Source organism: Mercurialis annua, linkage group LG6 (assembly GCF_937616625.2).
Source record: "Mercurialis annua linkage group LG6, ddMerAnnu1.2, whole genome shotgun sequence".
NCBI classification, from domain to species: domain Eukaryota; kingdom Viridiplantae; phylum Streptophyta; class Magnoliopsida; order Malpighiales; family Euphorbiaceae; genus Mercurialis; species Mercurialis annua.
This window is the reverse complement of record NC_065575.1, coordinates 11,735,675-11,876,908: the sequence shown is the minus strand read 5'-3', so window position 1 is coordinate 11,876,908 and position 141,234 is coordinate 11,735,675. Positions and strand designations below refer to the sequence as shown.

The following is a 141,234-nucleotide window of genomic DNA, read 5'->3' as shown; positions in this document are numbered from 1 at the left end:
GAAATGTATCCAAACATTATTACATTCTCTAACTGATGCTTATATCACCTTTCTATTATCCAAAAATGAAACTAAAAAGAAATAGGCTTAATTACTTAAAAAAACCCCACCTTTAATCTTTATTTCGTTTATACCCTGACCTAGAAAAACTGTCACATATACCCTTGACGTTGTCATTATGTTTCGCCTGTACCCTCGAGGTATTAAATTGACCTCTTTTCATTTGAAAAAGAGTTTAAAATAATCCTTCATTTTTAGCATATATTCTAATTACACGTTAATGTTATTAATTATACAAAAACACCTTCTTCTTTAAAAAATTCAACTAATAATAATAATTTAATTATCAATAATTTGTTAAAAATAAAAAACCGTAAATTTTTTTACATCAGACTAATTAATTTCAACATAATACCGCACTTTAATTTTAAAATCTATTTTCAATTTTTTTTTAAAAAAAAATTAAAAAAAATAGCTCCTCCTCCATGGGAGGAGGAGCTTCTCCTTCCTTCCATGGAGGAAGGAGCTCGCAGCTCCTTCCTCCATGAGGAAGGAGGACGCTGCTCCTTCCTCATGGAGGAAGGAGCACGCTGCTCCTTCCTCCATGTGAGGAAGGAGCAGATCTGCTCCTTCCTCACATGGAGGAAGAAGCAGATATCTGCTCCTTCCTCCATGTGAGGAAGGAGCAGTGCGAGCTCCTTCCTCACATGGAGGAAGGAGCAGCTCCTTCCTCCATGGTTGGAGGAGTCCATGGAGGAAAGAGCTTATTTCCGTAAAAATAAAAAAAAATAAAAAAAATAATATTAGCGGTTTTTTTTAAATAGGAGTACGGTTATAAATAGGACTTAATAAAACTATGTTATTTTATTTATTTATTTTATTTAAATTAAAAAAATTAATTAATTTTAGGACTTATTTGAACGTTTTTAAAGATGAAGTATTAGTTTGTACATTTTTTAATAGAAAAAGGTATAAAATAACCCTTAAATTTAGTTGTTTTTAATAAATCATTTTTTTTTTGAAATTTAGGGTAGAGGCGAAACATAATGACAACGTCAAGGGTATATGTAACAGTTTTTCTAGGTCAGGGTATAAACGAAATAAAGATTAAAGGTGGGGTTTTTTTAAGTAATTAAGCCAAAGAAATAATGTTTACTAATGCAATATTCATCGTAAAAAAAGTTTACTAATGCAGTCCTTTAATCCAAGTAATTTCAGCACTATAAATGGCATCACTAAAATTCTGCAACAAAATCATAATTAATTCAATTTCAAAAATAAAAACACCCTTCGAAAAATGTGATGTTGTCTGAAAAATACCCCCACCCGCCAGCATTGCATTGGAGCCTAATGTAGACTCATTTGTGTTTCATAACATTGAACTTCTGTTGAAACGAGGTCAAGGTGTCTGTTCATCTAATAATTTTTTGGTTTTTTCTTGCATTTTGTTATTAGTGTTTAAGCAATCTAATTTGTGTAATTAGCTATCTATTCGAATTAATTATTTTCAAACAATATTTTGAGTTAGACACTTGATAGTAAAATATTTAAGTTTTATGATGAGTTAAGTTTTGTAAGTGTCGCGAGCCTTTTGAGTAGAATATTTTGCCACTTAAGTAGCTCGAGCTCAAACTCTATTAACATTAAGTTAAATCTAAGTGTTTTTCGTATCGATTATTTAGGTAGTCACAATTTAACTTGAACACGTCGTTTTTGGAATTGGATATAAATGGAATTTGAAAATTAAAATAATACAGTCTTTCAATCAACTAAACTAACACTTTTAATTTGACTTTTGTGGCAATTCGCCTCTCAGTTTGTAAGTAATGAGAAATTAATAAATAAATTAACTTTATAGATAAATTAGTCACGGACTTGATAGTTATAGGCAATTAACCTCATTTGGGCAAATTAGCTTACAAGTTGAAGAGGCAAATTGCCAATTTATGCAACAATTAGATTACAAGTTGAGGAAGCAAATTGTCAAAATGGAGTTATTGCCATTAGCAACAAGTTTGTGACATTTAGTTCATAGTTACCAGATTCGCTCTCCCCCCTAAGTACCGCGTATCAGTTCGTACGTACCAGTTCGCGGTTCTCCGGCGACCTGATTCGCCTTGGGACGCGTATTGATTCGCCGGAGAAATGGTCCGATTCGCCGGCCATTATTGAAGTTCAAGTTGCAGGTTTTAGGGTTTTTTAATTGAAGAAGAAGAAGAAAATAGAAGATGAAGAAGTGGTTCACGTAATAAATTAGTTATTTGGACTTTTACTTTATCAAATGGTAAGTTTTTGGGCCCATTATCTCTAATAAAATGGGCTTTTTAATAAGAATCTAAATAAGAGAAAAGGATAGGCCTTTTTTCTAAGTTAAAATTTCTTATTTAGTAAGCAACTTAACCTGACTTTATATATTTTCAAGGACAATTAATATATGTAATAACTAAAAAACGTTATTTAAAAGTTAATATGATATTTTAAAGCTATATATGAGTAAATTAGAAATATATTATTGACCATCGAACCCATAATATTATTTCGGAGTACCGCGTCCCGAAAGAGCGAACCGAAGAGTCCTACTCCCGGAGTATCGGATTCCCCGACTACAAGCGAATTGAGTACCCATTCCCGTACCGCGAATCGCGCGTACTGCGAATCTGGTAACTATGATTTAGTTTTATATTGAATCATACTAGTTCTATAATAAAAAAATTCAGTGGAAAAAATTTCTCAAACTCTAGTAAGTTTTCTTCTTCTTATTCATTTGGGAGGTGGTTTTTGGCCATTTTTGCCAAAAATCACCTCCACAATCTCTCAAATTCACTTTTGGCCAAAAATCACCTCTCCAATCTCTCAAATTCAGTTTTTCATAGTTTTTATCTTTAGTTTTGAATAAAGTTTATTTCTTAGCCAATTTTGATCTAGATGTAGAAATTATTTTCTACCCTAATATTTTAATTGGAATTAGATCTAATCTAATCTAATCAAAATTAAGATTTGTTTTTTTTATCTTTGGAGATGAAATTGTTTTTTGCGGTGCAAACGACTTGGATCTTTAAAACAATAAGGGCCACCATCTTACGACAGATTTCACCAAATATAGGTATATTTTCCGTCAATATCGATGATGTCTTTAATCTTTAAGGGAAGAGATATATCACAGAAGATGTAATCATGAACTTTAACGATGAAGTTATAACTGCTAGTTATAGCAGTCGTGCGATTAAAGTTAGTATTATCATGACAAGCGAATTTAATCTAATTTTCTTTATTTCAAAGGATGTAATGGATGTCTTCAACAACAATTGTTTACTTTGTAATTGTTTAAACTGGCCCAAAAGAGCTCATGTGGGCTAATTCGGGTTTTTGAGCCCAAAAGCCATCAATTATCCTTTTATTCTTATCTTAGCTTAGTTGTTATCTTTTTTAATCATTATCTTATTTTTAGTCATTATCTTAGTTATTTAGCTTAGTATTTATCTAAATAAGATATTGTATCTCATTAGACTAGGTTTTCTATTTTAGGGTTTGTCCCCAATAAATAGCTAGTTTTAGATTTGTATTAGGCACAACTCAAATCAATCAAAAAACAAACTTCAAAGCCCTTTGCTTTTCTATCCCCAACCTCCGCGGTTGGTTAATTTAGGAGTAGGAGTAGTTCAAACAATAATCTCGCCTGGGTTTCTTAACCTCCAGATTAATGTTTTAATTTAGATAAATCAAACCCTGTTCAACTTTTTAGACCGAACCGGTTAAAGCATCGATCCACACAGTACCCATCTATAAATTCAAAGATTCGAGTTTGGAAATATTTTCCCGCGAACATCTTTTGTCGACTCCACTGGGGACGCGTTTATGGTGAGCACAAAAACCGGAACGACGAAGGAAAGTTAGTTGCAGGTGCACTTGTTAACATAGCCGAGTCCAATCCGAAGTAGGTCGCACATCATCAGGCGATTTAGACTCAGGCTTGGAGGCGATCTTGACAAAGGATGATAAGTCGGGGTACAGCTGCTTGGGGACCTACGCACCTTCCGCTGGAACAATGACTGTCAAGTTACAGCTGCTTGGGGACCAACGCACCCTCGCTGGGACAACGACCGTCGATCTCAGAGTCAAGCATCCGAACCAAGTACATGAGGACGAGATGAATGATTGTCTGCAACCTACCTCCCACTCGCCTCTCATTATCACGTGCCGATTTCATAACCATGCGTAATGAGGTAGCCCAGAAAAATCGGCGGTTATTGATGAGGCGATGAATCAGATGGATGAAGCCATCAAAATAATTTAACGAGAGAAAAAGGCGGATTTTGGTAGGTTAACGAGTGTTGTGGAATTATTGGTTAAAGTCTTATTAGGACAATATATCGCCGAGCATGCCAATAAAAGGGCCGAGTTGCGCCAAACACCGAATAAATTTGGAGTTGAGTATCGGTTGAGAAAGGCGTGACACAACTGTTGCGGTATAGAATTATTAATCGGCCAAAACTGGAAGCATACGCAATGTATCTTTGTTGGCCGATTAAAGACTAATTTTGGCAAGATATTGATCCGTATAATCTTGATAAAATTAGACAATTTATTTGCATGGTTAAAAGATCGTCCAATTAAGTGAAAGTTGGGATTGAGAAAATCAAAGTGGGTATAACATGGTGACATGGAGATAAGGAGCATGCAAAGTCAAGTAAATCCATAAAAGGTCATTGTCCAAGAAGACGAATATATATCGGTATGCTGAGAGTTGTGCAAAATCAAGAGCTAAAAATTTATGGCCGAGTTAATGTTTATGGCAATGGATATCACAATTAATTATTGTCTCGGCTAAAATTGGTCGCTTGTTACAAATGGAGCTTCAATTTTCGGTCTATGACTGATTAAAAAATGATTTTGACATGCGATAAAATACATCTCTTCACCTTACTTGACATCCAGCTAAAAAGACGTGGGGGGCATTGCTTACACTGGCCCAAAAGAACTCATGTGGGCTATGACTGATTAAAAAATGATTTTGACATGCGATAAAATACGTCTCTTCACCTTACTTGACATCCAGCTAAAAAGACGTGGGGGGCATTGCTTACACTGGCCCAAAAGAACTCATGTGGGCTAATTCGGGTTTTTGAGCCAAAAAGCCATCAATTATCCTTTTATTTTTATCTTAGCTTAGTTGTTATCTTTTTTAATCATTATCTTATTTTTAGTCATTATCTTAGTTATTTAGCTTAGTATTTATCTAAATAAGAGATTGTATCTCATTAGACTAGGTTTTCTATTTTAGGGTTTGTCCCCCTATAAATAGCTAGTTTTAGATTTGTATTAGGCACAACTCAAATCAATCAAAAAACAAACTTCAAAGCCCTGTGCTTTTCTATCCCCAACCTCCGCGGTTGGTTAATTTAGGAGTAGGAGTAGTTCAAACAATAATCTCGCCTGGGTTTCTTAACCTCCAGATTAATGTTTTAATTTAGATAAATCAAACCCTGTTCAACTTTTTAGACCGAACCGGTTAAAACATCGATCCACACAGTACCCATCTATAAATTCAAAAATTCGAGTTTGGAAATATTTTCCCGCGAACAGTAATATTATCAGTTTGATAGCACATTGCTACTTTAACTCAATTGAGATGCATAAATATTGTTTTTATTATTATAGAAAATCTCATATAGTAGCATATAACTATTTTAGTTTATCAAATAGGTTAGGGGTGTTCCTCCAATCATCAAATTCTATATACTAACTGATTAACAGTTTTTTATTAATACAATTTTTTATTTCAAAAAAAAAATAAGTCCTAACTAATTTGCTCATAAAATTAATTTATAATATTAATTGTCCATTACTTACAAGTTGAAGGGGCAAATTGCTACATAAACCCTTTAATTGACAAGATAAGAAATTTTTATATTTAAAACAACAGAGAGAACTAACCTCATGGTTCTTGAAGTATTATCACTAATTAAATTAAATTTTTAAATTTTAGATTGAAAAATTATAATCAAAAACTAAAGCAAACTAAATTTTTTATTTTGTTGAGATACCGCCCTACGAGCTGCCGTGCATTGAAGAAGTGATGCATTAAGTTGACCTTGAAATGGACCCCACTCTTCCAGAATAAAAAGTTCACATGGGTCCCACCTCCTAGACTTTTAAAAACCTTGTCTTGTCTCTCAACTCTCAAGTCAGTTATTTGCTAAGACTAAGAAAAAAGGCCATTTCTTTCAAGTTTTCCAATCATCAAGAAATGAAAAGATTTGGTTTTCCTGAGGCAATTCTGTTCTGTTTTTGCTGTTCAATTGTTTATGGTTCAGGTGATAAAGCAGCCCTGCTGGAGTTCAAATCCTTAGTCTCTGATCCTCATGGGATTCTCTCAACTTGGAACTCCAGTTCTGATCACTGTTCATGGTATGGTGTCTCATGCAACTCTCAGTCAAGAGTTGTTTCCATCAGTATCAGTGGTGGACATGATTCAGATGAAGGTAATGACAATTCTCTGCCCTTCTCTTGTTCTGAGTCTTTGAGGTTTCCTTTTCATAGGTTTGGAATTAGAAGAAACTGTTCTGATAATCTTGTTGGGAAACTACAAGGGAAATTAACTCCATTGATTGGTAAACTTAGTGAGCTTAGAGTGTTATCTCTGGTTTTTCATAAGTTTAGTGGTGAAATTCCTTTGGAAATTTGGGGGTTGGAGAATTTAGAAGTGCTTGATCTTGAAGGGAATTTGTTCACTGGTGAATTGCCTTGTGATGGATTTGTTCGGTTGCGAAAATTGAGGGTTTTGAATCTCGGTTTTAATAGGCTTTACGGGGAGATTCCTAGTTCTTTATCAAAATGTGTGGATTTGGAAGTTTTGAATTTGTCTGGTAATAAGCTGAAGGGGTCAATTCCGATGCTTTTCGGTCGGTTTTCCAGGCTAAGAAAAGTGTATTTAGCTAATAATGAGCTGAATGGGACTGTTCCGGTTGTTTTGGGAAGTAAATGCGCGTATCTTGAGCATCTTGATTTGTCAGGGAATTTCCTTATTGGTGAGATTCCTAGTACTTTGGGAGATTGTCGGCAGTTACGGACACTTCTGTTGTTTTCGAATATGTTGAATGGGGAGATTCCTCGTGATCTTGGCCAACTTAGGAAGCTTCAAGTTCTTGACATTTCTAGAAATTTCATTGGTGGTATGATCCCTGCTGAGCTTGGTAATTGCGTGGATTTGTCGGTTCTTGTTCTTTCGAACCTTTTTGACGCGTGGCTTAATGAGAGAAATGTGAGTGGAAAGATACCGCATTTGCTGCATAGTGGTAATGATGATGGGCACAATCAATTCCAAGGGTTTCTTCCTAAAGAAATTACAACCCTTCCAAAGCTGCGGGTGCTTTGGGCACCAATGGCATTTTCAGGAGGGAGGCTTCCAAGCCAATGGGGCGACTGCACGAGCTTGGAAATGGTAAACTTAGCTCTGAATGGTTTCAATGGAGAAATAAATGGAATTTTTGAGAAATGCAGAAAGATTCATCACCTTGATTTGAGTTCAAATAGGCTAAGCGGGGAGCTCGATGAGAAGCTTCCAGTTCCTTATATGACTTTGTTTGATGTCAGTCAGAATTTCATGTCTGGCACCATCCCCAGGTTCAGTAATTGCAGTGCTCGCTCACGTGTAACCTCCTTGCATTCAGGTCTTGGCCGTATTTATGACCCATCATCTGCGTACGTGTCATTCTTCGAGTATAAAACACGTAAGGAACACCATTTGCCATTTCCTGTTGCAAATTTGGCAATTATTCACAGCTTTGGTGGGAACCGTTTCACTGGTTCAATACGTTGGCTGCCAGTTGCACGGCAGCGATTAGGGAAGCCAGTTGATTATGCTTTTCTTGCCAGTGGAAACAAGCTCACTGGATCATTTTCAAGAAGCTTTTTCGGAAAGTGCTCTGAATTACATGGAATGATTATTAATGTCAGCAAAAACCAAATATGTGGCCCTATTCCACATAATATTGGTTCAATATGCAGATCTCTTAAATTTTTGGATGCCTCGAACAATCGAATTTCAGGGTCAATACCCCAAAGTCTTGGGAATTTGAAGTTTCTTGTTACCCTTAATTTGAGTGGGAACAAACTGCAGGGTCAAATACCAGCTAGTCTCTATCAATTGGAGCACTTAAAGCATATCTCCTTGAATGGTAACAACCTGACCAATGCATTCCCTTCTGGTTTTAGACAACCGGATTCCCCTGAAGCAGTAAGGCTTTCTGAAAATTCCTTCTATGTCAAACTCTTTGAACGTAATTCCTCCGGTGCCTCAAATATGAGATTACTTTCCTCAATCAGCACGTCCTCACAAAACATGTCAGAGCCAGTTTTCTTGAATGGTAAGTTTATAAACTGTTGTGATGCCCTTGAAAACCTTTATTTTAGCTATCTAAAACGATATTCCTTTTTGCATCATCTCCAGATGAAACAGGAAACGACGGGGATGATCAACTAGGTAATGTTACTTCTGCATCTGAGTCTCAATTGGAGACAGGTAAAGGGGATAAGGGTTTTAAGCCAATTGAGATTGCATCTATAGCATGTGTGTCAGCTATTCTTTCTGTTCTTGTTGCTCTAGTTATTATTTTCTTTTACACAAGAAAATGGGGCCAGAACACCCGGATTGAGGTTTCTGAACCAAAGGAAGTTACAGTATTTGCTAATATTGGGGTTCCACTATCATATGAGAATATAGTAGAAGCCACTGGGAACTTCAATGCAAGCAACTGCATCGGAAATGGAGGCTTCGGTGCCACTTACAAGGCTGAAATTTCTCAAGGAATACTAGTGGCAATAAAGAAGCTCGCTGTCGGAAGGTGCCATGGTGTTCAACAGTTCCATAATGAGATAAAGGCCCTAGGAAGTCTGAGACACCGTAATCTTGTAACCTTGATAGGGTACCATGCCAGTGATAGTGAGATGTTTCTCATTTATAATTATCTGCCGGGTGGTAATCTGGAAGATTTTATTAAGGAAAGATCACCAAGTGCTGTTTGTTGGAAGGTTCTTCACAAGATTGCTTTACATATAGCCTCTGCTCTTGCTTATCTTCATTGTCAATGTGCTCCTCGAGTTCTACACCGTGATGTTAAGCCTAGTAACATTTTGTTAGATAATGAGTTGAATGCATACTTATCTGACTTTGGGTTATCTAGGCTGTTGGGAACTTCCGAAACTCACGCAACAACTGGTGTGGCCGGAACCTTTGGATATGTTGCTCCCGAATACGCTATGACCTGTCGTGTATCTGAGAAGGCTGATGTTTACAGCTACGGTGTGGTTTTACTCGAGCTGATATCAGATAAGAAGGCATTGGATCCCTCATTTTCTTCACATGAAAACGGTTTCAACATTGTATCTTGGGCTTGCATGCTTTTACGCCACGGCCAAGCAAAGGATGTGTTCACTGCAGGGCTATGGGATTCAGGTCCGCAAGATGATCTAGTGGAAGTGCTGCACTTGGCTGTGAAATGTACAGTTGAAACCCTCTCGACCAGGCCAAACATGAAGCAAGTCGTCCAGCAGTTGAAGCAAATTCAGCCGCCCTAGTGTTACCAGAAAATGAACGGTGTACATTCGAGTCGCAACAAAGGTAGACAAAATGCAATCTTGTAATTGTACATTTGGTGCAAATCATCGACAGTAGATAAACCCTTTGATGCTGATTAGAAGTTTTCTATGCAGTTTATAGTCCCGTCGCCATTTTTTATATCGTGGCAAGGTTGATAGGAGACTATCCATGTTAGATCATAGCAGTAGATGAATAGAAAGTTTCCATATTATAGAATAAGTGCATAATCTTAGAATCATATCTGGATTGATAATCATATCTGGAATTCCCTTTTATGTATATGTTTATCAGCATTTTCATTATTATTTGAGGTTGAGCACTAGTCAAAGGAGATCATCAGATATGTGTAATTATTTGTATAATATCTTCACCTCCCTTGACTAGGACTGGTTAGTTATATTTGGTGGTTCATTTTTAACTGGAAATTATACTTATTCTATTTAAAGATAGGAGGTTAAGTTGAATGAGGTTTAGCAGATGAAATAACTTCGAGACCAATGTTGCTAAAGTACATCAAAAACATGAATCTAAGGCTTCCCAATTTTGTAAAGGAAATTCACAAAAAACAATATTTACATTTTAGCATTCTATTCAGTACAGCCTAGTTTAAACATTAAGCCAGTTTTGTCATTTTAACACAGCCTCTCTAAAAGATGCGGTAAAAATCCCTTACAGAACATGAGATATAGATAATGTATATAAAGTTCCATTTCCAAGAACTCGAACAAATAAAAAAATCTATCTTCAATTGTCTCTCATATTTCATTTCCCCCTTTTTCTTTTCTAAGGGGTGATTACTGATTACAGAAACGAAGTAGCAGATGTATTTACTACTATGTGCCTAAGAGGGTGATCGACATCCCGCCCGCCTGCGTGCTTCACAAACTCCGCTGGGGAGAGAAAGCTGCCATGGCATACGCACATTATCCGCACTTCCTCACCCTTACCATACTTGTACAGAATGCCATCTACTTTTCTTCCATTCGGACCATCTCCTATTGTAAACACACAAGGCATGTCTTCCCCGGAATTCGAACTTGCTCCTCTGGTTTCCGCAGAATCAAGCTTCTTCATTCCATTTTCCATACTGCACGTTCGGTATATGTTTTCGTTTGGCTTTGACCCTGAAGAACCAACTAAATCTTGAGCGCTTCGATCTTGCAAGGATTGGGTACTTGCAGGGCTTCTTGCTTCGCCACCGCTGCTTGTTCCTGCAATTAATGTAAGACATAAGGAGAATATAAAGACAGCTATAATTAAAGACGACAATTGCACCTAAGAAAGCTATATGATGTACGATTTAATGTACAATATAACGTATGATGGACAAGCAAATTAATGAACAAATGATTCAAAAATTAAAAAAACACAAATCAGAGACAGATGTAGCAGAAATGAAAGCTGAAGTGGAATACAAGCTCAATGAAGTATGAACAGTGTGCGTTATCCGAGAATTTAACCAACGTCCGACCTATTTATTGACTCGTTAGTAAACCCATATAAAATGAAATTAGCTGCAACGAAAAAAATATTGGCATAATTACTTTGCTCAATATGACAATCATGAATGTTTATCCAACCAATGCATTGAACACGCCAAGTAGTCAACCTATAGTAGGACGAAACTAACCAGCACCTGTGTTCCTTGTTTGATGTCAACAAGTCTCCTGGAGGCAATTAGAGAAAGGAGCACACGGGGCATTACAGTCACATTCTCCTACTCATGCCCAAGCGTCCTTCTGGCATCTCAACAAGCCATACAAAAGGAAAATTTGGAAGCTGGTGGGATTCATTACCCCTTGTCCATCAATCAATCCTTATTCCCACCAGATATCCTTTGCACATGCTCTATATGGCTCATCCCAACAAAATTCCTCCATCGTTACTTTTTTTATCCACTTGGAGCTCACTACTGCTAAATGTAAGGTTTTATAGTTCTTTCCAGAGTCAAACTCCAGCCTCCTGAAATGCCAAATCTTCCCTCCATGTTGTAGGTTTGTCCCAGCACACCTTGGAAACTAATCACATCATCAGGAACCAGTTAAGAAAATAAACAGCAGAACACTTCGTCATCTAGGAGTTCTTTCCGCTCTTTTTATTAGTAAATCCGTTGCGTTTACAGGCATTTTCAATTCTTGCATAATTCTTCTGTGGTGTGTCTATGTGTCTAGAGAAAACAACATTCTATATCTATACAGTTACCAGAGGATGAAACCTATCACATCATAATTTTTCCGGGCAAATTAATTTTACGAAATCCTATTACCATATTTCCAACTATGATGGCGCGTTACAGACTGAAATAGAGGTTCACTAAGCACTTAAATTCAATAACATGCTCCACCCAATTACTCAAGCAAGTTGAAATAGCAAACCCAACAAGTTGGTCAAACATTGTTGACACTTAGAATTGATCAACAATTATATGACCCACCAAACTTATACCAAATTAGCAATGATGTAACTAAAATGGATGGTCCCTCACAACTGCTGCTCAATTCCCACCAACAGCTACCTTCTTTGAAACTGCAACTCTCTCTTGTCTCTAGATAAAGAGGACCACTCAACATACCCCTAAGCAACTACTTGCAGTCTTGCACAATTATACACTAGTGGAGTAACATTAGCATTAATTGGAAACAAACAATCATCAAATTAGCACCTTCCCTACTCCTCAAGCAACCAAGTAAAAACAACAAGTCATCAAAATGGAAACTATTCCCAACTAACACACAAAATCCAACTCACACCTAACTGAATGAATCAATTAAGCAATCCAGCACCAAAAACCTACTGCAAAACATAACACAAATATATCGAAAAGTCGATCCGAATCCCGGAAAAGATAAAACTCAAATTAACCAATCTAATGAACAGTAGTAATAAGAGATGGGAAAGAAGAGAACCTTGAACAGGCTTACTCTCCAATTCTGATATATCAGAAGCACCTCCTTGAGACTCAACAGAGCCTTGAGAGCCCTGCTGTTGTTGTGATCCCACTAATCCCTGCAAAGTATGGCTTCTATTAACATTCCTATTCCAAGTAGGCGCCACCCAATTCCCTCTGAATCCCTTCCTATCATCCTCCACATTCAAATTCTTCTGCTTCTCACTTCTCCTCCTCTTAGCTTCCAATCTCCTCAAAGTCTGCATTTCCTTCCTCTTCCTCCACTCCTCCTCAGTCTCAGTAGGCAAAGAAGAAGTCCTCTTAAGCAACGGATAACTAGATGAAACCCCAGCCTGAACCTCTTTAACCATAGGAAACAATGAGCCAGCTACTGAAGTTGATCTTGTTAGCTTCTGTGAACTTGTCTTATCAACACCAAATCTTCCACCTAATGACAACCCAAGATTCAACTCTATCTCCTCTTCAGCATCATCATCTTGTTCCTCTTGTTTTAGCTTCTGCATATCATTGTTGGACATGGTGAATCTTTGTAGTAGATCTTTAGGGTACCTGTTGATTTCTAAAGACAGACTCTCCATTGCTCTACTGCTGCTGCTACTTGAACTAATACTAATGCTTCTGTTTCTTTTTTCTTCTTCTTCTCCCATACTTTTTTTTTGTTAATTCTCAGACAAAGTAATCAGATGATGATGCACTTGATCTGACATGTTTGGAAATAATGAAAAACAAGAATCACCCATGTGTTGGAACCTTAAAAAGACTTGATCTTTTTTGTTTTTGTCTTGCTTAAAGAATTCTCAGTGATTTTTGTGTTTAACAAAAAAAAAAGCGTTCCAGGCTGAAAACAGAAACGTTTCGGTTACTTCTGTTGGTTAATTTTGTTGAATTGTTTCGATAAGGAAACAATTCAATTGAAAATAAATAAATAATATTATTAACAGAGAGATTTTGAAAGAAAAAACTTGAACTAGAGAGAACAATGGAGAAGAAGAAGGGGTTTGGTTTCGGAGTAACACAGAAAATTAAAGAATAAAGGTCAATTTAGTTCTCAAATTTGTGTTTTAGATTAAATAAGCACTATTTTGATTATTTTAGATCAACTAGGTCTTTAAATTTTATATTTTAGTATCAAATAGATCACTTCAGGTAATTAGATATTTAAATTTAAATCTCAGATTAAGTAAGTCGGTGTTTGAGGCATACAAGATTATTTGATTAAATTAAAGAATTTGGGAATTTAATCGACCGATAAAATTTAAAATTTGATTTAAAATAAATTATAATCCGAAAACACATTTGAGGATCTAATTGATTTAAATAAGTAAATTTGTACTTGATTGATTCCGTAATACAAATTTGAAGGCTGGTTAACCAATTATCCCAAAATTAAAAAAGAAAAATATTGAATGAGAGACGAAAATGCCCTTGACATTATATGAGAAAAGTGGCATGAGAGGGAGCCAAGTGGCGATCATGAGAGGCGACAGGAGGACACGTGGGGATGACAGACACTTTTGTAGTAAATAAATAAATAATTATTATGTCTCAGTTTTGTCCTTTTGAAGGGTAAGGTGTATGTGTGTGTTTTGTTCTTTAAAGAAAAAAAAAAGACAAGTTGCGTTATGCAAGTGGACGCGTGTCGAACGAGAAGGATAAAAAGAAACAAAGTAGCCACGTGTCGTTCAGTATAGGCGTCTGGGAGTTTGACACGTGGATTTGACGCTTTTTGGTTAACTCGTGAGACGGTGTGTGTGTTTTGATACCATTGGTTGTCTCTCTCTAGACTTAGCTGTCTGTCTAATTATTGCAGTTATTTTTGATATGTACTTGTACGTTTGTTAAACTGGACTCAAATTTTAAAAATAATGTGTTGAAGGGATTTTTATATTTATGAGATGTTCTAACTTAATAATAAAAAAGAGCCGTTTGTTTCAAATTATTATTATATAAAATAACAAATTGTTTTCCTATGAATCCATGAATATAACGAATTAAAGAAATGATGTGCTATTAAATTAAATTATCTCCAATTGATTGAATATATGATATATAGCTTGTCATATTCAATCAAATTTTTAATAATCTAGATTATATTAATGTATACTATTTGTTTTGTAAGGAATAATATAAAACAATAAATCATGTTTGGTAAGATTTCTATTCTAATTATTATCTTATGTATTATAATTAAATCTTGCATACTTGATATTAGGAATAGAATAAAATTACATTAAAAAGAGCACGCTCTTCATTATCTTTTAAAAACAATATACAACTTAAAAATTAAGTTTTTTAATTAAGGCCTAATTACTTAAAAACCACTCACTTTGTAATTTTTTTCATTTATACCACGACCTAGGAAAATTTTCAATTGTACCCTATTTTCGATTTTTATGTTTCGTTTGTACCACAAGAGTAATTTTTTTGATAATTTAATTAATTTAAAGATGAAAATATTAAAAATAAGATATATAAATGATTAACATTAACGTTTTATTAGAATATAGGTTAAAAATGAAGGATTAATTTAAACTTTTTTTCAAAAGAAAATAGGTCAATTCAACTCATTAGGGTAGAGATAAAACATAAAAATCAAAAATAGGGTACAATTGAAAATTTTCCTAGGTCATGGTATAAATGAAAAAAAGTTATAAGGTGGGTGGTTTTTAAGTAATTAAGCCTTTAATTAATTTATTAACTTTACGATGCACTATTATCAAAGTATTTATATTAGTTGATGGGTCCGGAAAAGGTAATTTGGATCCGTCTTCCATTAGTCATTGACGAATTAAACGAACTTCAAAAGGATACAAATAAAATAAGAAAAATTGGGTTTTAGATTTCGAATTCACTTTGATATTTAAGTTAGTTTGAGTAGTTGGTTGTTCAATAAATGTAAAATAAATAAAAATATTTAAAATTTAAAAAGTGGCATTGATGTTTTTTAGGCGATGTGTAAAATTTTTACTAGTTCATCATTAGTGTTTACATTGACCTATATAAATTTGCAATGGTTTTTATATGAGTTGTACACCTAAAAAACAATTCCTTTTGTGTATCTTTATTTTAATTTAATTTGATTGTTGTATACATATTTTTTAACAGGTAGAAAAGTAATAGAGCATTTTATGATGATTTTTGGAGATATTAGTCCAGATGTCGAATTAGTGATCTCCTTAACAAAATTCACGACGACTAAACTGACGTACAGCGGCGAATTTGAGATTAAAATTTATATAACTCATAAAAAATCCTTTCAAAAGTCTAAAATCAAATGTCTTAGAAGTTTACAAGTAAATTTTTATGTTTGATTAATGTATATAAATTTCAAACTTTAATGGTCCTATAAGTCTTTTCTTTTCTTTTTTTTAAACACTTAAAAGCAAAAAAAAGCCTTTTAGTCACTTTTTTCATATGGCAAAAATACACTTAAAACTATTAATAAATGCATATTCATTTGAGCTAAACCTTAAAACTAATTCTACCACTATATATTGTACTCATATAATTAAGGGGTGGTCAATTTTTAATTCAAAATAATAAAAAAAAACTCTAATTGTCATTGCACACACATAATGTTTAGCCACCACACACTTTTTCAGCCACCACAATCATCTCGGGTCGAATAAATCAAATAAATACGTATCAAATTCTTCAAGAATCAACTATTTGATGAGGAGCTATAATGAATTTTTCAGCTGGATTACTAAACCTGGTTCAGGACTGTTGATACAATTGCTGTTAAACTGAATATGATGAGGCTGAGTCGCGGACTAGGTCGCTCTCTTTTAGACGTTTCGCGGCACAGCTCGGAGGTGCAAAGCTGACTATCAACCGCGGCGTCCCTAGGATAAAACAGCCGGAAATACTGATCACACTGCACTGTGAAATCAGCTCTAAAACACTTTCTTTGTATTGCTCTGTGTTTCTGTATATTCTAAAATGAAAAATGAAGCCAGTATTTATAGGCTAAGAAAACATAGCTGCTGAGTGAACAATAAATACAGAAAATGATTTCTTATTTAATGAAGAAAAACAGCAGTCAGATGAAGTGGAAGAGTCATTACAGTTACAAAATAATTGAATAAAAAATCATTAATATTTTTGTATGCAAAAAATAAAGTGCTAGCCGAACCACCCACCCAGACCAGGCCGGCCGGACGGCGCGCGCGTGCGTGGTAAATCGGGTAGGATGTAACTCCTAGCCCGTTCACAAAACTGGGTACCCCTTGGGGCCCAAACCCATATGAGAAAGACCAAGTTTATAAACCCAATGTATTGAGTTTTCCTAAGCAATGTGGGAAAACCACAAAACTCTCTATCTTCTCATTTCAAGTTACAAGGCACTTTTTCCTTTTTAATTTTTAAATTCAATAACTTTCCAACAAGGACCTAAAATGGAAATTTTTAGGGTCCAAACTAGTAACAAAATACACGTAAGTGTCATTTAATTAAATAATTTTGATTCAAATTCATTAGATTGCATGTTTTAAGGTTTAAGTATTCTTTAACTTTTTTACCATGGCTACCACTAAGTCTGCTTCCATATTCGTTTCTAAGGTTATTTTAGTTGTTTGTATACTTATTGTCAATGTACATATTAGTCTCATAGATTGTTGTTTGCGTTTATTTTGGCATTTTTACATGATTTTTGGTGTAAATTTTGAATTCTTGAAATGAAGTTTTGAGTTGGAAACACCGCCAACTCACCTCCATGGCATTAATTCGAATTGACGCCATTGTATAATGCCATGTCAGCATTCCTCCTTTCATTATCGAACAATTTTTCTTTTTTTTAATTTCCGCATCACCCACACTTCCATACCCGTATTGATATATAGAATATTAATTTCTACTATTTCCAACTTTTACTTCTGTTTGTATCAACAGATAATTTATGAGATTTTGATTATAAGCTTTATAGAAAAAGAAGACAATCGAAGAAGAAGAAGAAGCAGAGAAGAAGAAGAGTATTAAAGAGGAATAATGAATATTTTCATTAAATGTAAAAAGAACTTTACAGAGTTATTAATACAAGAAATGACACGTGTATTTTGTGTCTTGTTATTATTCTAACGGCTATATTTGCCAGCTCATTTATCTAACAGCTAACTTAATCCTATAACTAATTCTAGTAACTAACTAACAACCTTTAACTAATTCATAAAACAAACAGATTATATATAAACTGAACTAATAATATAAGAAGCTGATTTTGATCCTCTATTACCCCCCCCCCCCCCCACCACCACAAGGTGGAGTGTATATGTCATACACACCAAGCTTGTGTAGTAGATTCTGAAAGGCATTTGGAGGCAGAGGTTTTGTAAAAAAATATGCTATCTGCTGCTCTCCAGAAATTGGAAATAAGTGAACTGAACCCTCTTGGATCTTCTGTCTGACTATGTGACAGTCAATTTCTATGTGCTTAGTCCTTTCATGGAACACTGGGTTATGAGCAATGTGACAAGCAGATTGGTTGTCACAATAAACCTTTGCTGAAGTTGTTGTTTGAACTTGTAAATCATGAAGAAGATATTTGATCCACTGAAGTTCACATGTGGTGTTTGCTAAAGCCCTGTATTCAGCCTCTGCACTGGACTTTGAAACTGTCACTTGCTTCTTTGTTTTCCAAGAGATGAGTGCATCACCAAGAAATATGCAGAATCCAGTTATGGATTTTCTGGAGTCTGAGCAAGTAGCCCAATCTGAGTCTGAGAAGGCTTTTAGGTTTAAGTTGTTTCTTGCTGGAAGAAACAAACCTTGAGCTAGAGACTTTTTCAAATATCTCAATATCCTAGAAATAGCAGCATGATGATTTTGAGTTGGACAGTCCAAAAATTGACTGAGCTGCTGAATAGGGAAGGAGATGTCTGGTCTTGTGCTGCATAGATATATTAATTTTCCTATCAGCTTCCTATATTCTGTAATATCTGAATCAGGAGGAGATCCATCTTCTTTAGTTAACCTTGTTTGAGTTGTCATAGGTGTTGAAGCTGGTTTTGATCCTATGAATCCAGTTTCCTTTAGCAAATCTAGTGTATACTTTCTTTGTGACAGATTAATGCCTGAACTTGATCTAGCTACTTCCAATCCCAGAAAGAACTTTAAAGATCCCAAATCTTTGATTTTGAAAACTTTGTCCAGATATGACTTTATTCTTTGTATCTCTTCTTTGTCATTGCCTGCTAAAATGACATCATCTACATACACTAAAAGTGCTGTAAATGACTTATCATTCTGTTTTGTGAACAAAGATCCTCTATTATAATTGGTAGGCAACTGCCAAACGTACTAAAACTTTAAAAGTATTTCTTATTTTTCATGTATAAACTAATATAGGTGTATGTTGATGGTGTTTAACGCGTTGATTGTATTGTTTATATCAAATTTTAACAGGTTAATCAGATAATCATGTTAATTTAATTTGTAACTAATTAGACTTATAAAAATCAAAGCTCAAATTCTTCTCGTCGATCGATGTAATTAATTTTAATTTAAAAGTAGATTTTATAATAATCTTATATATATTTTTTAACTTTCAGATTAATTTTAGATTACTTAATTTAGTGTAGTTTAATCAACCTGTTTTAGTAATTTCGTTAGATTTGGTTTAAACATCAATAATATAGTCACAAATACTCAGGTCATATTATTTATGTGCAAAAAACCAATGTCATGTCTTAGAATTAAATAATTAATAAATTATTTAAATCCAAATAGATTTGTGTATTTTTAAAGACAATTAAAAAATAAGAAAAAGATGGGAGTAGCATTCTAAAATGTATTTTAAAAGAGTTATTTGTTGATTAAAAAAAGTCTACTATAAACCGGTCTTGATTGAAGTCTTAGCATTATTCACCGGGTATGTACTATAAATTCATGATCATGAGTATTAGGATCACAATTAATTAATATTATTTCCATTTTAAAATTTCAAAATGTAGATTTGAAAAATAATTGTACTACTTCCTCTATTTTTTTACAACTGTCTTTTTCCCAGCTTTTTTGTTTTAAAATATTTGTCCATTGAAAATTTTAATGATAAATTTAAAATAAAATACATTGTTATCTTTTAGTTTAGTTAGTAGAATAGAGAGGAGATTTATTAATATGTGGATTTTTAGTATTTTAATATGTGGATTTTTAATATATACTAGTTTCACATTACGTGCTATACACGTGGCTCGTAACGTAACTTCTCAATGAACAAATTAGTAAATTTATTATAGTTATATCAATTTTTTTATTTATAATTAATATTAAATTAGTTAAGATTTTTTTTTTAAAGTAAATACAATATATTCGGTTTAAAATTTTTATTCCATACTGAATTTATTCTTTTTTTGATTTTATAATAATCATAATTAAATAATATTATCTTTAAAAATAATAAGATAAAAATTTAAATAATAATATATTAACCAAATACAATATTTTAATTTTGTAATTCAATCAAACTAAAAGATAGGTATTCCTACCAATTTGGAGACAATTTAGTTTTGGAGATAATTTAGCTACCTATTCTAAGTAGGACTTTAATTATAATGGTGATTACTTAAATAACTAATTAGTTAATGACTATAAAACCTTTATTTAGTAGTAAACTGAAAAGGGTTATTCAGTAAATTTGCCTGTCCCCCCCATCCGTGCTTTTATATATAGTATAGATAAAGTCACTTTGACATTTATATAAAAACATTAATGATTTTTTAATAATGTATGTGGTTTGTTATAAGTAGGCAATTAAAAGAAAAAAGAGAATGTATTACTTACTGAATTACCTTCACCATTATATGCAGTTAAAGTTGTAAATATTAGTAAATCAATTTATTTAAGTATTATTAAGACATAATGCCTCATAAGCTCCCGATCTTTTAGCTTTTTTTCAATTCTATCCTGACGTTAAAAACTGGTCAATTTATCCTATTTCATATTTTTTCGTTTCAATTGTTTCCGAATTTTTTAAATTTTTCAATTTTTTTATTTAAATGATGAAATTATTTAATTAACTCAGTTTAAAGATAAATAAAATTTATTTTCATTCAAAAAAGTACAAATAAGTCTTTTATTTTTAAAAACTAACTAAAACCATAATCAGATTAAAACTAATTTAAACTTTTAATTAATGTAACTAAATCTAAATAAATTTTCAACATATACAATTAATATATGTTAGACATGAAGAATTTTTTTAATTTTATCCAAACGAAAAAAAACGTCAATTTTATATTTCAGGTAGAATTGAAACATAAAATTGCAAAATAGGGTAAAATTGACCAATTTTTATCGTCAGGGTATGATTGAAAATGGGCTAAAAAGTCGGGGTTTTTTAGGCATTATCCTATTATTAAACCTGTTAAAACTCTATAAAACAATAAAACATGAATTAAAAAACAATAAAACATTTTAAAGCAAAGAATTAATTTTTATATAGGGGAGTACAAAAGATTAGGCAAATAATGTACTATTTGATCTCACAGTAAAAAAAGTTGGTGGCTTTACGCAAGTTTCTGGATGGTCAAACAAAGCAATAAAATTGAGTCAACGAGTTAAAGGAGCAGTCTAAAACATCGGCGAGGAGTTGTGTGTGGCGCACGTGGTAGTAAACAACACCCATATTGTCATGTGTAACAAAATGGGGTCCACTAGGACCAACTTGCACTTTCTTTTTATAAGTATTAAAATTAGAGAAAAAATAAGGGGAAAGGTACTGGTAATAAAAAGTGTATGTGCCACGTGTTGAATAGATGTGAGAAGATACACGTGGCGAAATGGGTGAGGGTGACCACTTCGCAGTGGATTGAAAATGACCTTTCAATGTTTCCTAAGGTCATATTGTGGAGTTTCTTTCCTGTGTAGTTTCCACAGACAGACACCGCATCACAATACAATTTTTTTTTTTTTTTTTTTTGAAAAGAAGAGCTGGCTAAGGCCAGGGACACTAAGGCCATCTGTTTTTCAAAAAATTATTCCATAAAAATAAAAAATAGAATTTGATGTTTAATTATAATATTTTTTAATTTAAAAAATTAAAAAATGATTTTTATACTATTTCATATTATAACTAATAGTTGGAAAACATCTAAAAGATGTCTTCTATTTTTCTTTTATTGAAACCAAAAAATGTCGATTGGTATATTTTCTTAAAAAATACATTTTAAATCATATACTAAATATATTTATATAATTTATTATTAATATAATTAATTAATTGATTATATTAAATTTAATTTTAATATATTTTTAATTTTTGAACCGGGTGCAACAGAAAATTTTTCGATTCAAAACAGTCCAGAACAATTCAAGAGGTAGTTTAGAGCTAGTTCGAGTGTTTTTTAAACTGTGAATTGCACAATTATAAGTTGTGTCCATTTTTTACATGCAACTGCTTGCCAATGGTTAAAAAATTTCTATCAATAATTATATTGAATAAAGTGATTCTCGTTGTTAAATTCTTACATTAAATCTTTTTAGTGTTTTTTTAATTTGTTAGATAAAAAACATCAATTGGAAAATAATGTTTTCTAAAAATTACTTTTAATAAAAGTATGAACCTGTAATACCCAAAATATTTTAAGGTAATTAAGTCGTGCCACGTGTCGTGATTTCCGATAAATTAAATTAAGTAGAATTTAATTTAATTATATCGGGAATTTAGAATAAAATTTAATGAGTCTATTAGCGGGATTTAAGGAGTTAATTTTGAAAATTTGGATGTGGAGGTATTTTGGGGCTAAATTGTAAATTTTGAAAAGTTTAGGGGCTAAAGTGCAAATTAGCCAATTAAACCCCGAAAATAGAAATTTGAGGATTTTCGATGGATATATATATTTTGAGTTAGTATTATTTATTCAGATATAAATAATACGTATATGAATTAATAGAAAGATTAATTGAATAAGTTTTGGACTAAATTGAAACTTTTGAAAAGTTTCAAGGATCAAAGTGCAATTTATCCGGATTGCATATATAAGTTAAACCTTTCTTATGAAGGTTACAGAACCTTCATCATCTTCCTCCTTCTCTCGATCAAAACGGCGATCGAGTACGGTTCGTCGCGCAGTTTTCGTTTCTCGTCCGTTTCCGACGTTTAATAGCTCAAAACGATCGTATTTCGACGGGTAATCACGGCAAGTTTGACGTTTTCTCGTTTAAACGAATATATGTTGAGTTATATCGATTCAAAGTTTTAGGCCACGAAACGATTTTATCGTTTTATCGAGTATAGAATTGATATATAGCGTTTTGAGCTTAGAATACGCGTTTTGGTTGAGTTTGGAGCGTTTTTACGTATATAGCAGGCCGGAAACCCCGAAAATCGATTCCGGGGAATCGTGCACGATATCGTGCACTTGTGGTACACGAACGTGTACCATCAATGGTGCACGAACGTGTACCAAAGTACACGAACGTGCACCAATACATGGTACACGACCGTTTACAAAGGTACACGAACGTGTACCATCAAGGTGCACGATCGTGTACCCCCATACACGAACGTGCACCCTACGATTCTCGCACCCCGATTCTTCGTACATCGATTGAATTAATTGAATTCGCGTATTGAATCAGAAATCGAATAGTAGTTAATCGACTAATGTGAATAGTCAACCTAACGAGGTTAAAAGAGGATTAAGTTAAAAGTGATTTACTATCCGTAAACGAGTTTGATACCGTTATCGGAGTATACGTGAGAAGCACGACGATTAATGAAAGTATAACGTGTCGAGTCTCCAGTCTAGAGTCAATCTTAGAATAGGATTCTAATACAAGTCAAATGTTTTAAAAATTGTTTTAGATCCGGCGAGGCAAGAAGCAGTTGGACCAGTAGTTCGGGAAGCTTGACGTATCTAAGCCCCGACGTATTTTTGGATAAGCGTTTTCAGTGAGTTTATACGATTTGCTTTTAAAGTATTTATTTAAGCAAATATTTTATATTGCTTTATATTTGTTTTGCATGATTGCGATACGAATTCTTTTTATGAATTGCATATGCTTGAATTGAAACCAGTATTAATCCGATGGAACGTGCTACCTATTGGGCGACAATAGGACTGTGTGATCGCCAGTTTTGATGTGACTCAGCTGGGAGCTGGTGATGATTATGAAATTTACGATTGGGTATATGATTTTGATACGAGTGAGCACTTGGCTACGGTGTAGTCTGGAGTCCCCGTATCTAGTGGCTGGGCCACCAGCGAGTTGGACTCGCAATTTGATATTAATGATTGGGTTGCTTGATTGATGATTAGTATGTTTGAGGTTTAAGGTTTCAATCGGATCTTGTACTTGGCTGCATACGATTGAATATCGTTTTATGTTTTATTTGAATACTTATTAGTAAATGTATGAACTCACTCAATATATCCCAATATACTGACCCCTCACAGACTTTCTTTCAGGTTAAAGACGCTTTGAAGCAACGAACTTCTATCCTACTTTCAGAAGTCTGTATTTTTAAAAGTATGTAAAGGAACAGTACTTTACTCTTAGAGCTGCAGTAGATAAGTGTTTTGCCAGTCAGCCTGTAATATATAGTTTTCTGTAAATATAACTTTAATGTTTTAAAGTATATATGTTTTACGCCTGCTGCGTTGTGATATTTGTGATTGCCAGAGGATATGTGTGCCTGGCATGTGTTTCTGCATGACATGTGTCTATGTATGTCATGCATGACGTTTATGTTTCGCGAAAAAAATTATTTTACGATTTTAGGCTTGCTACGGGTTTCGGAGCAAACACTCCCATTCTCTAGCGCCGGTCTCGGCCCTGAGATTGGATCGTGACAGAACCAGTCTGAAAGCACTTTCTCCATTTTTGATTCGATTTTTTACCCGGTTTAAAATTTGACCTTTTTCGGAAAGTTTAATTAGTCCAATTTTGAACCGGTTTACAAATCAACCGTGACTGTGGTTATTTCTACATGTGAGATTTAAGTATAAAGATTAGAAAATCAATTATAATCTTATTTAGGTATATATTGCACGTCTTCTCCTTATTTAATTGCTTACAATGATTATTTAATAAAATATAAAATTGGAACACATTGATATCATTTGTTTTAACAGTATAATCATTGAAGAAAAAAATTAAAAATACAAAAACTAAAGTAATTTGCTAAAGTTTCTTTTAGTTGTCGCTTATTAGATGTAGTTTAAAATATTTAATGATCCAACCATTTTATTTTTGAATCAAGTCATACATATTTATCATGACATAAAAAAATTGCTTAACACATATTTTCTCCTCATATTTAAAAGTATTTGTTTAAAATTAAATATTAAATAGTTAAAATTCGAATATTTTTTTTGATATTATCAGAGGTTATACAACATTCATAAAAAAAATAAAAAAAAATCTTGTTTAAAAGAAGTATATGTTGTTTAATTTTATAAAATAAAAAATAAAAAACAATAAAAAAATAAATAACCAAATAAAATTTTGATTTTTTAGTTTTCTTTTTGAAAAATAAAAAATTGAAAAATAGAGAAAATAAGAAGAAAACTAGAAACAGAAAACAGAAAATATTTTCTACAACTAAACAGGGCCTAAACATTTCTAGTCATGCGAAGGATGCGAACCCCAAAGAGATCATCTAAGATAAGCCTAGAAATGTGGCCAGAAGGAGCGTCGTAACAAACTAAACCGAGACCATGCGAGAATCCGAGGTTAGCCATCCAAGAGAGTTTATATACATGGACGAAGTAAAAACAAAATTATATAAAAAAGACAAATTTTATAATTTAATGCTATGTTTCATTTAAAAAATCCATATTCTATTTTAGGATGTCTTATTTAAAAAAATCTCATTACTATTTTTAGAATGTTTTTTCAATAAATATCCTATTTTATCCTTTCTCTAGTCATCTTAAAGACATTTTATGGTAAATTTCACTACTATAAATAAGGGTAAAACCTGAAAAAACATAAAAAAGACAGAAAAATAAATAGTTCCTTAATTTGTGTGTAAAGTCAAATGGAACTTCTTAAACGGGACAAAGGGAGTATAACAAATAAAGAAAAAAGGATCATCCATACCCCTAAAGTTTACGGGTTGGGTCAAGTAAGCCCTCAACGTCCGGAAAAGTTCACGCATGCCCCCAACGTTTGTAAAAATGAACAATCATACCCTTTATTTTAACGCCGTTTCATTGCTCTTAACTAAATAAGGAGTCTGATTGTTCATTTTTATAAACGTTGGGGGCATGCGTAAACTAAGATTTTCTTCTATATGCATGTGCATTCTCATCCAAACAGTTGCATACTTGACAAGTTGTGTGTCTCTGTATTTTCATTTACTCAACTTGTCAAGTATGCAACTGTTTGGATGAAAATGCACATGCATATAGAAGAAAATCTTAGTTAGTTAGAACTTTGAAGAACAAACATGCAGCTTGCTGGATAAACGCTAACTGCGGCTTTCTCCGATGGTAATGGGGTTGCTACTGCCTGCATTGTGCGAGATGATGGAGGTCAGCTTCTTCAAGCTAGAACAGCTCGTTTTGCAGAGTTACTGTAAAGCAGAAATCATAACAATCTGTAAAGCTTTGAGTTATTATAATTTATTATTGAATCATAACACAGTTTGCGACCATTTCGAAAAGAGTTTTTAACTTTCCAAATGGCTTCTAAAAAAGAGAGAAAAAAAAAACAATTTCATAAAATTATAGAGTACAAACAAAACTATTAAAAAAACAAGTTTCAAAAACAGAATATTTATTGCAAATAAAATTAAAAAAGAGCATTTTCTATAAATTTTCTTTTTTATTATTAATTTATTTCGTTAATTTCTTATTTCTTTACTTTAATAATAAGATATATATATATATATATATATATATATATATATATATATATATATATATATCATCTCTAAAAATAGACTAATTTGCAGGAAAGTTTTTTTTTATTTATGATTGTCCTTTTATTTAATTTTTTATTTTTAATTGTACTCTCATTTAAGTCTTAAAAATTGTTTGAAACTGTTTTAAAACAATTCTACAAACAGTTTTTTTTAAAATGATTATAAAATTATATTTTAAAAACCATTTGAAACTATTTTATTAAAATACACGCTGAAACGAGACGAGTGTAATGCAAAAGCGAAAGAAAATCTTGTAACAAAATTTTGTTAAATTTTTTAATTTTAACTATTTCCATAAACATCCCTTAAAATATGTAGTTCTGCAAGATTTTTTTTTAAATGAATAGTTCTGCAAGAGTTGTACTAAAACAATAAAGATAAAAAGTAATAAGAATATCTTTCAAGGTATTTAAAGAGCGCATATAAGCTATTTAAAATTTTTCATAATCACTCAAACCTTCAATATCGTTAAGCTGTTGAAATAGATCCCCTCGCTGAAAAAAAACCCGTAAAAATAACTAAAAACTTAAGGGACTAAACTAAATGAAGAAAAGAACATCAAAAATTCAAGCTCCAACATTGTATAAGAGAAAAAATATTTAAAAAATTGTTTTTTATATAGAAAAGGCTTGCATAAAATGTTTGTTATAATTTTAGTTCCAGTGCCAATCTCTTAAAAATGACTCTATTAAGAGAACTTAAGAAGTAGTAAAAGCCGCAATCTGATTGACTAAAAATACTATTCTATCTGAGAACTTGGATATTAGTAAACAAAATTCTACCACAAAGCAGCAGCCTAGTTCTTCCCACCTTCCACTTGGGCTTGACCTTCGCCTTGTCCTTGTCGGGAAGCTCTTCCGCCTCCATTCTGATACACTTTCTGGTTAGCTTCTCCATTGCGTCTGGGAGTACCACGAGATTGACCCGATAACCCACCCTGATTGTCAAACTCATTTCTTCCATGGCCCCCACGGCCTCCGCCGTTTCCACGATTCCTAAAATTGTCCCCGCGGAAACCAGTCTTTCTAGGTGGAAATTTACCGCCCTCGTTATTAGCTGTAAAAGAAATCCAAATAAGCTAAGAAGCCAAAAAAGAGGATTGCAAAACAAAGAGTGTTTTTAGACTTTCTGAGAAAGAAAAAAGAGATGTAAACTTGCCTTTCTTTTCCTCTATATGAGCTAGTCTTCCACCAATATCAATAGAAGAAACCTGAACCAGAGTGCATTTAGATGCGAGGCAAAAGTAGGAGAGATGATGCATATGCCAATTTTGATATAGCCAAAAATTGACATTTTTAAACTCAGAAAAAAAAAAAGTAGAGCAAGTATACATAACACTGACAGAACAGAGCAAACAAAATTAAAGATTCACCGAGTAAAATACCCGCACCAAGATTTCTCAAAAAAGAATTGCACAAAATAAGTTTAAGCTAGTGGATTTTTAATTTGATTTTGGAAAATGCTTTCTTTACAAAAAAAAAACATTTAAGATCGGATAGGAGAAACAAAGAGATTGATCTTTTCTAAGAGTTCCACAGAAAATCCAGGTATTTTGTCTGCAGTGCCACACCTTCCATTTATTGTTATCACTCATACAATAGTGGCTAAGATCAGACTTGATTTAATATGTAGTTAAAAGCGCTGATCACCAGCTAGAGAATAGTTAGAAAGACAAAATATAAAGAAAAATGCCAATACCATTAACATATCAGGTGGATACAAGAAAAAAAAATTGATGACGAGAAACAAGGTTCTTCACTGGAGGACAAAAAAAACAGAATGCAGGAAGATATCAAGTCTTAAGGGGAAGTAACCATACCTCAAGGGCACTCTGCATAGAGTTTGCAGATTCAAATTCCACAAAGCCGAAACAGTTCTTTTCTATCTGGACAAAGGAATTCCAAATAACATATAAGTCTTAAAAATACAAATTCTTAAAAGTAGTTTTCATTTAACTGCATTGAGAATAGCCTGAACATAATTAAATCAGATACAGACCTTATAACTTCTGACTTGAACGCCATTAGGTTTAATAGGCCCAAATTTCTCAAAGGTCTCTTTCAGCTGTTGTACAGTTGCACTCATGGGCAAATTGGCAACAAATATGGAGTGGCCCTTAACTGCATCATTTGAAAAGATGTGTGTTAAGTTAAGAGGTACGCACAGGGACAGCTACAGGTAACTCATAGAAGCCAAGAAGGCATGAACTCAGAAATAGGAAACACAATAAGAATAAAAACCTATATTGTTGCTCTTCTCCACAAGTTTGTCAGTAGCTGGGGGAGCTGAAACTTCAGGTGCCACAGGTGCAACTGCAGGTGCTTGATACCGTTTGACAGGTTTGGTAGGTAAAGCCCTTTGTTGGAATGGCTGCTTTTTATAATTCAAAGCATTTGCCTGAGAATGCAAGATGAAAATTAATATTATTCATAAATGGTAACGATGCTTTGTATGAAACATATCAGTGAGTCAGTGACTCACTACTGATGCGTAAGACTTCTTAGGAGTGTCCTCCTGGACAGTAGAAGCAGCCACATCAGAAACTGGGAGATCATCGCTTTCTTGAATATCAACTGGAACTTGGTCACCATCTGTACCAACAGAATGACTAGAAACAGCTTCTTCATCAAGAGTAGAAATATTTCCATTTTCCAAAGGATAAATGGACTCCTTAGCTTGAACAGTTTCCTCCTCCAAAGGGGTGGTTGTCGTATCAGGCACAGTGTGATCCGAAACCAGAGTTGGCTCTATAATAGCAGAAGCCACAAGTATAAGTATCTGGACTATACCAACAGCAAAGCAAAACGTAAATAAACCTACCAGGATCAGGTGTCACAGGAGCAGTTATCGCTGCGTCATCAGCATCATAAGTTTTGGTGGATGCTGCTTCCTCTACACCAACATACCTAAAGAGGTCATTCAATACAAAGTATGAATGGCCTTGCGCTTGTGGTTCCAAAAAGAATACTTGTGAGAATTTTCTAGGGATGTTGTCCTTTTCGGTGAAGAATCCAGTCACCATAACAATAACTCCATCCCCAAAAGACAGTTGAGCATCAAGCGTCAAAATCTCAACCACATAACTTTTATAATCAACAGAAAGGATCATTTTATCAATGCCCTGCACCAGGAAAAATATAGAATTTATTTATTAAAACATTAAAAAAAAACACCGACCAAAGTTCTCAACTTCACAATGCTAGATCAAACAGAATAAACGCATCAACAACAGAAGAAATAAATATTGCCTACAAGTGAAGAGAGAGCTTAAGTGCTCAGGCCGAAAACAAAACTGAAACTCACTCAGATCGGAAACAACTGTTAGCAACCAAGCTTGTAAAACACAGCACATTAGACTAAAAACAAAATACCTTAGGAAATACTTTTAGCCTACACAACAAGATGGATAGGCAGAAGAGGGAAACAATTGTCACATGATATACCATTTTTCACATTCAGGCACAAATAAAGGGTAATTGAAATTTGCTGACCCGAAATAAATTCTCGATGTCCTCTAAGGGGACAATAAAATTGTGAATAAAAGATCATCATACACATGAACCATGTTATCTGGTAAATATGCAACTAATATCAAAAAACTACTAGCCTCAATACCAATTATTAAATTATACCATGCAGTCAAAACAACTACATATAGTTCATTGCTTTTCCACAGAACTTACGTCTAAAGTTGTCACGTCTTGCATAACACCATCAGGTCCTAGCCTGCTAATTGTACTTGAATTCTGGTAAAATCTATGAACACTCTCTGGAGATTTAGAGAGCATATTGTAGTAGTGCTCCACAAAGGCTTGCGCCACCACTTTTGCAGAGGGTCGTCCAGTGGGAGTAGATTCTTCTGCCTGGTTTTCCATATCTGCCAAAGTACATTCACACTATATTGTTAGATACGGATGAGTACAACAAATATAAATTGAACAAATTCAATAAAAACAGTAACTAAGGTATATAAATAAAAGAAAAAACTAAAATATCATAGAATATCAGCGGATACACAACTTGCTTATACGACAGGCAAATTAAACTACAAATTATGAGATCTTAGTAGGCTACTTAAACCCTAAGACATAAGATTGATGATAGTTAAACATAACTTTAACCCTAAGACTAAAACCTCTAAAGAATGATAGTTAAACATAACTAAAACCTCTTAAGAAATCAAACATATAAAAGCAAAAACAAACCAACCAACTCAATTTAGTCAATGCATGAACTGAAACAAAGACTTAGTAAGAAACCCCACCAAACCCTAAACCTACAAATCTTCAACTAAAATCTCAAGTCAAAAATACTAAACCCTAAATTTAATGGCAGCCAAGATTCAACTAAAAACCCAAATTAAACGATTTAACGAAACAAGATCTCTAAAAGACTCCAACTTTTACGAATAAATGACAGATCTAATAAAAAAAAGCAAAGAAACGAACAAGAAAATTCTAACCTTTGATAAAAATCAACGCAATAAATGCAAATCCCTAAAAAGATCGATACTTTAATGGAATCAAGAAACGGAAAAGTTCAAAGCTTTGATCAAAATCTCGCCAATCCAACTTATTGGCGAGGCACCAAACAATAATTGATAAAAGAATTAGAAGAAATTAGAGAGAGATGGATGAATAAAGCTACTTTAATTTGATGTAAAGAATGAAAATTTATTAGGAAAAAAATAGAGAGTTTTAGGGATTTGATGATTCTTTTAATAAATTTTGGTTTGGTTTTGCAGATTTATTCACTATCAGTGTTTGAGGTGGGCCATGTTATTGTAGCACGTGACACTCAAACCTGAGTGCACCAACTACCAACTACTAGCTACCAAATTATTTTATTTCATTTTATTTTATTTAAAAAAAAAACAAATTTATTTGAAATTACCAAGCAATTCAGCCCAATTATTTAGGTATTTGGTGACTTTCTTTTGAGAAGAAGATAAAATATGGAGTATGTTTTTTTAATGAAAATGTATTTGATGAAGGTGTTGGCTAATTTGCAAGTTTTTAATTTCAGAATTTCATTATTGTTATCATTTTTATATTTTGTAGATCATTATAAAACTACAAGTGCTTATAGATTGCTATAATTTATTTTCATATGATGGAATGTATACAAAATTTATGATAGATAATCTACAGTTTCGAATCTATTTTTGTTTGACCTCGATCTATATTTGAATTCTTAAAAATATAAATTATTTTTTAGATATAACAATAAAATATCATTAACAGAAGTGCATCTTCCTTTTAACTATCTAGTTTCATATTACGTGATACGCACATGGCTTGTTATGTAACTAGTCAATTTATATTATTAATAAAATTTATTATTAATTATACTAATATATTTTATTCATAATCAATATTAAATTAGTTATCTTTATTAAAAATAAATATAATTAATTTTGTTTTTAAATTTAAAACTAATTAATGTTAATAACGTACATTTACTTATAAATTATTATAATTATACCAATGGATTTTTTTTATCTATAATAGTAAATAAGTAAGACTTTTTATTGGTTAAGAAAATATTTTGTGAGTTGGATTACATTTATTGTATTAATTAAATTCATTCTAAATAACAATGTTTTTTATTTTTAGTTATTCTTAAATTAGTTAGAGTTTTGATTGAATTAGGAAATATTTTAGAGATTATTTTCGAAATACCTGTTTTTGACAAAGTATTTACAACATTTTGTCTCATCTTTTCCTCTTTTCTGTCGCTACCTATTTCTCTAACATATTTACCAAAAATACACAACTAACGGGACACAGGCAACGCGTTACTCATTTGTTTAAAGAACAAACTACGATTTTGCTAAGATCCCAAAATAGAAAATGAAGAACAGAGAACAATTTTGAATCCCTAATTACATACAAAAATTATCAGAGATTGATTGAGATCGCGCTATTTTAGTTCGAGATAATTGATTGTAGTCGCGTTTCGTAGATTGAAATCGTGCTGCTTTTGTTTGAAGTAATTTTTTTCAATTCGCGATTATCAAATTCAACTCAAATCGGATTTGATTGAAATCGCTATTTTTGTTCGAGGTAATTCATTGATTTGATTTTATTTACTGTCAAGTTTCATTTGTTATCTGATAAATTAACAATGTTATGAAAAAAAATTGATTTATACAGAATGGATACAACGAAAATCATAGTTTTGATTCAGTATAACGGTTATTAAAAAGATGATATGGAATATAGAGATTTCAAATCAAAGGAGTTTCAATTGACAAAAATTGAAATTATAAAGCATTGTTAGATATGATGAAAAAACTACAGAAGCTTGAGGACAGTGATAATAAAATCAGAATACGATATCAGGTATTTTTAATTATTCAGTTATTCACATATTGATGATTTTGTCTAAAGTAATAACTTGATGCATTGTCAGCTAGATATTGTTATATTTCTTGTTAAGTGAAGATGTAATTAATTATAGTGTATTATTGGTGTATTATTCATAACTTTTTGTTATTAAGTGTATACAATGCTCGAGAATACTTCATATAAATATAGTAAACATGAATTTCTGTTCTAAATTTTGTTTTTCAGATCAAGAATCATCTACCAGCAATTACAATAGATGATGATCAAACACTATCTTTCTATTTCGATTTAAAACAAAGAGAAATAGATAACACAATGTTTCCAATTTGTGTTGATTTTCAAGATATATCTGAACCAAATTCTTACTACTCAATTGGACAAAAATTAGTGGATTATGAAATTTCTGAAGAACTAAATTCTAGAGTTTCTGAAAATGTGATCGAAAAGCTGCAATATATCAATTCATCTATTCAAGTGAGTGAACAAGGTCAAAAATCAGCAGTGAGGTGGAAGGAAGAGGAAATGTAAATCATAAATAAATTAATTTAATTAATTTAATTTGAGTTTACATTAAGTTGACATTGAGTTGACATTTAGTGAATATTGAATTTATATTAAAATTACACTAAATTTATATACAATTTATATTTAATTTTAATTAGAGTTAAAATAAATTTATACTAAGGCAATCAGTATGTGGAAATTCCATAGCATTATTAGGCTCAGTAGGAATTAAATCATGTATAATCATAAATTTCAAGTCAAAATCGAAGATTAAAAAAATAATAAGATGTTTTGCACCATTCTGTCAATTATTTAATAATCACAAAATTAGAAGTGAAAAACTGCATTTTGTGTTGCTCCATATGTTATTACTAGTCCATTTTATAACATATAGACTAATGGATACAGGTAGATGGGACAGTTCACGAAGGAGAGATCATTAGCTTGGAATGTTTAAGTGAAGAAAATTAAAACCTCCAGAATATCATGGCATCTACAGCAAATGAATAAAAAAATTACAATGAAATTAACAATAACAATAACCAGATTTAGAAATAAGAGAAATTAATAAAAAAAAAATAACACTAATAATTGCAAAATAAGCATCTATTGAAAATGCTATTGCATAATTTTATTTTTTTTGGGTCGCTAACGTATAGTTTTTTTTTTATTTTCTTGTATTAATCGAGTTTGATTTAGTGATCTTTTAAAGGTTTAGAAATTATTCTAAATATTGGAATATTAATATTAATTAATTTTTATTTCTAAGAGAAGAAAGCAATATCATTTTATATTTTTACTTATTTAAAAAAATAACTTTAATCTATTAAATGTTTTAATTACAGAATCGAATAAGTTTCACACATTTATATCTATCTATGTCTATATCTATATCTATACTATATATAAAAGTACGGATGGGGGGAACATACAAATTTACATAATAATCCTTTTCAGTTTATTACTAAATAAAGGTTTTATAGTCATTAACTAATTAGTTATTTAATTAATCACTATTATAATTAAAGTCCTAATTAGGATATGTAGCTAAATTATATCTAATTTAATTTTTAATATGTAAAAAATAATTAAATTGTCTCCAAATTAGTAGGAATACCTATTTTTTAGTTTGATTAAACTACAAAATTAAAAAACTGTATTTAGTCAATATATTATTATTTAAATTTCAATCTTATTATTTTTAAACATATTATTAATAAAATTAAATTAATTAATTAATTATGTTTATTATAAAACCAAAAGAAGAATAAATTCAATATGGAAAAAAATTTACTAACCGAATATATTATATTTACTTTTACAAAAATTCTTAATTAATTTAATATTAATTATAAATAAAATATTGATATAATTATAATAAATTTACTGATACATACATTGACGAGTTACGTTACGAGTCACGTAATGCGAGACTATTAGTATAAAGTATAAACATTTTTTTAGATTCTAGATATCTCCATCAGTGGAGAACAAGGGTAATAAAATCAAAATTATATACTATAAAAAACTTAAAAAAAGCTCCCAGCGAGGATCGAACTCGCGACCTTTCGCTTACGAAGCGAACGCACTACCACTATGCTATGGAAGCCGACGAATGCCTTTATCCAAAACAAATTAGAAATTCTAAATCCCCACTATTCATCTTTAATCAAAACCCCACGGCTAGCAGCAGCACCAGCAAGAAGCGGAAAAGAAATGTGCGGAATCGCGTTGCTAATCTCCGGCGTCCGAATTCAACGATCATCATCATCTGATCACAATAATCTTGAGAAACCTTTACTAAACAACAATTCAAATTTTACATTTTCAATAGATGATCTCAAACTAGCTCTACACAGAAGAGGACCTGATAGTTTAGGTTACAAAAAACTTATAATTACTGCAAATGAGTTTGAACTAGAATCTTCCTTGCAATTTCTTGCTGCCACGTTGCAACTTAGAGGATTACACTCTATTACTCAGCCTTTTGTTGATTCTTCCAACAACGTCCTTATTTATAATGGTATTTGTTTTGTATTTAGTATTGTTGAATGTTGGTTATTCAATTGTGATTTAGTGCTTTTTGTTTGTTTGTTTGTTTGGTTTTAGGTGAAATCTTTGGAGGTGTTCATGTTGGGAGTGATGAAAATGATGGTGAAATGCTTATGAAAGCTCTTGAAAATTGCTGTTCATGTACTTCTTGTGACCATAGAAGTGATTGCTCTGGGAATGATTCAGTGTTGGATGTTCTTTCAAGGATTAAGGGACCGTGGGCTCTCGTATATTGGCAGGTAATCATGGATTTTATGGTTTGCATCACAGTTTTGTAAGCTGAGTTTTTGATGGTTTGTATAATATGTTTAGGATAGTTCGAAAACCTTGTGGTTTGGTCGGGATGCCTTTGGGAGGCGTAGTCTCCTTGTTCGCTGGCCAACTGTTGATGACCCGCGGTTTATGCTGTCTTCGGTGTCGCCATTTTCTTCTGTTGATGGGAGTTCTGGTATATAAATGCTTGGTAGACGTTTTTTTATCTTAATCCTTTGTAGTTTCTGTTGTTTCGTATTCATCACAAATATAATAGTACTTTGTAATACAAATGTGAGCAAGAGTGTTAAAAATAGTTCTTATTACCATTTCAAAATATGAGTATGGTTTGCGGTGTACTTTTTTTTTTTTTGAGGAAGGGTTTGCGGTGTACTTAGTTTCATGTAATCTACACACCTTGGAAGACCATGAAAAATGCATTATTTTGATAAAACTGCAAACCATGCTATCCTGGTGGGTGGTGGTAATATTTTAAGACATACTATTGTTTTGGTTCAGATTTTGAAGTTGGAGAGAGCACCGATACAAATTTATGGGAGGAGCTTTTGTGTGGCATATACAGTTTATCAATGGATTCTTCAGCAGTGCATGGATGTCTTTCTGGTGAAGTCAAAAAACATGAATGGCCTAATGACATGCTAAAAGAACTTATCAAATGGGAGAGAGTTTCTGTTGAACCTAAATTGGAAGACCTATATTTTTCATGTGGTAAGACCCCATTAGCCAAAGTATTAACTGTTTCTTCAAATGTAATGCCATTTGATTTAGTTAATTATGTCCATTGTTCACAAAATGCAAGGCATGAGAACTCCAAACTTCAATTAGTAAACATTTCATTTTGAATTTTGAGAATGGGTTTCGAAATTTTATTAATTCTTCTATCATCACTCATCAGGTTTTTTTTTATTCTAAATTTTCTGACTTTACTAGGGCCTGAGCAGACCACAATTTTAGTGCCAGCTCAGAATGTGTTAACTGCTCTGAGGAAATCACTAATGCTGCGTACATCACTACACAAAAAAAATCAGGTCTGGACCTCACCCTTTTAATTGCCTGAATTATCCGGGCAGAAAATGAAATCTTGTTATCTTGTTGATCAATAATTGTCATTTAGAATCCGCAATCTTTTTGCTAAGTGATTTGTATATTCAATTAAAGTAAAAGCTTTCCGTTAATGCATAGGCGGAGTCATCTTATAGTCGGAATGGGGAACTTGTTCCAGTCGCAGTTCTTTTTTCTGGCGGATTGGATTCTATGATCCTTGCAGCACTCTTGGATGAGTGCCTAGATCCCAGCTGTAAGTATATAGTAAACTGGCTTCATGTTTCTTAACTTTGATTTTCTTTCATAAATGTGTTCTGCTAATCTGTATTTTTAAATTTAAAATGTTTTCAAAAGCTCTTACTTTCTGCTGCAGCTCATAGCATGGTAGAAGTTGTAATACTTGCATAGTTGCCTTGCATCTTAACTTTTTTTCTAAGTTGTCTATCATGGCTTGTTTTCATATGAAACTAGTACACTTATGTTGCTGCAACCTATAGTTTAGGTTATTTTATTTTAATGCTGACAAATGTCTGTCTGCCACTGTTACACCTTTATTTCATGGCTAATCCACCTCATTTCACTTAGCAAAAATGGCTTTGTTTCTTGTTATAGTGGTCTTTTGGAGAGATATATTATTTACTTTCAACTTAAGTTTTGAATGGATCACAAATTATAGGAATTAATAGTCCTTTATGTGAAACATTGGCAAAACGTCTACTATTTTTTATGCTCTATACCCTCTTTCTTTTGTAGGTCATTGAGTGAAATTGTCTTCTAAGACAAGAAAAACAATCAAAATGTAGTTTTCTGAAACCTTTTGCCTGCCTAATTCATTATTAATTATTTGTGGCAGTCGGAATTGATTTACTAAATGTGAGCTTTGACGGTCAGTTTGCTCCTGATAGAATCTCTTCCAAGACAGGAGTAGCAGAACTTAGAAGAATTGCACCCTTGAGAAGGTACAAAGTCAAATGTTTTCATGGATCTGATGATTCATGTCCTGGGACTTGGTAGCATTTACTAAGAATAACTTATCGCTATAGGCTAGCGCTATTGGGAAATTGTGGAAAAGCATAATGAAAATTAGATAATAGAATAGCAGAAAGAGCATTACATTGACAAAGTTGGATGGTAACTATATATCAAAGCTATTATGAGCTAGGAGTCTTGAACATGTTAAGATTATCTCAATAATAAGAATAGAAAGAGTTTATGATGGTGAGGGGCTGTTGCACTCTAACCCATTTATAATTAATTACTCCCACATATTAATCAATCAATAATTCTAAAACCCAACAAGTAAAAAATATCATGTTTCTAGATTCTAATAAACTAGGAGACCAAATGAATTCCACATGGGAAGAGACAGAGACTTGAGCTGCATACTTTCTTGCGATAAGTTGGGCAAAGCTTGATTTTAGTATGTAATGACTTTTGAATGTCTTCTGTTTATTGCATTCCTTATATTAAACTCAGTTTTAATTTGGTAAATGCAGGTGGAATCTTGTAGAGATTGATGCTGATTTATCAAAGTTGGTTTTGGAAACAAAGCATGTTATGTCGCTCATTAACCCAGCAAATACCTATATGGTAGGTAGTTTATTTCTATCAATGAACATATTTTTCTCCACAAGATCTTTTCCGGAACAGTAAAATAGCAGTTATGGGAAATTGAGCATTTTGTGATATCTAATCTGGAGTTTGGGCGTCATCTTAATAAAATAGTTTTTATAAGGTCAAATTACATAGCGGAATGCATGTCCTGTGGCGGTTTCAAATATTAAATGGCTTCTAACATTTTAAACATGTAAGAAATCTTTATTTGGTGGTGACCTTCCCTTGAAAAATTGCATTTGTGGGCATAATGTTGCAGGACCTAAATATAGGAATTGCTTTATGGCTGGCTGCAAGTGGTTATGGTTGGGTCTCTCGAGGAACTAGCAATAGCAAGGATGAAAGCGAACAACGTGTCAGATATGAGTCCCAGGCCAGGATTGTCTTAGTTGGCTCTGGTGCTGATGAGCAGTGTGCTGGTTATGGAAGGCATAGAACAAAATATAGAAGCGGAAGGTAATAAATTTAAACTATTACTATGTAGTATCTGTTCTACTTTTGTAATGGCATAGACTTGGACTTGCATATGAAGTACAGTACAGGTTATTTTTGTTTATTTTGTCCTCAAGTCCGTTATGTAGCTTCGGAGTTAAATGATTACTCGGATTATGGCACCGTATAGACTAAATCTCTGTTGTTATGATATGATGCTTTGTTTTTTTTCTTATCCATCAATTATAAAACTTGAAAAAGAAGAGGGTGCAATCATCTTGGAAGGAGACAAAAACTGTTTGCAGGCACTTAGATACATACATATGTCAGTGTGAATTTAACACTATTTCATCTTGTAAGGAGCAAATTTTTTTAATATTAATTAATAAGTGAAATTTGCGAAACAGTACACTTAAAGTGTTTGAATGGTTCTTTGAAACTTGTGACCTGAAGAACAGGAAGATTTGGTAACATGGCAGTTCAGTGATATTCTCGCGTTATTGTTTAAGGAAAATTTATAGTCAATATTTTGGAGTTATATGTCGTGGACTGTATTTTGCGGATCAAGTACGAGGGATCGTATGGAGGTGTTGGGAGAAGTAGTGCTGATTTTGCTGTATTTGTTGTGGTTATTGGCATGCTATGATCAGTTGGGTTGGGCTGAATGAGGAAATGAAGTTGGACATGCAAAGAATATGGAAACGAAACATGGGCAGAGATGATAGATGCATTGCTGATAATGGGAAGGAGGTATTACTATTATCTCAGTCTTTTACCGATTCTCGTCTTTGTTCCTTTTATTTCATGCTAACCATCTAGTTTGCCTTCACTAGGCTAGATTTCCTTTCTTGGATGAAGATGTTATCAGAACTCTGCTTGACATTCCTTTATGGGAAGTTGCCAACCTTAATCAACCAAGCGGTACAGGTGATAAGAAGATTCTGAGAGAGGTTGGTTCTTTATTTCTTTTGTTTAGCTTACGCACTCTCTTTGTATTATAGCATTTGATTTATACCGGTATGCATCTCATTAGTAGTGTGCAAAAACCAAATCTAACTGATCTAAAAAATTTGGTTCAGTTCGACATTATAAATAAATCATTCCAGTTCAGTTTTGGTATACACCAAATCAAAAAAAATTCCAGATTATAAATAAATCAACCCGTTCCTCTGCATTGGATACGACTCCTAGGTTTTACTATAGCTCTCTAGTCGAATTAACTGTGGAAGTTTTTCGTTTTGAGTGGTTGGTAAATTAATATATTGTATCATCTGTTAATGAAGGTTGCAAAAATGCTTGGTTTACATGAGGCAGCAGTTCTTCCTAAAAGAGCAATCCAGGTTAGTGACATTTTATTAATACAAGTACAACTGCTTCATAGTTGAGTTTCAAAAGAAGTTCACTTCACTTGTGCTTTATTTTTGCAGTTTGGTTCTAGAATAGCAAGGGAATCAAATAGAAAGAACTTTGGAAGTAATAGAGCGGCAAACCAGGCTTCTGCCGGAAGCGTAGTAGTAAACATGTCATAGATATCTCACATTGTATTTTATATTGGATTTTATACAACCCATTGATTTAAGAAAAATTCATTGTTTGGTTTGATAAAAAGTTGAGAGAATTTATAGATTTAGAAAATTAACCATATCCTTCGAAATCCATCAATTCAAGTCTCATCTTCTAGAAACAAAAACTTGAATTATTTTTTTGTACATGATAGATTGTTCTAAAAATTTGGTGTTCCAGTTTTTTTTATATATATAAATTATTCGGTCCAAATAATAGAATCAATAAATTTATGAATTAAAATTGATTAATTTAGTAAAATTTATGAATTTTTAAAATTTAAAATTTAAGAGTTTCTCCACTCCGGTGTCAAATCAATCTCACAATACTATAATTTAGCATTTAGTATGTGAGTGCAGTGGTCGGACTCGTCCAGGCTTTGTGGCAACTTTTTAAAATAAAATAAAATTAGAGACGGGGGAGTGAGCCTCGAACACGAAATCTCTTACCAAGATGCATGTGGCTATTATCACTGTGCTACAAGAGCACTGGCAATTTTGGTCTGGTTTAATTTGAAAAATGAAATCACCACCTGACTTAGTTAGAAAATCCCTATTCTATCGATAAGATAACCTCACGCGCTTATGGATGAGAGATTGTGCATCAGACCAAGAGATTCGAGTTCGTGGACACAACCTAAACAGACATATTCCAAATAGAAATAACATCTCATCTAAACCGGAAGTCCAAAAGATAGCATACTGGAAAGTAAGTGCATAAATGTAAACATGCATTACATTTAAGATTCACATATGTGTCACGGCCCAAATTATTGAGCCGAGACCGGCGCTAGGGAATGGGAGTGGTAGCTCCGAAACCCGTAGCAAGCCTAAAACTACTAATAATTTTTCGCAATTAACAATATAATATTATATGTAAAACATTTTTAAAAAAACCCTTGTAGATAATATAATTATAAATATTAGGCCTAATGTCTTAAAAAACCCCGACCTTTTAGCCCCTTTTCAATCATACCCTGACGTTGAAAAATTGTCAATTTTACCCTATTTTGCATTTTTGTGTTTCAATTGTACCCTGAAAAATTAAATTAACGTCTTTTGCGTTTGGAAATTTGTTTAAAACATTCTCCATGTCTCGCATATATTAATTGTATATTTTTATAATTTATTTAAATTTAGTTAAATTAATTAAGAATTTAAATTAGTGTTAATTTGATTATGGTTTTTAGTTAGTTTTTAAAAATAAAGGACTTATTTGCACTTTTTTGAATAAAAAAGAATTTAATTTCATGTTTAGACTTAATTAATTGAATGATTTCATCATTTAAGTAAAAAAATTAACAAAAATTAAAATATTGGGGTACAATTGAAAACGGAAAATTAAAAAGTGGGTAAAATTGACAAATTTTCAACGTCGGGGTGGAATTGAAAAAAAGTTTAAAGGTGAGGGGTTTTTAAGTGATTAGGCCTAAATATTAAAGTATTATATTATAGTTTACAGTTAAAATTACTTATTTGAAATCAATTACAAAAACCTTCTATTGACGCCTACTGACTACTGCAGCTCTAGGAATTCGTACTTGTGCAAGTCCAACGACTTCTGGCACAATGGAGATGGTTTGTCTGATCCGACTCCGACTATACCTGCAAACATCAGAGTGAGGGGTCAGTATTTGGGAAAATACTGAGTGAGTTTGCAAGTTACTAATGGTATTATCAAAATATAGCATCGTATGCTTAATACGTATGTAAATTAATGATATAAGTAAACAGCAAACATTTTTAATTTAAAAGTGTGAGTCCAACTCACTAGATACGGTGACTTCAGACTACACCGTAGCCGAGTACTCACTCGTATCGAATTCAAAGTGTGAGTCCAACTCACTGGTGGGTCCAACCCACTAGATACGGGGCTCAGGTTACACCGTAACCGAGTTCACTCTCGTATCGTATTCGTATCATATCATACATAAATATATTAAATCTTAATCACAAAGTCAGACAATTTAGACTAACTCAATACTGGTAATCACATTAAATACTCATACTCAAAACAATGAATACAACAACATTCATATAATCAAATTCATCAAACATAATACCTTATACGAACGAATCATCTTCATACGATATATTGATAATAATATTCATATTGTATGCAAATAATTTTTATAATAATAATACGCGAAAGTAATTTTTCCACTCACAGTGACTGCTATCGAAAACTGCATTATCGTCACCCGACCACATAGGCTCCGTGCATTGTTTGATCTCGTAGCTATTCCAGCTCGACGGCCTGGTAGCCTAACGATACATCCTATTCCTATTCAAATCATATGTACGTTTAATTCATAAACGTAGACTAGTACTAAAATCCTAAGTTATAAACTTAGGTTAATATAATCGTATTTCAAATGCGACTCTTAATTTTTGATCATATTCTAATACTTAATCGAGATATTCGTTATGTCTCTTATTCATCGATTCTTAAATTTAGGTTCCTTATATCTCGAAACCCCAATCGAACACGTTATGTTCGATATTCAAATTTCTCGTTTTCGGGGTCCGTATTTCCTTTTCAATGTCCGACATTCTTAAAGTCGGAAACTAGGTTTAGATGGGGCAAAAGGCCCAAACAGGCGCGATTGCTGGCTGTGCGAGCGCACGAAAGGTCCCGTGCGTTCGCACAGTCCTGTGTGCGTTCGCACACCCCGTGTGCGTCGCACACCAAGTGTGTGTTCGCACACTGCGGTGTGCGTTCAGCCCCCGAAAAATGACTTTTCCGGGGGCTTCGCCGCTCGCCGACTTTTCCGACATGCTTCCACTTCTCTATAACACATATTCCAATTCAATTCTCACCAAAAACGTCTATAGAAACGCGATTACGATTCGTTTAATTTGTTAAAACGAAATAACCCTTATTTACTAATTCTCGCAACAAAAACGTCAAGCTTACCTCGATTTGAAGCTTAAAGATGATAGAGAATCGAATTCTGAACGAATTGATATAAAGAACGCTCGATTTGGACGAGAAACGGCGAAACCGCGGCGGATCGTAATCGATCGTCAATTTTCCTCCCTCTAATACTCTTCTTCCTTCTCTCTAGAATCATCCAGCTTCTTCAAGTGTTATATATATATATATATATATATATATCTGGCTAATTATCCATTTTGGTCCTTTAACTCTTTAACTTAAACAATTTCTCTGTTAAACTTACTCTTTTAACCAAATGATTAATTATCCGTTTTATACGTACTATTTATATCCAAATAAATAATACTAACTCAAAATTATTATTTTTCGTCAATAATCTTTTAATTACTACCCTCGATATTTAATTGGCTAATTTGCACTTTAGTCCTTAAACTTTTCAAAAGTTGCAATTTAGCCCAAAACGTTATTGCGTCCAAATTTTAAAAGGTCTCCGATTAACCCGAAACTTTTACCACTATTACTATAAAACATTTCGCGGACCTTGGCGAAATAATTTCCCTTTTCGGGACTTTACTGGTTAAATTACCACTTTAGTCCCTGAACTCTAGTTTGGGACTTTTCTTGACATTTTTCCTTTTATTTCAAATTCCAACTTTAGAATTGGAATATGATATTAAATTCCGTAGAATTACTTTCCCAAAACCGACCTACTAAAAGCTTATTTACCTTAATTTCTTGGAAATTATTTCCGATATCGCCACCATGCCATATCAGAACTGGACACATGGTCTAATTAAATACTTAAATATTTTGGGGTATTACAATATGACTCGATTTGGATTGACATAGTGAGCAATAAGTAAGTACTCCTAAACAAGCATCTAATCCTGAAATTTCTAGCACATAACAGACAACTGTGTATTTTATTCCAATTACATGCATAAAACATAAATTAGATGTAAATGTGAAATTGATTTTAGATTTATTACTGTCTTAAATACCTAAACATCCACTAATTATCGTTTTCATGGCATCCTTATGAATTCTATGTGATTTGATTAGTTTGGAACTAAATTAACATGATTATTCATTAGACTTGCTAATAGTGGATCTAGACATACATTCAAAACAGCAAACAATATTTACATACCCAAATTGTAGTTGATATAGAAAATACTTTTCAACCTTATTCTAGAGTGTTTGGAAGTTGTCTAGCGGTTATCTGCCAATACAACAAACTCAGGGTCTGGTTAAAATATGGAAGTCGGTCCTCTGTTCATCATGAGTCCACTGGTCCAAACCGGAGTCAATTCCAGGTCTGAACAAAGTAGTAAAACGCCTCAAGAAGTTGTTATGCCGAGGGTTGGGCTTCGAAGCCTAAGATGACATGGAAATGCGGATTGTCGCTAACGTGGCAGAAAGATGCTGATTAGGAATGGACCGGATAATTACATAAATAAATCCTACAACTAATTACAAGTCTGTGGGTTCAAATAGAGACCGATTCCGAGCACGAATGAGCTCGGGAACACAAAAATAGGTTCTAGATTCTGAGTCGAAGATATGGAAGAGCTGGAGGCTAACGATCATGGCGCCACCAAGAGTGGCGGCGGCTCCACTCTGTTCTGGCGGTGGCGCCTCTCTGTTCCGACGGCGGCGCTAAAACACGAAGATACGGAGTGGTTCGGTTTTTGATTAAAAAACATGCAAAAATACACAAAAATGCATAAATAGATGTTTAGAAATTAATATATACAAAAATAGCACGTTCAACAATGATTAAAACAACCTAAACATGGATATAGAACGAAAAGCATGGCAAATCATGGCAGTTCTGGCAGTTTATATAAAAAACATAAGAAAAAGCTAAACTTGCATCATATTACTTCAAAATTTGAGATAACATGCACATATAATGATAAAAATGTGATAAGAACTGAATTTAGGATCCTCAAACATACTGTTATGGGTTATGGGGTCGTCTTATAGAGATCTGGACGTAGCATCTAGTGTGGATCGTAGTGCAACACTAGATCTTTGCAAATTTAAAGCGTTGAAGTTAGATCTGATTCGAATAATTGACTAAATTTGATGTGTGTGGATGGTTCGACTTAGGGTGTAGAATTAGGATTTTTGCTGATTACATGTGTCACCTTTAGTTAGTATTTTAGTTGTGCTATTTATAGAGGTTAAGTTAGGGTTATGGTTAGATTAGTGTTTAGATTAGGTCAAAAGTTTATTTTAGGTTATTTAATTACAAAATTAATATTAATTGTGTGCCATGCAAAAGATGGCATTAAGGATGTTTTGGTCATAAAAGTGTCAAAAGGACTTTTAAAACCATAAGAGTTTGGTTTTAGGCAATTTCATCAGTTAGACCTGCAAATTGCCCATAAACTTATAAGACATTATAACTAGTCCAATTTCTTAGACTTAGATCATGATCCCTTTGAATTTCTATGGGTTATTTGGACAATTACACTTCAGTCCTTCAAGTTTTTCGTTGCATGACGATCTTGTCCACTCAAATTATAACAAGCGGATCACTAGCTCGTTATTCGAACAAGTGTCTTTGAAAATCATCATCTAATTCTCCAGTCCCTTATCACTTTTACCAATTACACCACAAACTTATTTGTATTCATATTCGTCCAAATTCTATATATAGCTTTATTTATATTTTAGAAAAAGAAAAAGGGTCATTTATGCCTCTAATTTTTGCCTACAGGATCAAATAAGCCCTCAACGCCCAGAAAGGTTCAGTTATGCCCCTAATGTCTTAAAATGGGATCAACGAAGCCCTAATTTTAACGCATAAATGAGATGTTGGGGCCTAGTTGGCAAAATCGAGGGGCCGAATTGTTCACTTTTTTAAAACTTTAAGGGCATATTTGAACCTTTTCAGACGCTGAGGGCTTCCTTGATCTTGAAGCCAAACTTTAAGGGCATATTTGAACTTTTTCAGATGCTGAGGGCTTCCTTGATCTTGAAGCCAAACTTTAAGGGCATATTTGAACCTTTTCAGACGCTGAATGCTTCCTTGATATTGAAGCCAAACTTAGAGGCATAAATGCCCCTTTTTCCTTAAAAAAATAAAATGCCATTAATTTTTTAAATTATAAGACTTTGTATTATTTAAAACTTAATTTGTATGAATTTTTTTTAAATAAACATTATATTAAATTTTTAAATTAACACAATAAAAAAATAAATTATATAAAATAAACATTACATAAAAGAGCTCAACAACAACAATAATTGATGGAGTCTGCCTTCTGAACCGGTGAGTAAGACCTGCAAAACAGGGTAGAAGCTAACCGGACGGTGGTTGTCCGATTAACTCTCCGATGCTAAAGTCAGTTTAGAGCTTTGAGCAGCGTTTTGTGTATATGAATGTAATTGTGATTCTAGGCATACCTCGTGCTCCTTTTATAGTAGTCGAATATACCTAGTAGAGTCGTATTAGGCAGGTGAATCCTACTTTGCAGGGATTCGGCGATATCGTAGGGATTCTCCTGATTTGTCGTGATCTACCTTAATCTGATAAGAGTCCTATTTAGGAACGTCTTCCTAAATAGTCTTATCTTCCTAAAGTAGAGCTTATCCTTCCATATATAGTGTTTGTGTCCGAATAGGACAATACTTCCATTCTTGGTCGATTACCCGAATCCCGGACCTAACGCGCTTTGGGCGGATCATGTGGGATTCGGTCTTCATTGGCATATCACCGAATCTTAAGGGATTCGGCGTATCTTCCATATCTTCGGATCTTCAGGGAGAGTCCGGTATCATCTGAGAGTGGATCTCCTGTGACTCGGCTCCATTATATTTACTGTAGGATTCGGTATCCATCATTAGCCCCCCCGCAAGTGAGCTGAAGTAGTTTGGCATTTATGCCTTAGTGGATTTTAGCTCTTTTGGAGCTGAGTTCCCTTATACGGGCGAGTCGCTTCGTATTCCGGGCGAGTCGTTTCATATGTTTGTGGATGACGTTTCTTCTTTAGTAAGATTCTGTGTTGCCACGTGTCGACATTTAGTGATTTAACGATTAATGATTTATTCAAAAACTCTTCGTATTTAATCTCTTTGCATTTCTTCTTTTCCCTCTTACTTGCTTTTCGAATTTGTTCTTATTTCTTGCAGCTATTTTCTTTTCGTTCTTTGTCTGATTATTTGGTTCTTCGTGACTTGTTTTATCCAGATTTTCAGGTATGTTCTCTTTTGTTACTTGGATGTTAATATGGTTTTCTTCCTTGTATATGTTCTTCATGATCATCGTTCTGGAAATTCCTTTTCTGTACTTGGTGTTCTTCGATGTGTTCTTCAATGTGTTCTTCAATATATTTCTTGTTTGATCTTTATTTTGTATTTATATTTGTGATTTCCTGTTCTAGGATGCCTCTTAGTCGAGTGGAAGATGCATGCGCTGCTATGGCTTTTACCAGATCAAAGCTTCGTAGGAGTGAAGTCTTATATATCTATTTTAAGTATAGCTTTCCTTTCGATTATAGGGTAATATTACCTGGTGCCGATATGGCTGCTTCCGATTCTCCAGGATCTTCTTGTAGGGCGGTTCTCTTCGAAGAGCAATTTGCTGCTGGTCTTAGGTTTCCTTTAGACTCATTTTTAGTAGAAGTGTGCAGGGATTTAAGGGTTGCTCTGGGACAACTTTATCCCGGTACGATTAAAGTAGTGCTCGCCTTTTCGGAGGCGTGTAGACTTCGGGGTTGTGCCCCTTCTCTCAACGTGTTGTATCATTTCGTAGACTTTAGGAAGTGCGATGGTTGCTTCGTTTTCGCCCTTGGCAGAGAAGGGCGATCTCGTATTTATCTTCCTTGCCTAACCAGTCGCTGGCGAAGGCGTTTCTTTATTGTTTACCATAAATTTGCTTTTCTTCATTTTTCGGATGGTTTTTCTTCTCACCGAGTTCGGAGTTGTCCGTCTCCTTTAAGTTTATCCGAGTCAAAACTTGCTTTCGACATATCTTTCTGTGGTGCTATATCGCGTCCCGTTCTAGATGTCTTGGTCAATAGTCATCTTCGGCGTCGATGGTTTCCTTTGGAGGATCCTCCTCGAGGCTTGGCGGATCTTTGCTACTCTTTTGTTCAAGGTATATTAATTTGCTTAAGTTCTTTTTGATGTTTCTTTTGTAGGATGTCTTCTTCTTCTGACGATTTCCTTTCCGGGTTTCAAGTAGATTTGGACGTTCCGATGGGTGGTCCTGACGTTCATATCGCCAACATTATTCCTGGCGACGTTGATGTGGATGTGGCTCCTGCTGATATTCCCATTGTTCCCGTCGATATAGCGTTGCCTGCGGGTGATGAGGTTATTGTTGTAGATGATGATGATGACTTGGCTGATCCAGTAGGTGACGAGGCGGTTCCATCGCTACTTCCCCCTCTAGCATCATTTACCGTCTCGGGGGGAGTTGGGGGTGTGAATTCAGATGGGCTGGTTGTTGCTGATTCGGGAGAGATTTCTCTGGGTCGAGACCTGGATTCTCCGTCTAGGAAAAGACGTCGAGTTGGCGATGGTTCTCCATCGAGGGAGAGTTTTCCTGGAAGCTCTTCTTCTGCTCCAGATTTGGTGCAGTGGGTCGAAGGTCAGGATCCCGCTAGTTTGCTGAATCCTAGAGTGCTAGCGGAATATATCCGAACTTTGGCGATTCCTGATGATGTCACGTGGTTTTGTGCTAGGCCGGGTCAGGAGCTTTCCGATCTGGCTTGTTTTCATGGTTTCTCTGTAAGTGTTTTCTTTCTTGAATATAATATATTTTTTATATTTAGTTGTTTCCTTACTTATTTATTTTTGGTGTTTGTAGGCTCTTCAATCTGTTCTGGTATTGAACGACCGCCGACAGTGTGCCGAGGAGGAGGTCGAGCGTCTATCTTCTCTTTTGGCGACTTCCGAGTCTGAAAGGGCAAAATTGAAGGCATCTTTGGAAGAGCATGATTCCCTTTTGGCGCAACTTAAGGCGCAGGATGCGATTAACGATCGCCAAGTTAAAGTGATCGAGAAGAAAACCGATGACTTGACTCAAGAGATTGAGGAGCTTATTCGAATCAATTCCCTTGTTGGTGGGGAGAGGGATAAGCTAAGATCGGAGGTTGAAGGTCTTCACATCCGTTTGCTGGATACGAAAGCTTTTTATTCTGCTTTGATAAGCGAGTATCGCCTTGCGATTGGGAGGAAGCTTCTAGAGCAGAATCCTAATATTGATCTTTCTGGAGTTAATGGGTTGGATCCCCAGGCCATCGCTCGTGACCTTCTTGTCAAGATATCTAAAGACCGTGTCCAGTAGTTTTTCTTTTGATTGTATTTGCTAATGTACGAATTTTGTTTTTTGTAATTCGCAATTTATGAATATATTTTCTTCGTGTTTCTTCGAAAGCGCGCTTTCGCCTTATCTCAATTTTTTGTTTATGTACTTGTCTTGCCTCGAGGGTTATTCTAAACCCTGTTCTTGGTGTTGCTTTTTTATAGAGTTAATCTAAACTCTTTTATTTTTGTTTTTATTTCGAGTTAATTTAAACTCGTTTTTCTTGGCTATCCGCCTTTTGTGGCGATTTGCCTAGTTTGGCGATTTTGCCTTGAGTTAATTTAAACTCATTTTCTTGGCTATTAGCCTTTTGTGGCGATTTGCCTAGTTTGGCGATTTTGCCTTGAGTTACTTTAAACTCATTTTCTTGGCTTTTAGCCTTTTCGTGTTGATTCGCCTTGTTTGGTGATTTTGCCTTTCTTGAGTTTGATCTTTAATTTATTTTTTCTTCTTTCATCTTTGATTTAATCATTCGTGGCTGTTCTTGATTTTTATTTCTTTATTGGTTCGTCTGGCTAATCAGATAGTAGGAAAATTGAACTTTTATTGATAAAAAGATGGCATACAAAATATTAAAGATAGATTTGACGCCATCTGGTAAGACGTAAAGTCGTTACCGATGATGGGTCGCTTTCCGTTCCTATTCTTCCTTCTTTTCGGTCTTGTTTTCTTGGAGATCCACTACTGACTCGTCGTAGCACTTCTTGGCTATTCCTTGGTCTCCTCTCAGCGTCACTACTCCCTTTTCGGTTGGTATTTTCATTGCCAACGCTCTTATGCTAGTTACTGCCGCCGAATCATGGAGGAAAGGTCTTCCTAGGATGGCATTATATGTTAATTCCATGTCCACTATGTTAAACAGTGACATGACTTTCTTGTTTATTCCTCTTTCTGGGCCGATTATTACTTCCAAAGTGACTGCTCCCAGTGGAGTGATGGAGGGGCCACCGAGTCCTGATAACGGAATTGGGACTCGGCGTAGCCTTGACGCCGTTCCTCCGAGCATTTTGTATGCTGCGTTTGTCATGAGGTTTACCGCGCTTCCTTCGTCGATTAAGATTCGCTCCATGTTCCAATTTTCAATGATAGTAGTTACTACCAAAGCATCGTTGTGGGGCGCTTTGACGTATTCATAGTCTTCTACATCAAAGATCACCGGTGGCATGTGAGTTTCTCGTATGTTCATCACTTCCTTCCTCTGCTTTCTCCTGATCGTGGAGCTGCTATGTCCTCCACCATTAATCATGTGTATGGTTCCCAAAATTTTGGATGGGCGCTCGTCTTCTTTCTCTTTCGGCTTGTCTTCTCTGCTTCTTTTTTCTCCTTTGTCATTGCTCTTCTCTTTTCGGGCCACAAATTTCCTCAGCTCGCCTGTGTCGATCATCCTTTCGATCTCGACCTTTAAGTCTCTGCAGCTATCTGTTTCATGTCCGTAATCATCATGAAATTTGCAGTATTTTCTGGTGTCTCTTACCTCTGCTTTCATCTTTGGTGGCCATACCACGTTTTTGACGTTTTCTTTGATCCACATGAGGACATTAGTTCGGCTGGTGTTTAGCGGAGTGAAGTTATTCTCGTCATCTCTGGGATCATATCTCGATTCATATCTTGTCTGGGGGGCGAATCGTCTGTTCTCCTCTGGCCTTCCTCTCCTGTCATCAGGTTTGGACTTGGTTTTTTCTCTGGATCTCTCTTTTGACTCTTTTCCTTTTGCTTCCTTTCCACGGATCGCCCTTCGCCCTTCGTCTAACTCGAAGTATTTCTGGGCTATGCCCATTAAGTTCGAGAAAGTCGTGGGCTTATTGACTAGTAGCTTGTCCACCAGTTTTCCGAATCGCGTCCCTTCTCGCAATGCTTCTGTCGCCATGTCGACATTCAGGTTGTCAATCTTCATAGCTTGCTTGTTGAATCGTTCGATGTAGCTTCGCAGGGTTTCTCCTTCTTCTTGGATGCAGGATCTTAGGATGCTGGTAGTGGTTTTAGCCGGGATGTTTGTGAGATATCTATTAAGGAACTCTGTTGAAAGCGAAGCGAAGCTTTTGATCGAGCCTGGTTTTAATTTGTTATACCATCTCTGGGCCGTGCCCGTGAGTGTGGTAGGGAAAACCCTGCAGAGAATGGCGTCTGATACGCTGAGTAGCCCCATGGTCGCTGTGAATCTAGAAGTATGGTCTCGGGGGTCTCCTTCCCCATTGAAAGTTGGCAGGATCGGTAGCTTCATGCTGTGTGGGATGGTTTCCTCCATGATCTCGGGCGAGAGGGGTGATCCTTTCAACCTGAGATCGTCTATATCCAATTCTTCAGATTTTAGTTTTTTGAGTGCTTTGGCGATCTTCTCTTCCAAATCTTCTTCCACCACATATGTGGCCTTGCTTTTTTGGGGTGTCTCGGACGATTCGCCCTCTCCTTCTTGGTGTTTTTTCTTAGTTTGCTCTTTCCCTGCATCTCTTTCTTGTCGCTTGCTCTTCGGCGGGGCGTCTTCTTTTTCCTTCTCCCTCCGTTCGTCTCTCTTTGAATTCAAACCACTCCGGGCGTCCTCCTGGTTGTGCTCATTTCTGGGTGTCTCTGGTGATTCCTCGTTAGATTTGTCTCTGTTCGGACTTTCCTCGTCGCTGGTTCTATTTTCTCGCTGGTTTCTTGCTTCGTTTCTTTCTCCATTCCCTCTGGTTCGGGGTTCCTTGCTCTTATTGTTTTCTGCTCTTGTCTTTCGTCGGCTTGAGTTTGCGTTTTCTGTTCTTCCTCTTCTTCTGGGAGCTGTAGGGCTGAAATTTTCCCTTAGGATTTTCATGGTTTCTTCGTGCCTGTCGTTCGTTCTTTTGGCTTCGCTAGCCAATCTGTCTAGATTTGCCTGTACTGATTCTAGTATCTTTTTCAGCATTTCGTTGTGTGAATCTTGTGCTGCTACGCTTGGTGCTTGTTGTTCTTCAGTGCCCAGATTGAAAGCAATTGGGTTGCTTCCCCTCATCGGATTAGTTTGGTATTGAGGTGTTGAAAAAGAGGGCCCTCCGGTATTGCTTTTTTCCCCGGAGTTGTGAAGCCCGTCTTCCGTCACGTTGATTATCTCCGGAGTGTTTTTTGGGTCCATTGGTTGTTTGTCTTTCAGGTTTACTCTTTCAGAAGTCATCTTCTTCAATGAGATTTGTTTTTGAGTTCAGAAAAAGCTCCTTCTTTTGAAGTTTAGTTAAGCTTTTCCCACAGACGGCGCCAATTGATGGAGTCTGCCTTCTGAACCGGTGAGTAAGACCTGCAAAACAGGGTAGAAGCTAACCGGACGGTGGTTGTCCGATTAACTCTCCGATGCTAAAGTCAGTTTAGAGCTTTGAGCAGCGTTTTGTGTATATGAATGTAATTGTGATTTTAGGCATACCTCGTGCTCCTTTTATAGTAGTCGAATATACCTAGTAGAGTTGTATTAGGCAGGTGAATCCTACTTTGCAGGGATTCGGCGATATCGTAGGGATTCTCCTGATTTGTCGTGATCTACCTTAATCTGATAAGAGTCCTATTTAGGAACGTCTTCCTAAATAGTCTTATCTTCCTAAAGTAGAGCTTATCCTTCCATATATAGTGTTTGTGTCCGAATAGGACAATACTTCCATTCTTGGTCGATTACCCGAATCCCGGACCTAACGCGCTTTGGGCGGATCATGTGGGATTCGGTCTTCATTGGCATATCACCGAATCTTAAAGGATTCGGCGTATCTTCCATATCTTCGGATCTTCAGGGAGAGTCCGGTATCATCTGAGAGTGGATCTCCTGTGACTCGGCTCCATTATATTTACTGTAGGATTCGGTATCCATCAATAATCATCTTCTAATTCATACACTTTTGTTGGCTATTTTACTAATATTGGTGGATCAGATACCAATCTACTAGATTATTGATGTGAGATGTGTTATATTTCTTGATTATGTAATGTCGTAATATATTTTGTAGCCTTGTAGGTTATTATCTCGTAAAATTACCTATGTAATGTTTTATATTACCGTCCTGTCAAATTAATTATATAATGCTTTTATATAATTATTTCGTAAAATTGTTTATGTAAGGCTTTTATTTTATCATTTCGTAAAATTATTTATATAATATTATTTCGTAAAATTGCTTATATAATATCTTTATATTAATTTTAACATTTTTATTATGGAAATTAAATGATTAATATATATATATATATATATATATATATATATATATATATATATATATATATATATATATATATATATATATATATATATATATATATATATATATATATATATATATATATATATACAGAGGTAAGGTAGGGCCTCACTTAAGAAAAATTTCTGTACCTACAATTCAAAATTTTAAATTAACTACACTTCCCTAATTATTTTATACAGCAGAGTAAGCATTAATACATGGCTTGGGCCTTAGGTTTATCTTTTTTTTTGAAGAACAGAATTTCAATTAATTCAAAAGAGCTGAGATGTCAGCCACAGCAAGATGAGTTACATCAGTAGGGATACAACCCTTCCAATATTCTGAAAAGTTCTTACTAATAAGACTTTTACGAGCTAAACAATGAGCTACCTTATTAGTACTTCTATTAGCGTAATCAATGCCTAACATACTGACATTATTACATAACACTCTACAATCTTGAATAATAAGGCCAATGTCATTAGCAGGCAATTTGTTGTTCTTGAAGGCTTCCACTACTACTTTCGAATCAGAAGAGATTTCGAAAGGAGTTAAACATTCCTTCATGGCCAGCACAATTCCATCCCTTATAGCAATAGCTTCACCAGTACTCACCTCTGGACTTCCCCTGTATTTGCAATGACCTGCCAGAATCCCCAAGCCATTGCTATCTCTGATAACCGCACCTGTACCAAAACAATCATTGACAGAATCAAATCCTGCATCAACATTAATCTTGAAAGTACCATTCCTTGGAGGTATCCATCGACTATCCTCTGCTTTCCTTGCTTTCCTTTTCCGCATATGATCTGCTGTTTGATTTGTAACACTATGAGCCTGCTGATTGTTGCTAAAATCTTCAATATAGACCTGAGCCCACTCCACAACTTTCCCTGCTGGCTTGACAGAACCACCAAACAGACTGCAATTTCTGTTATTCCAAATTAGCCAAAGAAGGACACTAAACATGATGAACTCCTGCTTCTGCAATTTGTTAAAAGCATAACTAATAAAATCCTGTATCCTCCAATTCCTTTCAGGTTTGCAAAGGCCTGATACACTCCACAGTCTCCAGACCTGTGAAGCACATTTACAAAACCAGAAAACGTGCAAATCACTTTCAGCATCCACCCCACAATTCTGACAGCAACAATCAATATTCATTCCCTTAGGTTTATCTGATATGAAAGATTCATCGGTTTTTGTAAAATATTATTGTATGATAAAGTTAGGAAGTGTATAGTAAAGTGATATGTATAGCAAAATCTGATTATTATAAATTAACTTAAAAAAACAGTTTCTATCCAAATTAAACTCTTAATTCTAAAATTTTCAACTTTGTATATTTAAAAACATATTTTTAATTTCCTAATTGGTTTTTCAAATACCGTGAATTAAATTTCTACAAATATACATAATATGCATTATAACAATCAAATTCAAATTTTTATTTTTAATAATAAAAATACAAGTGACTTTTAGATCTTTATAATATTAGTAGTCTTGCTAAAATGATGGTTAAGACGGAAAAATATTTTTTATTTTCTTTGACCTATTGCGTATATTTTATAGAAAAAAAAATCTTTAAGAGTGTTAAAGATTAGAATATTTTACAATAATTTCAAACGATGAAAATTACCGTAATACAATTGCCTCTAATTAAAAAGCGATGATTTTTTAGTTTTGAAATGCCTGGTTTGGTTCTTTTTATTTTATATTAAAAAATTTAATAGTTATACATTATTATTATATTTTCGTTTGGATCGACATTCCAATTTTTTCTAAAAAATAAATTTGTGCCCTACCTCAATATTTAGTCTAGCTTCGTCACTGTATATATATATATATATATATATATATATATATATATATATATATATATATATATATATATATATATATATATATATATATATATATATATAAATATATTAATATTATTACGTGTAAAATGAGTTTACAATGATTTAATAATGTAATAATTAATTAAATACACCCACAAATTGTATGTATTAAATCGTAATAGTATATTTATAAAGTGAAATGATAAAAGAAAAATATTTTACCATTTCTGATTAGAGAATGGGGAAGAGAGTTCCCTAAACGCACTGGAGAGGGCATAATGAGAGAGGAGAGGGCCTAACTAATAATCTGGTGAGATTAAACATCTAACTATAACACTTAAAACTCTAACTGCTGATTATTATTTTTATAAATAAAAGAAAATTATATTAAAATATTTGATTAAAAAAATTTAAAGTTCTATTAATTTTTTAAAGCTATCTTCTAATATATATTAATAAAAGTCAGATATATTATAAAAGTAAATGACTTAATGATTTGATTTTTTTTTAATTTTTTAAATAACAGTTTAATTATTTAATTCTAACAAATAACTAATATAAGAAAATTAAAATTAAAAATATTAAATATAAAAAATAAAACAAATCAAATTAACTTTATTAAATATATAATTCTTATTTTTAAATTTGTGTTAAAATAAATATAAATCTAAAAATTAAATTAAATTAAAATTTTTTCTTACTTCAATTGTTTGACAAAATTGGGATTAATCAGCAAAAAATTTCCATTACAGAGCTGTGATTATCAGCTTAAACCCGTAAAGACACCGATTGTCCTTATTCTGTGCTTGAGCGATGCCGTCAATGGCGCAAAACGGCACCACCAACGCTAACACCGATTCCGTTGCCAGGTTATCTTATTTTCTTCTTCTTCTTCATATATTTCACTGAAAATTTCTCCAAAAACTAAACAATATTGCTTCGATTTTGCAATACCGCAGGAGGGAAAAAATTAAGAAACAGAGAGAATCTTTACCAATCGCTTCAGTTAGAGAACGACTCATCGAAGAAGTTAAAAAACACGATATTTTAATCATTGTTGGTGAAACCGGAAGCGGAAAAACTACTCGTGAGTTAGTAATTAATTACAGTTAACTTCTATTTCTTTTGTGCTGTATGTTTAATTTAACTAGGGTTTTGTCGTTCATTTATGTGCTAGAATTGCCGCAGTTTCTATTTAATGCCGGATTCTGCCGTGACGGGAAAGTGATTGCTGTCACACAGCCGAGGCGAGTTGCTGCTGTAACTGTAGCGAAACGTGTAGCTGAGGAATGCGGAGTTGAATTAGGTCAAAGAGTTGGTTATTCTATTCGATTCGATGATAAGACTTCTTCCGGTACTAAGATTAAATACATGACTGATGGTTTGTTACTTAGGTAATGTTGATTATTTCATGTCTTAGATAGTTCCCATTTTAATTCGATATTGCATACGTGAACTGATGTCATACTTGGTTACAGGGAAGCGTTATTGGATCCGTACCTCTCTAGATATTCTGTCATTATTGTTGATGAAGCTCATGAGAGAACTGTCCACACTGATGTCTTACTGGGCTTGCTTAAGAAGGTGCAAACTGCAAGATCAAAGTCTGTTGCTCACCGTGGTTCTATTAATGATAATAAGGATAACAATGGCACATTGAAGGAGAAAGAAAATGATGATCAAAGCATTATGTCTCTCAAGAATTGCCAAGGTAGAAAATTCTCTCCACTGAAGTTAATTGTCATGTCTGCTAGTTTGGATGCACGTGGTTTCTCGGACTACTTTGGTGGTGCCAAAGCTGTTCATATCGAAGGACGTCAACATCAAGTGGATATACTTTATACAGTTCATCCTCAGGAAGATTACCTTGCTGCATCCTTGATGACTATATTCCAGGTTGTTATTTAGTGTCTTACACTGCAAACAATTTTATAGACTTATAACATGGTTATTAAACGATTTGATTACTGGAGTTGTAAAGTTTGAGTTGATATTGTTTTCTGTTATGCGCACCACTTAGTAATTAATATTCATGACTTTTTATGCCAGGTTAGGATTTAGCAGAATATGAATTCAATCTTTCCGTTTTATTTCTTGATAGTTTTTAAGTGATTCAGCTCAAATTCTTTTTCTATTCCATGGACTAATAGACCTTGTTCTGTAATTGCTATATGCTTTTATTGTTTTGTCTTCTTATACATCCTTTGCCTTATTGTACCTAGATTCACATGGAGGAGGCCCCTGGTGATGTACTTGTATTTCTGACTGGACAAGAAGAGATTGAATCAGTTGAAAGACTTGTGCAGGAGAAACTTCATCAGCTGCCTGAAACTAATCGAAAATTATTGACTGTTCCCATATTTTCATCTCTTCCATCAGAGCAGCAAATGCGAGTTTTCATGCCAACCCCACTTGGGCATCGTAAGGTAGGTTAATGCTGCATACCGGTTAGCCTCTGTTAAGTATGTTCAGTATAAAACAGGACTGTAATTAAATTTAATTGTTAAGATTGGCACAATATCTTGTTTAGGATAAAACCTGGATTGTTTAAGTTTGAAGCCTGACATAATGCATGTGTCATCCGAGCGACACATAGTTTTCATGTCTGGAGAATTGTGATGATAGTATATTCAGTTTCTCTCATTCTCCGATAGTAGATAACCGTGCCATGAATTCTCTCTCTAGGCCATTAAATAATAACCTTTCTTGTTGGGGATGTTGCTCTGGTTGGATATTTTCAAATGTTTATTCATTTATATATATTAACTGGATTCACATCTATGGATTTATAATTTTCTAAGTTGTACAATAGTGAGCATGACTTGAGAAAATATAAAGTTGAGGAATATCTGCAGTTATTATTTCAATATGAATGCTACATTTCTATTTTTATATTCCTCTATTTATAGATTCAAATACATGTGGAGATAAATAGCTATGGATGCTCGATGCAAGCCTACACACTTTTACTTTCATGCATATCAAATTTGTGGAGCTTTTTTCTTTTACAATTAATACTTGTAGAATGTGGCATACACTCTTCTGTTATAGGCTAATTATATTTTACTATCTATGACTATCAATGATATATTAGGTAATATTGGCAACAAATATTGCTGAGACATCAGTGACAATTCCTGGAATCAAGTATGTTATAGATCCTGGATTGGTAAAAGCACGTTCCTATGATCCAGCCAAAGGCATGGAATCACTGATTGTCATTCCAACATCAAAAGCTCAAGCTCTTCAAAGGAGGTACGCCTTGGGGACTATGCCTGGGAAAGACTAAAGTTTCCATATAAAAGTGATTTCAGTAAATATTAATTACTCAGGATGGTAGTTTATGGCTCATGTTGTTTGGTTGATTAATGACTACCATAGATAGCAAAATCATTTTCCCTAATTAAACTGCCTTTTGGTAGGAGTAGTTTACAATAATGTCTGAATTACTTCCATAATCATTTTAATATTTGAATCCCATACTTTGCTTTTACGACCTTTTTTGTCTTGGGTTCTTTTGTATTAGTATATGTATCTCTCGTGTTCTTTCTCTATTTGAATTAGGTGAGCTGGAAACATAATCTAGTTGATTTAAATTGGTCTGATAAAACATAAATTGGTTTGCTTTTAATTTCTTAATTTATCTTGATCTTGTTCTCTTGTATTATAATATTGATATGAGTCGAATTCTTTGCGGTAGCTATTCTTAATAAATTAGCTTAAAAAAAATTCTGAATGACTGTAAATCTTTTTCCTGCAGTGGACGTGCCGGGCGTGAAGGACCTGGCAAGTGCTTTCGTCTCTATCCAGAGAGGGAATTTGAGAAACTTGAGGATTCAACAAAGCCAGAGATCAAAAGGTGCAACCTTTCAAATGTCATCTTGCAGCTCAAGGCTTTAGGTGTTGATGATATCATTGGGTTTGATTTCATGGAAAAACCATCCAGGTAAAAGTTAGATGTTTTTCCATATTTAAATGGTTTGGCAATTACACTCTCTTGGAATTTATTCGAGTTACCACATGATTATGCATGCGCTGTCATCTTATATTACCAGTAAGGTTTCACATTATTTTACTCTTGAGTAGTCTGGTTACATGTTTTCTGTAACAGGATCATGTCTTTTGCTACAAATTGTAATTCATTAATGTTTTATTTCTCCTTTTTTACGATGCTAAGGTTTTTTTATTATGGTTACTTCATGGATTCTCTTTGTCCTTGTCTCGACTTCATGTGTTCTTCTGTTTGAATCCATTTGTTAAATGACCATTTGGCATGATTAGCTTATCTCTGGTAGTCGGCTTTGCATGTTTGTTTTATTGGGTAATTACTATCCAATGTTCTGTGCTGTCTTGAGGAACTTGATTAATTATTGGAATCACATGATTAGCTTATCTCTGGTAATTGGCTTTGCATGTTTGTTTTATTGGGTAATTACTATCAAATGCTCTGTGTTGTATTGAGGAACTTGATTAATTTTTGGAAACAAATATTAGTCCAATTATCACTCAAATGTATCCTCTAATGTGACATAAAAATAGTATTTGTTTTCTTTATGCATTTGAACAGGGCAGCTATTGTCAAGTCACTGGAACACTTGTTTCTGCTGGGTGCTTTGACCGATGAGTGTAAGCTGTCAGATCCTGTCGGCCATCAAATGTCCCGGCTTCCCTTGGATCCGATTTATTCCAAAGCTCTCATCCTGGCTAGCCAGTTCAACTGCTTGGAAGAAATGCTAATAACTGTTGCAATGCTCTCAGTGGAATCTATTTTTTATGTCTCCCGTGAGAAGTCAGAAGAGGTATGCTGGCATGAAGTGCTTTTTTCCTAAGATAAATAGTCCACCAAATTCTCACCCTCATGAGTAGATGCAAACTTATGCCACTGCAGATACTGAAAAAAATGTTATTGGTTTAACATTAACTTTATTGTTTCTTCAGTTGTTCTGCTATTACTGTTCCATCTTGGTTGAACTTTCAGTTAATAATTACTAATTTATATATCTGATCGCCAGTCAAAAACAGCAATGAAATGTTTTTCAAGTCCAGATGGAGACCACGTTACATTGATTAGTGTTTATCGAACAGCAGATGAACTTTGGGAAAAAAGGAAGATGGAACTTGGTAATGAAAAAAACTTCAGAGGTAAAGGTGAAAAAGTTTTGAAAAAATGGTGCAAGGAAAATTTCATTAATAATCGTTCCCTGAGGCATGCTCGTGATATTCACAGGTTGAATACTTTGCCTTTTTCCCCACTCCTCTTTTCTTCTTTGTTGCTTTCTATCTCCTTGGAATTAGGTTTATTCTGTGAACTATGAGATTTTTAATGTTCATCTTCTGTAGTTCCTATACTTGGTATTCATGAACTCATGTGGTCCTTTTTCTTTTGCAGTCAAATTCGAGGGCACGTTGAGCAAATGGGTCTTTGCATTTCTTCTTGTGGAGATGACATGCTTCAGTTCCGCAGATGCCTTGCTGCTTCCTTTTTTCTTAATGCAGCTTTGAAGCAGCCTGATGGGACATACAGGTATGTAATTTACATCCGCATGAGCTGTGAAATTCATCTGGGTGGTCAGGTATTTTAATTTACATCCGCATAGCTCCTAACAGTGGCTGTAACTATGCAATCACTACAGCCAACCTTCTCTTTCTATCACCCCATGTTATCTTTTTTGACTCTCCATTTTTGCCATGTTGAGAACACTGACAGTTTTGGACTAAATGGCAGGGCATTGGCAAGTGGTGAAGTAGTGCAGATTCATCCTTTTTCTGTGTTGTTCCGGTCTAAAGCAGAGTGTGTAATTTTCAACGAATTAGTCCAGACTTCTAAGAAGTACATCCGGAATGTAACGAGAATCGACTATTTGTGGCTGACTGAACTTGCTCCTCACTTTTATGCTTCTCAGAATTAAAATTTTGGTAAGATGTCGGACAACATATTTAAGTTTTCTGGTCTTAGAGCAAGCGCTCTTTTTGGACCCATTTCATGAGCTTTATGACTGTCACCGCTGGACATATCATCTTCAGTTATTGTTATCAAACACACACACACACGCACATCCACACAGCTGTTCCAGCTGTGAAGCACATCGTGCATAACTGTACAGCAGTTGCTATGAATCCTTGGTTGAAGCCCTCTTTAGGTTTCAAAATAAAGCAATTTTTCTGATTTCTGGGATGTATTGGCGGTCTAATATCTGATTTTCTTACCTGCAGCTTAAAAGTAGGAGGATGGTTTCCACAGTTAATCATCGAGAACGAGCGATGATGATACAACCATTCAACCAAATTTGTGGCATACAGCATTGGAGCATTTTCATTCTCAACCTGGATGCCTGTACTGCTAGTATCTCTGAATATCTGGCGTTTTGTTGTTTTGAGCTTTGCACAGTGGTGGAATCTTCGACTCTTCATCCTCAAAAGGGACTTGACTCGCTAATACAAGAAAGGTTACTGCTCCAGTTTTGCCTTTAGTTCTGTCTGTTGAAAATCAGAATCTTTTCCATCTAACCATATCTTTGAGCAGGCAGTGCATTATTCTTCATCTAGTTTGGGTGGGGGAGCCTCAGAGATACATTTTAATTTCCAATTCACCATCGGATCTGGTTGGTATCTCCCCCAAATGCTATCATGAATACTGCATTTGTGCTCATCGGTGATCCGGTATTATATCCTGCAACACTAACTTGAATTTTTGGCCTTTATTTATAGCCTTGTATACTCAAATGATGAAATTCCATCTTAGGTGACAAATTTCATTCTAAATGTAATACCTTTTTTTTTTTTACTATTGTTTGGATATCCATACCATTTTGATAATGATTAACTAATTTTACCATTATTTCTGTTCGTATAATCCCAGGGCAGAAGCAAATCCCAGTTTGTGGGTATGTATAGTCTTTTTTGTAAGAACCCATTATTTCAAGTTACGGCAGTATCATGAATGCTTAGCTAATGCATGATTTGAGATTAAAAATAATAGTAATTTGAACAGAAGTGGAATGCTCAAGAATGCAGAAAAAGTCAAATATTAGAAAGCTTCTAACATGTCCTCATCTTAGAGATTTACAATACATTTTTAAGATAATTTGTGGCCGCTATCTTGGCCGATCATTTTAATATTCTTGAGTCTTGACACCCCTTTTTTGGTGCAGCCCATTAATTTCTTATTAGTCAAATGTTGTATTTAATGGTCTGCAACCTCTAACCATTAAACTCTTAATTTGTCTTTTGAATGGTCTCATATCTTAATACTAATTTTATGAGAATTTCTAATCTAAAATAGGTGAGTCACATGAAATTTACTAATTTTTGAATTGTAAAATGAATTCAAAACAATGTTAGATATATGCAGATTCGAACTTGGTAACAATTTATACTCCATATCATCACCTATGGAATTAAATTGATGTGGAGAAATTTACTCACAATGGCCTAAATACAAAACAAAAAACATTTATGATTCTTGCATATTTAGTTATTTACTGCAGTGTACATCCAAAGTATTCTAAATGCATAGTTAATTTAAGGTCTCCCAACCACTGAAAGATATCAAGAAAAAAGCCTTTACTACACGTGTCTAATGTATATATACATTATACATACAAATTCAAGAGAAGCAAAACGTGAGTTCAACTATCTCTATTACATATAAATATGCTTAAACCTTTGTTTTACATGCAAAGACAATGGGGAATTCATTAACATGTATCTCACCAGACAAGAAAAAAGTGAGAAAAAAAGGGTTTACACATCCGCCGCAACCTCCACGTAATTCTGTAGGATGTTCAAGTGAAAGAAAAAGCTTAGCTTCTTCTTATTTGGATGAGGATTTAGCAGAACAAGCCATTGCTGCTGCCATGCTTTTTCGGCATCATCAGAAAAACGGCAGTCTTCCGTTTCCGAGATCGCATTCTCTTGTTTATCCTTCTCAAACCTCAACCAAACCTTTTACTAAGAGTTCCACTTCTAAACAACGTCCTTCTCTCGATCATTTGTTGAAACCAGCTCGACTTGTAAGTCACGTTTTCGTTTCTTTGTTGTTCTTATTTATTTATTTATTCGAGTTTATTTATGATCGTGTGAAATCTTGAACTCGAGACCTTCGTAAATTCTCGCGAAGTTGAAAAATCAATTAGACCATTCCATGATTCTGAATTGATTTTCTTAACTATATGTTAAGATAGTTTTGATTAATTTGATTGTTTTAGTGGTACGACACCTTGTATAATAGAGAAGTTGATTTGGTCAAGTTAAATACGTGTTTCAACATTTGTGTTGATACATTATCATTTAATTATACTAGTTTCGCATTACGTGCTATGCACGTGGCTCGTAACGTAACTCGTCAATGAACATATTAGTAAATTTATTATAATTATATTAATTTTTTATTTATAATTAATATTAAATTAGTTAAGAATTTTTTGTAAGAGTAAATATAATATATTCGTTTATTAAATTTTTTTCCATACTGAATTTATTCTTCTTTTGATTTTATAATAACCATAATTAAATAATTAACTTAATTTTATTAATAATATCTTTAAAAATAATAGATAGAAATTTAAATAATATTATATTGACCAAATACAATATTTTAATTTTGTAGTTCAATCAAACTAAAAGATAAGTATTCCTATTAATTTGGAGGCATTTAGTTATTTTTTACATATTAAAAACTAAATTGGAGATAATTTAGCTACCTATTCTAATTAGGACTTTAATTACAATAGTGATTTATTAAATAGCTAATTAGTTAATGACTATAAAACCTTTATTTAGTAGTAATCTGGAAAAGATTATTCAGCAAATTTGCCTGTCCCCCCCCCCCATCCGTGCTTTTATATATAGTATAGATAAACAATAATATCTTCATTTGATTTTCTTTAATTTATTTAAAATATTTTTTTCACATTTCATCTATCATAAAATTCTTAAAATTTTAAATAATACATTTTATTTGATATGAAACTATCATTAACGGTGAGATATATAGTTACCTACTAAGGAATATTTCGGTTGGTGTTCTTATATCACGAGAATAAAATATTTGAGATTTGAATTCTATGCATCACATCTATTAATATTAACTTTAGTGTGCGTTTATCACCTTTATAAAATAGCTACTGACCCGTTGGACCTCTAATATTTAAATTAGGTTAAATCATCTAAAAATACCTCAACTTTTTGAATTTTATCGTTTATGGCCGCATCTTTCAAATTCTCAATTTTAACCATTATTCAATTTTCAATTTTAGTTATAGACATTTAGACATTTGTTTAAATTGGAGTGAAAAGAGATTTAAATATACTCTTCATATTGATTCTGTCAAAAAGATTTATAAAAAAATGCTAATTGGAACAATATGAAACAATAGGTATATTTGGATGTTTTTCCGCTCCAATTTGATTGGCTATAATTGAAACTGAAAATTGAAAAATATGTTGAAATTAAAGATTTTAAAAGATGAGGCATAAACGAAAAAAATAAAAAAGGTGAGATATTTCTGAATGGCTAAACCTATAAAAAATAATACAAACTGCTTTATTACGTAAAACGGACACAAAAAGTATGCGTTAGAATTTCCGGAAAAACCCGATTTGCATTAGTATGTGATTATATAGGCTTTATTTGATTATTCGTTTCATACAACTGGAATCTGATATTGTAAACTCATAACTAACTTACTATATACGTATTTTAGGATGCAAAGATTGATGATGTTGAGACCAAACATGTAATGCTAGTACATGGAGGTGGTTTTGGAGGTTGGTGTTGGTATAAAGTGGTTACACTTCTGGAGGAAAATGGGGTTAAAGTTGATGCAATTGACTTAACAGCATCCGGCACTCATTCATCTGATCCCAACACTATTACTTCTCTATCCCAATACATACAACCACTCATTGATTTTCTTCACAATCTCAAACAAGGACATCAGGTTTGTCACTTCAATTTATTACATTCTGGAGTTTTAGGGGTTCTTTTTTATATAATGCTGGAGTAAGAAAAAAAAAACCAAATCAAACCGAGCCACTAAATTCAGCTCACTTTGATATAAATTATAATAAAGAAGTCTTTTTAGCTCGGTTCGGCATTGGAAGTAATTCTTGTTTTCACTTTTGATGAAAATCAAAACAACTAGTTAAGTTTGATTTGAAAATTTTAAATTCATATAAAATCAATTAAACTCGGTTAAAAATAAAATAATTTTTTGGCTCAATTGGAATTAGATGCCGCTCCTAGTGTTTCTTTTTCAAAGGCTAAAATTTTCATTAATAATAACGAAAATTACAAGAACGGTTTCTCAACACATTGAGTCAACTATTCTAGAAAAGATGATGAGAGCTGTAAAAATACAATCATCGACTAGGGCTAAACTAACTAACAAGGGTCACCCAAATTACTAGGCTAAAATAACTAAATTTAATAATTAAATCTAGACTTGTTGAACGTTCTAAGGGAGCTCAGATCCTGAACGTTCCAACTGATGGTTTTCATTGTTGTGGGGGGTCTTGATTAACAGGAACCACCGTGGGGATACCAATAAATTGTCACCAGCAATATATTCTCTAATTTGAGATAACGTTTCTGAAATTTCTTTAGCTGGTAAAACACCATTTTGACATTGAATCTCTTCATCATCCACCTCTTCAATAATATTAGAAATATCAAAAAACAGGGACGTTCTACCTATCACAATTACATGGGTTTTCAGCAAACTGGGCTTCGTACTGGGCTTTTTAAAACCCCTTTCTTTGGTTTTGATTTGAAGCCCAACAGAGGTTTCCTTTTTGGACTTACCCCCTGAAACGCGCCAAATTCTCTTCACCATTTATCTCCAATCCTGGTCAACAGGAATATCAATAAGTTCATTAATACCACATCCTTTCCAATTTCAAAAGGTTTTTAAATATGGAAATTCCCTCCTCCCTGTTTTTTCTCCACCACTAAGGGAAGTTGAGATTTTGATATTAATTCTCCACTAATCCCTCTTGTTTCCATATTTTTCGCCACTGAATCCTTCGACTTCATCAATGGCAAATCCTCCCCGTTCTCTTCTCCGACCACTTTTCCGGAATTGTTCCTCTGCCTCTTCCCTCTATTGTTAATCCATTGAACAGGACCAGCTTGAATTAACTCATTATACTTGCATACTGTGTTCACCTCCCCATCAGTGTTACTGCATTTAATCATTGGATGTCTAATAACTCCACATCTGAAGCACAATTCAGGCAATCGTTCATACCTCAACATTGCTACAATAACTGAACCTTGAGAATCGATTTTAACTTTTAAACCTCTTTTTAAAGGTTTAGTAATGTTCACCTTAACCCTGACACAGATGTACTTCCTCAAACAATCTCAAGACGCTCCTGGATCCACTTCTTCTACTATGCCAATCTGGGACCCTAAAGATATGCCTGCTTCTTTGTTCAATCACATAAGGGGCAGATTATGAATTTGAACCCAAAAGACAACAAATTCAAATTTCATCGTCATAAAATCACACATTCCCGTTGGTATTTCAAGAGCAATGAGATTCTCCAGATATTTCCAAGGCCCTCCCGCTAGAACTCTTCTTCTACTTCTTGCAAACTGAAGTGAAAGACAAAATAGTTATCGCCTAGAGATTCAACCATCACTGGCTTTTTCGTTCGCCTAATGAAACTAATAGTGGAAATAAAACCCTCACCGGGTCACTTTTTTGTAGATATAACTTTTCCGAATAATGAATGTGCAACCTTCTGCTCACCCACACTCCTTGCTTTTTCCCCTAAGTCACACACCTTCAGATCTTCATCATCTGATAATGAAAGTGCTTAGCACAAAGAGGATAATTCCATTTCTAAACAGAAACTCAAATACTGAATGCTAGTAAGAGAGCTAGCTAAAAAACTATTATGCAGAGAAGAAACTAGTAAGAAATATCTTCTTACAGTGATTAAAAAGAAAAGAACAAAGGGTCAACGCGCCCCTAAACTTGTGACATGGGGTCATCTAACCCAATTTATACTTCTTTGAGCAACTAACCCCAAAACTCTTCACTTTTAGGTCAAATAATCCCATAATTGTATTTTTAAAACGCGTAAAATACAAATCGGAGTGAGGATTGTAAAAAAGTAATTAGATACTTTCCTAATTGTTGCGATATAATTATCCTAAATCCATTTTTTAAAATAAAAAAATGAATTATGGGGTTATTTGATCAAAAAATGAAGAGTTTTGGGGTTAGTTGCTCAAAAAAGTATAAACCGGGTTAGATGACCCCGTGTCACAAGTTCAGGGGGTGCGTTGACCCTTTGTTTAAAAAGAAAACCAGCAGCTGAACCTATAAGGTTAGCTGTTTAACCGGTTGAGTAAATTATGCATAAAAATAGATCTAGGTCATGGTTTATGTTCAAACTGATTGAATCACAAGTTCAACCGGGCTGATTACTTGTTCAATTCGATTGGACCGGATTTCCGGGTTTTTAGATTAGTTGGACTAAACAGCTGACCGATCCGGTACTGTTCGAGTTATTAATCAGTGCCTCCTCATAAAACTATTAATATCTTGAGATTGTGATATTAACAAATATTGTGAATTTTGACTCATATAAATTAAAAATTAATAAAAAAAATTAAAAATTAGCTAAAGTAAAAATTGATATTTTAATTGAGATTAATAATAAACAAGTGAAGATTTTTGTGATGAAATGCAGGTGATATTGGTAGGACATGACATTGGTGGTGCTTGTATATCATATGTAATGGAATTATTTCCATCTAAAATTGCTAAATCAATTTTCATAGCTGCACCAATGTTGTCCAATGGCCAGAGTGCCTTTGATGTATTGTCCCGGTTACAGGTATCATTAATATTGTTGTTTATAGCCTCCATTTGATTTGCTTGAATTTCTATGCATTTTCTTTTTCTATTTTAGACAGATGCTACTGATCTAATGCGACAAGCCCAATTATTTATATATGGCAATGGCAAAAATTACCCTCCAACTGCAATTACTCTAGACAAGCCATTTTTGAAAGATTTATTGTTTAATCAAACTTCTCCAAAGGTATTTTCAATCGTTCTATAATAGGTCTGTATATTATAAGGTCCATGTTAGTATTTTTCTACTTTGGTGTACCGATTTTCCAAAAAATGAAAGTTGGTGTGGTAATTGTTAAGTTATAAAGTTCGTGTTGTAATTACAAATAAAGATAAAGTTCGTATGTTAATTTACAATTAATCCTCATGTCTTTTTTTTAATCTTTTTACAAATTTGTGAATCTATTCCATTCATCTTTTTTTTTCGATAAATATAACATATTGTATAATATATGTCTATAGTAACCATTTTTACATTAATTGTGATTATTTGTTTGTTATGAATTTCCAGGATATAGCATTAGCAACATTATCAATGAGAGCAATTCCAATTGCACCGGTTCTAGAGAAATTGTGTCTTTCGAAGAAGAAATACGGATCAATCCCCCGTTTTTATATCAAAACTCAACAAGATTTCGCAATTCCTCTCCCTCTACAAGAAGCCATCATCAACTCCAGTCCTCCACAACAAGTTTTTATGCTCAAAGGTTCAGATCATGCCCCATTTTTCTCAAAGCCTCAAGCTCTACATAGGATACTATTACAGATATTGCAAATTCCGCCAAATCAATCTTGAATTCATAGCCTCACATATATAATACCATTTTATTTTATTCAGACCACGGTTATAAGGGTGAACTTTATGAATTCTTGGCTACACATATGTATAATTATAGAAAAATCATAGTATGTTTATGATGGAGCATTCTCATACGAGTGAATTTTGCAATTTGAGGATAATGAAACTTGTATGAGAGCGATCCGTAAAAGACCAAATTTAGACTGAAAAAAATTAAATATCTAGTAATATTGAACATGTGTTGCACATTGATACAAATATTAATTTGTTTGTTTTTTTAGCATTGTGAGTAGGTGGATAATGTTTAAGAGTAACCAACGTTAGATTGTGCTTGCATATGTCCTACTCATTCTATGTGGTATTTATTGCGAGTATTACAATCTCCAACTAGAGGGTGTAAAAATTTGATGGAACTAAAAACCAAACCAGACCAAACAAAAAGCATAGATTTTGTTCGGTTTGGATTGCTGTTATAGAACTGAACCGACCAAAATAATTGCACAATAACTTTTTGTTAAGGAGAAAAGCAGAATTAACTGTCCGATGGTCGGGGATCGCAACTCGGCTTTCTTTCATCAACATTTAGTTAGAAGGAAATCTAATTAAGGAATGTCCATTTTGCGTATTGATGATGGTTTTTCGAATGATAATGGATTTATCGAACAACATGTCCTCAACTATTATCACGACCTTTTCAAATGTGATTTCTCAGTTTCCTCGAATATCAATTTGATAAAATCAGTAGTATCCAACATGGTCTCGGAGGAGGAAAATGATTTTTTGGTGAGCTGTCTTTCAACGAAGGTTATTAGAAAAACAGTTTTCGATATGGATGCTAATATTGCGCTGGGTCCAAATGGCTTCTCTGGTGTATTTTATAAGACATTTTCGGATATTGTGCAGGGTGATGTTTGTGCGGCTGTTTGTTCTTTCTTCATGAGAAATTTGCACAAAAGACTCTTTTTTTTAATTTATTTATTCTAAATACTTCAATTTCAAAAATTTACTTTTTTACTCTATTTTTCTATTGTTTTTAGTTGTACTCTCAATTAGTAAAATAATTTATTTGTATTTTTACTTTCATTTTTTTAGACACATGTATATCTCATTTTTTTCTTTTTCTCTCTCTTTTTTCTCTTTCCTCCTTTTTTTCGTCTTTTTCTTCTCTTTTTTCCGGCAACTTTTTTCTCTCTTCTTCTTTTTCTTCTTTTTTCACTGTAACTTTTTTTCTTCGTCTTTTTCGTTTCTTCTTTTCTATTTTCCACATTATACAAATGAACTTTAAGACAAAACAATTTGAATAAAAAAAAGAGTTTAAGAAAATGTAATGGGTGATAGATGAGAAAGTTCTTCTTCTTCTTCTTTCTTTCTATGTTGTTTTAATTATTATAGCATCGTTTTCTGGAATTTTTTACAACTTTTTTTGAAAAAATCGTAATGTTCTTCATTAATGATGTTTTGACCTAATTTTCGAATGTTTTAAATTAATTTTAGAAATCGTTTGAATTTTTTTTCGAAATTGTTGTATACTGTTCGAAACCTTTGTAAACGGTTTAAACTGTTTTATACTGTTCGAAACTGTTATTTTTTAAACTGTTGGAAAGTGTTTTTTAGAAACTGTTTAGACTATTTGAGACCTTTGTAAACGGTTTGCAACTGTTTTATACTTTTTGAAACCTTTATAAACGGTTTGAAACTATTATTTTAAACTGTTTGAAACTGTTATTTTATACGTAAACGGTTTGAAACTGTTTTATACTGTTCAAAATTGTTATTTTTAGACTATTTGAAAGTATTTTTTTAGAAACTGTTTAGACTGTTTGAGACATTTGTAAACGGTTTGAAACTGTTTATACTGTTCGAAACTTTTGTAAACTGTTGGAAACTGTTATTTTTAGACTGTTTGAAAGCGTTTTTTAGAAACTGTATTAGACTGTTTGAAACCTTTATAAACGGTTTGAAACTGCAATTGAAACTGTATTTGAAACCGTTTGAAACCGTTTTTAATAGATTTTTAATGAGAACAAATAAATTAATAATTTACAGTTTTCTTTGTTTTTGGAGAAAGTTATGATCGTTAGATTTGAATTCGAAGTGAAAATTGAAACTATTTGATTACGAATTAAAAATTCGAGCGGATCGAAATTAAATTTGAAAGTCACAATAAATTTTTAAAAAGTAATGATAGAATTAGAGAAATCAATTTGTTGAATTGTAATGAGCTGAAAAATTTGAATTTAATTGTTGATTTGTTGTTGTTTTTTTCTCTTTAAATGAGAAGAAGAAGAAACTGTAAATAAAATATGTTTGGTATAAGTGGAGTATAAAAAATAAAGCGGCAGAGTAAAAAAATAATTGGTGACACGCTTGAAGTATGTAAATCAAGTTAGAATTTTAGGGTTAACAAATGCTAATATTTTCCTAATTTAGGTAATTAGCTAATTCTCTCTTTCTTTAATTCAGGTGTGATTTCTCCTGGGCTGAATTCAAATTTTATGATTTTGATTCCTAAAATCAGAGAAGCAATTTCTCATTGATCAATTTTGCCCCATTGTTTTAAGAAAATTTTCAGCAAAGATCATCTCTTCTTACAGATAGATTGGCGAACATGGTAACAAGAAATTATTTCCTGTAATCAATTTGCTTTTCTTAAAATCAGAAGTATTTCTAACTGTATCGCATGTGCTTCGGAAAGAGTAGACATTTTGAATAAACCTTGTTTTGGAGAAAATATGGCAATGAAAAGTTATATTCGAAAGGCTTTTGGTACAATCGATTGGCATTTCAATCTCGGCGTGTTAGAAGCTTTTGGATTCTCTATGAAATTCAGAAATTGGAATTTATCCTTATTCTCTACACCTAAATTTTTTGTTCTTCAAAATGGCAAGCCTCAAGGTTATTTCTCATGTTCAAGAGGTGTCAGACAATGAGATCCTTTATCTCCACTTCTTTTTTGTATTGTAGAAGACTTTTTAAGTCGGTTGATTTCTTGAAGGTTACAATGGAGATATTTTGCTTATGAATCAAATAAGATATTCAGACTTTACTTCTTATTTTTTTTATACGCGGATGATATACTGCTCTTCGGAAAAACAACAATGAAAAATATAAGATCTATTAGAGAGGTCTTTTCTCTCTATGGTATCTCGTACCTCGGCCCTTAGCTTCAGTTGTCATTTTATGTTCCGTACATTCTCCTTTATGCACATTAGGACATTTGTCATGTTTGTGTTTTAGTGGTCTGTAGTTTCGTTCATCGTCTTTGGGATTGCTTCTTACCTATTTTGTGGGGCGAATCGCCTACTTTTCTCATGTTGATGGTGGTTCTCCTCGGGCTTCGACCTTTGTTTTTCTTTCGATCTCTCCTGTTTAGACTCCTTCGCTTTTGCTTCTTTCCCTCTTATAGCTCTTCGCCCTTCGTCGAGCTCGAAGTATTTTTATGCTATTTCCATCAGGTTTGTGAAAGTTCTAGGTTTATTGATCAGCAGTTTATCTACTAACTTCCCGAATCGGGTTCCCTCCCTTCAGGCTTCGGCTGTCATATCGACTTTGAGATTGTCGATCTTAATTGCCGCTTTATTGAATCTCTCAATGTAGCTTCTTAGTGTTTCTCCCTTTTCTTGGACATTTGACCTTAGGATGCTTGTGGTGGTCTTGGCCGGTATGTTTGTCATTTTCAAAAATTCATTTGACTGGGTTGTGTAATTTTTAATAAATCGAGGCTTCGGCCTGTTGAACCACCTCTGAGCAGGTCCGGTGAGAGTGGTTGGGAAAACGCGACACATGATGGAATCCGTCATATAGAGTAGACCTATCGTTGCATAGAATCTGAATGTATGATCTTTTGGATCTCCTTCGTCGTCGAACGTTGACAGAATTGGGAGTTTCATGTTGTATGGGATAATATCCTCCATTGTATCATCTAATAGGGGCGTGCCTTTCAGCTTTAGGTAGTCCAAATCTAGCTCTTCGTCTTTTATCCTCTTTCGTGCATTGGCAATTTTTTTGTTCCTTTACTACATACGTAGTTTTTCTTCGAGGTGGGGATTCTGATGATTCGTCTTCGTCCTCCTGAATTTTCTTCTTTGACCGTGCCTTATAGGGCATTTTTTTGCTCTTTTTTTGTCTTTTGCTCCTTATGAGAATTTCTTTGTCTTCTCCTATTTATTTTTCCTCGTATTTTATTTGCTCCTTACGTCGTCCCATACCGTGTTTCTCTAATTTTCCAGTCTCTTCCTTCACCTTCATTATTTTTGGTCGCGTTCTGTCTAGCCTATTGCGCCCTTCTTTCTTCTTCAGTAACTTCTTTATTTTCTCGAAATTTTGGGTTCGTTTCTTCCATTCCCATCCTTTGCCTGTGGTGATCAGGAGGTGGGATTATGAATTGAGCTCTTTGTAGGTTTATGCTTTCTACATGTGCGTTTGTAGAGTTTCTGGCTTCTTCCACAATTTTATTATCCAGATTGGCTTGAAATGTTTCCAACATCTTCTTCAGCATGTGGTGGTAGATTTCTAGGAGAACTACCGTTGGAGTTGGTCCATCAGCTCCATCTAGGTTAGGGAAAACAATTGGATTGGTTCTTCTAATCTGATGTGTTTGGTATTGTGGCGTTGAATTTAGGGGATTCAAACGTGAACTCCTTGCTGCGGTTGTGTTCAACCCGGTGACATTGGCACTGCCGACGCCGGTGACATCAGAGGTGGTGGAGGTGTTGGCTCCAGTATTCAAACCTTGTGGGGGCATATGATTCAAATACTTCGAATCCATTGGTTGCTTGTTCCGAAGATTTAATTCGTCGGAATTCATTCCTTCACTGAATTTGTTCGAGTTGAGAAAAAGCTCCTTTCATTCTTGAAGTTTTCAAGCAATTCCCACAAACGGCGCTAATTGATGGAGTCTGTCTTCTCAATAAAGTTTAACCTGCAAAAGAGAGTAGATGGCTTATCAGACAGTGGTCATTTGATGAGCACTCCAATACTTAAGTCAGTACCAAGCTTAAGAAAGTATTATTGTATTGAATGTAGTTGTTTTATAGGTATAACTCAAGTCCTTTATATAGTGAGCATGATAAAATACCTTTTAGAATTTCAAAAGGAAATGATTTCCTATTTATTTGTATGAATCTGAATAAATGATTTCTTATTCAACAAGAGTCCTATTTAAGGGTGTATTCCAAAATAGGATTATCATCCCAGATAGAAATACGTTTTCAAGTAGGAAATTAATTCTGCAAGATTTGGTGTTCTAGAATCTTTATGTCGTTTTTTGTGTAATCAATACACACGTAAAACCTTCTTCCTGGGTTCTTTTTTCAATCCATGAAGTGAATATTGCAGCTTTCCGCTTCCTTCCAAAACCAATATTACATCTATAATATGTTGGTCTTCCTTCGTAATTACTTTCAAAATTGTGTCGAGATTCGTTGTTTCTCAGTCTAGAAGACGAAGAGGAAGATGTCATGGCTTCCAATTTTAAGTTTTGACAATTCCAATTGAATGCAATTAGAATGTTAGGGTTTAAGAAATTTGAAAATTGGGGATGCATTATATAACGTATTAAATGGAGAAGATGAGTTCACTGTCATGTCATTAATGAGGTTAGGTGTACCTGCCATGTAATTAATGAATTGTCCACGTAGGAGAGATAAGACGGAGGATTTGAAAAAGTTGACCCAGTTAATTGTTAAGGGCTTAAATGGTACAGTTCGGCCAAAATGAAATATGAGGGCCAATCCGGACCTTAGGGTAAATATTAGAGGTATAAACAAACCTTTTCCCAAGGTTTACCTATTGATGTGGGAGACTAGACCCAGTTAATTGTTAAGGGCTTAAATGGTACAGTTCGGCCAAAATAAAACATGAGGGCCAATTCAGGCCTTAGGGTAAATATTATGGGTATAAACAAACCTTTTCCCAAGGTTTAACTATTGATGTGGGACATCTATGTGGACATGTCACCTTCAGTTTCAGTTATTGTTATCAAACACTCACGATTCCTCTTCAGCTGGTTTCCTTCTTCTTCTTCCATGGTTTCAGTTCAAGAGTTCAACGTCAGCTGACTCGCTCACTCTCTCTAACTCGCCATCTTCGCTTGTCGACACAAACGCACACAACTACTGATCGACACCTACCAAGTTATTTCTCAATTTTCATTGGTTTCACTTCTTATCAGTATGCATATTTCATTTCAATCTTCTTATTTTTTTATATTTTTTTCCAATCTGTTTGCTAATGTTTAATTGAATTTTTTTTTGGCAAAATCACCAAAAGAGCAAGACTTGCTATAAACCAACAAAACAATTCAGCAGCTGCTGATACAAGCACCTAACAGGCACCAAAAAACCTCATACAAGAGGCAGCAAGCAAAAAACAAAGGACAAAGCTAAGACAAAAAACCCAAAAGCAAATCTACTTTAAATAAGGACAGATATGCTTTTGAAGCAATCTTCTACTCTAGTCATCTTAGCATTAAAGACCATTTCATTTCTGGCTTTCCAAATGCAGTAAACAGTAGCTGTAAAAGCCCTTCTCCTCTTCTTTGCTTCTTCAGATCTACCACACGCTCTTCTGGTAAAGAATACAACCTCTCTGTTCCAGTTGAAGCCATTTCTGTTGATTCTCAGCATTTCCAGGACCCTCTTCCAAACATCCTTTGAGAAAATACATTCAAATAGCAGATGATTTCTGCTTTCTCTATGCCCATTACACATGCTGCAGGTGTCCTCATTGATAATATTCCATCTTTTGAGTTTATCTTTCGTCATCAGTCTGTTATGCAAAGCAATCCAAGTAATAAAAGAACATCTTGGGATGTTACCTGGATACCAGATAAGATGACTCCAATTTACCATATTTCCCTCAGGGATCAGCTTCTGCCACACACTCCTGATAGTGAACTTGCCATCCTTTCTAGCTTTGTTACTCACCAAATCTTCAATTCCATTTCTAATTCTGAAGTTCTCTTTTATGTATCCCCAGGCTGAGTTAGTAGTCTCATCCATAGGGTCAGGTAAATGCCATCTCCCATTTTTCCATAAATTGCAGATTTTAGTTGCTTTTTTAATGTTAGAGTCTTTAATATCAATACCTGGGAATCTGTCAGAAATATACATCCCATTCACCCAAGGGTCTCCCCAGAAGAAGAACTTTTTCCCATCTCCCAATCTGTAATCAAAGAGGTGGCCAACTAAATGTCTAATTTTCAGGATGTTTCTCCAGCTCCAAGAGCTGTCTAAGGGTTTAGCTATCCCCCAGAAGCTAGATAATCTCAGCTTTTTTATGGTCACCCATTTAGCCCAAAGAGATGGCTTGAAAGACACAATATTCCATACATTCTTTGTAACGGCAGCTACATTCCACAAAAGACAGCTTTAATCCCAAGGCCCCCTTCTCTTTTACTAGAGCAGACTACATCCCATCTAATGTTACTCCCCTTTTTCTCAGTGTTTCCATGCCAGAGGTACCTCCTGCATTTCTCTTCCACTCCATATATCACAGATTTGGGTAAAATAAACACTGAACACCAGTAAATATGCATACTTAAGAGGACAGAGTTTATTAATTGGAGCCTTTCAGCGTACGACAGGCATTTTGAGGTCCAGGTAGAAATTTTCTTAGCAATTCTATCAATAAGGCCCTTGCACATCTCCTTAGTAAGTTTAGAAGACATAAGGGGGAGGCCTAAATACTTCACAGGCAAGGTTCATTCTTTAAAACCTAGACACTGAACTAGGCTATCTTTCACACTGCCATTAGGGCCACTAAAGTAAACAAAACTTTTTTCCAAGTTAGGGACCAAACCTGAGGAGAGAGAAAAATCCATCATGGTGTTTTTCAGGATAGCAATAGAACTCATATCTCCATTGCTGAAAAGGAAGAGGTCATCTGCAAATGCCAAATGACACAGTCTAATCTTGTTGCAGCTTTTATGGAACTTGAAACCAGTTCCTTCCATAATATTAAGAGCCAAACTCCTGGACAGGTACTCCATGCAAAGGATGAAGATCAGGGGGGATATTGGGTCCCCCTGTCTAAGGCCTCTAGCACTCTGGAAATAACCACAACTTTCACCATTAACAAGGATAGAGAACTTAGCAGATTTAATGCACTCCATAATCAGCTTAATGAATCTTCTCTCAAATCTCAGCCCCAACAAAACTTCCTCAATAAAGTCCCACTCAACCGTGTCATATGCTTTTTGTAAATCTACCTTCATAGCACAGGATCTACCATTTTGTCTATGATAGTTTCTCACCAATTCATGGGCTAGAAGGATGTTATCAGCAATACTCCTCCCAGGAACAAAAGCAGATTGACTGCTGCTAACAATTCTGCTCAAAATACTACTCATCCTTTTGGCTAGAATTTTAGAGATAACCTTATACATGGTATTGCAGCACGCTATGGGTCTGAACTCACTAATGATCTCAGGGTTATCCACTTTTGGAATCAGAGAGACAATAGTAGCATTGGCTTGTCTGAGCATCTTGCCAGTGGTAAAGAAATCTTTCACAGCTTTGATTATATCTCCTCCTACAATATTCCAGCTTTTCCTGAAGAAAGCACTGCCAAACCCATCAGGGCCTGGGGCCTTGTCCATGTCAATGCTGAACATGGCTCTTCTCACTTCATCATCAGAGACAGGGCTGTTAAGCATAAGATTTTCCTCATTGTTTACAAGAGGACCCTGATCAAACACTGTAGGCTTCACACTTCTTCTGTTTGTCATAGAATCTCCAAAGAAATACTTGTAGTGATTAAGGATTTCCACCTTAAGCATTTCTGGATCCTCAATCATGATGTCATTAAACTTCAGTCTCACTATTCTTTTCTTAGAAGCTCTCTGTTTCATACACCTGTGGAAATACTTCGTGTTCCTGTCTCCCAAAGCAATCCAGGTAGCTCTGGATTTCTGCCTTATCATGTTTTCCTCCCAGTTCAGCAACTTAGTAAAATGCTTGTTAACAGCCCTTTCTTCATCTATAAGCTCATTATTGCAGTGGTCTTTTTGCAACTCATTCTGTAACTTGTTAAGTAATTCTCTGGTCTTAATCACTCTAGAAGATATATCACTAAAGTCTCTCTTATCCAGCTTTTTCAGCTCATTCTTGTTTAATTGTATTTCCCTAGTCAAAATTAGGTATTTTAATAACTGCAAATCTTATTCATTCTATCTATGCTGAATATATATATTAAATTGTGGTAGAATTACTAAAATTATAAGCTTTGATTAGATTTTTAGAAAGTCGAAAAAGTTTGGAGTCTTTAGATGATTAGGCATAGAAAGAAAGACAGGGAGAACGATTACCACGGTCAAAGTGAACCCTTTCATTTCAATTTTTTGTTAATTTAGAATGAATATAATCTCTTCAAATAAGATTTGAACCAATGACTAACGTAGATCACTCTATCACTGAGCTATAGAGAAAAAAAAAACGGGATTATATCTCGTAGAGTTCAATTTCCGTTCTCAATTCATGACCAATATGAGCTTAAAGCTTCCTTAGTAACTCTCGGAACTTCTACGTAATCTCTCCTTTTCATGCCTGTTTTCATAAGATTTAATTGGTTCTATTTTAATTTGTGTCATTGTTTCAGAAATTACAATAAAAAGAGAGAAGCTTGTTATATTTTTTTATTATGATTTCTAAATTATTAATGATGATTTTAAAACTTTTTTGTAATTTCTGAATTATTCATGAATTGATGATTCAGTATTATTGTGATTTTTGAATTTTTTATGATTTTTTTTCTTTTTTCTTTATTGTAATCTTTGAATGGAAAAAACTGATAGACCTTTGTCTATCATTGTCAAGAGAGGTTGTGTGTATTGGGATAGAGAAGTAAGAGTTATTTGCTGTAAAATTACAAGTTTGGCTCAAATTGTTAGAAATGTCTGAATTCTGATCTATTTGACTAATTGATCAAAGTTGAGGGTCGGATTTGACCCATTGTTCGTGAATCACTTTAACTTTTTAACTATCTATTAAAAATACTTTTTTTTCCTTATATTCTTGTATGTTTTTAATTTTTCACCGCCATAATCAGCACAATTTTCCTTCCATTTTGGGGAAAAAAAATCCATCATTATCTTGTAATTTTGTTTAATCTTCAAATTAGTTTTTCTGTAGGTAAGGTAACCATTCATCTTTTAAATCATTTTTTTTCCTATTAATTCTTGTTCATGTTTGTAATTCACAAATTTATTTTTCTTTGGTTCTTTAGGTGAATTGTAATTTGGGGTTTGTTATTTTTTGTTGATTAGATAAGTTGAAATGATAGAGGGTGGTGCAAGAATCAGGCTGAGCAGGTGGCAACAGGCAGCAGTTGCGCTGGGTTCAGCGGTGGGTGCATTGGTAGACCCGAGAAGAGCTGATTTAATTGCAGCTCTCGGTGAAACCACCGGCAAACCTGCTTTTGAAAGGGTTCTTCAGAGAATGAAGAAATGCCCAGAAGGCAGAGTTAGTTTCTTTCTCCATTCTCTTCGCTTTATCGAATCTTGTTATAATTGATGCACAACACAACATTTCTGCTGTTAATAGCCTCATTTCTTACCTAGGACTCAAGTAATCAAATCTTTGAAAATGACAAGTTATTAAGAAATATGTAAGCTTTTCTAACATTTGATTGGTCGGGTCCATGTATTAAAGTATGGATCCGGTCTACGTAATTGTTCTTGTTTAATCTAGGAAGTTCCTTCCATGAGATCATGTTTTAGTTTAGTTTTGGAAGAAATTCACATAGAGAACAAGGCTTTTTGTGTTTTAATTCTTGTGAAACAGCCTTGGGGTTCGAATAAGAACTTCTCAACATTTTCATAAACATCTTAGCGGCAGCAGTATTGTCAATTGATATTACTTCACTAAATACAATGGTATATATGTATTCTTCCCATGCATATTGATTCCTCTCATTGCTATATTTTCTTTATGTTACCAATCGTTCCCGCAAATCCATATTTGTTCTAGATCTTTGTTTCCGTCGATCAATAAATTAGTTTTATGCAACTTTTTGAGGTGATGTGAATAGAAACTCCTCGTCCTTTCTAGAGCATTATTGTATCTAGCGGTTTAGATTTTAGAACACTGCAATGCTATGTGAATCTCTTTGAGTGATCGTTTGAACGGGTGATAAGCAATGGGCCGTCTTCAATCATTGAAGACTTCAGGCTACTGCATGCCGTCTCTAGGAAAGATTGGTCTGATGAAGCACCTAGATAGCTGGACTGGATACCTTGTTTTGATAATTCCCTTAATACTTGAATTGATAATTTACTGGCATGCTTTTTTGATTATCCAGATGTTTTTTATAATATATGATGGGATTATATGGAAGAGAAATCTGTGTGAAATGCTTCTAAAATTATAAACCGTTTTTTCTCTGAAGAAGTAAACATGTGATTGGCTATAGGCATCTATGAAAGCAAAACTTTATGACACTCATGTTGCAATTAGTAAAACAACTAAATCTATCTATATGGCAGGCATTACTTTTGGAGAGACCACGTGTAATATCTGCTAATGTAGGGCATGCGTGGGATTTACCACCGAATACGTTTGGTGCTGCATATGCTAGATTCATGGGATCAAGGAACTTTTCTCCTGATGACCGTCCGCCAGTGCGCTTCATGGACACAGATGAATTGGCATATGTAGCCATGCGGGCTCGGGAAGTGCATGATTTCTGGCACACCCTATTCGATCTGCCCACCAATCTAATTGGGGAGTCAGCACTGAAGGTGATAGAATTTGAGCAAATGTATCTTCCAATGTGTATAATGTCAGTCGTAGGCGGCACAGCAAGGTTTAATGAGAAGCAGAGAAGATTGTTCTTGCAGCATTACCTCCCATGGGCAGGCCGAGCTGGAATGCAGTGCACTGATCTTATGTGTGTGTATTACGAAAAGCACTTTCATGAAGATTTAGATGAAGTCCGCAGGAAATGGGGTATCTCTCCTGCCCCTGCTGCTCCCAAACAAAATATAAACACCGCAGGTATCTAAAAATTCAGTTAAGCTGAAAGGTATAATCTAGAACCCCCTAACATTGTGGTCAGCAGAACCACATAAACAATCGGAGTCGACACAACTGCAGTCTTATAAGGAGTCTCCTAGTCAGGGCTTGCTTACAATCTGATATTTATTAAAGTGGTGTTGAAAGTCTAGCTAAATCTTCTCTGGTGTCTCATTTTATTTGGTTTTAGCACTGCCAGGATTTTAACATTAGCATAGTGACCAGTGAGACTTTGTATACTCATTCTCCTAAACCATGCAATATAGAATTTTTTGTATTTTTTTGACAGAGTAACTATTACCAAATAAAGTTTGATCTATGGAAACTGTATAGCTGTTTTTTCATTTGATTCTCCGGTCACCTGGTTATACGAGATCTATATTTCAATATTTAGTTTCTGTATTCGAACATAGTTCTAAATTCTAAATTTAGTTATTTTCTGTTTCAACATTTTCATTTCCCTTCTAGCTGAGAAGCTAGCCTTGTGGGTATATGGGTTGCTTTAGAATTCATTGTTTGCAGTTACCTCAGCATCATGAATGCATAGCTAACTCATGATTGAGATTAAAAAGAAATTAATTTCATTGATGATTGATTACATTTAAACCTTGTATAACTTGCCCTTAGGTCAGCAGACCAAGAAGTTTGTAAAAACTTGAACTTTAAAAGAAAGTCCAATGACCAAATATTATGACCAACAAAAGTGCAGAAAAAGTCAGAACACAGAATTGGAGATAGATTTGAAACTTTCTAACATGTCCTTATCTCAAAGTATTCTAATTATTTCTAGTCACTATCTTGGCCTATCATCTCATCATTTTGTCACAAGTTACATTCAAAAAGGCCAAAAGCTTATTCCACATTTGCTTAAGGGAAGAACAGGTCTAACTTTGCCTTTGATAAGTAGGCCAGGATACAAATAAGTCACTTTTAAACTATTTATCTCCAATATATCCTCAAAGTTTTTAAAACAGGTCAATTATGTCCATCTTTTAAAAGGTATGGCACAGTTGGATAAGTAAATGGTGTCTAATCTATATAAGTTACAAGAAGCAAAAGGTTGAGTTCAACTAAAATGGGGAATTCATTAGCTTGTCTCTCCCCAAAAAAGAATAAAGCGAGGAAGAAAGCGTTTACACATCCACCAGAGCCTCCGCGTCTCTCTTTACCATGTTCAACTGACAGAGATAGCTTCAACAACTTACCTTCTACTTCCAAGAAAGAGAGCAATAGCAAAGAATTCGAACTCGATAATGAATTAGCAGAACAAGCTATAGCAGCAGCCATGCTTTTTCGACATCATCAAAGAAATGGTACTCTTCCGTTTCCAAGATCAAACTCTGCGGTTTATCCTTCTCAACAATCATCCAAACAACCTGGTTTTACTAAAAGTTCTAGTTCTAGGCAACCTTCTCTTGTTGATCGACCAACTAAACTTGTAAGTCTTGTTTTGGTTTCTCTATCAAACTCTAGTTCATGTGCGCTTTTATTGGTTATTCGTTTCATACAATTCGAATTTGTATCGTACATTTGTAAACTTACGCTAATTTTATACGTATTTTAGGATACAAAGATTGATGATGTTGAGACCAAACATGTAATCCTAGTACATGGAGGTGGATTTGGAGCTTGGTGTTGGTATAAAGTGATTGCACTTCTGGAGGAAAGTGGGGTTAAAGTTGATGCAATTGACTTAGCAGCATCAGGCACTCATTCTTCTGATTCCAACACCATCACTTCTCTATCCCAATACACACAGCCTCTCATTGATTTCATTCACAATCTCAAACAAGGACACAAGGTTTGTCACTTCAATTTATTAGTAAATTCTAATTTTGGAGCTTTAGGGTGTTTTTTTGTCTAAATTTGGTCATATGTAGGGTGTGCAAAAATCGAATCAAATCTAATAATTGAATCGAACTGATAAATTTGGTTTCATATGGTTTGAAATTAGGAAAAACTTTTGATTTTTTGGTTTGGTTTTGAATGTAAAAAAAAAATTAGTTCAATTGATGCAAGTCAAATCGCAAAAAGAAAAAAAAACAAATCAATTTGATATTCCAAATTTATAAAATAAATTCGGTTCGTTTTCAAAAAAACTTAAATTTTAGTTCGGGTTAAAATAGATTCGCAACTCTAGTCACATGAAACTTTTTCGTATGACTATTAGTATTTTAAAATTGTGAAATTAATAGATACTGTGAATATTGGACATATAAATTTAGACTAAATAAAAAAATTAAATAATTACTAAAACAATTATATCTTAGCTAGTAAAAGGTGATATTTTAATTTAGATTAATAATAAACAAATGAAGATTATTGTGATGAAATGCAGGTGATACTGGTAGGACATGATATTGGTGGTGCTTGTATATCACATGTGATGGAGTTATTTCCATCTAAAATTGCTAAATCAATTTTCATAGCTGCACCAATGCTGTCCAATGGTCAAAGTGTCTTTGATGTATTGTCCCAGTTACAGGTAACAATTTTAGGCTCATTAAAAGAAGACTTTATGTCTGGAAAATATTCATATTTTACATATAGGGTTAATTCTAACCAATACTTTTAAAATCATCTTATTTAGCTCTATTTTCTATTTGTTGTGTCAATTATAGCAATATTTATTGGGTCAATTATAGCCATTTTCTGGAAAAAAATAAATTATAACCATTTGCCACATGTAAACCATGTTAATGCTGATTCAACATATTTTAATTATAAATTCTGACATGTCATCTATTATTATTTGCGATCTTTAACTTAAAAATAAAAGTGAGCAATCGATTTTTAAGTGAATAATAGTTCAATTGGATATTTAGATGACATATCAAGCATTTGTATATAATATGTTAACTCAGTTATGACATGGCTGTCATACGGCAAAATTTAGAATTATTTTAAAAAATGGCCATAAATCAAATTCGAAATTGGACTAAATGAAACGATCTTAAAAATGTTGATTAGATTTGACATGATTCATAAACTACTAATATTTGCATGACATTAAACCTTGAAAGAATTACTATGAAATTGTTCTTTAATTTGCCTGAATTGATATGCATTTTCTTTTGGTATTTCAGACAGATTCTACTGATCTAATGCGACAAGCTCAATTATTTATATACGGCAATGGAAAAAATTACCCTCCAACTGCAATTTCTCTTGACAAGCCATTTTTGAAGGATTTATTGTTTAATCAAACTTCTCCCAAGGTATTTCTAAACATTTTCATGTCTATAGAGACCATTTTTGTGATAACGAAGCTACTTATAAATTGTGATTATTTGTTTATTATGTATGCATAGGACATAGCATTAGCGAGAGTATCAATGAGAGCATTCCCGGTTGCACCAATTCTCGAGAAACTGAGTCTTTCGAAGAAGAAGTACGGATCAATCCCACGTTTTTATGTCAAAACTCAGCAAGATTTTGCGATTCCTCTCCCTCTACAAGAGGCCATCATCAATTCTAATCCTCCACAACAAGTTTTTCTGCTGAAAGGTTCGGATCATGCCCCCTTTTTCTCGAAGCCTCAGGGTTTGCATAGGATACTAGTACAAATATTGCAAATTCCACCAAACAAAATTTGAATTCTTGGCCTCTTATATAATGAGAAATTTCATGGCGGACCACTATCATATGAGTGAAGTATATTGATTCTTAGTTCTTGATATGTATATACGAGTGAGTAAACTTCACTAATTTTTGGTGTAGCGTTTGTGTAATGAGAAAATTTGATAGATTTTAAATAAATTTATCAAATAATTGGGATACATTTACAATTTTTGAAAAGTTTGAATGTATTTCAAAAAACATTTAAAGATAATTTAATTCTTATAAGAGGAGTCTATAAAAGGATTAAGAATTTTTCATATAATATTAATTTTTCTAAACTTGTTGTATATTGCACATTGAAACGAATAGTAATGTTTGTTTTGGCATTGTAAACAGATAAAATAATCTTAAAATGTAACCAACATTAGCATGTGCTTGCATATGTATTATAGATTTTTCCATGTGGTATTTTTTCTGAGTATTGAAACCTTTAGCATTGTATTTGACCACGTATTATTTCGAACATACCATGCCTTCTCTATTGTCGTTTCAGCACAGTACATCTCTTTTAATATATATTTTTGGTTTTTTTGGGTTAAAAAAAAAAAAGAAACCGAAATGATCAAGGATAAAAGTACAAAAATTTCATTCAGGTAATTTAGAAAGAACATATAATTCTTTATAATTTGTTCTTGATGACTTGGACCCTCAATATTTTTAAATGATTCAAATAAACCTCTACGCTTGATAAAAAAATGACAAAAATAATAAAGTTAATATCATAAAAATTTACCGATTTTACACGTTTTCTCATTTTAATTATGCAGTTTATATTTTTTTATTTTCATGCACGAACTACCATTTTTTTTTCAAATTCATGCACGGTGTTGAAGTGTCACAGCTACATTGAAGTAATTCGCTGAGTGGAGGTTATTTTACACCAATGAATGAATGTCACCTCACCACAGTACATGAATTTGAGAAAAAGTGGTAGTTCGTGCATGAAAATGAAAAAAATTAAACTGCAGGATTAAAATGAAAAAAACGTATAAAGTTCGTAATTTTTTTTGACATTAACCCAAAATAATATAAAACATGCGGGCTAAATGGAAAAAAATTAAATTTAGGGCTTTTTATAAGTTTTACTGTTTTTTTATGAAACATTTACTTTTATACCATCGGTTTTAAATCTTTACATTGAGCACCAGTTTAATTTTCTTTCTTATACCTAATTTTTATATTCTTTTGTTTTCTACGATTTCTTCTGGTTTTTTTTTCATCAGTATAGATCGGTTTCTTCTCCCTTCTCCACGATGGTGAAGACTAGGCCACGACGGAGACAATGGAATGGTGGCGAAGACTCAACGGCGGCAGATGCAACAAAACAACGGTGAAGATGAAACATCGGCGGCGGGCAACAACTGAATTATGGTGAGGCAGAATGGTAACGGCGAAGAAGGAGAACGGAAGCAGTAGTCGGTTAGCGGTGCAAAGGGGTCATTACCGGATAGCTAGTCGGTTAGCGGTTTAACCGGCAGATCCAGTCCGATTTTTAAACACAACTTCCAACCTCTTGAAACTTCCATACCCACGTTATGCTGTAAATCTTCATGTTGTAACTGTTAATCCATGTTGCATGGTTTCACACTACGTTCATAACTTCCTATGCATATGCATGCATGCTTATGGAAGTTATTCCATGTCCAAGTCATATATTTTTATTCATAGGCTAAACTTTAATAAATGAAATGAAAATATTTACAATATAAAGATAAATGAGGAATTTGCACAAAAAATTCTTTTTTTTTTAATTTATTTGTTCTAAATACCTCAGTTTCTATAATTTACTTTTTTACTCTATTTTTCTATTGTGTTTAGTTGTACTCTCAATTAGCAAAATAATTTATTTGCATTTTTACTTTCATTTTTTTAAACACATGCATATCTTTTTTTTTCTCTATCCTCTTTTTTTCTCTCGTTTTTCTCTTTCATCCTCTCTTTTCTTTTTTCTTTTTTTCTTTTCTTTTTTCTTGCAACTTTTTTCTCTCTCCTTTTCTTCTCTTTCCTTCTTCTTCTTCTTCTTCTTCTTCTTCTTCTTCTTCTTCTTCTTCTTCTTCTTCTTCTTCTTCTTCTTCTTCTTCTTATTTTCACTGCAACTTTTTTTTCTTCGTCTTTTTCGTTTCTGTTTTTTCTATTTTCCACAGTATACAAATGAACTCTAAGACAGAAATTTGAATAAAAAAAAAGAGTTTAAGAGATAATATAATGGGTGATAGATGATAAAGTTCTTCTTCTTCTTCTTCTTCTTCCTTTTCTTCTTCTTTCTTTCTATGTTGTTTTAATTATTGTAGCATCGTTTTCTGTAATTTTTTACAACTTTTTTTGAAAAAATCGTAATGTTCTTCATTAATGATGTTTTGACCTAATTTTCAAATGTTTTAAATTAATTTTAGAAATCGTTTAAAACGGTTTTTTGGAAACTGTTTTATACTGTTCGAAACCTTTATAAACGGTTTGAAACTGTTTTATACTGTTCGAAACTGTTATTTTTTAAACTGTTTGAAAGTGTTTTTTAGAAACTGTTTAGACTATTTGAGACCTTTGTAAACGATTTGAAACTGTTTTTTTTTTTTTGAAACTTCTATTTTTTATGTAAACGATTTGAAATTGTTTTATACTGTTTGAAACTGTTATTTTTTAGACTATTTGAAAGTATTTTTTAAAAACTGCTTAGACTATTTGAGACCTTTGTAAACGGTTTGAAACTGTTTTATACTGTTCGAAACCTTTATAAACGGTTTGAATTTTTTTTGAGACTGTTTGAAACTATTATTTTTAGACTGTTTGAAAGCGTTTTTTAGAAACTATATTAGACTGTTTGAAACCTTTGTAAACGGTTTGGAACTGCAATTGAAACCGTATTTAAAACCGTTTTTAATAGATTTTTAATGAGAACAAATAAATTATTAATTTACAGTTTTTTTTGTTTTTGGAGAAAGTTATGATTGTTAGATTTGAATTCGAAGTGAAATTTGAAGCTATTTGATTACGAATTAAAAATTCGAGCGGATCGAAGTTAAATTTGAAAGTCACAATAAATTTTTAAAAGTAATGATAGAATTAGAGAAATCAATTTGTTGAATTGTTATGAGCTGAAGATTTTGAATTTAATTGTTGATTTGTTGTTGTTTTTTTCTCTTTAAATGAGCTGAAGAAGAAGAAGAAGAAGAAGAAGAAGAAGAAGAAGAAGAAGAAGAAGAAGAAGAAGAAGAAGAAGAAGAAGAAGAAACTGTGAATAAAATATATAAGGTATAAGTGGAGTCAAAAAATAAAGCGGCAGAGTAAAAATATAATTGGTGACACGCTTGGAGTATGTAAATCAAGTTAGAATTTTAGGGTTAGCAAATGCTAATATTTTCCTAATTTAGGTAATTAGCTAATTCTCTCAAGATAAAACTCCTCATCACAATGAGCGAGTCATACCAGAGTCAAATGATGATACTGCAAAACAGTTATCTAATAGGGCTTTTTGACCACCAAGTGAACCACCCAAATATATAAATATAGTAGTTACCGAAAAATTAAACTAAAACTGATTGTCACTTCAGCTCTCTCATCAGATTATTTTTTTAAAGATGAAAAAACTTTGTAGTAACAACCTCTCCATATGCGCCTAAAATTTCGATAACTTTGCCATAATTAAAGAAGCCAAACATTAACCAAAATAATTAGCCATTAAATATAAGTCTATGGTTATTTTGTTTGTAAAATGTATTTTAATTTATTTATTTATCATTATTATAAGAATTGTACCAATTTTTTTCAATAGAGAAATAAATAAAGTAAATTACAAAAAAATAACCATAGAAACAACCTTCAATATATATATTTTGTGTTATTTCTATAAAATCTGAATCACTTATTAAAACATTCTATATAATATTTTCTTTTTGAGTAGATAAAAATAATACAATTACCAACCTTATAATAAATGTGATGAAATAAAATTATGACACGTAAAAAAAGTGAAATAAATAAATAAAAACAAATTAATCAAATTAAATAAGCATGTGATGATTTGATCAGTGTTTTAAAAACCGAACCGGTGGCCGAACCGGTGAGGCCACCGGTTTCCGGTTCAACCGGTTTAACCGGTTCAATGACCTGTTCAGCCGGTTTAATAAATTTAAAAAAATTTGTAAAAAATTTCGTTTGACCGGTTTTTTACCGGTCCAATCCGGTTCAACATCCGGTTTTTTACCGGTTCATACCGGTCCAATCCGGTTCAACCCGGTCCAATTCGGTTCAACCAAAAGATCCGGTTTTTTGCCTTTTCAGACCGGATCACTGACCGGTTTGCGGTTCAACCGGTCTGACCGGCCGGTCCGGTCCGGTTTTTAAAACACCGGATTTGATGTACCCGTCTTCGGTGTTGAATAGCTTCATATTTCATCCAAAATTAAATATAAAACTTTACCCTTTAAAAGCATCTACCATGGAGTCTTTATAAATTTAAAAAAAATTATTACGATATTATAATATAAAACAATACTTCAATGAAACTTTTATTTTAAAAATAAAACAAAAAAATTCCAATTAACTTTGCAAATTTAAACTGTTAAAGCAATTCTTTATTTAAATAAACTTCTTTTTCAATTATTTATTTTAAATCTATAAACACTATCTTATCATTAAATTTATAAAGTATTAGATAAAATTAAATTTTACTTTTTATTATTGAAAATTCTTTTAAAAATGCTCTTAAAAATAAAGAATACCATATAAGATGTTCTAAAGAGAAAGCGCCAAGAATGTGATATATAATCACGCCAAAATAGAAATAAAGAGCAGTTGAATAAAACTAAATTTAATCAATTATCAAAAACTAATTTTGAAAGAAATAAAATTTATACGAAATAGTTAAATCTGACCCTAAATAAAATTAAAATTTTAATACCAAAATTAAACTTTTATAAGAATAATATGAAGGAAACAATTACGATTAACTAAGCTTTTAAATATGATAGTGGTATTGAAAAGAAAATCTAACTGCGGCCACAAAAAGTTGATTATAGCGGGTACTAAAAAAAATGACGGCAAGTTTTGCAACATTGTTGGTGAAGATGATTTAGAATTGGAAATCTATGATGACAAAACAGTTTAATGAATAGTTTTTATAAAAAAATGACTAGGGTTGGAACTTAATAATTAGAAAGGATATGAAATAATGATTAATGCATACCTCTGTTCAGAGGCAAACGTTCAAGCAATTGTTCCACCATTATGGCATTATCGAGTCGGATGATAAAGGCTTGACGAGAAAAATTCCCACTGTTGCTTGATGATTATGTTGCTTGAAAATTTCTTCTCTCTAAAAACAATTAAAAGAGTTTTTTCTTTCTTCATCTTCTCAAGGGTGGGAGAAGATGATTTTTCCGGTTAACCGGAAAATCATCTTCTCTCCGCCCATAGCACTATTATTTATAGATCTATCTTTTTTTTTCAATAAATTTTATTTAAGGTGTTTGTTTGGATTTTAGTTGGTTGAATAAATTTTGAAGGTCTCTCGCAACTGTTTGATCCGAAGTCTTAGATTGCTCAATATTCTATCACTTTTTTCGAAGTTTTAGATCTATATTCTTGTAGATCTAAAATTTGGGAGATGTTTTTTGATGTTGTGTTTTGTTTTTTATTAGATCTAATTTTTGGTTCATGATTGAAGATGGGACTTGAAGAGCTTGAAGTTGTAAGGATAGAGCGGTTTCAAAATTGTAATTCAATATTGGAATCACAAATGTATTGGGTGACCCATTTGGTGGTTTGAAAAGCCCTTATCGATGACTGTATTTACGACTGTATATCATTATCTTAGAACAATTTTTTCAATTTGTTGAAAAATCGTTCATTTATGTAATTTTCGTTATTATTAATGAAAATTTTAGCTTTTCACAAAAAAAAGAAAGAAAATTGCCGTGTATGAATTGAAAATAGACTTGGAAATAAACTACATTTCTCTCCCTTATGTTGAGAATAAACCCAACTCGTAATACTCGGTAAATACGAGATCGAACCCACAAGGAGTGAATTAGGAGCAATTGATGAGAATGAATTTTAGTTATGATTCAATTCGTTTAGCGAAACAAAAATGGTTGAAGTTTCAAGTATCCAATTACTAATTAAGAATTCTACGAAGCACGAAATTGCAATTAACAAATAAAGAAACGCTAACAAGATTTTAAATCAATAAAAGGGAAACGTCAAGGGATTAGCAATCCCACCTAGGTTATGCATTTCATGGCTGGTCAAAGTGGAAGTCACAAAGGGCCGAGTGAGGTCTAAAACGTCATTCCCGCTCTCTCGAGCCTCAAGGAATGCTAAAACCGCTAACTAATCTTCTAATCATCACCAAGCTCACTTTCGTGTTACAAGGCAAAACCAAATCATTAACTAACGATTAATCAATCCACTCTAGAGCCACCTAGGTTCAAACCCACTCTCGTGGCGCTCTAAAATCTAGGTTTTCAATCCTATTAGTCAATCTAATCAACCACCTCTCAGTGTATCAATTGAACTTTAAACATGCTTAAGGTAGCTAATACTAAGCAAGCAATAAGCAATAGGAGTGAAATATAAACATACAACACTAAAAGCCAACCAAATCATGCAACCCTATGTATTCATACCAACCCCCTAACAAGGGGGTTTAGCCACTCATACTTAGATTATCACAAACAATTGAAGAACAAGAAAAATAGAACATTATCAAGTAAGAAGAATTACCTTAATTAAAAGAACAAACAACCATAAAAATAATGAAGATTCACAATAAGTAAGCTTGTAATAAAAATGAAGATCTTGTTCTCACAAAGCAAATAAAACTTTCAATCAAGCTCCAACAATGGAGGAATCTCCAAGAAGATGGTAGCTAATCTAAAAGAGGTAAAAACTAGAGAACAATAAAAAATGTCTACAACTTGTCTATACCCTAAAAAAGATAAGGTGCTATTTATATGGGTTACAAATGAGGTAAACAAAGGACACCCTTCTAAGGAGTGTTGGGCCTAAAATGGAAATTGAGCTCTTGAGTTTTGTCTTGTCTCGAAATTCAAATTCTGAACTTATTTTTAAGAGGCTCGATCGAGCCATCCACTTAAGAGGGAGGGCTCGATCGAGCCTTGTGCCTTGAAGAACTTTCTGGACAAGTTTGTTCATAGGGCTCGATCGAGCCTTCCTTCATAAGTAAAGGGCTCGATCGAGCCCTTCCTTTAAATCCCCCATTCTAGCTCGTTTCTTTGCTCTTTCAACTCGCTCCTATTCCGATACTTGATTTCTTCCTTCTTTAAGCCCAAAACACTTCACGTTGCTTCATTTTACCTGAAACGCTAATACACATAATAAGCACACTAATACGGGGAAAAAGCGCTTCAAAGTATACTAAAAGCAAGCGAAAACAACTCCTAATTATAGGTGTAAAATGCACCTATCACCTCACGTCAATGGTAATTCTATAATATTTAACTAGAAGGATTACATTTTTATCTATACAACAACATTTATTGCTTTTATCTTTTCCTCTTTGGCTCCAACTCTTGTTTATTTCTGAAACCTTTTGTATCTTTTCACCTTTTTAATGTCAGGGGTTTTATACTAAATCAAAGGTACCAAAAATGAAATGGGTTTGAATAAGCATTTTGTTGTTCCAAGAGGAACATGTTAGTCCTTATGGTTTGCCGGAATTCTAACTGTTTGTGACCTTTTAACTTGTAGAGGTAACTTCCAACCTCATGATGTGGTTCTTAACCTTTTGTTGAATAACTTCCCATGCACGCTCACATTTCTCAAGTTTCTCATGCACGTTGTTTATCATGGGCTTGGATTGGACCACGGCCTTTTGAGAATAAAATGGGCTTGGACCCATATTTATAGTTTTGCCAAAAATTCAAATATGAGTCTAACAAAAATATAATAAAAACAAAAACAATAAAACCAATAATTAAGTATGTAAATCTTACCAAATCGACTTGGGTAATTCCACTTTGTTTTCTATTTTCAATTTGAGTGGGATATCAATGAAACTTGTCACTAACTTCTCAACATTATTCTTTTACGAGATTAAATTAAATTTCTTGATCGTATGCTTTGATCAGTGGCGGATCTAGGTGTGATAGGGTGGGGTCCATGGACCCCACCTTTTTTGAAGAATATAAAATTTGTTTTTGAATATTCAAATTCAGTTTACCAGCAAATATTCATAGACTCATAATTGTTCATAAATATAAGTTATACAAGATTTTATAGATTATTTTATCATATTTAATTTATAAAAAAAACTACCATCTTAACTCTATTTATCAAATTATTCTTCTAAATATATCTCCTTTTTTAGTTTAAACAAATAAAATTCTCTTAAAATTTTAAAGTGCCGCATATTTTGAATTATAATTATAATTTTTACATTAGAAATGAATATGATTGTACACCGGTAGTATATTTTATAAATTAAAATTTTAAAAATAAAATAATGTAAATTAAACTTTCAAATAAATTAAATAATGTATTAAGATACATATATTTTTAGTCATATGACTCTACACTTGAACAAAATACTTCATGCAACAAGATTGAAAGAAAAATAAATGAGTAGATGAGATATTATTTAATGGTTCGTTTTGAAAAAAAATTAATATTTTTAATAGTATAAATAATTATTTAAAATATTTAGAAACTGAAAATTGATCGAAAACAATTTTTTAAAAAATGTTTAATTGTATTGCTAAAATTTATATAATTTTATATTATAATTTTTTAGTATATAAATGGACCCCACCATATTTGACTCCTGTATCCGCCACTGACTTTGATCATTCACATTCTTCATGTAACTATCCAATATCCTATCCCAAAAATTGCTTGATGATCGCAAATTATAATAGTTGGATCTTGGATAATGGTCATTTAAGGACGACATATAATTATAGCTTGATTGAGAATAAAATATTTTCCACTTTTTTTATGATATTCGAGAGTTTTTTCTATTAAAAAAAATTGATAAAAGGAGAAGAATGTGGAGGATGGAAATAAATAGTTTTTAGAGAAAAAGATTGAAAAAAGAAAAAGAAAAAGTTAAAATAATAATAAAATTATTATTAAATAATAATATTAATTACTTTTGTTTGTTATATTGGATATCAAAATTAACACCTAACATAGCATTGGAGTGATATTTAAAAATTAAATGTTAAGTCATAAAATAGACATTCTATTTTAATACCATATTGTGAATGCTTTTAATTAGAAAATAAAAATTTATGTATAAAAAATATATTATTAGAATGTATATATTCATTTTCAAATTTTATTCGGATGTTATTTCAATTATGTCTTGCTCTGAGATTATATATGCCACTGCCAGCACATTTTACCCGGAATAAATGTAAAAAATGCAAAACCTACTTGCCAAAATGAGCAAATGCTTGGCTGTTCAAAAATAATAATATCCGTTGAATATAAATATTTTTATTTCCAGTTAATATTTGAAAAATAAAATATTAATTTGAAATAGAGAATAAAAATCCAAAAACGTGTATATAACGCTATCAGAGAGTGCAAGCTCAGTTCCTACTGCTTACTCTCCTCTTCCATTTGCAGATCTCATTTTTCAATCACCGTTTCATTGAGGTATTTTACTTTTATTCCTATCCAATTTCGTTTATTTGTAAGATCTGTTCTTAGTTTTTGGCTTTTGGAAAATTGAGGAATTTTCCATGGTTTGTAGATTTGAATTTGGTGTTAGGGTTTCTTTTATTAGATTGGATCCATGCTCGTATTAGCTTAATTTTAAATAATCTTATCAATTTAAGTTACTGTTAGTGATTGCATTATTTTGGCCATTTGTATAATGCTTCAAGTAAAATTTCTGCTCATTTTTCAAATATTTCTGTTCATGTTACTGATGAGTTAAATTCACTGTCTTTCTTTGAGATAGGGTTTTAATTTCTGTTTGAGAAATTTCATATCATGGGTCGTGGAGTTAGCAGCGGAGGAGGGCAAAGTTCATTGGGCTATTTGTTTGGGAGTGGAGAGGCTCCAAAAGCTTCCAGCAACGACGCGCAACCTGCTCCAATTGATGCCCCAGTTGTAAACATTGTGCCTCCGTCGAAACCTGCTGCTGCTCCTGAACCAGGAGAGGTCATCAAACAGATTCCTGCTGGTCTTAATAGCACTTCTTCAAACAACTATATGCGTGCTGATGGCCAGAACACTGGAAACTTTCTCACGGTATGCTCTCGAATAATAGATGTGTAATTTCTCGTTTTTGAAATTTTCAAATTATTTTAGAGTTTGCCTTAGTTTATCAACTGTTTTAAATCTCTGAGAAATATGAACTCTCGTTTCTCTTTTCAATGAAGCAACCTGCTAAATTGAATTTCTGTCGAGATTCTCTTGTTTTCTTGGAATGATTGCGAATTCTAATTTACGTGCAGAATATTTGTTGATCCTGATGTGTCTTAGTGGCTATATGGTTTGGAATCATTGCAGTATGCACTTTTTAATTTCCTATAAAGAGGGAAAATTTAAGTTAGATTTCCATAATGGTTAGTAGTAGACATTTCTTAGGTTTAGTATCCCTTGATGAATGCAGCATCAAAAGGCATTAATCTGTCTTCAAAATTGAAACCCTTCTGTAGTGATTCTCCAATAGAAGTTCTAAGCTTAGATGCAATGCCCTAATGGCATACGTTTTACGTTCGTGCTTTAGACGTTGCATGACAGATTTTGCAAACACATATGCTGAAATTTTTATGCACCGCGTGATTTTAATTAGTTTGCACACAAAATTAATGTCTTGTTTTTTGTTATTGAATAGTAAAATAAGAAATTTTGTTTATCTGGTTCAGGATCGACCTTCAACCAAAGTCCATGCTGCACCCGGTGGGGGATCTTCTCTGGGATACCTTTTTGGTGGCGGTAGTAACTGAGATATACCTGAACCTCTTCATGTTGGATGTGCCCTTTTTTTGATTCTTATTTTGGATGAAGCAATGCTCTCATCTCTGTTATCATCAAAGAAAAGTTGAAGGATGATGTGATGTAATATATAGGTGGTGCTGCTGTTTGGATTATTCAATTAAATATCAATGGATTTTATATTTGTCTCCCAACATGGTTGCACAGATTGTACATTTGCCAGAGATTCCCTTATATACAGCTAATAATAACTTAGAATTCAGATCACATGCCGATAGCATAAGAAATAGCAGGAATGCGTGAAGGCACTGCACTTGTAAACATAGTTGCCAAAACATTTAAAAGATTCCGGTCATAAAAAAAAGCAAGATATTATCAACTAGTATGAAAATAAAAATGTTCAAACAGAAAATAATAAAACAATAAATATAGAGTTTTAGAATTATGTTTAAATACAGGAACTAAACATTGAAATAAAGAACTCGTATCAACGGGTGACTGGAGCATCAAATGAAAAAAAAAAACAGCTATGTAGCTTCCTTAAATAAAACTATACATGGTTCAGGAGAACGAGTAAACAAAATCTCACTGGTTGCAATGCTAATGCTAAAATCCTGGCAGTGCTAAAACCAAATAAATGAAATAACATTAGAAGAATTAGATAGACTTTCAACACCACTTCAATAAAAATCAGACTCTGAGCAAGCATTGACTAGGAGGCTCATTATAAGACTGCAGTTGTGTTGACCATGTTCCGATCGTTTATGTGGTTCCCCAGACCACAATGTTAGGGTCTTCTAGATTATATCTTTCAGCTTAGCTCAACTTTTAGATATCTGTGATGTGTGCATTTTGTTTAGGAGCAACAGGGGCAGGAGAGATACCCCATTTCCTGCGGACTTCATCTAGATCTTCATGAAAGTGCTTCTCGTAATATACACACATGAGATCCGTGCACTGCATTCCAGCTCGGCCTGCCCATGGAAGGTAATGCTGCAAGAACAGTCTTCTCTGCTTCTCATTGAATCTTGCTGTGCCGCCCACGACCGACATTATGCACATTGGAAGATACATTTGCTCGAATTCTATCACCTTCAGTGCTGACTCTCCGATTAGGTTGGTGGGCAGGTCGAATAGGGTGTGCCAGAAATCATGCACCTCACGAGCCCGCATGGCTACATATGCCAATTCATCTGTGTCCATGAAACGCACTGGCGGACGGTCATCAGGAGAAAAGTTCCTGGATCCCATGAATCTAGCATAGGCAGCACCAAATGTGTTTGGTGGCAAATCCCACGCATGCCCTACATTTGCCGATATTACACGTGGTCTCTCCAAAAGTAATGCCTGCCATATAGAGAAATTTAGCTGTTTTACCAATTGCAACATGAGTGTCATAAAAGATTTGCTTTCATAGATGCCTACAGCCAATCATATACTTATTTCTTCCGAGGAAAATTGGTTTCTAATTTTAGAAGCATTGGACACAAAGATTTCTCTTCCATATAAACCCTTCATATATTATAAAGAACATCTGGATAATTAAACAAGCATGCCAGTATATGATCAAAACAAGGTATCCAGTCCAGCTATCTAGGTGCTTCATCAGATCAATCTTTCCTAGAGATGGCATGCAATAGCCTGCAGTCTTCAATGATGACGGCCCATTGCTTATCACCTGTTCGAACGATTACTCAAGAGATTCACATAGCATTGTATTGTTATAAACCGCTAGATACAAGAGCGCTCTAGAAAGGATGAGGAGTTTTCATTCACATCACCTCAAGAAGTTTGCATAATACTAATTTATTGATCGTGGAACAAAGCTCTAGAACAAATATGAATTTGCAGGAACAATTTGTAACATAAAGCAAAATAGCAATGAGAGGATTAATATGCATGGGAAGCTTTTATGAGAGCCAGAGATTGACAACATCATATGAAAATTATGAATTTCGTTCATACCTATGAAGAAATACAATACTACTTCCTTAATAACTAGTAGTGATGATTTCATCAACTTAAAGCTTCTTTTATGTTAAATAAATAACTTCAGCCATAAATAACGAAAATACGTATATACCGTTATATTTAGTGATTACATTTTTTTGATTTGAATCCTAGGAAATGTTGTCTTGTGCATCTATCATTCAAATGTAACCAGTAACAAAATTTGATAAAAGTGAAGAGACATGGAGAAAGAAACTAACTCTGCCTTCTGGGCTATTCTTCATTCTCTGAAGAACCCTTTCAAAAGCAGGTTTGCCGGTGGTTTCACCAAGAGCTGCAATTAAATCAGCTCTTCTCGGGTCTACCAATGCACCCACCGCTGAACCCAGCGCAACTGCTGCCTGTTGCCACCTGCTCAGCCTGATTCTTGCACCACCCTCTATCATTTCAACTTATCTAATCAACAAAAAATAACAAAACCTAAATTATAATTCACACATGAGAAAAATAAAATTGTGAATTACAAACCTAAATAAACAAAGAATAATATGAAAATAATGATTAAAAAAAGAATGGTTATCATGCTGGAAAAAAATTACAAATGGAGAAAAAAAAGAAGAGGAATTACTTGGTGGGTCTCGATCAATAGTTGTGTGAGTTTGTGTCAATGAGTGAAGATGGCGAGTCAGCTGACGTTGAACTCTTGAACCAGAAACCAGCTGAAGAGGAATCGCGAGTGTTTGATAACAATAACTCAAACTGTTAACTGAAGGTGACATGTCCCTATAAATGTCCCACATAGATAGTTAAACCTTGATTTGCTGTAAATATAAGGCTAAAAACCTATCTAAATACTGCTATGTTTGTAAATTTTTTATTTTGTAGATCCTTATATTTTAATTTTGTATTATTTAATTCCTCAACTTATCTATTTTTCGACTTTCAGATCATATTTTAGTTTTTTCCGGTCCCTTTTATAATTTTTTTCTCCAATCACAAAAAAGAACATAAAAATTAAAAAATAAATAAATAGAAGGACCAAGTAATATAAAATCGACGCTTCAGAACCTCCGAAAAAATTTAAAATATAAAGACCTCTAAATAGATTTAGTCTAAATATAACTGTAATGTCGAGCACTTGGTTACACATGTTGCGGGTGTGGGGTGGGAAATGGCACGTGCTTTATTAAATCCTAAATTAATCTCTGATTTAGTCAGAGTCTTTAAATTGGGGGGTCTTTTTTCCGTGGTTTTCCCTTCCCTTTCAAAAACAAAGAAAACACGATGCTCTGTGCGTACCATTTTTGAGTGTAGTCCCTCTTGAGAGTTGAAAGGTTGTGCTGCTACATCGGTCAGATGTTAGCGGTTACTATCTTCCTCTTTAGGCCACCCATTTTTTTTAGATTAGATTGGTTGAGTAGAAAAATAAAAATAATAAAAAATTATTAAATAAATTATTTAATTGATATTAAGTGCTATAATTTTATTAATTTATAGATAAAAGTATAATAAAATAACTATTTTAAATCAAATATTTAATGTACAAATTATCTTTTAATTTTTTTAATAGAATTCTCTTCACAACATAAGTCTATTAAAGGGGCACGGACATTTTTTCTTAGAGAGATTTATGGATTTACCTAAAAAAAGAAAATAATTTGAATTTCTACCTCAACACGGAAAAGTCAACAAAAATACACCATGATTTGGCCACTTTGATATTTTTACTCTCCATGTCTAACTTATTAGAATTTTACTCTGCCTTTATTATAGGCTTCTCTGACACACTCTCTCTCCTTTTCTCTCTTTTTTCTTTCTCTTTCTTTCTCTCTCTCTTTTCATACCTGACGTCTCTTTCTTTCTTTTTTTCAAACTTTTATTTTGTTTACTTGTTTCAAACTTGTTTCAAACTTTTTTAAATTAGATATTTTTTATTTCTTCATACTTTAAATTAACAAATTTGCTATTATAAATTACCAATAAATAAAACATTTTCTTTTCATTTATTTCAGTATTATCAAATATTTTATAATTTATAAATATATATTACTATTTAAATATTTTATTATATTAATAGCATATTCAAAAATTATTTGAATTAAATAAAAAATCACAGTATCACATTATCATATGATTATCACTGTATCACTTTATCATATGATTATCACAGTTTCATCTTAGCATGTAATTATCAGTGTATCCTATCGTATTGTCATCTTATTATCATATTATTATCAGTATCGTATGTAACAGATTATTATATGATAATGTGATGATACTGCTGGATAATATTAGACAAAATCATATTATCATGTGATTATCACAATATTATATTATCATATGATTATCACAGTTTCACCTTATCATATAATTATCAATATATCATATTGCATTGTCATTTTATTATCATGTCATTATTAGTATCGTATGTAGCAGATTATTATCATCTCGTTATCATAATTTTTCTGTAATTTGTTTTTATATAGGTATCATATTATCATACCATTATCATTTTATTATCAATAAGAACCTTATCATACTACTCTATCTTCATATTATCATCTCGTTATCATATTTTTTATGCATTGTTTTCCATATAGGTATCATATTATCATACTATTATCATAACTTTATTATTTAATTATCATCTGGTTATCACTGGTATCATGAATCTTTTAGTAATTATATTTTCACGTACATTATCATCCAATTATCGTATTTCATTATAATCTAGTTATCATACTGCAGTGTTATATGATAATATTACGATAATAACATGATAATCAGATGTTGTTTTTTTCATGCAGTGTTATGATAACAAAATGATAATATAGTGATAATAACATGATAATCATGTTATTATCACTATATTATCATATTATCATACTATTATCACAACTTTATTATTTAATTATCATCTGGTTATCACTGGTATCATGAATCTTTTTGTAATTATATTTTCACGTACATTATCATCCAATTATCATACTACTCTATCTTCACATTATCATCTCGTTATCATAATTTTTATGCATTTTTTTCTATATAGGTATCATATTATCATACTATTACCATTACTTTATTATTTAATTATCATCTGGTTATCACTGGTATCATGAATCTTTTTATAATTATATTTTCACGTACATTATCATCCAATTATCATAATCTTATCATATTTCATTATCATCTAGTTATCATACTGCAGTGTTATATGATAATAACATGATAACCAGAGGGTTTTTTTCCTGCAGTGTTATGATAACGAAATGATAATATATTGATAATAACATGATAATCAGAGGTTGTTTTTAAAAAAAAAATCAATTTTTTCTGCAATGTTATGATACTTACATGATAATGCAGTGATGATACTCATATGATAATCAGAATCTGTTTTTTTTTTTGCAGAAAATCATTTTTTGTGTATAAAATTGTTTTTAATGCAAATGTTTAGATCTAAAAATGAGAAAATTCAAGAGTAATTCTTTTAGATCTGAAAATTAAAATAAATCGTATTAATCAACCACGAGTTGAGAAAAAATTTCCAAAATTAAATATAAAAAACGGCGGAGCAATGAAAGAACGGCGGAGGAGCAATGAAAGAACGGCGGCGGAGCGATGAAGGACGGCGGTAGAGTAAAGAAAAAAATAAAGAAAGAAAGAAGAAATAAAAAAGAAGAAAAAAGAACCAGAGAATAAGAAGAAGAAGAAGAAGAAGAATAAAAGGATGAGGAGAGAGGAGAGAGAAAAGGAAAGACAAAAATAAAAAAAAGCCAACTGTAACATGATAGGAGTAGGAAAAATATACTTGGAGTAAAAAAATAATAAATAGTAGGTATAATTATAATATAAATATGTTTTAGAGTAAAAAAATAAAAACATTAAAATTGTGAGGTATTTTTTATATCTTTTCCTTATTGAGGTAGGAAATCAAATTATTTTTAAAAATAGAGTATCTATCCTAATTTTCTCTTTTTCTTAAACTATAGATAAACAACTAGACTTACGGTATTATCGAGCGGAGTATTTTGATGCTCAAATTCAATTTGAGCTGTTTTTTAAATGTTAAGTGTGTTTTAATATTAAGGGCGAATATGCTCCTCAGACCAAACATGTATGGCTTATTTGACCCTTTTTCCAAAAATAAAATAGGATTAATTACGTACGACTACGAGCCCGGGAAATCTAGAGCCGATGAGGAAGATGTTGCACTTCCACTGAAAACCGTCGCAAAGTGAGTGTCCATTTCACTTTAGAAAATGGAGTACCCGCCGTCGGGCCGCCGGACTCTTCGCGGCAATAAAAGCTCCCCGAAATCAGACATTTTCTCCACGTTCATAGTTCACGATTCAAACCGGGAACCCGAATCCAAACCCGATGACACCACCAACACCAACACCAACACCAACGATATCTACGCAACCATGCTCTACAAAGGAGGAGGATACCAGAACGACGACAAAAACCGCCAATACGACGACGAAGAGGAAGACGAGGATTTCCTTCCTCCACTACTTAAACGCCTTCCCAAAGACTTCGGAGGCGGAGATCCTCTAGACGACGACGTCGAAGAAGATGCAGATTTCGGAACTATGATAGTCAAGAAAACCGTACGGAGCCGGCCACCGACGCCATCATCATCGTCATTTTCATCAACAGCTTCGAGAAAACCTAATTATAATAGTAATTTTGGTAATTTTAATGGCGATAGTGAGGGTGATGAAGATGAGGACGAGGAAGGGGAAGGCTTCGGTACATTTGTGGTGAAGTCCGGGACGGTGGTTAAGAAGACAGGTAGACCGGTGGAGTCTGGATCTACGATGGGAAGAGCGGTTGCTAGTATGCAGGCGATTGGAGACTTAGGGTTTGGGAAGCAGAGGAAAGGAGGAGGAACCGGATTGGCTTCATCGTTTCGGGGAGGAGAGGAGGTTAGGTTACAACAGCAGCATAGTAAAATGTCGTCTAGTTCGATTCCGGATAGTCTTACTAAAGAAGATCCTACTACTAAGTATGAATTGCTTAATGAACTAGGTAACCAGCTCTGTTTATTTTCAAGCTTATTATTGTTCATGATATGGTGTTATGCATTCAGTTAGTTGCACACTCTGAGGCAAGGAGATGAATAATTATGCTAAATTGGTAAAATCTAAGAAATCAGGGCTGGATATCTTGTGACATTTGTTTATAGTGGAATGTAGTTGTGGTATCTCATTCTGTTTGGTATTACAGTGTTAAGTAACAATTTTAGCTTATGGTTCTTAATGCGGTTTCAAATTCAAAGATATGGTATGATATGGCATTTCCGTCAAAATTTCTCATAGATTGTCTTTTGTGGTTTCAGGGAAGGGATCTTATGGGGCTGTTTATAAGGCTAGGGATTTACGCACTTCAGAGCTTGTTGCTATTAAAGTTATATCATTAACTGAAGGGGTGAGCATGCTTTGTTGTTTATGTATAATCATCATTTAAACTATATGTCTTGATTTGCATAATGCAATTGATTTGTGACGCCGGTTGTATGTAGGAAGAGGGGTATGAAGAAATCCGAGGTGAAATTGAGATGTTGCAACAATGTAATCATCCAAATGTTGTTAGATATTTGGGAAGCTATCAAGGTGAAGACTTTCTATGGGTACATGCTCATTTATACTAATCTTCTGCTAAACAATGTAATTTCAGCTGATTTTTCACTCCATTGGATACTTTTTTTAATGGGAATTTTATTCATTTATATTTTTAATCATGTACTGTTGCACATTTTTTATATCTGGATTTAGGAAGTGTACTTTGTTGATCTGTGCAGATAATTATGGAGTATTGTGGTGGTGGTAGTGTCGCTGACTTGATGAATGTTGCCGAAGAATCTTTGGAGGAGTATCAAATAGCATATATATGTAGAGAAGCACTGAAGGTATCATTGTCTTTATCTATCTGAAAGAAGAAAACTGTTCAGAGTTTAAATAGGAAACAACTCTAGGAATGGGTATAAGTTTGTCTTTAGCCATGGTTTCACGAAGGATGCCCTACTTTAGTCTATCTGTATACTTTAACATATTGCATTTCTAGAAGTAGTCAAACAACTACTTTTAGCTTTCATTTGTATGGACGCCTTTTTAAGAGCTATCAGATTGTATAAATGTTTGTGCATGGGCTCATGAATTGGAGGTTGAAATATTTTTTTCTCTAAGCTAACTCAAGTTCTGGAATTAATTATGTTAATTTTGTTTGTAGGGCCTTGCCTATTTGCATTCAATTTTCAAGGTCCATAGAGATATTAAAGGTGGTAATATTTTATTAACTGAACAAGGGGAGGTCAAATTGGGTGAGTTTCTTTTCATTTTAAACTGAACAGTACATAATCCTTGTCAATTTAATTCATCAGAAAAAAAAAGCAAATGATTGTACTGTTTGAATTATACTTCCGCATCAGATTATGTAGTCAGGTATACCACACTTCAAAACCTTAAATGCCAAAGCTTTACTTTGCTCATTGCATTTGCTAAATATTGTTTCTCCAATTTATTCTCTGTGTATGATCTTGGTTACCCAGGTCTTGATTTACATGAGATAAGTAGAAGTAACAGCTATGCGTAATACTATGTTTTTTAATTATTATTTGTTTGTTTACAAAAATAAAGTTTAGGGAGAAAGAAAGAAAGTTTACTTTTGTTGCTGATCTTCTGATCTGACAATTGTTTTTTATCTAAAGTTAGTATTTGATGATGGTAAATCAGGTTAATTTTGTCCAGCCCAAACTAATTTTTAGGACTGCATTCTTAATGGCAGATCGTAGATTAAGCCTAACTTTTGCTTTGTTTATTGACGCTGCGCAGAAAAAATTAATAGTATTGGCATTTACGTGAGACAATTTCTTGTATGCATTTTTATATTTTTGTCCCTTCTTCATCCTCAAAGAGGATGAACCCAGATGTTCATCCTCAAAGATATTATTTGTTTGGGTGGTTCACATGTTGGTGAGGAGGCCCATGACTTTGGTTTGTAGAATATAATCTTGTCTAGAGCTTGCAGTATATCTGCAGTTTCATATTTGATTGTCATGGTCAGTTTGGCTCTTGGGCAGCGCCATTTGTTATCTGTTAATTGCCAATTTTAACCTTGTTTTTGTTAAATTTTGATAAAACATTAAACTGTCACCTTATACTGTGCATTTTGATTTTTACAATGAAAGTTTACTTGGAACTCATTTAGGAATTTTCTGTTTCTTTGACCCATTGTGAGCAGGTGATTTTGGGGTTGCAGCACAGCTTACAAGGACTATGTCAAAGCGCAATACGGTATGTTAATCGCCTAATTAGCTTGCAGCTTGGTAGTGTAGTTTATCTCACATTTGTTTTGGGTGATTCATTGCTCTGAGATATCAGAAATGCCCTTAGAGAGTATGATACTTGGAAAAACAGTCTTTCTTTTTCAAGTCAAGCAATTTTTTAACTTGTGTTCGCATGGACAGCCATTTGTTGTTCCACTTTGTTTTATTTTTAGTATTAATTAGTGTTTCACGGTTATGATATTGTGTATTTGGATTGCACCTCTAGAGTGGATATCTAATGTACAACTCTAATCTTAAGAGTAGGACCTGACTGCATAAAAGAAATATAAAAAAGCAAAGGGAGATATATTTGAGGTTGATGTGATGAAATTTTTGAATTGTATTTCACATTCTCTCAAGTAGGCTGTGGAAAGATAAGTGGTGTTTGATTCATTTAGTTAAGCAGAATTATGAAAAAATGGACAAGAGTAAAATAGATAGGCGGTGGATTTTCTTTCTCACTTATATTTGAGCGGTTCCTGCATATCCACAACTGTTATATTTAATTAGTATTCTGTGCAATGAATGTCTTTTACAGATGTCATAACTTTAAACCGACTTGCTGAACTCTGCTACTTGATCATGCTTGCAAAGATGTGTTTGTGTTGTTCATGTCCTCTATCCCAATGGCCATCATTTTGCTTTATTTAGATGCCAAATTGTTTCCTGATGGCTTGTTTATTGATGACTCCTATTCTTGTTCTGATATTTTGCTAAAGTGCATCTCCTGATCACTGCTTTAATGTTACCTGACTCACCATACAGTAATTGTTATAGATGTTTGGTTATTATTCTTTGGTACTAATCTATTCATGCTTTATTTTGAAGTACCTGTTTGAAGATTTTTTTTTTTGTATGTTTGACAGTTCATTGGCACTCCTCATTGGATGGCTCCAGAAGTTATTCAGGAAAGCCGTTATGATGGGAAGGTAGCATATCTTGTCTACATGGATTTGTTTGACTTATTTCATATCCTTGTGTTTTTCATTAATAATAGGATTTAATAATAAATCATTTTCATAGTTTTTTTCCGGTGTTTGTGGTCCTTGAGTAATTCCTAAGAATAGTATTGGAATCACCAAACAGACCTGTACTCCTTGGATCATTAGTTCTACGTTGAAGTTTAGACAAATGTAAATGCGTAATTGCTAATGGATTACAGAAAGAAAATATGCTGAAATTGCTTTGCAATGCAATGCATGCGCATACTGTTAAAATTTGATGGGGCAAATCAGTGTTTTTAAAATGGAACTGGTGGCTGAACCGGTATGGCCACCATAACCGGTTGAGTAAAATAAAAATTGGACATATCTTTTATGGTTATGGCCCAACTGCCGGCTCAACTGGTTCAGCTGCTAGTCCAATTCAGTTCTTCTAGTTTAATACGATCCAACCCGGTTAGACCGAATTTCCAATTCTCTGGGTTAGTGGGATCGGATAGCTGACCGGTTGTTGGTACAACCGGTTGAACCAGTCGTTCCAGTTTGGTTCTTTAATCACTGGTGCGAATACATTTAGGACAACTGTGTGCTTTTAGTGACTTTGATTAACAATGTGTTGTTAGTAATGCTTTTTTCCCATGGTTGGCATCTGATGGCATGCTTTGAATGCCACAAAAGACACATATGTGGACAAGGCACCCTCCTTGCATTGATCATCATGAAGGGATTTTATTGGTGAAAGGTTTAAAGAAAACTGTTGGTTGGTAACTCGGTATCTGTCTAGGTCACACCCTAACAAGTAACAACAGGGTTGATATTCTACACCTTGTGGCATGCTGAGAGTGTTGGGTTTTCTAGGTTCATAACGCAGCGGAATTTTAAAATTTATCTAAAAACCCAAATCAAGATCCATGTAATTCGAATTAACAGAATAAGTACTTACTTGTATGTCGAATTCAACAGCAATGTAGGAAGGAAGGAGGTAGGTTCACTTTGGTGATATCTGGCCTCGGATCAGAAACGCCTCCAAAAGAACGCGTCCTCTACGAGTATCCACACGAACAGACCTTAGCCAAAACTAGTGCTTGTGTGCTAGCACTATTGCTTCACAAGCAATTTCGAATTTTAGTGATTTAGTGAATAATGAATTTCGTGATTCTCAAACCAATTGCTTAATGTGTATTTATAGTGATACAACAACACTAGGGTTTGAGACAAATTCGAATTTCAATCTCATTGCAATTCTACAAGTTTATGTTTATCAAAAACTCCCTTTTTGATAATCATCCATATATATTAGTTACTATTATCTTCCAAAAATAATAAATTAAGGAAAACACTTATTTTTAAATTTCAAATTAATATATATATATATATATATATATATATATATATATATTACGAATTATATATATATATACATATATATATATTGGGCTTGTACAACCCATAACTGTTTTGGGCCTGTTCTTAGTGTGCGACCCTGTAAGTTCATATAACGTTGGCAGTAGGCTCGAAATCCCTATTTCAGCCCACAAGTCATAAGTAGCCTCTAGCAAGACATTATGACTACGCAAGTTATACGAATATCGACAATCCGATTTAACCATTTACAATAATATTTTAATACCTTTGTCTCTCGATATCCAGATTGAATATAAGGCATAGTCCTGTCATCCTTATAATATTCAATCATTAGTTTCTTGACTCTAAGTAGACTGAAAATGATAACTCTTTATCAATTCATTTAGCATGGCCATGCATTTCCTTCAGTCTATCTTCTTCAAGGGGCCCATAGATATCTTACTCAAATAAATGAGGGACAAATTCCTTCTCAGTCACTCACATTTCTCACATAGTTACTTTCATATCCAATGACAATCTATTCCATTATCCTGTTAAAGATAATGTAAGACTGTATCAAAATATGAAATAGCTATGTAGAAATCCATGATGATTTCAAGGTCAAAGGATTATACTAATAGAACTGTAATGAGAATTACTTATGACAGTGATCTATGTAGTATTCTCACAGTGGGTCATCCAGTGCCTTATTTCTCAAATAGCACCTATCATTTGACTTAATATCTCATATACATGATTAGTAAAACATAATCATCAGTCAACATCATACTAGTCTCAATGTTCTATTAAGACTAGGGATAGATGGTATATAATTCTTTTATTAAACCTAAGGGTACTATCAAGTCACATACTTGATGACCTTAGAAAGAATTAATCATTCAAGTATTTTAATCATTAATATAAAATGATAAAAACTGCCAATCAATAAATAACAAAATGATAAAGTCAAAACATGGTCAAACATGATTGACCTAGTGCATATCACTAACAGAGAGAGTAAAGGCGAGAACACTTCTCTCAAATAGGGCCAATATGCAGTTGGTGCTAGGGTTGGGGCATGGGCTAGGTGGTCAAGAAGTGATGGTTTGACATGGTCAAGAAGTGATGGTTTGACATTTGGTTTAGCCTTGTAGGTTCAAAGTCCTTGGCTGATCTAAATCTAATTATAAAATACATGATATTTTATATGTTTTTAATGAATTCTTTCTCTTTCTCACTTGTGTGCGTATGTGTGTTACTTCTCCTTTGATATTCATATAAAATTTATACCAAAACTTTTGACCAAGTGGCTGTGCCAAGGACCGCAAGGCATATTTAGTAATGTCTCCAGCATGTGCCTACCCTGCTTGGGCCTAATATTGCTGATGAACGAATATCTTCTGACTAGAATTTGAATATTTTCCCCCTAAACTTAAGCATCAAATTAATTGTAAATTTGGGTTATTTGCATAGTATGATTTTTTTTTGTAAAGATTTCATTATTCTCGAATTCCAATTGTCATTATCATTTCACCAATACAACAGGAGTTTATTATCTTCTATGTTTTCTTTCAGGTGGATGTATGGGCTCTTGGGGTTTCTGCAATTGAAATGGCCGAGGTATATTTTTGTTGCATAAAATCTCAAAAATTTCATTTTAATTTTCAGTAGTTCGTATTATCAAGTTTATTTAGTATTATATCAGTCCCTTACGCAAGTTTTTGCCTGAGTTGAATTCATTTCTTATGCAAGTCTCATACCATTTTCCTAGAACTGCATGACTGATAAAAAAACAGGGTTCAGAGGTCTCGGCTAACATTCACTTGACAATAAAGAATAATTGATGAAGGAAAAACTGAAAACGGTCAATTATATTTAAATTTAATGGACCTGCAGTGAGTTGGAAAGTGTAAAGTTCATGGGGCAGGGATTTAAATCATATAGAACGTAGGAATTATACAGTATTATTGGCTGGTGAAAATTACAGTTATTGCTGTTAAGCCTTACACTTGTAAGGGCGAAAAACGGAATAACTATTTTGATTGAGGGCAAAAACTAAGTGACAGTCGTGATTGAGGGCATACAATAGAAATACATGGCATTCTTATTTGGATGGTTGATATTCTGACTATAGAAGGGTTGTTCATGTGTATTTACTATTATTCATCACAATGTAACTTTCTCTTAGTTAATTTACTTCTTTTTTTCCAGGGGCTTCCTCCAAGATCAACGGTGCATCCTATGAGGGTGAGTGCATGGTATTGAAATCGCTGGACTGTTATATTTTTTTCATCAATAATATAAACACTTGATTTTTAGTTTTGACATTTTGATTCCAATTTGTCAAAACTAGTGATAAGTGATTGCTTATGAGAACTATGATTGGCAAGGTTCAAATATCCACATGTAATAGCTACTTTTAAGTTGTTTGAGATCTCTGTTCCAGCCTTTTTTTATCCAAAACAATGATTTATTTTTAACATGCGAAAAATAACTTGTACTTAATATATGTGTTTTGTCAATTCACTCTTGTCAGAACCTTATGCTTGGATCCAGACTTATTTATGTAAGAAAGATGGGTCACATTTGCGATTTAAAATTTTTGCAAAATTAGTTTCCCGAATGTAAAATAAAAGATCCATAGTTTGGTAGGGTCATTATATGCGTTTTTTAGGCAGTGAAATAATTCTTAAATTGATCCAGATTTGAACTAACTGATATTTCATTTATTCCATTCGTTTAAGAATAAGATTGTACATTTTATGATATTGGATCTGCATCTGATGGTTTCAGTCTATGTTTTCACCAAAGCAGCATGTCAAACTGTAAAAGTTTTTGGGAGCAGTCCTAATTCCCTTAATTGAATAATATACAACTGGTGAACTTACTGGTTATCGTTCTGTTCTCATTTACATCTGTTGTGTGGGTTATGAGCTTTTCTGCTTTATGAGTCGTATATCATATCTTCTTTTTTTTTGTCAACAGTATCATCATTACCTGTATTTGTCTCAAATACATATTTTCTGTCATAGGTTTTGTTCATGATTTCTATTGAGCCTGCTCCAATGCTTGAGGATAAAGAAAAATGGTATGTTTGAAGCTGTTTGTACCCATGATCTTCTGATAGCCATTTCTTTTTGTCAGCTATGCTATTTCTATGCTGTAGCAACATGCATTGTAGTGTTTTATGTGCTCTTTTTTTATTTTCAGGTCTCTTGTGTTTCATGATTTTGTTGCAAAATGCCTTACAAAGGAACCTCGTTCACGTCCAACTGCATCTGAGATGCTGAAGGTAGTGGAAAGTGTGATGGATGTGAAAATGAAAATGGTGCATTTTGATTACAGTTATATCATGTGTCCTTGATTGGCTTTTACATTTGACGTTACTCTTTAATTCATTATTGGTAGCCTGTGTTTTTTCTATGTTTTTGAACTGATTCAAGTTTTATCTTGTAATACTTTTGTACTTTGAAATAGCCTGGATTTGAGGTTCTCTTATAGTCAAATTGGAGAATGATGTTTTTCTTTTTTTATCACGCCTTACTCTATGTTTTTCTATATTGGACACTCAGCACAAGTTTATCGAAAAATGCAAGTATGGAGCCTCATCGATGTTGCCAAAGATAGAAAAGGCCAGGCAAATTAGGACCTCAATGGCTTTGCAAGCACAAAATGCTGTTTCAGAAGAATCTGAAGTAAGTCCATGGTGAAGCTCCCTGCATTCAGCGATTGCAGTTTCCTTCCATCAAACTCTTTATTTAGTTAACTATTTTCTACTTGAAACAGTCGCCAGAGTACCCAAAACTGAATGAGGATTATGGAGATACTGTTCCATCAAAGAGACCTCAGATGGCAGATGAAATACCTAAATCTGCAGGTGGTGAGAATTTAGCCGGAGAAGGTATGATTTTCTGCTTCTGTCTTATTTTTTTTGTCTTTGATGGAAGCTTATAAGGAGGAGAAAAATCAGTGTATTGCATAAGTTTCATCATGTGTGCATATCTTAATTCTTAATATGCAACCTTGTATGAAGTGGTTTTGTATTGCATGTGTAATATGGCCACATATCGGTATAAAGCTTCTGTTGAAAAAAAAATATGCCCTTAATTAGCAGGCTCAGATAGGTAACTGGAGATAAGTGGTAGTCGGCAATATATGTTTATCAGCCGCTGGTGTGTTTATTCCAGCCCCTTGCTGCTGTTAGATGCATTTAAGATGAAAAATATAAGATTACAGTTTCAGCTAGAATTTAGTTTTTCAATGTTGGTCTTCTTTTGCATAAATTGGGTCAGGTTTTACCACATATAAAGGGGAAGTGGAAGAAGGAAGGGGGGGGGGGGGTCCACTTGGGCTGAATTCAGTTATTCAGCCGGTGTGTGTGATGTTCAATAATATTTGGCTTTCTGCTCTGATGAAGTCTGCCCATGAACATTGAAGCCCCTTCTAAAATTTGACTTTTTTTTGTTGTCTTTTTCTCTTTTGGTTGATGGGGAAAAGAGAAAAGCAAAATCCATCATGAGACCCCTGTACTTTACCACTTTTGTTCAGGCAAAATTGTTTTCTTCCATTCCCTCTACTTACCTAATTTTTGATTTTCATCCCCTTAATTGGGGATGGAAGAAAACATTTTTGTAAGTAGAGTGAGTGGAAGAAAACAAATAAGGGCATGAAAATTGAAAATTAGGTGAGTAGAGGGACTGACAGAACATTTTTGTGGTAGGGGCTTCTTGAACAAAAGTGGTAAAGTACAGGGGTCTCGGGATGGATTTAGTCAAAGAGAAATAGTAAACCCTCTCAGCTGTTTTATTTTTGCTCAATTTTGTTTCTGCCAGTGATAAAATTCTAAAAGAGAGACATCTTCTAACTGCATATAGCTTTATTTATTAAGGAAGATCTTGCCTAGTGTGCTTTTAGGGTAATAAATAGTAATAATGATGAAATTTTAGGTACTAACCTCGCTCACCAACCTAAGTTTCTAATGTTTGGGGAACTAACTATTGAATTCTGAGTGCCTGATAGTTATAGAACTTCACTTTTTACTTGGCATGCTGCGTCTGAATTGGGTTCCAAAGTGTTCTATAATTTGAATAGCTAATACATAACAAAAAAAAAACATAAAAGTTTACTCTTTCCCCGTGGCTTTTAACACCATATTATGGTAGATCTTGAGGGCTTGCTCTCTTGCATGCTGTCACATGCATATATACTTAGCATTGATCTAAATAGTATTGCTTCTTGAAACCTGAAACTATTCCTGTGAGTTTAATGGTGAATTAATGTTGTATAACATGTTCCCAGCACAGCTATGTACGAGCTATATTAAGCACTTGAAATCTATTATGTATACTGTGTACATGAGTATTTAATTCATGATTGATGAATCATGACCTGGGTAAAAGAATGTGATTTGGTTATTGAAAAATAAAGATTTATGTTACTTATAGAAAACCGTGGGGTTTGTTTGTGTAGTTTATCAGAAATTATGAGTTTTACTTTTTGTCAAAGCCAGGCTGATTACCAATTACACTGACCACTCATTAGTTTTATTTCGAGGATATGATTTTTGCTATATAATTGCCCACTCTCTTATGATTTTATACAGTGGAATTTGGAACTGTTATAATTCATGGTGGAGAGGAGACAGATTCAGCCTCCCAGAATGATTTTCATAGTGCTAGTGAGCCCATGCGGGATTTAGGAAATCATGAAAGGCCTTCAGTTAGTGGCACAGAAGGCAAATCAACCCACTCCTGGTACTGTATGCACCATTTGCTACTAATGTTTGTATATGCATGCAACTTTCCTAGATTAAAAAGCAATACAAATGGAAACAATTAAATCTACATTAATGGGTATATTTAAGTTTTTGGAGGATGTTTTCAGCATATAGGATTAGCTAGTGATTCAAAATATTTTGAGCACTGTTTTACTATTCAGGTAGCCAGGTTGGCCGTGCTTCAGAAGAACCGTTTTTGTGTTCTCTTGGTTTCCGTTAAAATTACAAATGCTTATTTATTTGTTATTCAACTGTTTTTGTTCTCACTTGCTTTTCATTGAAGTTATAAATGTTTATGTACTTATTTTTTTTTTGTTATTTATGCTAGGGTGGATAAGCCGAGTGTTGTTGCCGCAAACGACACTTTGATTGGAGAATCACATCCTGCATTACAGACGATACGGACGTTTCCTCCACTACCCGGTTCTTCTTCTCAAAATCTAAAGAAGAGCAGCACACTTAAATCAGATGTTGGAAGGACTGGGGGTCTGGGAAATTCCACTTTGAAGAATGAAACTGTCAGCAAAAAGGCTTTCGCACTACAGGACAAGGTTTTTTTTTTTTTTTTTTTATTCTAAAGTTTTTGGTTCACTAGATAATAGATGAATGGATAAGGTCAATTTTTTACTGTCTAATGTTTCATTAATTGCTTAGCAATCAAGCATTTTCAGCTTCAAAGTTCAAATTCATGGTCATTTTAGAGTTCTGTATTTATAAACTTTTAAGCAAACTTAGGAGTTTCTTGTTAATTTTGGTATTCCCTTCACATTTGATTGGAGTTTTGGATCACTTCCTATTGGAGTTTGAAGTTAGATTTAGTTAAATTGTATGCATGAAAAGGCACACTCTAATTTTGAAGAATGGAAATTCTGCTTGTCGTTATATAGCCAAACAGTTTTTCTTTAGTTTTGTTTCTCTTGTTTGGGGAAATTGTGGCTGCTTATTTGGAATTTTATCAACTTGCCTTTTCTTATAACGGTCCCACAGTTCCACTGATGAGTTTCTATGTCTTTTTTCTACCGCGTTTTGCAGCTTTGGTCCATATATGCAGCTGGAAACACCGTTCCTATTCCATTCTTGAAGGCAACAGATATATCCCCTATTGCTCTCTTGTCAGATAATGTGATTGGAAGTATGCAGCGGGACAATATTGAAGCAGGGGAAGTGCTTCAAGAGCTTTTTAGCGGGGATGGATCATCTAGAAAGGGCCGACGGTTACAAAACGAGGTTCTCTTTGTCCTCCTGATGTGCATATATTAGTGCACGCTCATGCTGAAAATATTGATGGTTTATTGATATATTGATCTGATGTGCTGCAGATGCCGCTTCCTGCAAGTGTTTACAAAAGACTGACTTCAAGCTCCACGTTACTGAATCTGGCACAGGCTTTGGCCTATCATAAAACGTAATATCCAATAGCATGTTTTCATTTCTAAATGAACTTTTAAGTGGACCAAATGATTTTTTTCCCAATTCTCAGAAATCATTTCTTTCTTAGCGGAGTCGTCGTTTTATGGTTTTGTAACACAAGAAAAACTAATCTGTTGTTGGTTGCAGGTGTTATGAAGAGATGCCACTCCAAGAGTTGCAAGCAACGCAAGAGCAACAGACCATTCAAAACCTTTCAGATACACTTCGAACTATCCTCCGCTTGTAAGTAGTCGGAATGCTAACAGAGGATTTATTTTTTTAGAAAATTGAGGTTACAACTCGTAATCTCAGTGTTTAACGATTGAAAGCTAAAGTTCATTGTTTGGCTAACTGTTTCTCTGTATATATGTATTCAAAATTTTGTGCAAGTTGTAAGTTGTATAAATTAAGGGGTTATTTTCAATGGTTTAGCTGCTCGGAGAAAGAAAATCTGAACCAAATTGATCACGTCCAATTTATAGTGGAAGTTTATTCTGTGGTACATCTTTGTTCAAGTTTAAATTTAAATAAGAAAATTAGGTAAAATATATTTTCTAAAATAATAGTAAATTATACCTCAACAGGGAAAAGATAAAGAAAATATTTTATTTTTTTAGCATTTTTAATTTTATACTTTATAGGCTGTTTTTATCTATACTATATATAAAGAGAGAATTAGAGAATTATCTAAATAAGAAAAATATTAGCAATTACCTACCATAAAATTTGGATTTGACTTACATACCTACCCATGTCAGCCATTTATTTTTATACCCTATCCTATTTGTTTTTATACCTAAAAATTACTCCACATGTTTTTATCATAACAAACTTCTTATTTCTCCTCAAAATTTTCATCTCATCTTTTCTTTTCGTTTTCAGATCTCAAATTTTCTCAAATTTCACTATTTCTTCTTCAATATTCTGTCAGATATTTTCGAATTACTGCTTCATTATTCAAATTCATACATTACGATCAATAAAAACTGCGGATTCAGTGAAAAAAAGGATATAGAATTGTTCAATCGAATTATTTTACAGTTTTAGTATGTTTAATTAGGTTTTAAAGATTTTCGAGATGTTTAAATAGTTTAAAACGTAATAAAAATTATATAACAGTTGCAAACTGTTTCATTCGCTTATATTTCAATTACGGTTTCAAATACAGTTTCAATTACGGTTTCAAACCGTTTACAAAGGTTTCAAACAATCTAAAACAGTTTCTAAAAAATGCTTTTAAACAGTCTAAAAAATAACAGTTACAAAAAACAGTTTCGAACAATATAAAACAATTTCAAACCGTTTACAAAGGTCTCGAACTGTCTAAAACAGATTCTAAAAAATACTTTCCAATAGTTTATAAAATAACAGTTTCAAATAGTATCAAACAGTTTCAAACCGTTTACATAAAAAAATAACAGTTTTAAACCGTATAAAACAATTGCAAACTGTTTCCAAAGATCTCAAGCAGTCTAAAACAGTTTCTAAAAAATACTTCCAAACAGTTTAAAAGATAACAGTTTCAAACAGTATAAAACAGTTTCAAACCGTTTACAAAGGTTTCGAACAGTATAAAACAGTTTCGAGAAAACAGTTGCAAACGATTTCTAAAATTAATTTAAAACATTTGAAAACCAGATCAAAATATCATTAATAAAACACATTACTATTTTTTCAAAAAAAGTTGTAAAAAATTCCAAAACGCGATGCTACAATAATTTAAAACAACATAGAAAGAAAAAAGTAGAAGAAGAAGAAGAAGAGAAGAAGAAGAAGAACTTTCTCATCTATCAGCATCATATTATCTCTTAAACTCTTTTTTATTTAAATTTCTTTTTCTTGTATAATGTGGAAAATAGAAAAAGCAAATTCGAAAAAAACGAAGAAAAAAAAAGTTACAGAGGAAAGAAGAAGAAGAAGAAGAAGAAGAAGAAGAAGAAGAAGAAGAAGAAGAGGAAAAAAAAAAGAGAGAGAAAAAGGAAAAATGAGAAGGAAGAAAGAGAAAAAGGAGAGAGAAAAGGAGAGAGAAAAGAAAAAAACAAAAGGAGAAAGAGGAAAGAGAAAAAGGAGAGAGAAAAAAAAAAGAAAAAATGAGATATGCATGTGTTTAAAAGAAAGAGGGTAAAAATACAAATAAGTTATTTTGCTAATTGAGGTACAATTAAAAATAATAGAAAAATAGAGTAAAAAAATAAATTTTTGAAATTGAGGTATTTAAAACAAATAAGTTAAAAAAAGGAGTATTTTGTGCAAATTCCTTATATATAAAAGCACGGAGGGGGGGGGGGACAAGCAAATTTACTGAATAATCCTTTTCAGTTTATTATTAAATAAAGATTTTATAGTCATTAACTAATTAGTTATTTAATTAATCACTATTGTAATTAAAGTCCTAGTTAGAATAGGTAACTAAATTATCTCCAATTTAGTTTTTAGTATGTAAAAAATAACTAAATTGTCTCCAAATTAGTAGGAATACCTATCTTTTAGTTTGATTGAACTACAAAATTTAAATACTGTATTTGGTCAATATAATATTATTTAAATTTATATCTAATTATTTTTAAAGATATTATTAACAAAATTAAGTTAATTATATTTAATTATGGTTATTATAAAAACAAAAGAAGAATAAATTCAGTATGGAAAAAAAATTAATACCCAATATATTATATTTACTTTTACAAAAATTCTTAACTAATTTAATATTAATTATAAATAAAAAATTGATATAATTATAATAAATGTACTAATATGTTCATTGACGAGTTACGTTACGAGCCACGTGCATAGCACGTAATACGAAACTAGTTATAATAAATATATTTATTTTTTATTGTACTCTAAGTATCTTAATTTTACTATGTATATTTCTTTTTTTTTTCTCAGATTTACTTCTCTCTCTCTCTCTCTCCATTTTTTCTTTTTCTTCTTCTTCATCTTTTTCTTCTTTATCACGTCGCCGTCGTTCCTTCAACGATCTGCCGTTACTCCGTCTTTGCTTCGTCTTCGCTCCGCCGTCGATTCGTTGTTCTTCCATATTTTATCGATTTTTTTCTTAACTCGTAGTGATTAGTACGATTTATTTTAACTCTCGGATTTAAAATATTGTTCTTGAATTTTTTCAGTTTAAGATTTGAAAATCTGCATTAAAAACGATTTTCTGCAGAAATCAACGTCTGATTATCATATCATTATCACTATGACGTTATCATATCATTATCATAACACTGTAGAGAAAAACGATTTTCTGTCAAGAAAAGTGTTTGATTATCATAACGGTATTACTAGCGTTAGCATGTCTGTATCATAACATTATTATATCAGTATCATAACATTATACAATTATGATAATAGTATGGAAAGGTTTATGAGAATAGTATGATAAGATTATGATATACTTATGATAAAGTACGTTATGATAATGTTATGATATTGTTAATGATAAAGTATATTATGATAATGTTATGATAATAGTATGATAATAGTATGATAAGGTTATGATAAAATGTTACGATATATTTATGATAAAATACATCATGATAATATTTTATGATACTATTATGATAAAGTATATTATGATAATGTTATGATAATTTTTTTATAAAAATAGGTTATGATAATAGTATTACAAAGTTAATAATAATAGTATGATAACGTACGGAAAATAATTTTTTATAAAAATATTATGATAACGAGATGATAATGTCACTGCTGCTTTTATGATAATATTATGAAAAAATTGTTTTTTTTACAGATAATTTTTTTTGTATATTTTTAAATTAAAAACAAAAATAATCATTTTTAATTAGTTGCGAGCTCAAATTAACATAAATTATTAAGAAAAAAATATTAATAATTAATAATTTGTATATTTGTTATTAATATAAAAAATAAAAAATAAAGCAGATGTAAAATTAATATTAAATTAAATAAAAATTACAGGTTTAAAAGTTGAATTGAAAAAGGAAAAAAAATAAAAAAAGAGAAAAAAAGAAAGAGAAAAAGAAGGTTATGTCAAGTTGTGTCATATTGCGCCATATTATGTGAGAAAGAAACTGGCATATAATTAAAGTAAACTTATAAATATATAGACACAAAGAGTAAAATAATAAAAAAGCTAAAATTATGAAGTAATTTTATTAATTTTTTCTAATTGAGGTATGCAGCTCTATCACTTTTTTACTTTAGGTAGATTTTTAAATAGTCCAATTTAAAATAAGCTTTTTTTATTTTAACATTTTATTTTTGGATATTTTTAACATGACCATTAACAATTGCCATAATGGAAATTCTCGGACTCTTGTAATTTTGTAAAAGGTTTCATTATTGAAAATTATATGCGGGCTGAAGAATACAAGCATGTTTGTTTTTGAATCACAAGCACAAAATATTTGATTGTATAGATATAAATTATAAAACGAAATTTATTTTGGATATTTTAAAATATATAAACATCCGTTATTTTAATTTGAGTAACGGAAAAACAATTATAAAATTATTTTAAAAGATTTATTTATTTTTTTGCTGTCGCGTCTTTTTTCGGTGAATTTCTCATCGCCGCGATTCTCTTATTGATTTTTTCGTCATCGCGTTTCTTCAAATGGATTCCTCAATATTGTTTTTAGATTTTTGTACTTTTTTAAATTTTTTTAACTAAATTATTGTAGATTTGTTATTTTTTTGTTTATAATTTTTTTATTATTCATATAATTATTTTGTCTTTCTCTTTTTTCGTAGATTTGTTCTTTATTTTGATGCTACATATTTTGTTAGCAACGAATTAATTTATGCTGTATTTGTAGCGTTTTTATGGTGTATTTATGTTATATTGTATCTGTGGTGTATTTATAGTGTATTTATGGTGTTTTCTCATGTATTTATGGTGTATTTGCAGAGTTTTTATGGTATACACTATAAAAATAAAAAAAAAATTATAAATACACTATATATATATATACACTATATATCTATATCTATCTATCTATCTATCTATCTATCTATAACTATTTTATATGTGGGAGGGGTGGACAAGCAAAATTACGGTAGTAGATTTCATTAAGGGTATAATTTATATTTAAAAATAAAAAGTTAATTTAAATATAGATATTATAAATTAATGATGAGTTTAAATGCAACTCATATTAGAGAACAATAACTTACTAGAATTTTGTGGTTGAGAGGAAGTCTAATCACAATAAAAAGTACAAATTAAAAGAAGTGTCGAATTTCAGTATAAAAAATCGGCCATGTCCTTTATATACTACTATCCTCTACTTTTTCAAATAGAGTTTCGTGTCTATCAAAAGCCATCCAAATCTTGATAGTCCAATAAGGACTACATACGTTGTACATTTATAAGTTAAATTCTTAAGGAGACTATAAATAAAGAGGATAAGAGTGTTTTATATGCAAACTAGGTTTTGAAGAAAATCTAAATTAGTAAGTATTATTCTTATATGTTTGTATTATACTGCACTATGCAGCTGTTATTCGAGATAAGATTTTTTTTTCTTTGGTAGGTCAATTCCTTATTATTTAAAATTATGTTTATGTGCATAGAATTTTATTGTTTAAAGATTGGGATAAAACAATATTACTATATTAATAATTTTTATTATTTTATAATTTTAAATAGAAATTAAACTAAATAAGAGTTTGATAATTTTGTTAATATATGGGATTAAAGCAAAAAGTAACTATATTTAATATTTAATACTGTTTGCACCGGCCCAGAAGATCCATTGGAAGGCTTGTGACATTTCGGCCCATGGTCAGAGATGATGAATTAATGGTCTCATCAGGGATTTTAAGCCCAACAAGAGCTATATTTAATTTTAGCTTTTTTCTATTGGTTTAGGGAGATTGAATCTCATTAGAATTAGGACTCTTTATTAGGGTTTTGTCTTTATAAATAGCTAGGAGTTTTGTATTATTTTTCATCAACACATCATTAATCAAAAACCAAAGCTCAGGCTTTTTATCCCAATCTCCGGATTGAATCTTAGTTTAGGAGTAGAATTGATATTAATCTCGCTTGGATCTCAGGATTCCCAGATTAATACTGTTAGTTTAATCGAACGACGGCAACGTCATTCACAGTTTGGACAACGTCACTTGAATTCGGGTTACGTCACTTGAATTAGGGTTACGTCATTCAAATCCTGTTTACCTTATCTAAAATCACCCTAGTTAAAGCATCAGTACCTAAAGTTACCCATTAATAAATTCAAAGGTTCAAGCAAGGTGAAAATCTCGCGAACATCTTTTGGCAACTCCACTGGGGACAGTTTATGGTCAGCACAAAAACCGGAGTTTTTTCAGACGATTACAGGGAAACTCGGTCTCAAAGCCGAGCGAAACTTCAAAGGAAATTCGGAGAAACAGAGCAACCAGATCCAGAGATCATCACCATCATGGCGAAAGGAGATAAGCAGCCAAAGACCAAAGGAGTTCAAAATATGACACCTGAGGTGATTTCTGCTAGCAACAAAGCCATGGAAGGCGACGACGTAGAAAAAGATTTCGACGAATTCTCCCGAGAAATACCACCTACTCGCCCGTCACTATCTAGGGCCGATTTTACCATTATGAGAGACGAAATAGCTCAGGAAAATCGGAAGATGTTTGACGGAGCGATGCAACAGATGTCCAATGCCTTCAAGGGGATGTTGGCCGACCAAGCGGTCGTTCAACAATCAATCGTAAAAAACTTGAGCAACTTGACAAGCTCAATGGACAATCTGGGAAAGATCTTTTCGGGACAATCAGTGACCGATCAGAGTTACCGTAGGGCCGATTATACCTCGACGTCGCAAAGAAATGGTGGTCTCGGTAGTACGGCCGATGCGGGGCATTCACCGAGTAAAACCGGTTTCACTTATGGATCGGTGCGGTTGTTAATGCGCCCAGAAGGAGACACAGGGGCCAAGGGCGATCCATCCTCATCAGGAGCCGGGCGATATCAAGGGTGCGACCCATCCGGTACCGGAGCAGCACGACACCAGAGCCATGATCCGTCTGGTTTAGGAGCCGAAAGGTACCAAGGCAACGACCAGTTGCCGGGACAACAATGCCCGAACCAGCAGTCGCCGCAGGATAACCTCTACGGAAGTAACAATGCCCCCATGGGAGAAAACAACTTATATAATCGGGGGCAGTTGCTAGATGAACTGGAGAAATTAGGGGTCGACGTCAGGCCGATGCCTAGGCCTTCATATATGAAGCCGTACCCGGATTGGATTGATAAACTATACCCGTTCCCTGGGGGTTACAAAGTGCCCGAATTTAGCTTATTCTCAGGAAAAGCGAAAAGTCAGTCGACGGTGGAACACATCGCAAGATTTTCTGCTCAATGTGGAGAGGCAGGGGCCCACGATTTCTGGAAACTGCTTTGTTCGCCAGTTCCCTCACCAAGGTGGCGTTCACATGGTACTCCCATTTATCGCCTAACTCGGTCGATACGTGGAAAGACCTGGAGATAAAATTCCACGAAGAATTTTACAAAGCGCCACCCGACGTTACCTTGGCCGATCTGGCAAGAATTTCGCAGCTACCTAGTTAATCCGTTGAGAAATATATTGGCCGCTTCCGGAATTTGAGAACAAGGTGCATGACGCACATATCCGAAGGGGATTGCGTGCCGATGGTTGTGAAAGGGATGAGCTTCGCCATGCGAGAACATTTCGAAGGCCACCGATTTCGAGATTTGTTTGAACTCACCAACAGAGTTACAGGCTATGAACGATTACTCCAAGAGAAAGAACAGAGGCGAGGATCGTCGAAAGGTACCTATTACCGCGATCAGTTGGATGTTGCCGTCGTTACCGATAGCGAAGATGATTCATCTGACGATGAGATATGTATGGCCGAGTTTCTTGGGAAGAAACCAACGGAGTGCGCAGCGTTGAGGAAGCTGGGGTACGTAAAGAAGAATAAGATGGCGGTCATTCAAAAGGAATATTCATTCGACTTGACAAAGGCCGATGATATATTTGACGCCTTGCTAAAAGATGGGCAAATCTCCCTATCCGAAGGTCATGTTGTACCGTCAAGCGAGGAACTGGTTGGCAAAGATTACTGCAAATTCCACAACTCGTGGAGACACATCACCAATAATTGCGTCGTGTTCAGGAACGTGGTCCAAAAGGCGATAACCGAAGGAAAATTGTTGTTCCCCGCCAGAAGGAAGGCCGATGCAAAATGCATTTCGATCAACGTGATTCGGTCCAATTTGGACCAAGTACTGGGTATTGGGAAAGTATTGGAGAAATGGAGTGCTAAGAAACCTCGGCAAAGAGTAGTAGTGAATAACGTAGTTAGGCAACATCGAACGACCAAACCAATTGTGCCAGAGCCGATTTGCCAACATTGTCAGCACTACCAGAGCCGCCCTGGGACCGAATACGTCCAGAAATCGGCCAGAATGAATCCCAAAACCTTTAAACCGAGGTCGCCCATAAAGGAGTGGCAGCAGCACATTCCATCTGGACCGAAGGGGAGATCGGTTTTCAAAAGGGTGTTCAGGCCGACTGAGGAGACCCCCCGTATGACCAAGACACAGAAGAGGCGAATGCAGAGAATGCGACAGGAGTCGCGATTGGTTGCAGCAGAGCCAAATCGGCACCAGGGTGCCGAGTATCGGTAAAAATCCGTTTATCCACCACTGCTTCTTCTTCCGGTACTAAGAGACCGATTCAAGAAAGATTAGGGGCAACCGGAGACAATCCAGAAACGACCCAAGGCAAGCATAATCGGTCGGAAGCTGAGTCTTTTGAGACACCGAAACGAAAACTTAGGAAAGTTTGGGTGGAGAAGAAACGAAATCCGGATAATGAGCTACCTTCTCCTACATCGACGAAGGTTGAGAAATCGCCAAACGGCGATAGGCGATCTTACAAGGATGTATTCCTGAGCCACGCAGATGGCCAGTTGAAAGCTTGGGTGCCTGTAAAGAAAGAGTTAGTCGTTATACACTAAGGTGGGCAACTCAAAGTATGAATTCCGAAAAGCGATAACCGAAAAGAGGTCCAAGTAGTTACTCTTCCGGATTCTTTCAGGAATAAACCAGGACATAAGTCAATTTTGGATGGAGATGTTATAATCCCGGACGAGAATAGTGCCGATGCTTCGGCAGTTGTTTCTTTAAGCAAACCGCCGACAAGAATGACAAGGCACATCAGGCCGTTATATATCAAGGCCGAGGTAAATAGCGTCGCCATTGGAAGAGTGCTAATTGACAACGGCGCAGGAGTAAACATCCTGCCATCCCGAATGCTTAAGAAGTTCGGAATAGAACGTCATCAGCTGGAATCCACTGACGTTTATATGACAGATTTCGCCGGAGGCGAAACCCCCGCCGAAGGATATATCACCCTAAAGATAAAAGTTGGCCGAGTCGAGACTGAAGAAGGGTTCTTTGTTGTTAATGCTAGGAGCAATTACAACGTGTTACTCGACCGTGATAATGCAGGGCGATCCAAGCCCTTTCGGCGAAGATAGCAACGTTTTAGAAGCTATGATGTATGACGAGCAAGTGAGGAATATCCAATCTTTAAGTCATCGAGATACGAACAGTCCCAGGATCCTCATCAACGCGGATCGGCCAACAGACGTTACCCTCGGGGGCAGCGGCCGATCCACCATCTTGCAACGTTCTGATGAATAGATGACATACGGAGTTGCGAAATAAGGTCCATGACTTAGCACTCAGTCACGGGGTACTATCCGCGGAGTGCATATACGAGGATCCAGATCAAGACCCTACCGGTACCTTGAGAATAGAGGACCTTAAAATAGCTACGGGGAAGTTGGGGGACGATCCAGCCCAAGTCCAAGACGTGCTCTTGGAAGTTAATTTAGGGTCAGATGCATTCCCCAAGCCGATATACATTAGCGCAAGCCTCGACGTCACATTTAGAGACGAATTGATAACGCTTCTTCGGGAATACAAGGATTGTTTCGCGTGGTCATATGCAGAAATGCCGGGCCTAGATAAATCCATCGCCGAACACAAGTTACCCCTAAAGGATGGTTTTCGCCCATTTAGGCAACCGCCCAGACGAATGTCAAAAGAGGTCGAGGAGCTGATCAGGGAAGAAATCAATCGGCTAAAAGAGGCTAACTTCATACGGGAGGCTAAGTACATAGAATGGTTATCCAACATAGTGCCCGTCATGAAAAAGAACGACAAGTTACGAGTATGCGTCGACTTCAGAAACTTGAACCTGGCGATGCCCAAAGATGAGTATCCGATGCCGATAGCTGATATGCTAATCGATGGAGCAGCCGGGCACACCATCCTTAGTTTTTTGGACGCCCATTCCGGGTATAATCAAGTGCCGATCCACGAAGCCAATATCTCTAAAACCGCATTTCGCTGCCCCGGGCCGATTGGTGCATATTAATGGATCGTGATGCCTTTCGGTTTAAAGAACGCTGGTGCAACTTACCAAAGGACCATGAACAAAATGTTTGAAGGGTTGGATTGTTTAGAAGTATACATCGACGATGTGGTCATAAATTTCCCAAACAATGCAGCACACCTTGCCGATTTGAAAAAAGGTTTTGAGCGTATCCGAGCTAATGGTTTGAAGATGAATCCATTGAAATGCGCTTTCGGGGTGTCGGCAGGAAATTTCTTGGGTTTCTTGGTTCACCAGCGGGGGGGGGGGGGGGGGGGGTGGAGGTAGATAAGAATAAAGCGAAAGCAATAATCAATGCTGAACCACCAAAGACCAAGAAATAACTACAGCGATTGATCGGACAAATAAATTTTCTAAGGCGATTCATTTCAAATACAGCCGGCCGATTACGCAGTTGGAGCGTTTTGTTGAAAGGGAATGACAACGACCAGTTTGTATGGACCCCTGAGCAACAAGTATTTGATGAGCTCAAAACATACTTGGTGAAGCCGCCGATTATGATGCCACCAAAGCCGAATTATCATTTGTTGTTATACATATCAGCGGCTCCCCAATCTTTGGGGTGTATGCTCGCGCAAGAGCACCAAGGCGTTGAAAGATCGGTCTACTATCTCAGTAGAGCCTTGACCGATACTGAAACACGATATTCAGACATCGAAAAACTGTGCCTATGTTAATATTTCACCTGCTGCAAGTTGAGATATTACATGCTGCCAGTCGTAGTTTATGTCCTGGCACAGACCGATGTAATAAAATACATTCTATCCTGACCATATCTCAGAAATTGGATGGGAAAATAGGCGGTGGCAATGTCAGAATTCACTCTCGTATACGTGCCTCAAAAAGCTGTTAAAGGACAGGTCCTTGCCGATTTCCTTCCAGATCACCCAGGGATCGACGTAAAGGAAGGAATCGGCTGTATGGAACTACATCCTTGGAAATTATGGTTTGATGGCTCCAGAACAGAGAAAGGTGTCGGAGCAGGAATCGTCATCGTCTTACCCTCGGGGGCACGGTTCACAATGTCTTGTTCTTTGACTTTCAAGTGTACCAACAACCAAGACGAGTATGAGGCTCTCATTTTAGGCTTGGAAATCTTAATGGAATTGGGGGCAAAATCGATCCAAGTATGGGGAGATTCATTGTTGGTGATAAAACAAGTAGCCGGAGAATACAAGTGCGAGTCGGAACTCTTAATCCGATACTGCAACAAAGCTAAACATCTTATCAGTGGTTTCTCAGATACATGGTTAGAATACACAGAGAGAAGTGACAACATGGAGGCAAATGACCTCGCACAACACGGTAGTGGTTATAAACCTTGCTATGAGTATGAGGCAATCCGGCGAGATACGCCAAACTTGGTAACTAGAGACGATGCGATGTACAAAGCAGTTCATTCCGTGTACCAATTGGATTTTTCTACAGATTGGAGGAAAGAAATAACCAAATGATTTGAATCACCGGATATGGCCAACAGAAGATTACGAACTTTGGCCCTCAATTACATAGTTCTGGCCGATGAGTTATACAAAAAAGGGAGTGACGGTTTGCTTTTTAGATGCATCGGCCCAAAAGAAGCGATGTTGGTCATGGCCGAGGTACACGAGGGAATCGCAGGCGCACATTAGGCTGGTCCACGGATGAGGTGGCTAATCCACAAGTATGGATTTTACTGGCCCAAAATGGAGCAAGATTGTATCCGATATGCCCAAGGGTGTGAAGTATGTCAAAAGTGCGGTCCCGTACAGCATGTTCCAGCCGAGACACTACATTTGATAATTAAACCTTGGCCATTTCGTGGATGGGCTGTGGATTTAATTGGCAAAATATACCCATCATCGTCCAAGGGACATGCATTTGTGATTGTAGCTACCGATTATTACTCTAAATGGGTTGAAGCCATACCTTTGAAGTCACCAAGTCAAGAATCGGTCATCAAATTCTTCAGAGAATACATCATCTTGAGGCACGGTCTGCCAGAGACTATTACGACCGACCAAGGAACCATGTTCACCGGGAGCGATACAGTTAGCTATGCGAAAGACATGGGTTTTAGATTGGTACATTCCACACCATACTATGCGCAAGCTAATGGCCAGGCTGAGGCGACAAACAAGGCAATAAAAGGAATAATCCAGAAAATGATAAAGGACAATCCGAGACAGTGGCATCAGTTGTTACCGGAGGCCGTCTGGGCAAATCGCACAAGTTAGAAATCGGCTACGGGGACAACACCTTTTAGACTTGTGTATGGATATGATGCGATGTTACCAATGGAGTTGAATGTGGCGTCAACAAGGCGAAAGACGCAACATATTCTGACAAAGGCCGATTACCATGACAAAATGGTGCTCGAAGCTTTAGACTTAGATGAAGAGCGATTGCTGGTACTTGACCACTTAGAGGCTCAGAAGAAAAAAGTGGAACGAGTTTATAACAAACGTGTCAAAGGTAAGAGTTTTCAAAAAGACCAGCTCGTTTGGAAAGTTATTTTACCCATTGGGGCGAAGAAAGAAGGACTAGGGAAATGGTCCCCAAATTGGGAAGGGCCGTACAAAATTGTCCAAATACTGGGTAATGGTGCATATATACTCACTGACATAGACGGCCGAATTCATGATAGGGCCATTAATGCACAATACTTGAAGAAATACGTCCCAAGCTGCTGGGAAGGGGTTGATAGACGTATCTTCGAGAAGTGAAAGGATAACATATAAACATCGGACCTTCAGCCGATGTCTCGGCATGACGGTACTCCAATGGATTATCGGAAATAGAGCCGATTTAGTGGATTGTAATTCATAATTACCGATCTTCGGTGTTTGAGCCTTGTATTTTATTTTTTACATGCTATAGTGAAAATGTCGGAATACCAGCCGATTTTTGAATATAAGTGCCGATATCTATTTGAGTCTAATTATCGTATAAACATCGGAATACCAGCCGATCATGTTGATATTTCATATCAGAAAATTCATAAACGTTTCGGAAATGTAACCGATCTGTTCCATATGTTCAAAAAAACATGCAACTAGATAAAAATGTATTTTTAGAACATTACAAGAAAACTATGTTCAAAAAAGCATAATTTGTTCAGGTATTACAACATTAGCCAAAATGGCTAAACAAATCGCCCATAGTACTACGAATGTCGGACAAGTTCTTTTCAGCTTCAGAGTACCGCTTCTCAGCACTCGCCAGTGTTTTCTTCAGCTGGTTGCGACGATTCTTCAGATCAGTCCCTTGAGAGATGAATTCATCCATTTGTTTCTCTAAAGGAGCAGCAATTTCTTCTTCTGCTTTAAGCTCACCTTGAAGTTCTTCAATCCTTGACTTCAGTTCATCCATTTTCGTGGTATGAGGAGCGAGTTGATCTGAAGTCTTTTTAGCGGTAGTCCTCAATGAACCAAACTTATCATCAAGCTTACGCTTAGTCTCTAGCGATTGTTCATAAGAGGACCTGGCAGGTGCGGCTTCAGCGTACAATTTTGTCAAATTAGGGAGCTCTTTGACGATCTTAGCAATGGTGGTCTGGGTCTGCTTCGCCACTTTGGTCTCGTCTTTCACCAGCAAGAGCGCCTCCAGTGACGTTTTCAGAGATTTGGCTTCATCAGGATCGCCCAGCACTTGGACCCCTTTCTGCTTCATCGCCGCAACGTTGTTCAAATGAACAGCTACGTCAGCCTCTGAATTGCCTGTATCTGATTCTTCAGAACTGGAAGAACCCTCAGTAGATCCCTCGGCATCACTCAACGAATCAGAGTCAAAGGCAAGGAGTTTGGTCTGCAAAATAAATGAGTAAATAGAGAGTCCTAAGCGATAATGGCAATACTCAATATAAGAAGAATACCTTCAAAGCTTCGGTACGGGTCATGTCAGGCTTCAGAGTGGAGGGGCGTATAGCCGAGACGGTAGCAGTAGTCGAAGTTGACACTGGGGAAGCCCCAACACTCTGGCGATCAGCAGAACTCCCACTCATCTTGATGGAAATCCGAGTGGTGTTGGTTTTCTTAGAGGCATCGAGACCAGCTTGTGCCGAAGAGGTATCTTGCGACAGGATTGAAGGTTTGGCAGGTGTTGGTTTATTCTTCTCAGCTTTGTTCTTAGGTGTTGCAGCTGATTTTGTTACCATCGGCTTCTTCCCAGCTCTTTTTCTCTTCAATGGTTGTTCGTCTTCTTCCTCTTCGTCATCTTCAGGAATTATTCCTTCCAGTTCATTCTCCACCTCTGTATAACAAAACCAAGATGTTAGAGACCTGAAACTTATTAAAGATGGACGATTACACATTTTTGGACTTACCAGCTGAAATTTTCATCTCCTGGACGAATTTGTCGATGTCCTTACAACCACCTGGCACAAAATAACCAGTAAATGTTACCTTTTTAGAGCGAGATTTGGGTTTCTTATCGGCTAACATATATTCAGAATCGGGTACTAAAGGTGCTTTATATTGGAAAGAAGGGCGAATATATTGTTGGAAGATGGGGTACGGCTGATGTGGGTATTTTTTTCTCCCATACTTCCCTCTATTTGAGTATATATTTTCGCCAAGCTTCTCTTCTATGGTTTTCCATTTTTAAACTAAGGAGGGGGCGATTTGAGGGGTCATACTTGAATTTGTAAAAACGCTCAAATTTTATAAGTTTAAGGCGATGCTCAAAGTTACCTTTCCTTTTCTTCGGCCGTGGGACCTGTAAAAGAAAAACATCAGCGTGAGTACGTTTTCGCTTCGTTTCAGGAAGTTGAAAAATATTCAATTTAAGGATATCTTCTGCCGATAATCCGAAGTTAAGGCCGATCACGATTTTCCACCACTCTTCGAACTCATCTGTAGAAGAAGGATCCCCATCAGGAATCGGTAACTCGTCAGGCGAGGGTAAGTACATCTCATGAAGGTGTCCAAGGAAGGTTATATGTCTGGTGTTCGGCAAAGCAGGGTGATTGGCGCCGTAGTTATTCCTATCTTTTAAAAAGGGACAAGGAATCGCCTGTGTAAAGCCGAATTGCCTTGATAAGTAGTTGGGACAGTATGCTTCTGATCCACTGTTTTTAAAACTGTTGCCGATCATGAGATTATGGCTGGTTAATGAGTTGCTCCAGTTGTCCCACCATTGAGAATGAAGTTCTCCGTCTATCTCGGAGTCTTCAGCTATCTCCCAACCATAAGACAGCCACTTCGGAGGAAATTTTATGTTCAAAATCGGGCACCATGGATTTGGCGATTGCTCGCGGGTTTCTAAAAAGTAGCCGATGACGTCTTTAAGATGCGGCAAAATGGCAATTCCTTGGAAAAGTGTGTAGCCGAAACATGTATCCGAGGTTCGTTCGGGGAGACGGGCGATATCAGGGAAATACATATACAGCCATGCTTGGATTATCCACATCGGCCCGCTCGGACATCGATGTGTCTTTACTCGGTTATTTTTGATCATGCAATGGAGGCATCTGTAGAGCAATCCTAAGATGAATTCCCCCATATTCAAGGGATGACCTTCAGCTAAGGCGACGGCGATGCGGAGGCATTCTTGGGTAACCCTAAAGGAAGCGGGACATATTATGAATTTAGCAAGAAAGTAGGCTAGGAAGGCGATATGTTCATTAGCAGTCGGGGGTTGATTATTTTGGCCGATATTATTGGACAGGAAGTGTTTGAAGCTTTTTGCGGATTTTTCAGGACCGAGGCGCAGGTTTGGAGACGTTTGGCAATTGAGAGGCGATACTCGAATACCGGTTATGTTAGCATTGAACATGAAGGCCAAGTCCATTAGTGTAATTGACATCGGTCCTCTTCGAAAGCAGAAAGTATTGGTGGTATCGGACCAAAAAAGGGATGCCCCGAAACAGTAGTGTTTGGCGATGGGAAAGGCGTTCTGACTGATTCCAATAAGATCATACAAACCTATGACTTTCCAAACATCGCCGTAGTACCCGTGAAGCCTTAAAACCCAGTTTTTGTAATCGGCGTTGGTACTCGGCCAGTTTCTGAAGGTCTCGCCGGTCCATACGGATGAGTAATGTTGTTCCGAAAAACGAGGGGGAGCGTGATCAGGGAAAGGAACGGCAGTTTCGCAGAGTTCTGAAGGAGTGGTGAGAATCGGACCTACGGAAAATCGGCTATCATCTAATTCTGATATTACCTCAAAGGAAGTTGACGGTGCAGTGGACTTAATTTCGGCAATTCTGTTGGATGCTTGGAGAGCTGCTTCTTCTTGTTGAGCCATGATGATTTGACGATATACTTTGAATACTAGGCGATTGGGATCTAGAGAATCGGTAGAGAGTCAACGAATTTGAGAGATTTTCGGGAGTCAAAGATTCAGGTAAAATCCAAAAGAGGAAATAATAGATATTTTATACTTTGGAAAATACAGTTACTGAAGACCAAGAGTCAAAGAAGTTTTTACCGTATGGGCCGAAACAAGAGCAGCGAAGCCCACTTTGGTGCTAGGGCCGACAATAACAAACCCAAAGTCTAAACCTCAGGCTTGTTGGGGGCATTGTTTGCACCGGCCCAGAAGATCCATTGGAAGGCTTGTGACATTTCGGCCCATGGTCAGAAAGGATGAATTAAATGGGCTCATCAGGGATTTTAAGCCCAACAAGAGCTATATTTAATTTTAGCTTTTTTCTATTGGTTTAGGGAGATTGAATCTCATTAGAATTAGAATTCTTTATTAGGGTTTTGTCTTTATAAATAGCTAGGAGCTTTGTATTATTTTTCATCAACACATCATTAATCAAAAACCAAAGCTCAGGCTTTTTATCCCAATCTCCGGAATGAATCTTAGTTTAGGAGTAGAATTGATATTAATCTCGCTTGGATCTCAGGATTCCCAAATTAATACTGTTAGTTTAATCGAACGACGGCAACGTCATTCACAGTTTGGACAACGTCACTTGAATTCGGGTTACGTCGCGGTTAAAGCATCAGTACCTAAAGTTACCCATTAATAAATTCAAAAGTTCGAGCAAGGTGAAAATCTCGCGAACAAATACATATAACGGGTCATATAAATATTACTCACTGGTATAAATATCACTTCCAAATAAAAATAATAATTAACAATAACTAGAATATTTTATTTAAAAATTTAATTAATATTATAGAAAACGGGTCATATAAATATTGTTACAAAATATAATTAGTTATCTGAAAATAAATAGGTTAATTTAATTTACGTATTATACTTAATAATTTAATTATTATTTTATGGATATTTGATATATATAATGGGTCATACAAATTCATGCCATTTTATTAACAACTAAATAATTTTATTTAATAATTTAATTACTATAAAATATTTAACGGGTCATATAAATATAATACATATAGCGGGTCATATAAATGTCGCTCACGTGCGTAGCACGTGGCGAAAAACTTGTACTATATATAAAAGAACGGATGAGTGGGGGGGGGCACTTTTACAAAATTATCCTTAATGCTATTTTAATTATCATTGAACAATAATTGTTCTAACTAAATTTTAGCTAACTTAAATTACTTTTAATACAATTAAAATACTCATCTATTTTATAGTCTCTACCATATCCATCACTATAAAATTTACCGTCCCATTATTTTCAAGCCACACAATTTTCTAATTCCTCTACTTTTTTTCTCTAATCTTCTAGGAATTTTGAATTCAGTGAACCTAGGTATTGATGGCAGTAGTAACTCAAGTACGATGTGTTATGTTTTTGTTCAATTTACTGTGCTGAAGTACTGTTTGCAACCATCACGATGCTATTGGAGAGTTTTTGGAGCATAATTATCACTATAAAATTTACCGTTTCCGAAGAAAATTTGTGAGTTCTTAGCAAACAAATAATGTGTTTCTTTTAAATCAATGAACAAATTATTAATATTAATTATAAATAAAACACATTAATATTATTATAATAAATAAATTTAATTAATATAATAAATTTAATTCAAGTCATAAAATATTTATAATCCAGCAAAAAACACTGTTAAGTTAACATCGATTATAATATTAAAATATATTATTATAATTATAACAAATTTCATTAATATAATACTATACATATAATTATTAGTATAATTAATAGTTTTAAACCAACTCATATCTATATTTTCCAATCCAAAAAATTATAACTAATTTAATATTAATTATATATTAAATATATTAGTATAAGTATAAAAATTTAATGAATATATAAAAATTATAAATAAATGTTATTCACGTTAATTTAATATTATAAATAAAATAAATTGCTATCACTATAATAAATTTACTTAATATATAAATTGATGAGTCACATTACGCGCCACGTGCATAGCACGTAATGCAAAACTAGTACACTATAAAAATACCATACTTACAATAAAACAAAACTCTATAGATTTAAATATAAAAAACCATAATTACACTAGAAAAAATGATAAAAATAAATAAAAAAAATACTAGAAAAAAATCTATAAAAATAAGCATAAATCAATAAAAAATAAAAAAAGTATATTAAAAAAGATTTTAATTTTTTTTTGGTAAAAAAAAAAATACAACCTGCAATTATATTTAAAAACAATATAAAATTGAAAATAAAAGACTACCCCTTTTTAATTATAAAAAAATAATATTAAATTAAAAATAAATTACAAAATAGTGCACCGCATAAATTTTTACTTCTCCAAAAACGGCTCAAAGACACCATTACTGCTATAGTAAGTATGTTTTTCTTTTATAAATTAACTTATTTTATCAAAATAATTTTAATTTTTTTAATAATTTTACATTTATCCTAAATTGATTATTAATTTGAGATGGAAAAAAAATACTATATAATAAAGAAAATTTAAACTTAAAAAAGGAGCCGCTCCAAAAAGTATTAGAAAAACCCATAAAACATTTGAAGAAAATTAGAAATGTTACTCTTCTCTTTCTTTGTATTTCAATAATGAAACATCTGATACGAACTCTTTTTTCTCGCACATCTCTGCTCTCCATTTCTTCTCCTACAAATTCAGCTTCTAGACGCCTTTGTCTCAACACGACTCGTCGTTTTCGCAACAACTCCTATTATCATAGTCGTTTACTTACCTTCTCTCCTTATTTGAACACTACTCATCGTCGGCTCTTCAACACTCACACCACTAATCCTCATCATAAAAATGGCGGCACCACAGAAGATGAAACGAGCGAAGAGGGAGAAACAGATGGATGGGAAGAGGAGGAGGAGGATGTAGAGCCCCAGGTTTGAATGTCTTTTATTGGGTTTTAATTTGAAAAAAATCTGATCTTTAATTTGTGTTTTTGTTGGGTGATGTTGGTTATTGTTTAATTGATACTGTGTGTAGATTGGTGATGGTGGAGATGGCGGTGGAGTTGTCTTGCAAGGCGTTCCGTGGGGCGAACGGGCTCTTGCTGTTGCCCGTGAGGTCTTGTCGCAGTCTGGCGATGGCATTGAACTCTTTGCTTTCAAGACTACTCCTCGCGGATATGTTTATGTCAGGCTGGATAAACTGGCTAACGAGTAAGCTTCGTTTTCTTGTCAATTTAGAAAGCTCAGTCAGTGATTAGAACTTGAATCTTTGGCCAATTGAATGACCCAGTGAATTTATTGTAAATGAAATGAATTCTATAGTAGAAGGTAATAATGGTATTGATTTGTTATGGGTCACGTAGGTCATTGATCACAACGTAAATACGCCTAGTAGACTATTGTATCTATGAATTTTTTTGTTGGTCGTGGTTGTTAGGGTTTGTATTAACAAGCTGTGAAGCTTTGATGTGCTGCTCTAGAAATGGTAGATTTGTGTGGTGATGTAAAGAGGCAGAGCATGACTTCTTGTTAGACTCATACATAGATAACTTGTCTCCATCTAGGTAAGTAGAGTGGTCCTAATAGTCGGTTATTGTATCAGATACGGGTGTCCTAGCATGGAGGAGCTCGAAAGCTACTGTCGAGAATACAAGAAAAGATTGGAGGAAGTTGGAGCACTTGGAGAAATACCTGACAATTTGGCTCTTGATGTAAGCAATGGCTGACTCTTTGTTCTGCTCTTGCTTAAACAAGAATATCATTGTTATTATTATTATTGTTATTTTAACTTCTTGAAACAACATCTTTCCTGAATTGAAGGTATCATCTCCTGGTGCGGAGAGGTTATTAAAGGTACCGGATGATTTATATCGTTTCAAAGATATGCCTATGAGAGTATGCTATGTTGAAGATGTTGAAAAAAAAGATGGAGTCTTCTTTCTGGATTCTATTGAAAAAGAATCAGAGATTTGTGTGTGGAAGCTGGCAGATGTGAAGGAGAACAGGGACCCTGAAAGCAAAGGCAGACCATTAAACCGTAAAATGAGAGATTGGAGACTAAAAGTGCCATTCAAAATGCATAGGTTGGTAACTTTTTATGTCGAATTCTGAATTATCTCGTTCTACAATGTGTTTTATGAACTAGGTTTGCATTCAAAAGTTTAACGAGGATGGAATTGTAGGTACAGTTTTGCGAAATATTCTACTTTTAGCTGTGCTTATAAAGCACTAGTTTTTGTAGTTTAGGTAAGTATGCATTTTAAATCATTCCCTTCACAACCTTTGGGGAAAATACAGCGAGAGCGCAGCTTTTTTATGTATGCCCGAGCATCTATTATCAGTTGTTGGGGTTTGTATCTTTTTAAGTGATTGACCTTGTTAGTTCTATATCTTCTAACTTTTTTCTTCCATTGTTGATTTTGTTTATGATGTGCAAAAGGTAATTTTGCAGAATTTTGTAGGACTGATTGAACAGAATATTACAGTGTATAGTAGTTCATAACTTTTCACCTTGAATATCTTATGGTTGAATCATATTTTTCCAAAACGAATAGAAACCTCAGTCTGGCAGTAGTGCTAAGAGAATCTTGGATTGGGTTTGGTTTTCTCAGACCGACAAGATTCTGTATAGGTAATATATAGCTGATCAATGGGCTGGGTATCTGTCCGGGCTGTTTAAATTTGGCCTGCTTGAGCCGGGGCTGAACACTTGATCTTTCATCAAGTCTGGTCTGACGTGTTTTTTTTTTTTTTATGAAATAAACAAACCAAGGAAAGGGCCAAACTTAAACACTAAAATTAGCATCTCCAGCAGCCTCCTCGCACCAGCAAACAACAACAGAGTTGCAGCAATTTTTTGCTCCAGTATAGTCTACACCTTCCACAGTAATAAGACCAAAATTAGATGAGCAAATGCAATAGGTTTCAGCCTCAGCAGCTCCATCTTTTTCAGCCTATCCAGGTAATTCCTCCCGAATCTGCAAGAGCTACAAGAGCATGAGCTACCTGATTTGCTCGTCGAGGGACATGGCACAGCGGACCTCCATAAAACGGGCTGCAGCAGCTCAAACCTCTCTTATAATATCTGCAGTTTTAGACAGTCGCTTTCAACAATGAATTTCACCGATCCACATTCTACTGCATTTTACAGCGCTAGAATGATAGCTTCCCCCTCAATCCAAAGAATTTAACCTTCCATACCCAACATTTTATTTCCAGATTTAATCACTGAACCAGAGTCGTTCAGAATAACAAAACCAAGCCCCCATCTTCCATCTCGACAATTTCCTGCATCAGTGTTGATTTTTATGAATTCATGTTCTGGGAATCCAAAATTTCACCTTCTTTGCTCGAGTCTGAATCGCCTTAGAACTAGCCTTATTATAGTCTAGAAGCATCCTAGCGCTAAATTCGTATTAGGTTTGGTCTCATGCTAAATTTGTATTAAGCTCGTTTTTCTTCTACATGCAAGTTTGAACTTTTAATTGTAATAAAATTTTATGTACATCTAAAAAATTCTTGATTTTTCTTTTTAAATATCATGTTATAGTAAAAAACAATTTCAATGTTACATGTTGATCGAACTTATTACAGATACACTGTTCGACTTTTTAAAAATTGAACTAATATTATTTTTATGAAAATAATTATAAAAATCAGTGTTGCCAAAACCGAACCGGACCGGCCGGTTCGACTGGAAAAACCGGGAACCGGTCACAGCACCAGTTCGTAATGGACCAATAATCCGGTTATCACAGACCCTTTTTTCTGATCGAACTAATCGGTTAACCGGTAAAATTTAATAGTTAACCCGGTTAACCCGGGCCAGTTCGGTCAGATAATCAATATAGTACTCTTATTAAAAAATGAAAGTGGGAGGCATGGGAATCGAACCCACATCATTATAAACCTTAGTTTTTAATTAAATTTTACATACATAATTAACAGAAAGAGTTTGATTATAATATTTTATTTGATTTATTTTGATAATATGAGTTTAAGTCGTTGGACTTTAAATTTTTACTTTCGGTAATATGAGTTTATTTCTATTTATATATGAGGAATTTGCACAAAATACTCTGTTTTTAGATTTATTTGTTTTAAATACCTCAATTTTGAAAATTTATATTTTTACTCTCTTTTTGTAATGTTTCTATCTCTACCCCAATTAGAATTTTAACTTATTAACATTTTTACTCCACTAATGTAAAACACATGTGCACTCTTATTTTTTTCTCTTCCTTCCTTTTCTCTTTCTTCTCTTCTCTCTCTTTCTTCTTCTTCTTCTTTTTTTCTTTCTCTGCAACTTTCTCTTTACGTTTTTTCTCTCTTTTCTTTTTCTCTTTCCTCCTTCTTTTTCTTCTTCTTCTTCTTCTTCTTCTTCTTCTTCTTCTTCTTCTTCTTCTTCTTCTTTTTCTTCTTCCTTTTCTCAGCAACGTTTTTCTTTTTCTTCTTCTTTCTCTCTTTTCTACATTATATAATGAACTCTAAGACAAAAAAATTTGAATACAAAATCAATAAATTTTACTTAGATGGGAAAGTTTGTAATTGTGAAAGAGTTTAAGAGATAATATGATGAGTGATAGATGAGAAACTTCTTCTTCTTCTTCTTCTTCTTCTTCTTTTTTCTTTCTATGTTGTTTTAAATTATTATAGAATCGTTTTCTGGAGTTTTTTTCAATTATTTTCTGAAAAAATCGTCAATTTCTTCACTAATGATGTTTTGACATGGTTTTCAAACGTTTTTAATTAATTTTAGAAATCGTTTGAAACTGTTTTTTTTTTGAAACTGTTATATAGTGTTCGAAACTCTTGTAAACGGTTTTTTGAAACTGTTTGAAACTGTTATTGTTTAGACTGTTTGAAAGTGTTTTTTTAGAAATTGTTATATACTGTTCGAAACCTTTGTAAACGGTTTGAGACTATTATTTTTGAAATTGTTTGAAAGTGTTTTTAGAAACTGTTTAAAACTGTTTGAAATCTTTGTAAACTGTTTGAAACTGTTTTTAGATAAAGGTTGCAACTTGTGTTTTATGAAATTGTGTGAAACCTTTATAAATTGTTTGAAAACTTTGTAAACTGTTTGAAGCTGTTTTTTTGAAACTGTTTGAAACACTTGTAAACTGTTTGAAACCATTGTATAATTTCTTTTAAATGATAATAAACATGTCTTTTAAAAATTGTTTAAAACCGTTTGAAACTGCATTTGAAACTGTTTGAAACCGTTTTTAATAGATTTTTATTGAGAACAAATAAATTAAAAATTTACAGTTTTTTTTGTTTTTGGAGAAAGTTATGATCGTTGAATTTGAATTCCAAGTGAAATTTGATGCAATTTGATTACAAATTAAAAATTCGAGCGGTTCCGAAACTAGATTTGAAACTAGCAATAAAATTTTAAGAAATAATAATAAACTCGTAGGAATTAATTTCTTGAAATGTTATGAGTTGAAAATTAGAATTAGTTTGTTGATTTGTTAATTTATTTTGAGAATAAACTGAAAAAGATGAAAAAAAGAAGAAGAAGAAGAAGAAGACGATGAAGGAAAAGAAGAAGCCGTGAATGTAGAGTAAATATGGAGTATAAAAAGAAAAGAAAAGAGTAAAAAAATAAACAGAAAACACTCTGAGGTAGACAAATAAAGATAAAGAATCTGGATTAAAAAATGCTAATATTTTTATTTTTTTGGTATTTTGCTAATTCTCTTTATATATTGCTTGAAATTTTATACTTTAATTTTTAATAAAATATTCTAATTTTTTATTTTAATAATATATTGCAATTTGTGCAAGAAAATTTATTATTCTATATTTTTTATTATATTAAATATTTATTTCTTATACAATTATATTAATAATTGTTGAATATATTATTATTTTTAATCTCCGGTTTAACCCTGTTCAACTCCGGTTCAATCTCTAACCCTTCACTCTCCGTCCTCACCGGTTCAGTGGCCTGGTCGGTTTTGACAACATTGATAAAAATACGGTTTTCAAGAAATATTTTTTACTTTTCGTTTACTTTTAGTTTATTAAAGGCCTAATGTCTTAAAAAATTCCGACCTTTCATTCCCTTTTCAATCCTAACCTGACGTTGAAAATCAATCAATTTTACCCTATTTTGCATTTTTTTCATTTCAATTGTACCTTGAAATATAAAATTGACCTTTGTTTATTTGGCAAAAGTTTAATGTCAATTACTCCATGTGTAAAAGAGCAGAAAGGAAGGTGATGACACAGTGTTGGACCAAGTCCCATTTGAACCCTAATTTTGAGTTTGACAATCAATTGAAAGAGTCTAATCATGTTTATTAGTGTGTAAGAACATATAGAAACCATCCCGGGTCGAATCAGAGCTTTCTAGCGAGAATCGAAAAATCAATTTTTCGGCTAATTCTAGTAGCATATTGCACCCGAGATGCCTTTGGCATCGCGGGCGTGATTCATCAATCGGTGCTACAAGTTGTATCTCGGGCGAGATTCATGGCAGACTAAAACATTTAGGGTTTTGACTTTTATCACGGGCGCGATGGTTGTGACCGTTGGAGGTCCAACAAATCTTTCTGAGCACCCCTACCAAAAGGTGACACCTGGCTTGCCCCCATTGGCAGAATCCCTGTCATTTGAATATTGTGGGCGTGATGCTTTGGATCTCGGGCGCGACAGGGTGAATTTCAACAAAAAAGTTGTCCTTGATTTAGAAGCTTCATGGGAAGGTTGTGGAGGTTATAAATATCCTTTGTCTAGCTCATTTATTTGGTTATACACTTTATCAACAATCAAGATTACAAAACATTCAATTTCTTATTGGGAAAAGGCTCATCCATGCCTCTATCGTTTGCCACTTGGCTCACTTAATCCCTTAACGTCCTGAAAGGTTCAACCATGCCCCTAATCTCATCAAAAAAGATCACCCAAGCCCCTAAACTTAACTTTGTTACCCTCAGACTCTAACGGCGTTGACTAATCCTACGTGGCTTTTGCTGTTAGGCGTTTGAATTAATGATATGGCAATTAATTTGCCACCTACGCATCTGAACACAAAACTCCTAATTGAAAATTCTAATTACTCCAATTAAAAATTTACAATTAGAAGAATGTTTCCCTTTCTTCCTTAACAGCAAAAGGTCTAATTTAAAACTTAGGGTTCGATTTTTGCAGAATCAAATACAACTACTGGATCATCGGTGATAACGTGCCTCTCATTCCCTTAGGAGAAGAAGTGACTTTTGACAAGAAATTAGAAAGAAAAGGTTGTTTATCTTGCAACTTTTAGGTAATGTCTTCCTTTCTTACCTTGCTGTTTTTTCTCAGTTTTAGTTCATGGGTATTGCTGGTTATGTGATATAATAGCTGGATTCCATTTTAGGGTTTAGGATTAATGTTGTTTGGCTAGGTTTTTGCCCTGATATTTTAGGCTAGGTTTTTGCCCTGATATTTTACGCTAGGTTTGTCCGTTCTGTTGCTCTTTTGCTCACTATGCTCTTGTTTACATATGCCTCTCTCTCAATCAGTTAGTGTAATTTTAGGGTTATGTTTGTTCATTCTTGGCATCTATTAATTAGAATGTGTATTTTTCCTTGTTGAGATGTATATAATAGTGATGGTTGTGGTCCATGGTTGCTGAGTTGGTGAGTTGTATGTAGTTATTAGGGTTGTGGTCCATGGTTGCTGAGCATTTATTAGGTTTATGGTCCTAGCTCTTAACTAACTCTAACTAAGTGGTCTTTTTCTTGTTTAAATGTGTTTTTGTAGTATGAATGAAAGAATTGATGTGCATTTCAACTTTAGGGGTGCTTGGATAGTTGACCCTATTTTGGATTATATGAATGGTGATGTAGATATCAAATATGGTTTTGAGATGGATTACCTAAATGTTAGGAAAAATTAAGGAAAAAATACCTAACTGGTCTAGGGTATGAGTCTGCTCATGGAATTTTCTTTCTACAACTTGGTAGGGATTTAAGAAATGGATTGATGTTAGTTGTGAATGATGTTTCTATTGTCACAATTTTGAACTACTTTAGAAAAGTTTCTTGGAAGAATGAAATTTTCATTTATGCCAGTAAGAACCCAAGTGACTCTGTTTTTGGAAATACCCCAATTCCCATAGCAGTAGA

The 141,234-nt window shown here is 34.0% G+C and overlaps 15 protein-coding genes and 1 non-coding gene across 29 annotated transcripts; 10 read left to right on the top strand and 6 right to left on the bottom strand.

Annotated features, from left to right (window-relative positions):
• The first annotated feature begins 6,182 nt into the window (after positions 1 to 6,182).
• LOC126686945 (LRR receptor-like serine/threonine-protein kinase RPK2) lies at positions 6,183 to 10,043 on the top strand. The gene is made up of 2 exons (XM_050381251.2): positions 6,183 to 8,366; positions 8,450 to 10,043. The coding sequence occupies exons 1-2, from the start codon at positions 6,248 to 6,250 to the stop codon at positions 9,574 to 9,576; spliced, it is 3,246 nt and encodes a 1,081-aa protein (XP_050237208.1). The 5' UTR covers positions 6,183 to 6,247; the 3' UTR covers positions 9,577 to 10,043.
• A 110-nt stretch (positions 10,044 to 10,153) lies between these two features.
• Positions 10,154 to 13,500, bottom strand: LOC126686950 (ninja-family protein AFP2-like). 2 transcript variants are annotated; one of them, XM_050381263.2, is made up of 2 exons: positions 12,520 to 13,500; positions 10,154 to 10,809 (listed from the first exon to the last, which is right to left on the bottom strand). In XM_050381263.2, the coding sequence occupies exons 1-2, from the start codon at positions 13,151 to 13,153 to the stop codon at positions 10,400 to 10,402; spliced, it is 1,044 nt and encodes a 347-aa protein (XP_050237220.1). In that variant the 5' UTR covers positions 13,154 to 13,500; the 3' UTR covers positions 10,154 to 10,399. The 2 variants fall into 2 exon arrangements, with proteins under 2 accessions (XP_050237220.1, XP_050237219.1); XM_050381262.2 differs by having other exon boundaries at positions 12,505 to 13,497.
• Positions 13,501 to 26,971: 13,471 nt separating this feature from the next.
• Positions 26,972 to 31,091, bottom strand: LOC126686948 (nuclear transport factor 2). The gene is made up of 9 exons (XM_050381260.2): positions 30,836 to 31,091; positions 30,057 to 30,250; positions 29,194 to 29,494; positions 28,855 to 29,120; positions 28,614 to 28,770; positions 28,372 to 28,493; positions 28,193 to 28,258; positions 27,532 to 27,583; positions 26,972 to 27,429 (listed from the first exon to the last, which is right to left on the bottom strand). Exons 2-9 carry the CDS (start codon positions 30,246 to 30,248, stop codon positions 27,170 to 27,172), a joined length of 1,416 nt encoding a protein of 471 aa, XP_050237217.1. The 5' UTR covers positions 30,249 to 30,250; positions 30,836 to 31,091; the 3' UTR covers positions 26,972 to 27,169.
• Positions 31,092 to 34,764: 3,673 nt separating this feature from the next.
• TRNAT-CGU (transfer RNA threonine (anticodon CGU)) lies at positions 34,765 to 34,836 on the bottom strand. Its single transcript has one exon. It is a non-coding gene; the product is annotated as a tRNA-Thr (tRNA).
• Positions 34,837 to 34,901: 65 nt separating this feature from the next.
• On the top strand, positions 34,902 to 40,286 carry LOC126686946 (uncharacterized). 5 transcript variants are annotated; one of them, XM_050381252.2, is made up of 13 exons: positions 34,909 to 35,250; positions 35,337 to 35,518; positions 35,592 to 35,727; positions 36,051 to 36,260; positions 36,483 to 36,580; positions 36,735 to 36,849; positions 37,450 to 37,555; positions 38,093 to 38,186; positions 38,470 to 38,666; positions 39,293 to 39,392; positions 39,476 to 39,592; positions 39,926 to 39,982; positions 40,070 to 40,286. In XM_050381252.2, the coding sequence occupies exons 1-13, from the start codon at positions 34,944 to 34,946 to the stop codon at positions 40,169 to 40,171; spliced, it is 1,821 nt and encodes a 606-aa protein (XP_050237209.1). In that variant the 5' UTR covers positions 34,909 to 34,943; the 3' UTR covers positions 40,172 to 40,286. The 5 variants fall into 5 exon arrangements, with proteins under 5 accessions (XP_050237211.1, XP_050237210.1, XP_050237212.1 ...); XM_050381254.2 differs by lacking the exons at positions 39,293 to 39,392; positions 39,476 to 39,592; positions 39,926 to 39,982; positions 40,070 to 40,286 and adding exons at positions 38,907 to 38,997; positions 39,101 to 39,285 and having other exon boundaries at positions 34,902 to 35,250; XM_050381253.2 differs by lacking the exons at positions 39,293 to 39,392; positions 39,476 to 39,592; positions 39,926 to 39,982; positions 40,070 to 40,286 and adding exons at positions 38,907 to 38,997; positions 39,096 to 39,285 and having other exon boundaries at positions 34,902 to 35,250.
• Positions 40,287 to 53,864: 13,578 nt separating this feature from the next.
• On the bottom strand, positions 53,865 to 54,761 carry LOC126687584 (uncharacterized). The gene has a single exon (XM_050382144.1). It carries the CDS (start codon positions 54,759 to 54,761, stop codon positions 53,865 to 53,867), a length of 897 nt encoding a protein of 298 aa, XP_050238101.1.
• A 1,406-nt stretch (positions 54,762 to 56,167) lies between these two features.
• LOC126687417 (pre-mRNA-splicing factor ATP-dependent RNA helicase DEAH10) lies at positions 56,168 to 62,279 on the top strand. 2 transcript variants are annotated; one of them, XR_007644113.2, is made up of 13 exons: positions 56,168 to 56,310; positions 56,401 to 56,528; positions 56,619 to 56,835; positions 56,920 to 57,337; positions 57,664 to 57,867; positions 58,536 to 58,696; positions 59,202 to 59,387; positions 60,009 to 60,240; positions 60,454 to 60,668; positions 60,831 to 60,965; positions 61,167 to 61,357; positions 61,655 to 61,887; positions 61,965 to 62,279. XR_007644113.2 is itself a non-coding variant. In XM_050381978.2 (12 exons), exons 1-11 carry the CDS (start codon positions 56,255 to 56,257, stop codon positions 61,348 to 61,350), a joined length of 2,136 nt encoding a protein of 711 aa, XP_050237935.1. In that variant the 5' UTR covers positions 56,168 to 56,254; the 3' UTR covers positions 61,351 to 61,357; positions 61,655 to 62,279. The 2 variants fall into 2 exon arrangements, 1 of the variants encoding a protein (XP_050237935.1); XM_050381978.2 differs by having other exon boundaries at positions 61,655 to 62,279.
• Positions 62,280 to 63,028: 749 nt separating this feature from the next.
• Positions 63,029 to 68,495, top strand: LOC126687306 (putative methylesterase 11, chloroplastic). Its single transcript, XM_056106147.1, has 3 exons — positions 63,029 to 63,453; positions 65,146 to 65,382; positions 68,147 to 68,495. Exons 1-3 carry the CDS (start codon positions 63,127 to 63,129, stop codon positions 68,327 to 68,329), a joined length of 747 nt encoding a protein of 248 aa, XP_055962122.1. The 5' UTR covers positions 63,029 to 63,126; the 3' UTR covers positions 68,330 to 68,495.
• A 6,588-nt stretch (positions 68,496 to 75,083) lies between these two features.
• Positions 75,084 to 81,467, top strand: LOC126687307 (ubiquinone biosynthesis protein COQ4 homolog, mitochondrial-like). 7 transcript variants are annotated; one of them, XM_050381829.2, is made up of 3 exons: positions 75,084 to 75,283; positions 79,377 to 79,572; positions 80,595 to 81,467. In XM_050381829.2, the coding sequence occupies exons 2-3, from the start codon at positions 79,387 to 79,389 to the stop codon at positions 81,111 to 81,113; spliced, it is 705 nt and encodes a 234-aa protein (XP_050237786.1). In that variant the 5' UTR covers positions 75,084 to 75,283; positions 79,377 to 79,386; the 3' UTR covers positions 81,114 to 81,467. The 7 variants fall into 7 exon arrangements, with proteins under 7 accessions (XP_050237786.1, XP_055962218.1, XP_050237785.1 ...); XM_056106243.1 differs by having other exon boundaries at positions 79,337 to 79,572; XM_050381828.2 differs by having other exon boundaries at positions 75,085 to 75,246.
• Positions 75,145 to 79,063, bottom strand: LOC130015686 (uncharacterized). The gene is made up of 7 exons (XM_056106328.1): positions 79,060 to 79,063; positions 78,908 to 78,968; positions 76,913 to 78,237; positions 76,511 to 76,792; positions 75,538 to 76,460; positions 75,377 to 75,436; positions 75,145 to 75,225 (listed from the first exon to the last, which is right to left on the bottom strand). Exons 1-7 carry the CDS (start codon positions 79,061 to 79,063, stop codon positions 75,145 to 75,147), a joined length of 2,736 nt encoding a protein of 911 aa, XP_055962303.1.
• Positions 81,468 to 81,565: 98 nt separating the features above from the next.
• Positions 81,566 to 86,418, top strand: LOC126687305 (putative methylesterase 11, chloroplastic). Of its 2 annotated transcripts, XM_056106242.1 has the most exons (6): positions 81,566 to 82,561; positions 82,688 to 82,924; positions 83,462 to 83,608; positions 84,210 to 84,341; positions 84,435 to 84,630; positions 85,968 to 86,418. In XM_056106242.1, exons 1-6 carry the CDS (start codon positions 82,199 to 82,201, stop codon positions 85,970 to 85,972), a joined length of 1,080 nt encoding a protein of 359 aa, XP_055962217.1. In that variant the 5' UTR covers positions 81,566 to 82,198; the 3' UTR covers positions 85,973 to 86,418. The 2 variants fall into 2 exon arrangements, with proteins under 2 accessions (XP_055962217.1, XP_050237782.1); XM_050381825.2 differs by lacking the exon at positions 85,968 to 86,418 and having other exon boundaries at positions 84,435 to 84,902.
• A 7,827-nt stretch (positions 86,419 to 94,245) lies between these two features.
• Positions 94,246 to 95,846, top strand: LOC126688357 (protein SPIRAL1-like 2). Its single transcript, XM_050383021.1, has 3 exons — positions 94,246 to 94,362; positions 94,670 to 94,962; positions 95,583 to 95,846. The coding sequence occupies exons 2-3, from the start codon at positions 94,702 to 94,704 to the stop codon at positions 95,661 to 95,663; spliced, it is 342 nt and encodes a 113-aa protein (XP_050238978.1). The 5' UTR covers positions 94,246 to 94,362; positions 94,670 to 94,701; the 3' UTR covers positions 95,664 to 95,846.
• A 218-nt stretch (positions 95,847 to 96,064) lies between these two features.
• On the bottom strand, positions 96,065 to 98,387 carry LOC126688356 (ubiquinone biosynthesis protein COQ4 homolog, mitochondrial-like). The gene is made up of 3 exons (XM_050383020.2): positions 98,231 to 98,387; positions 97,863 to 98,058; positions 96,065 to 96,999 (listed from the first exon to the last, which is right to left on the bottom strand). The coding sequence occupies exons 2-3, from the start codon at positions 98,046 to 98,048 to the stop codon at positions 96,481 to 96,483; spliced, it is 705 nt and encodes a 234-aa protein (XP_050238977.1). The 5' UTR covers positions 98,049 to 98,058; positions 98,231 to 98,387; the 3' UTR covers positions 96,065 to 96,480.
• Positions 98,388 to 101,767: 3,380 nt separating this feature from the next.
• On the top strand, positions 101,768 to 114,864 carry LOC126686834 (serine/threonine-protein kinase 1). The gene is made up of 18 exons (XM_050381095.2): positions 101,768 to 102,636; positions 102,947 to 103,035; positions 103,130 to 103,237; positions 103,409 to 103,516; positions 103,837 to 103,927; positions 104,848 to 104,900; positions 105,799 to 105,861; positions 108,793 to 108,837; positions 109,429 to 109,464; positions 110,250 to 110,305; positions 110,428 to 110,509; positions 110,790 to 110,912; positions 111,004 to 111,118; positions 112,820 to 112,970; positions 113,322 to 113,544; positions 114,026 to 114,220; positions 114,313 to 114,398; positions 114,551 to 114,864. The coding sequence occupies exons 1-18, from the start codon at positions 101,865 to 101,867 to the stop codon at positions 114,648 to 114,650; spliced, it is 2,496 nt and encodes an 831-aa protein (XP_050237052.1). The 5' UTR covers positions 101,768 to 101,864; the 3' UTR covers positions 114,651 to 114,864.
• Positions 114,865 to 125,636: 10,772 nt separating this feature from the next.
• Positions 125,637 to 126,281, top strand: LOC126687583 (uncharacterized). The gene has a single exon (XM_050382142.1). It carries the CDS (start codon positions 125,637 to 125,639, stop codon positions 126,279 to 126,281), a length of 645 nt encoding a protein of 214 aa, XP_050238099.1.
• A 7,429-nt stretch (positions 126,282 to 133,710) lies between these two features.
• On the top strand, positions 133,711 to 135,502 carry LOC126685802 (uncharacterized). The gene is made up of 4 exons (XM_050379761.2): positions 133,711 to 134,047; positions 134,151 to 134,326; positions 134,718 to 134,826; positions 134,936 to 135,502. The coding sequence occupies exons 1-4, from the start codon at positions 133,751 to 133,753 to the stop codon at positions 135,224 to 135,226; spliced, it is 873 nt and encodes a 290-aa protein (XP_050235718.1). The 5' UTR covers positions 133,711 to 133,750; the 3' UTR covers positions 135,227 to 135,502.
• Positions 135,503 to 141,234: the final 5,732 nt, after the last annotated feature.

Coding starts and splice junctions, on each gene's coding strand:
- LOC126688356 (XM_050383020.2), bottom strand. CDS start 98,048: ATGATAGAGGGTGGTGCAAGAATCAGGCTGAGCAGGTGGCAACAGGCA. Junction 97,000..97,862: donor AGAATAGCCCAGAAGGCAGA/GTTAGTTTCTTT, acceptor TCTATATGGCAG/GCATTACTTTTGGAGAGACC.
- LOC126688357 (XM_050383021.1), top strand. CDS start 94,702: ATGGGTCGTGGAGTTAGCAGCGGAGGAGGGCAAAGTTCATTGGGCTAT. Junction 94,963..95,582: donor ACACTGGAAACTTTCTCACG/GTATGCTCTCGA, acceptor TATCTGGTTCAG/GATCGACCTTCAACCAAAGT.
- LOC126686834 (XM_050381095.2), top strand. CDS start 101,865: ATGGAGTACCCGCCGTCGGGCCGCCGGACTCTTCGCGGCAATAAAAGC. Junction 110,913..111,003: donor CTGTTTCAGAAGAATCTGAA/GTAAGTCCATGG, acceptor TACTTGAAACAG/TCGCCAGAGTACCCAAAACT. Junction 111,119..112,819: donor TGAGAATTTAGCCGGAGAAG/GTATGATTTTCT, acceptor GATTTTATACAG/TGGAATTTGGAACTGTTATA.
- LOC126687307 (XM_050381829.2), top strand. CDS start 79,387: ATGATAGAGGGTGGTGCAAGAATCAGGCTGAGCAGGTGGCAACAGGCA. Junction 79,573..80,594: donor AGAAATGCCCAGAAGGCAGA/GTTAGTTTCTTT, acceptor TCTATATGGCAG/GCATTACTTTTGGAGAGACC.
- LOC126687583 (XM_050382142.1), top strand. CDS start 125,637: ATGTCAGAATTCACTCTCGTATACGTGCCTCAAAAAGCTGTTAAAGGA.
- LOC130015686 (XM_056106328.1), bottom strand. Junction 78,238..78,907: donor CTTGACAATGATAGACAAAG/GTCTATCAGTTT, acceptor AATTTTGACTAG/GGAAATACAATTAAACAAGA. Junction 76,793..76,912: donor GGATTTTTCTCTCTCCTCAG/GTTTGGTCCCTA, acceptor TGAAGTATTTAG/GCCTCCCCCTTATGTCTTCT.
- LOC126685802 (XM_050379761.2), top strand. CDS start 133,751: ATGAAACATCTGATACGAACTCTTTTTTCTCGCACATCTCTGCTCTCC. Junction 134,048..134,150: donor AGGAGGATGTAGAGCCCCAG/GTTTGAATGTCT, acceptor TACTGTGTGTAG/ATTGGTGATGGTGGAGATGG. Junction 134,327..134,717: donor CTGGATAAACTGGCTAACGA/GTAAGCTTCGTT, acceptor TTATTGTATCAG/ATACGGGTGTCCTAGCATGG.
- LOC126686948 (XM_050381260.2), bottom strand. CDS start 30,248: ATGGAAAACCAGGCAGAAGAATCTACTCCCACTGGACGACCCTCTGCA. Junction 29,495..30,056: donor AAGACGTGACAACTTTAGAC/GTAAGTTCTGTG, acceptor TTCCTGGTGCAG/GGCATTGATAAAATGATCCT. Junction 29,121..29,193: donor TCCTGTGACACCTGATCCTG/GTAGGTTTATTT, acceptor CTGCTATTATAG/AGCCAACTCTGGTTTCGGAT.
- LOC126687305 (XM_050381825.2), top strand. CDS start 82,199: ATGGGGAATTCATTAGCTTGTCTCTCCCCAAAAAAGAATAAAGCGAGG. Junction 82,562..82,687: donor TTGATCGACCAACTAAACTT/GTAAGTCTTGTT, acceptor TACGTATTTTAG/GATACAAAGATTGATGATGT. Junction 83,609..84,209: donor ATGTATTGTCCCAGTTACAG/GTAACAATTTTA, acceptor TTGGTATTTCAG/ACAGATTCTACTGATCTAAT.
- LOC126686945 (XM_050381251.2), top strand. CDS start 6,248: ATGAAAAGATTTGGTTTTCCTGAGGCAATTCTGTTCTGTTTTTGCTGT. Junction 8,367..8,449: donor AGAGCCAGTTTTCTTGAATG/GTAAGTTTATAA, acceptor CATCATCTCCAG/ATGAAACAGGAAACGACGGG.
- LOC126686950 (XM_050381262.2), bottom strand. CDS start 13,153: ATGGGAGAAGAAGAAGAAAAAAGAAACAGAAGCATTAGTATTAGTTCA. Junction 10,810..12,504: donor GGAGAGTAAGCCTGTTCAAG/GTTCTCTTCTTT, acceptor CATTAATTGCAG/GAACAAGCAGCGGTGGCGAA.
- LOC126687417 (XM_050381978.2), top strand. CDS start 56,255: ATGCCGTCAATGGCGCAAAACGGCACCACCAACGCTAACACCGATTCC. Junction 57,868..58,535: donor CCCCACTTGGGCATCGTAAG/GTAGGTTAATGC, acceptor ATGATATATTAG/GTAATATTGGCAACAAATAT. Junction 60,669..60,830: donor CATGCTCGTGATATTCACAG/GTTGAATACTTT, acceptor TTTCTTTTGCAG/TCAAATTCGAGGGCACGTTG.
- LOC126687584 (XM_050382144.1), bottom strand. CDS start 54,761: ATGAATATTGATTGTTGCTGTCAGAATTGTGGGGTGGATGCTGAAAGT.
- LOC126686946 (XM_050381252.2), top strand. CDS start 34,944: ATGTGCGGAATCGCGTTGCTAATCTCCGGCGTCCGAATTCAACGATCA. Junction 36,581..36,734: donor CACTACACAAAAAAAATCAG/GTCTGGACCTCA, acceptor GTTAATGCATAG/GCGGAGTCATCTTATAGTCG. Junction 39,393..39,475: donor TTGCTGATAATGGGAAGGAG/GTATTACTATTA, acceptor TGCCTTCACTAG/GCTAGATTTCCTTTCTTGGA.
- LOC126687306 (XM_056106147.1), top strand. CDS start 63,127: ATGGGGAATTCATTAACATGTATCTCACCAGACAAGAAAAAAGTGAGA. Junction 63,454..65,145: donor TGTTGAAACCAGCTCGACTT/GTAAGTCACGTT, acceptor TACGTATTTTAG/GATGCAAAGATTGATGATGT. Junction 65,383..68,146: donor ATCTCAAACAAGGACATCAG/GTTTGTCACTTC, acceptor GATGAAATGCAG/GTGATATTGGTAGGACATGA.